The sequence below is a fragment of the Pinus tabuliformis genome, chromosome X (genome assembly GCF_031772625.1).
Source record: "Pinus tabuliformis cultivar Carrire ecotype Pingquan chromosome X, CPIR1, whole genome shotgun sequence".
In the NCBI taxonomy this organism is placed as follows: domain Eukaryota; kingdom Viridiplantae; phylum Streptophyta; class Pinopsida; order Pinales; family Pinaceae; genus Pinus; species Pinus tabuliformis.
In genome coordinates, this window is record NC_142308.1 from 996,761,080 (window position 1) to 996,905,258 (window position 144,179).

At 37.4% G+C, this 144,179-nt stretch overlaps 1 protein-coding gene across 1 annotated transcript; it reads right to left on the bottom strand.

The window, feature by feature from the left end:
• Positions 1 to 15,893: 15,893 nt before the first annotated feature.
• LOC149143084 (uncharacterized) lies at positions 15,894 to 85,669 on the bottom strand. The gene is made up of 6 exons (XM_089453396.1): positions 85,126 to 85,669; positions 84,847 to 84,955; positions 83,421 to 83,541; positions 82,233 to 82,967; positions 78,978 to 80,862; positions 15,894 to 16,678 (listed from the first exon to the last, which is right to left on the bottom strand). Exons 1-6 carry the CDS (start codon positions 85,262 to 85,264, stop codon positions 16,263 to 16,265), a joined length of 3,405 nt encoding a protein of 1,134 aa, XP_089309522.1. The 5' UTR covers positions 85,265 to 85,669; the 3' UTR covers positions 15,894 to 16,262.
• Between the last annotated feature and the right edge of the window lie 58,510 nt (positions 85,670 to 144,179).

Consider the following 144,179-nt stretch of genomic DNA (forward strand, 5'->3'; position numbering starts at 1 on the left):
ATTCATGACCTTCTCATGCCCTTCTTAGCTCGTCACCAGTCTAGCACTTCACCTCCTCAAGCGTAAGGTGCTAAGTCTTATGCCTACCTTGCCCCATAGAACACCCTGCAATTCTAAGTTAGTTTCCCAAACCTAAATTTCCCAGCTCCATCTAATCCAGCAAAACACCAACAAAACCTATCAAAACCTTTTTTGCTACTATACCTTGCCTAAAATCCTTTACCTGGTCCATTTATCTTGACTGAGATCCTTACAGAGATAGCCCTCTCCCAGCCTGGTAGGGCTAGCTACCAAGCTAAGCTTGGTTTGTGGTTACCCTGGAATTGCCTCCCTTCAACCTAAGGTCAATCTAGGTGATAATAGGTTCCATGTTAATTTTTCACAATGATTTATGTTGAAACAATTACTTAAACAATTTCTTCTTCCAGTAGCATTCACTTTGTTAGATCTAAGACTTTTGTGATCCATAATGTAGAAACCAGCCTTTCGGATTAATCACATTGTAAGGATTGGGTCGACGTTTTGAACCAACTAATGTGGTTCAGCAATCACTTTTCCAATTTATTTCCAATCACCCAATAACAGTAAGTAATTATAGATAGAACAGTAAACAATATGCACAGTAGAAGAAAACCTAGATCAATGAGACATAGAAAGGTTTAGGTCAAAGACTAGGAAAAACCCCGTAAGGGGGAAACCCAACCAGATTATTCTTCTATTAGATATTCATGAAATTTTCAGTAGAAAATAGTACATCCATCAATGATTCAAAGTCAAAGCCTTGACTTTCCAAATTAGCAATCCAAAAACCAATGAATTATGAGAGGTAAAGTCAAATCTGGTCAAAGCACCAGCCTGCAATTTTCAGCCCTGTGGAATTCCAGTGAATGGTAACCCTAACCATTCAAAGCCAACAGTCAAAATAAGTCATAAGAATTTGTTCAACGCAGCAATAAATGTGGCATTCCTTCTTAGTCAAACCCAGTCAAAATAGTCCTAAATTCTACCAGAAATTTGATCAACCTTCAAAGTCAACCTACGGTCAAACCCTGCTCATATATGTGGTCAAATATGGTCAAAGTTCCCAGGTAAAATTGGTCAAAGTCTCCCTGAATTCAGCCTCCCAAAACATATTAGAAAATTGGTCAAACCAAGTCAAAGTATCCTGAGTCAACGTTGGTCAAAGTAAGCCAAAAATAGAAGGTCAACACTTGGTCAAACAAAAGCTCTTCTCCTCCCTTCGCACATGTGAACTCGACCCTACAATTTTCAAAAGATATTAAACCAAATGAAGAAGATGTGATGTTGTGATGATGCTTCCAAGTGAAGTCAACAAGCTCATATTTAAATGGGAGCCAAGAGGGTCAATTTCTCTCTCTAGGTGAACTAATTGACTTTCATGTTGGCCCCAACTAGCAAAATAATAATACTTTTCCATATGTAAATTTGATTTTTCCCAAGTGGAAGAGGGGTCTCCTTAGGGTTTGTTGGGTTTCTTCAATGAAGAAATTTCTCCCTCAACTTCAATTTTCAACACTTCCTCCCGAGACTCCTCTCATTGGTGAAAGTCCATAAAGAGAAATGGGTTTTGGATGAGGTGATATTGGGCCTATGCCCCATTTTTAGCATTTTATCTAGCTTTTGTCTTGTAGGCTTTCCCTCTCTAGGTCCTGCTATATTTTGTGGTAACATTTTGGCATCATTGTCGGGGAGGAAGTGAGTCTACCTTCATGAAATATTTACCTTCTTCCCTAACGAAAATATAAATCATTATTCGGTGACTCCACTGGAAGAAGGAAACTCTTTTCTTCATTGAACCTAAATGATAATGCTTGTAGGGTGAAGCAAGCATCTATGAAGGCATTTGACTTCACCCTGGAAACTACCCTTTTGGTTATTATGCAAGACTCAAGGAAATGGCTCCTTGGGATCCGCATCATGTTTACATTTCTGAATTCCTACCTATAGAAGGAAAATGGGATATTGGTCATCATTTTGAAAACGATCCAATATATGACACTAATGATGACATTATCCTTTCCTCATATTCCTCATCATATCTCTCCCATCTTGTTCCTGAGGACAATGATGAGAATGATATGCCTAAGGAGGCTCTTGAACGAGAGTTCATGAACTTGAAGGTTGGATCCTCCATTATTTTTTTATAAGAAAGATTTTGATGGTGCAAGTTGGATTTGTTCCCTTCATCCATGACTTCCTTCCACGATGAATGGTTTTCTTATTTTTCCACCTCTCACCCTTGTGATCTTGCATATGATTATTGTTATGCTTGATCTTGGATTTATCTCATGATTAAAATTAGGGAAAGTGTTTTATATTGATCTAATGATATGCTAGCTACATTGGTTGTATGATTATACTTAGCTCTTGCATAATATGTTAGCATGCATATTAGAGTAGGATGTGTTGCATATTGATTTCGCATAGCTACTATCATCATATCATGTTCTCAAGTTATATTAGATTGCATTTAGATTAAACTTTCATCCTAGTATAGATTTACATTTCTGTATGGTTCATTGTTTGATGAAAAACATGGGTGATAAAGTACGCTCAGTGCACATGCTTCCAATAGTTGTTTTGTGGTGTTCAGGACATGGCTCTACGTCCGAGGAGATTGTTGGAGTTCTCATAAACTCCTCGCTTGAGTACATGTCATGCGCTCTACGATGAGCTCATGTATTAGTTGGAACCATATGTTTCCCACCAAAAGTGGGTACCCTAGGAGAGCTTATTTCCTAGTCATCCTCTTTAGCTAGAATCCAGCAACCTCTGAGACCCATCACATAGTCGATGTGATGTGTCACTTTATCTCTACTCCTTGCATCAATTGTGTTTTTCATTTCCCATCTGTCAAGATCATATGTTAGAACATGGGAAATCTGACACAAAAGGTATGTTTTTCATTTTGCAATCGGGTGATTATGTTTGTTTTTAATTGGGAATTTTGGGCATGGATTATTGGGTAACTTGGGAGAAGGAAGGGATTTGGGCATAGTTTTGTCCCCTTACCTAAAATGGGGGATTAATCTTCAATCCTAGTCCTGTGGGATCTCCACTATTGGCCTATGGTTTTAGAAAGGGTACTACTTCAGAAACCCTGATTTTGGTAGCATGGTCTTGTTTTCCCATTCCATGTTTTTCACTCTCCTCCACATTTTACAAGCCTTATTTCATCATTTTCCTTCTCTGGGTCCACATGACAACTGGGTTTACAAGGCACTGGCACAACCCCCTCCCCTTTTCCACATATCTGGGTCGAGTCTGCAAATGTTGCCTAATAGGTTAATGCAACTAAAAAAAAGTTAAAAGCATATCATAGCCACAAGCAAGAAACAAAACAAAAGAATATTACAAAAATCAAAAGATGGTTGGGACATTAAATAGCACATGGGAAAAATCCAAGCATGATCCCTACCACTTATCCTAACCATCACCCCAGTTCCTGGTGCCCATGAGTGCCCCAAACAAAATTAAAGGAACCCATCCCAAACCTTGGTGAGCGATGAACTACCCCACCTTAAGGGGGTAATAATTAATTTACATCATTCACAACATGCTCTCATTTCCTAGAGCCACAAGCAGTAATACAAATAAAAAACAAGAAAAGACAAGGGGCAAATAAAGCGGGGTGTAAGAACAAAGGTTGGGGTAGCTCATGTATCCAAGATTTCTCCCTTCTACAACTCTTTACCCAATTTGTGGACATCCCCCACCATTGTTATCCTTGTATCCATGGAATTTGGCCTTGAGATCCATGTTTCCCCATCCATTTCATCATCACTCACATGCCACCTATCAAGTGAAGGGCGTACCAATGACCTATCTTTCCATTTAGGGGCTAGGATCACCTAATAGGGTTTTCTATTAACCACTCCTACCTAGGTAGGTAACATTATTATGAGTTCAAAGCCCACAATTTGAAAAAGAAGCCCCATATGAAGTCTCAATGTGCCCTTGATTAACAAGCTTGGTTCACTTAGATGCACTAATGCATCATTGTACCTGATGGTGAGAATGCAACACTAGACATTACACGTGATTGGAATGTGGTTTCATCATGGGATGGGCAACTTAACTTGGGCCTAAGTCCACCAGTGAAGTGTTGAGACCAATGGGACTCCTATTGTTGGGTAATTTAATTGATAGTTAAATTACGTCATTTAAATTATCAAACCAAGGTTCATGTATTTTTGAAGTGTATGTGCACTATATATGCTAGGTGTTCTATCTTTGATTATGAAATTAAATTCTAATTTCAAAAAAAAAAAATGCAAGGAAATATAGACTTTTTCAAGTTCAATTGTCATTAAAGAGATACACATGTTCTTTCCATAAGGATTTATAAATTAAAATGACTTGAAAAGCAAACTAAAAAACAAGAACTAGAAATGAAATCTATTTTATTAACTTGGAATAAAAACTACTATATTGACAGAATTGAAATTTAATCTATTAGGGAGTGATTTGCTTCTTTGAAGCCTTGTACCTTTATTAAGCCTCTCTTTTGAATGAGCTCTAGCTTAATCACTTTGTGCCCTATACTTAGCATATCTATTCTAAGTGATCTCCTTCCTACCGGGACTCCTCCCATCGGTGAAAGTCCGTAAATAGCAAGGGGTTTTGGCTGAGGTGACATTGGGCCTTAACCCCATTGTTAGCACTTTATATAGCTTTTGTCATGTAGGCTTTCCCTCTCTAGGGCTTGCTAAATTTTGTGGTAATATTTTGGCGTCATTGTTGGGGAGGAAGTGAGTCTACCTTTATGAAATATTTACCTTCTTCCTTAACGACAATATAATCATTATTTGGTGACTCCATTGGAAGAAGGAATCCCTTGTTGTTCATTGAACCTCAATGATAATGCTTGTAGGGTGAAGCAAGCATCTCTCAAGGCATTTTTAATTCACCCTAGTGACTCCCCTTTTGGTTACTATGCAAGACTCGAGAAAATGGCTCCTTGGGATCCACATCATGTTGACAATTCTGGTTTCCTACATATAGAATAAGGAAAAGGAGATATTGATCATCATTTTTTACAACGATCCAATATATGAAATTGATGATGACATTATCCTTTCCTCACCTTCCTCATCGTATCTATCCCAGCATGTTTCTAAGGACAATGATGAGAATGTTATGCCCAAGGAGGTGCCACTTGAAAGGGAGTTCATGAACTTGATCTTTGGATCCTCCATTCTTTGTTTACAAAAAATAATTCAAAGGTGCAAGTTGGATTTGTTCCCTTCATCTAGGACCCCCTTCCATGATGAATGGTTTTCTTATTTTCCCACCTCCCACCCTTATGATCTTGCATATCATTATTGTTATGCTTGCTTTTGGATTTATCTCATGATTAATAATAAGGGAAAGTGTTTTTATATTGATCTAATGATATGTTGGCTACATTGGTTGTATTATTATACTTAGCTCTTGCATAATATGTTAGAATGCATATTAGAGTAGGATGCATTGAAATTTATTTTGCATAGCTACTATTATTATATCATGATCTCATGTTTTTTTCCCATGGAAAAAAGTCGTAATTTCTATTGATATAAAGAAATTACATTTTGTAGATGCCAAGTGCATATGCATATGGAGGCAAAGATGCCTGACGAGTTCACAAACTATAGATCGTAAGGAATGTCTGAAATATCTCCACGCAGGGAGTCCACTAAGACTGTACTAGTTGTTACTGATATAAGTTGATCAAAAAATAAGTCCTGCTCTACGCAGAGAGCAACAAAAAACTGTACGTTACCAAAAAAATGAGTTGTAACTCATGACAAAGTAGTGGAAATATATACATGATAATACAAGAGCTGTTCTATATATATGAGGGCCTTATAGCCCATTTTCTATAGGATCATCAAAAGGTCTATGATAATGCTGGTAGAAAGTTCCGTCTATCTCCTCCTGTATCAACCAGTCATTTCCTTGTCTGTGCGCTGCCTCTTTTGATAGTTGATCTGCTTCTGTGTTTTGTTCCCTGTAAATGTGTTGACAGACAAAGGAGTCAAAAGATGTAATCAGTCTTTTAGCTTCATCTAATATATGCCTCAATGAAAATGCATAGCAATATGATGCATCATTCAGCCAGTTGCAAACGATTTTAGAATCTCCAAAAAGTTGTAGGTGTCTGCACTGTTTTTGCAATGCAAAGTGTATAATATGTTTTGCTGTGCAGAGTTCAGCAAAATTATTGGTGCCCCTGCCTAAGTTAATTTGGATCTTGAAGCAATGAGATTCATTGAGGTAAAGGATGGCTCCACCCCCACAGCCTGCCTCCTGAGCAGAGCCATCAAAATATGCCCAGGGCTTAGATTTGTCAATGTTTTCAGGTCTGATAGTGCGGGGAGGGACACTGGTTTCCTCATCTGGAAGCAAGTCAAAATCGGCGATCGTGTGGTGCAATATGACAGGCCAATGGGGGGACTTGTAGTTGAAGATGGCCTGGTTACGCGCTATCCAAAGTGCCCAACATACTAGCAGTGGCATATTAATGTATTTTCCTGAGTGATTTTGACACCATAAGTTCCATGCATCCATGAGATTGTGCCCCTGCCAGTTTTTTAAGGTAGGATAGTGAGTGATGATGGATTGCCAAAATTCCATTGCTGTAGTGCATTTTAGAAAAAGATGCTCTGTACTTTCTTCATCCTTGCGGCACAAGTGGCACCAGAAGGGGCCATAAAATGATCTCTTCATCAGGTTGGTCCCGGTAGGGATCTTGTCGAAGAGGATGTTCCACATCAATAAACGTGTGGGGGGGCTGCCTTGAGCTTCCAGAGTGTTTTCCAGGTTGGAAGGATGTCCTGTGGCTTGTAAGATTCCATAAGCCTTATATAACCTTGCCTCGGGGTGTATACTCCATGTTTTGCAAAGGCCCAGATTATCTCATCCGGTCCATCAGTGAGTCTGATATGTGCCTGGGTGAGGGCATCCGTGTAGTCCTGCCATTCATGCTGCCACTGGACCGGTATCTCCAAATCTCGTGCTGATACCCATGCCTGCTGAAGAAAGGAAGAATTGTCGTTGTCACCGATGTGCTTGATGTGTGTAACTCCTCTGCTGTGTAGGTATCTTAATAAGTCTGCAGATAGTCTATGGGCGTTGCCACAGCCTACCCACAGGTCCAAACCGATTCGGACAGCATTGCCTTCCTTGATACGCCATGTAATGCCTTCACGCAGAAGAGGAAGTGAACCGATAACCGCTTTCCAGATATTAGATATGTTATGTCTTGATTCATGCTGCTGACGGAACCAGTCCATTAGATTCATTGGCCTGATGTACTTCACTTGTGCAACTCGGGACCAGAGACTGTTAGTGGTGATGAGCTGCCAACCGAGCTTGGCCGCTAATGCTCTGGAAAATAGATCAAGCCTCTTGATGCCCCACCCTCCCCAACTTTTGGGTTTTGCAATGGTATCCCATTTAACCCAGGCAAAAAGCTTCCCCGGTTGGTGTCCCTTCCATAAAAATCTACAGCATATACTTTGTAATCTACTCAAAATACCTTTAGGTATCCAGGCCAGGGTCATCCAGTAGACTGGAGTGGCTTCAATTACTGCTTTGATGAGAATCAATCTGCCTGCCCGAGAGAGATATTTATGATACCATACCTGTAGTCTTTTTTCCACTTTCGCAATGAGCCAAGTCCAGTCCGCAATCCTGTAACCGAGAGGCTTTAGTCTAAATCCCAGGTATTTTATACCCTCTGCCAAGTTCAAAGAGGTGAACGGGAAGCGTTGTGTTGAGTATGTGATCTCATGTTGTGTGCAACCAACAATAGTAATCGTGGATTTGTTGTCATTTATCACCATCCCTGTGGCTTGTTGAAAAAGAATGAATAAGTTCTGGAGGGTCGTGGTGTCCCCGATACTGCCATTTAAGAAAATCAGAATGTCATCAACAAATAATAGATGAGTGAGATAAAAAAATTCAGCTATTTTGATGCCTGACAGCTGATTTCTATCTCGAGCAGATGTAATAGTCCTACTTAGTCCTTCCATAATAAGTAAGAATAACAAGGGCGAGAGAGGGCATCCCTGTCTGAGGCCTCTCTCCGAATTGAAAAAGGATGTAGCTTCCCCATTAAGTAGCACACTGTAAGATACATCAGTTATACAGCTCATTATCCATTTGATGTATGCAAAAGGAAATCCAAGATGGGTCAGCAGCAGTCTGATGTAGAGCCAATTTGTTCTATCGAAAGCCTTGGATAGGTCCACCTTTAGTATCATTCCTTTCTGCTTTTTGAGCTGCATTGTATGCATGAGTTCTTGTGCTGTAGCAATAGCTTCATGAATCTGTCTGTGGTGTAGGAAGGCAAATTTCTCTGGAGATATATGACGAGATAGAATATGCTTCAGACAATTGGCTATGATCTTAGCTATGATCTTGTATAGGCAACTACAGAGGGATATGGGGCGGAAATCATTGAAAGAGACAGGATTGTTCGATTTAGGAATAAGTGCTATGAATGTGGATTTGATGGCCTTCCCATGCACCAAATTTTCTCCAAGTGGGCTTGTTGGAAAGGTCTGCCTGTCTACTTTCCAAGACAAGTGGAATTTTTGAATTTGGTATCCATTTTCCCCTCCAAAAGTGAGTTCTCACAACACTACTTCCTGTGTGGCCAAAAATGGGCAGAAAGGGCAATTTTGAGGTGTTTTTGACCATTTTTGGAAGCTCAAAACTTGACAAAATTTCTTGGCCATGTGTGAGCATTCATATTTTTGTCTGAAGAATCCAAAAATGCAGAGTTTTCCTCCAAAAGACGTCCCTAGCAAAAGCGGCGCGACGCACCAGGCAGAAAACCCTATTTTTTACTCCAAAAATTCAAAATTGACCAAAAGTATCTCAAATTTCTTGAAATTTGGGCTGAGTATCCTGCATCAAGTGTTATGTTGGGCTAAGGAAGCCTCAGCCAAGATCTGGAGTTTTTCTTGCTCTTTTATTTTCCTTATTACTTTCCTCAACTTGGCCTTCAAAGTCCTAATTTTCGCTTTGCAAACCTTGTTTCTCACCAAGTAGTGGTAGGCCATGTGCTTCAACATCTTTTTCTCTTTGTTGACCTTCTCCAGCGTCTTTTCCAAGTGCATGTTTTTCCTCTCAAGCCAAGATTCACGATCAGCTTCAATTTCTTGTTCAAGTGGTGTCAACTTGACTTTCCTCCTCTTGGTAGCTTGCCGGTTTTCTCTTATGTTTTGGAGCTCCATGATGGTTTGTTGATCCTCTAACTATTTGTTCCTCTGCTCCAGATAGTTGATTATCCACTTAGCTCTTTCCAGGTTAAGAGACAAGTCATGAATGTCATCTTGTTGTTCCTGAATGATCTCCTTAAGCTTTGAGCTTTGGGAGCCCAAATCAGTGTCATCATCCTGAATCAGAGTGAACTCCCTCTCTTGACCTTCTAAAGGTCCATCATCATGCATTGGTTGTTTACCCTTGTCCTGTACCTGCTTTTCTATTGAAGGAAACGAGACCCCTTCCACCCCGGGTGGAGATAGTACTCATTTTGTTGCTGCAAACAATCTCCTTGTGCCCTTTTGGTAAGTGACAAACACTGGCACACTAGTGGTTTGTGTTTCATGCACCTCTTGCTGATGTGAAGGCTTTCCTACCTCATGAAAAACTGATGGGGGCACTTGAGGACCTGTAAAGACCTCATGTGAAATGAAATCCTCCCATGAAACATTCAGTAAACTAAGCTAATGCAAAACCACAATTTTGATTAATGCAAAGTGATAGATGTTGTTATACTACTGATGAGGAGGCTTCCTTTGCACCAATGTGGTCATTTTCTCAATATTCTGGCAAATGAAATAGGGGAGGTTCATCATCCTCACAATAGTAAAATGCATCAACAATCTGATATAATAGGTGTATAAGCGAGAAAATCTGCCTTCACAGTTGAAATATTTGATTATGAGTTTCATAAGGGGAGCATATGTGTCCTGTAGGTACCTGATAGGGAAAACCCTACTGACATGCCTCTGAAAATCAGCCTTGATATAAGGCTCATAATGATCTATGTCCACCCGCTGCCCCTTATTCCACTGCTCACCCACATTCGAAATACTGGTTGCTTGAGCTATAGTCTCAGGTGTCAAGGTGAATGTCACACCTGCCAAATTGACCTAGCCATTGTGAAGATGTAGCACAAAAAGTCTGGCAAGCTCATGGTGGTATTTGACTCTTTCCACCCTTTCACAAAATTGGTAGCAAGATTGATGTTGGAAGCATGTTACAGCGAGAGGGCAAGCCAACAGCTCAATAAGTGTAGTAGGCTCCTCCCGATTATGTTTTCCACTCTTGTGAGGTCTCCTTGGTGCATGAATTTCTTTGGAGTCGTCACTGACTGTTTCCTCATTTCTGTCATAAGAAGAATCCGACTCCATGTTTGCCAATGCTTGATTTTTCTTAGATGAGTATGAAGAGATTTTACAGTGTCAATAGGTATTTGCTGCTAAACAATAGGAATTTGATGATAAGGACTATGGAAGGGTTTGGGGAATAATATTTGGGGTTTAGGGTTGTTAATTAGGGTTTGGGATGAGTGAAGGTAGGGATTAGGGTTATTAGTTTTAGGGATATGGGGAATAGGTAAGTGTAAGTGGAAAATGGAAGGATAAAAGAGACGAATGAAATGTAGTGAGGGAGTGAAAATGGTAGGGATGGGATGTAGACAGCGAAAACAGTGATTTGCAAACCCTAGGCAGCTTTTTTCAACTAATTGTGCAAGGAACTAGGGTTTAATTTTTTCCCTATTGAAACACCATAAACACTAAAAGAAACTCATACATTGGCCATATGAAGGTGTTGACTTACTTGTGAAATGAGGAATTTACGATTTCGAAGCTTTGGAGGAAGATCTGGATTATTTTCGGGCCTTGAACATTGGTGCGCCGCGTTTCTCTGGTGCATCGCGCCAGTTATAAATTTCAATGCAAATTGTGCTCTGTGTGCGCCGCGCAGGCCAGGTGCGCCATGCCTTGACCTAGGTGCGCCGCGCCTGGAAATTTTCACTATTTGAATGCAAAATCGCTCCTTTGGCTCGAAAACACGATTTGCACTTGCTCTCTTCTCCTTCGGCATACAAATGAGCTTCCTTTGTCATGAAAACACTTTATATACCAAGGATTTTGATTTTTCACTTATGAAAACCCACTTTCCTAATGTTTGCTTTTCACTTGCTTTTTTAAAACTCTGTTTTGGGCAGTTTGTCTTACTTTTTGCCTTTGATGGACTAAATGCTTTGAAATTTGGTTTCTTTTGCAGGAACTGGAGTGCAGAGGCTTGGCAAGGTGACCAAGGCTGCCTCTTGAAATTATTACATATAGAAAAAATGAAATTACATGAGATTTTGTACATAAAACATAAAAAACTCTGTTTTTCCTCAAAACAGGGTTTTGAGGAAAAATCAATCACTGAGCATGTGATTATTGAATTTTTTGTTGTTGAGACTTTATTTAACCTCCTCATGTGCCTGCTGACCATTATTGAGCGTTCACAAGACCTTATTGACAAAACCCTATACCTAAAACCCTAAAAAATGACTTTTGCAGATGTAAAGGAAAAAATGACTGCAAATAACCTAAATGTATGAAAATGGCCCAGCAGGTAAAGAACATGAGGGAAAATTTAAAATATGCCACTACCATCAGATGATCCATGACCCTAATGGAATGCAGATGATCGAATGAGACACCTAACATGCAATGCAACAAGAGAATTTGATCACTGATGGAGAGATGAAGATACCGACACTAACAGTTCCTAGGGCCCATGAGTGCCCCTCACATCATTAAAGGAACACATGCATATCCCAACACCTGATGGACAATGAACTGCCCCACCTTAAGGGGGTGAAAATTACTTTACATCATTCACAACATGCTCTCATTTCCTTGAGCCCCAAGGAATAATACAAAGAAAAATCAAGAAAAGGCAAAAGGAAAGTAAAGACGGGTGGAAAAACAAAGGTTGGGGTAACTGATGTATTCAGAATATCTCCCTCCTACATCTATATACCCAATATGTGGACATCCCTCATCATTGTTATCCTTGTACACATTGCATTTGGCCTTGAGACCCTAGTGATATCTATGACCATGATATATATGAGAGTGATGCTTATGACAGTGTTGACAATAATTCTTGTGACAATGATAGAAGGGCTTGTGAATACCTCCTTGAGAGGTATGTTTGTTTTTATCTTATGAGGATCTAGTATGATCCACAATTGACCCTAGGTGGTTTAATGTGATTGTTGATGAAAGACTTATCTCTCATTATATTTGCACATTGTATCTAAGTTGAACATTTGATGAATAACTAAGAAGAAGAATTTGGTTGGGTTTTCCCCCTTATGGGGTTTTTCCCTGGTCTCTAACCTAAATCCTCATGTATCTATTGCGTATGTTTTTCTTCTATTGTTCCTTACGGTCTCGCTGCATTGTTGATGTTATTACATAATTGTTAATGGTGATATGATATTATGAGGTGAGTCTAATGTGTAAATTGTTGGAAAAGATTAAAAGGCAATTATCTAAAGCAGAGAACAACCTAGACCTAAAAATTAACAAAAAACAGTGAAAATGCACACCCTCTATAGTGAAACACATGCTCTATGTTAGTTATGCATGCTTTGGGCCTAATTTGAATTGGAATAGATTGAATTGTTAATAATTTATTGACAATAACAAAATTCAAGTAGGTTAAACTATTTATAGCCTATCTATATTAACAAAATTCATGTATAATTATTTCTCTTCTTAGTTTAATAAAATTTATGTGGAATTATTTCTCTTCTTTGTGATATTCCTACATGATTTACCAATCCTATTTTGTTGTTCATATGTTGGCTAGTTTATTTATACAAAAATATTACCTTATTTAGGATAATTCACTTCCCTTATCAAGAGCAACACATACAATAAAATACTCTAAAACATTACATCCCTTAAACATACATATATTCCCTTCTCAAGAGCAACATATACAATAAAACACACTAAAACATTACATCCCTCAAACATATATATATATATATAGATATATACTAGGAAATTTCAAAAGTACAAAATCTTGATTGCAAGTAGTTGTGTATTTATGTGTGCATGTTTGTAGGTATGTATATGACCATTAGCCAGATCCTTAACCCATGATGCATAGGAAATTAATATAATGATATTGAGATGATATGTAACAAGTTAAAAGTTGAGAGAAATTTTCCAGATGAAATTGTGGAGGATTTTGAAGTTAAAAAGTTTATATTAGTTTTAAAGAGTCTCAATAAAGATCATTGTCATATCAATTATTTGTTATTGGTTATGCATTATATATACACTATTTTATATACAATACTTTCTCTCTTTTTTTTTTCTCTTGGTAGCAAAACTTATCAAAACTCAATTGTTAATTGACACTAACTACTAAGTATCTGTGTATCCATGAATGCAAGCTAGCTGATCATTGTTATTCAAGGAAAACTAAGTTATGTAAAATGGCCTAGTGGTGGTCCATGAGGGAGCAAAGTCCTGATTGCAAGTAGTTGTGTATTTATGTGTGCATGTTTGTAGGTATGTATATGACCATTAGCCAGATCCTTAACCCATGATGCATAGGAAATTAATATAATGATATTGAGATGATATGTAACAAGTTAAAAGTTGAGAGAAATTTTCCAGATGAAATTGTGGAGGATTTTGAAGTTAAAAAGTTTATATTAGTTTTAAAGAGTCTCAATAAAGATCATTGTCATATCAATTATTTGTTATTGGTTATGCATTATATATACACTATTTTATATACAATACTTTCTCTTTTTCTTTTTCTCTTGGTAGCAAAACTTATCAAAACTCAATTGTTAATTGGCACTAACTACCAAGTATCTGTGTATCCATGAATGCAAGGTAGCTGATCATTGTTATTCAACGAAAACTAAGTTATGTAAAATGGCCTAGTGGTGGTCCATGAGGGAGCAAAGTTTCGCTCATAACAAATGCCTTTGAGTCTTGGGTTGTTAACCTATTTCCTTGCATCCAAAAAAGATGAGCACTTAGCCAATTACACATTATTTTAGGTCTTACTTGAGGACTAAAAGGTAGTTTCCTCTTTAACAAATTCACAAAAAATCCAATATCCCTTAAGCTCACCATTGAAGGTACCTCCAACAAAATCTCTTTTTTTCTAATAGCATCTAGCCTTAGTCTCATACATGAGACCAAATACAACCCCCGGAAGAGAAATCCACAATACACACAATATTCATTCCACACTACACACAATATTCATTATTAATGTTATGGAAATAGCTTTTTCTTTTAATTTTATGTTAATTATATTTTGATGTTTTTTCATATTAATGGGTAACAATAAACTTACAATAGGGGAAGGTGGTGAAAAGGTTATGTATGTGTGCAAACACGTAGATAAGTATACATGTTTATGAAGCCCAAGGGCCCAAGGGTTCAACTAATTGCCACCAATGATGTTGAACATTTGGCTAGTTATGTCCCACTAGGTTCCCAATTTGAATCCCTAATTTGGAATCCTTCAAGTTAGACGCACTAGTCTATATTGATAAAGTTTAATGAGAATTCCACCGATGGATATGACGAAGCATCTCTTGAAATTTCTAACAAAGATTTAGTCAAGGAAAAAGTATGTGTGCATACGTTATTTTAAATTTTGATTTCCATGACGCAAAACAGTAAAGAGTGATAATACTTCTGTATTAATTTTACTTGTAGGTAGTAAGTGGGGGTAATCTAGCATATAGATGGGTTTGTACGGAAGAGTTCCCCTACAAGGGAAGAGGATAGGGAAGAAAATGCAGAAGAAATTTTTGTGAGATATTTTGTTTGTTTCCTAGTTTTCCGACTCTCCTATTTGTGAAGTGATTGGAATTAGCAGACAGTTGAAAATTGAGACATTTTTTTATCAAAGATGTAGAATAAGATCATTAAAAATCCTAATCAGACATCACCATTACACTCCAGTCTCCAACGCCAATGTAAAGGTGGCAGTTTATTTTCACCTAGGTTGTTTAAGGTAAATTAGATACCAATATTGGAAGTAATTGTTTCTATCATATATCATATTTTTGTTCATAAATTCCCGTCACTGTAGATTGACAATAATAGGACGTTGGTAGGAAAAGGATTGTTGATGGTTGGTTCTTTTGTGATAGATCCTTAAGCAAATTGAGATTCAGCGGGTTCATTTTAAACCCAATTTTTTTATTTTATGATGTTTTAATTTTAAATCTAATACAAATCAAGTTGTGTGTTTTAAAAAAGGAAAAACCCATCCTACTCGACACAATACAGAAGAGCATTGATTCTGCAAAAGAGACGTCTTAGCACTAGTCTATTTTTTCCTTCTGCATCAAATTTTGCACAGTTGAGGGTTTGTGAGAAAAGCGCAAAAAGTCCAATATCAGGAAGAACTAATTAGAATATGAGTTGGCAAGCAAACTCTCTGGTTGTTTGCACTTTTTCTTGGGAGATGTCATAATACGTTTAAGAAACGGATAATCAGGTTTTCTGGAAAGAATCTCATCAATTGGAAAATACATTAAAAATCATAACATAAAGAATGGCAAATATGGTGATATGTTAAGGACCATTATAGAAGCTTGCAAAACTAGAAATTATGTTGTTTGAGGTTAGTGGTTTCAAAAATATCTGAAATTGGAATATTGGAAAAAGAGATCGGATATTTATGGGAATATCAGAATTTTGGACCAAGATATTATTCAGTTCTCCTAATTGCAACAGGGAAACAAGTTAGGGTTATCAAACTTTATTCTGAAACTTCATGGACATCAAACGGCTTAGCACATCCTAGTATCGATCTATTACCAGTAAAGTTCTTTTTCTAACTCCTGAAGATGTATTATACATTTAACTCCAAAATCAAGGCATATAATCAGTGTACAGTAATAGCTTTACAATGATTAAACTCACAAGTTACACTAAATTCCAAAATCATTGGATCTTAGCTAATTGACTCACATGTCCATTCATATTCTGCCCAACTTGGACTATATTTCAAAACCTATATACAAAAACATAATGATCTGGAATCACCTCATGACTTAACCTCAAACCTTTCCTGGGGCATTGAATGAGTTGTCCGTTATTCTTTCTGCATTCCTGAGCAGGGATGCAAGAAGACTGGAGGACCGCGTAGAAGAATCGCAAGGCTGAATAGAAATACAACACTCACAGTACAGTGCAGCAGCATTTTGGGTTTTCCTTCTTTGGCCTTGTAGACCGATTCCTCTCTCCAATCTTCACATGCATCACGGGTTGTTGATTTTCTACGGTAGTTTCTACTCTATTAGCTGGGGTATGCAGATGTGCCATGGTTTGCCTTGATTTGATTGTTTGGTATCTTAATGTGCGTCGAACAGGAGCCTCCCTGCAGACCTTCCTACACTCCATGTGGGACAGTCCCGATCTTGTCACGGTAGGGATAGGAGTGGCAAGAATAGTTTCCTTCTGTGCTTCTGTAGTTACAACCTTATACACAAGGTCGTGCACAATTGAGCTGCAGAATAAGACAGTATCTGTTGCTTCTTCCAATGTCATACTTCTTGACAGATATCCTCTTGGAGCATCAGCATTGACATTATCTCCTGCACAAAGAGCAATACATTACATACCTTCTGTTGCACAATTTGTATGGTCATGAGTAACCACTCTCACAGAAAACCATGAAATTTTCGAGAAAATATGAATCAATATGAAAGTCTAGGGAGTAGAAAAGGTACTCTCTTGCACAGAAATCCACGTCAAAAATCAGGAAAATACAAATCTTCTAAGTTCATGTGTAGCCTACCAATTAATGGAAATACTCCATAGCAGATGCTATAGTGCATCTTGCAAGATTCATGAGATGAAAATAAACCCAAGTTTCTCTTCTCACAAGTCAATGGAATGTTTAAAAGGTTACGCAAAATATTAATGAAACGCACCCTTAACATGTAACAATTTCTGTAGTCACTAAAAAGAAGAAATATAAGAGATACAACAGATTAAAAATACAGACCAATATGCAAAAATGCATTTTAGGTTCAAATAATACCAGAAAGTACGCTTGCACATTATGATAATATATTTGCTCCAAGTTTGTTCAAGGAAAAATGCCCAAGAGCATTTCAATTGTATCTCTTAAATATAAGCTGAAATATGTGTTTTCTCTAGCAAAATTCACTTTTAGAGCTTCTCCTAATAGTGAAATTGCCTTCTTGAACTCTCAACAAATTTAGAGTTTCCCAAAACAAAATTGATTGAGCCAAGAAGATCATTCTACAGCCCAATATGATGTGTAACACTATCCGTCCGTCATTAAAGTTGAAATTTTGCTCATGTCGGCCCAAACAAAAAAAATTAAAATTTAAACAAAACAAAACAAAAATTATAATAATAATAATAATAAATAAATAACTATACAAAATATTTAAATAATGTCCACTCATAAAAAAATTGCACGTGAAGAAATTGGAAATTTGCCTAGAAACCAGCATAGATCCATCTTAAATATGGATCTATGCTGGTTTCTAGGCACATTTCCCTAGTGAATCTGTTACCTTGATCTTGATTTTTCCTCCAGTGACAAGCCAGGCAGGAATTGCTGATTTATCTACTAACTTTCAACTTGCAATGGATGTATTATTTAAATATTATAAAAAATTGGCCCTTGTGTCTCTAAAGAAATCTATTACAAGGATGGACCACACGTATAATTCAAGGGAAATTTTCTAGAGAATTTTCATGCCCCAAAACTAAGAAAGGAAGGAAATTTCTACATTTTCCTAATGCTCCGAATGAGCATTTAGGGTCCTTTCTGACCTGTCAATCAACTTGTCTAAAAGGTACGTGAAAATAAGTATATCAATATGGGAAGTTCCCAGATATGCATGTATCTTCTCAAAAATCTCTGTACATGGGAAACAGTGAGAAATGGGAATTTGTAATACAAGAATCTCATGGTGCAGTTGAATTTGCAATTTTAAAGATATCTCATGCACTCAAGATTAATAAAATAAACAGCAACTTAGCATCATGTCATAGATTAAAAATTTTCCCTTATTCATTGATCTTAATCCAATTCACTGTTTGTGCAACATAAGGTCCAAAAAAGAAACCAAATAAATATAACCTTCAAAAGTTTAAAAATAACAGTAGTAAAATAACCAATATAGAGTTTCCCAAACATTTTTCACAAATAAATTGTCTAGAACTTTGTGCAGAAATAATCTGCAGTTTGTGTTAAAGACCTTCAAACTAACAGTTAATCTATTGCAGATGCAGGATTTTGCACGTGTTATGGGATTGAGTTTTCTCAGAGAGGGTGCACAAATCCTTAAAAGATCAGCTTAACAACTAAGAGACCTGTGACTATGTAGTTGCAACAGGGGGGTATCTGTTCTGTGAAAGTCGCCCTGAAGCTCCACCTGGCCTCATCCACAAAGAGGTCGAAACTTCAGAAAAGGGGCGCTGAAATTCTTACAGAATGCAACCATACAGGGAGGCCAAATTAAGTATAAGTGGAAGCCACAATTTGCCAAGGCTGAATCATCTCGCAGAGCAGCCGATTTCATGGGCCGAAAATTAGTGGGCCACTTCCAGGTTCTAATATTGCTGTATTTTCTGTGTAATTTCTCTGTGGATCTAGGCCCTAAAATTTTCCATATTTAATAGAAAGTGAAGGGAGATTTATTGCGCAGAATTTCTGCTGTCTTGTGGTGATTTCTTATTTAATTTTCAGCTGCAAATTTTATTTCTGAAGTTGAGAACACCAGTGTATTTATTTTCACAGCTTCAGATTAATTCCAGCATAGATTATTTTCTGGGTGATAAAATAATTGCGAGAAAAAATAAAATCAGATCTGGTGTTAAAATTTCAACAAAAGGGTTGTTGAAAGTTTGACAAGAATACTCTTGGGCTAGATTTGACGATCTTGTGAAGGAAATACAGTTTTAAGGGTTGTTTTGCATGTAAGGTTCTTCATTTCCATCCGCATTGTTGTTGTTCTTATTGGTGGAAATTCATCTAAAAATCTGCTGCAAAAGGCTTCATATAAAAGACCAATTTTCCCATGGAGAAGAGCTTTGACTGAGGTGTTTCCCATCCATTTCTCTTGCTGCTGCTTTTCCTAAATTCAATATTTTTGTTGCTGTCATTTGAGTGAAAAGTAGGGATAATTTTTAATTTATGGGTGTTGTAGCTATTTCTTGTCCCAAAGAAGGCTGCAAATTTCTTTTGAATTTTTGCCAATCTGCTTCTTACCTAAATTCTCGGGCATATGCAAATTGAAATGGAAAAATGATTCTTATATATTTTTCTGGGCCATTTTTAGTAATAGTTTTGAAATTAGATAAATTTAATTTTATAAAAACATATATTACATATGTTTTTATAAAATTATTTATTTAATTTATTTAAACTTTTATTTAAAAAGTTAAGTTGAGCTTGGGGGCCCAAATTCTAATATTATTTTTCATGCTACACAGTTCACCAAGGTCAAAGTCCACCAAACAGTTCAGCAGCCAAGTTTACAAGGCCAGCACACAACATCAAGTGTCAAGCCACGAGACAATGGAGGAGCACGTATTTGCACAACGCTTCGTTGAAATATCAAAGTATTGACGTATATAAAGAGCATTAAACTCCTTCACTCATCGATGTGGGATATGTTTCTTATGCCAAACAGAAAAACATCCAACGTCAAGGATTATTGTCAAAAGGTTTTGCTTTTGATCTATGGTTATGAAGGCATGCAATATAGTACTTTATAAATATGGTGGGAAGATTTATTCAAGTCTAATGACAACCATGACAGTGCATTCAAAGAAAATCATCATGTGGTTCTTGAATGAAGGAGTTTTGATCACAAAGAATTGAATATCCATATACCCAAATCCAGACAGGTGCCATTCATCCAAGACAGTGGAGGAATACAGGATAAAGTACCTGTGACTTTCAATGGGGGTGTTGGAGGTTAAAGATCAACGGATGGAGTTAAATTGTGGCACCCCTAGGCTGTTTGAATTTTAAGAGGTGGGTTCCGAAATTAGTTGTTTTGACCAAACAATTTTTCATACGTGGCATGCTCCAGTTAATTGCGCTCCCCCCTTGCTATAAACCAGTTACCACTATATACCCTCCCTGCAAACAACCTGTGGTTTTGTGTTTTCATGTGATATACCAAAGGTACCATCGATGATGAAGGTTTTAGGAAACAATGTAACCTCCTTTCTTGACAAGGAGCAATACAATCACTCCCTAGATTTGAACATGCTGAAGGGAGACAGTAATTGCAGACATGTGGCTTTGTTTCATGTCAGATGGTTGAAATTTGGCAACAGATTGTGAAGAAAGGATAGTGAGGGTTTTCAAATTGGAGAAATTGCTTTTATGCTTGTAACAGCTACTCCATCTTGGTGTAATGAGTCAACAGAGAAGTTAGCACTATGCAATGCCTGTGGATCGAGATGGAGGATTGAAGGAACTCTTACGAATTACATGCAATTGTAATCTGAAGAGCATGGAACCAATGGTTTTGTAGATTACAAATGGCCTTGTGGGCATCAATCTTAATACACCAAAAGGGAAGCCAATTGCACAATCGGCATCAGATTTTCTTATTGAGCAAAGCGAATCAATTCCGTCGAGAAATGGCAGTGGTTATATTTGGGTCATACACAAACAAAGTGTTGGTAATAAGAATCAAATCCTGAAATTCCACAGAAAATAAGGCAAAACAGGGACCAAATATGTGCATGCTATATAAAGATCATGAGAATAATATTCCTCACTTGATAATGGGATGTTATTTTCCTGAGGTATTGGAGCTTCTTTAATATTACTGAATAGTATAAGCAATTTGAAAGGGTATCAATCGAGCATTAAAATATATTTGACAAGGTCAAGAATCACAATTGAGAAAGAAAATTCAGAGAGAACAGAGACCATGAACATTTTTATTGGTTATTGTTAATTTTAGGTATGTTCTATGCTAAAGCAATTTATTTCAATTTTCATAGTTAACTCAATATCTTTTCCAGATTAGCGATCACATCAGCATTAAAGTAAACTGCAGATAGAACATAAATATAAATCGCAGAAGACAAGCCAAGACAAGAGGACACAAGATGTGGCGCTAGCCAAGGACAAACCCCAATGTGGGGAAACCCTTGATCAATTCTTCTTATATGTTCTTCAATAGTTCAGCGGAGAGAGAGAGAGAGATAGTACGTTTACAACAGAAGTCAACAATTTTGACTTATCTAGATAAGAGCATAGATCATCTCTAAGAAGATGATACATGAGATCAGTTGAAGACATGCTGCTTCAACTGATTCTCCAAGGTGACTCCTTCACCTATCGTTGTGCTGCATTTCGTCATCATGCTGCACCTCACCGTGCTGCACCATGCTACACCCATCATCACTACGTTGAATCTCATCACTCTTCATTAATCATGACTATACCCATCACTGTACTGCATTATGTGCCATTGCTGCACCATGTTGCCATCCTGACCTATGTGTTGGCTGCACCTTGCTTGCTTGTTGTCCCTTCATTGCTTGTTGTCCCTAGCATGCTTGTTGTTGCATGCTAGTTGTCCCTTGCATGCTAGTTGTAACATTGCATGCTTGGTGTATTTGCTGTTAAGTACCATACAATTGTCCCAATGTTAGTTAGCTATCCCTTGCATGTTGCTCTCCTTTGGAGACAGATGCTCCGGTTGCTCCGGCAATTCTCGCAGTTCCGGCTATTCCCGATACTTTCGGCAATTCCAGTGGCTTCCGGCAGTTCCCCGCAATTCCGGTTTTTCCGGCAGTTCCGGCTTTTCCGGCAGTTCCGACCTTTCCAGTAGTTCCGGCTTTTCCGACAGTTCTGGCTTTTCCGGCTTTTCTGGCTTTTCTGGCTTTTCCGGCTTTTCTGGCAGTTCTGGCTTTTCCAGTAGTTCCGGTAGTTCTGGCTTTTCCAGTAGTTCCGGTAGTTCTGGCTTTTCCAGTAGTTCCAGCTTTTCCGGCAATTCCGGATTTTCCGGCAGTTCCGACTTTCTGGTAGTTCCAGCTTTTAAGGCTTTTCCAGCAGTTCCGGCTTTTCTGGCTTCTCTGGCAGTTCCAGCTTTCTGCCCTCTAGATCAGGGCAACATTATCCCTTAGGATCTCTCCTCCTACTAAAACCCAAAGACAAGTAGAGAGAGGAAGAGATCCCAAGTGTGTGTTGAAATGACTTGAAGGCCACCTCTATTTATACTAAAACGTTGAGCATATTTGGGGTTTATTTGGTTGCTGGCCGACCTTGACGAATTGTCTTATAACACAAATAAATTCATAACTCCATGAATACTTATCGGAATCAGATGACCTTTAGATCAATCCTACACCTCTCGATGAGAGGGATTGAAGTAAAATATCAGCTGCCATAAATAAGATGACCCACATGGAGTTTGGCCCTAGTTGCCAATTTTAACAGTGATTGTTCTAGACTGTAAATTTGAAGCACAGATTGTAGGCAGCTGAAGGAGAATTTCAAAAAATCGGAAATTTTTTTTACAGGGTAGATGCATTGCAATTCAAGTTGTGGTCAAATTTATGTGACATTTTGTTGTTAATTTTTGTAGCATCGGATGTGTTCTAGCCACGAAATTTGGTGGAGAGGCTAGAATACATGTATTCTCCAAAACTCAGAAATTGTTTCTGGAAATTTCACCTAGAGACGACTTAATTAAAATAATTAATCTTTTTTTTAATGGTGCCTAAGTCTAAACTTAAGAAAGCTGATTAATTAAAGGGTATTAATTAAGTCGTGGTGAGAATCTTCTAGAAAAAGACATGGATCGAGTTCTAGTTAATCTTAGCCATCGATTATGTTTTAATCTTGGTCGTTGATGTCTCAACGAGAGATTATAAAAAGAAATTCTATGGGGGTTGGAGAACACACTTGGAACCACCAGAAATTCAATATTGCTAGGAAATCGATTTCCAAAGTAGCGGTTGTAAGTTGCCGGAGGTGATTCAGTAAAGTCGAAGTAGTGAGAGAGGGGCAAGGATAGTAAGACTGGAAGGAAGTTTCTCCAGTCTGGTGAGTGCATAGCAGAGAGGCAATGAGTGATACAGAAAGGCAACGCAGAGCAGAGAGGCAGCGCAGAGCTTCAAAGGGAGATTCGTATTTTGCTGAGAAGTTGAAATTCAAAGTCAAAAGCCGGAGTGAGAGCCCGGAGGCCAGAAGGATCGATTTTCCAGATAGAAATTGATCAGTTAGCGAGAGAGACGATGGTCCAAGCTGGGTGACGCAGATCTGCGTAGGCTGAGGCAGAGACCGCAAGAGACAGCTCATCTTGAGCCAAGGTCAGTGTTAGATCACCGGTGGGAGTGAGATTTTTCTCACTAGATCTCCTATGAGTTATTTCTCTGTATGGAAAGCTAGATTTGAGCTTCCATAGATTTGTATTCAGATTTACTACTGCATAATAATAAAACCCTCAATTGTTGCACCGGTTTTCCCAAGTTGGGTATTTCCAGGGACATTGGTCAAAAAATAATTGTTATTTATGTGTGTGTGATTCTATTCTTCCAGCATTATTTTTATTCCGCAGTATTTATTTTGTGAAGGCCGCAATGTATATGTTTCAATATTTGTCATAGAAAACTGCAAATAATTTGTTCAGTTAATTTAACAAAAGAAGAAATATTATCAATTGTTGCAGTAGGATTTGGGGTTTCCAACTTTTTTCATGGTATCAGAGCACAAATAGAAGTCAGAGAGCTCAATAGCAGAAGAGGAGGAGGTTCAAATTTCTGCGTAGGCAATTGTTCGAAACCCTCAGAGTCAGCGCAATCCCTTGGACCAGGAAGGTCAGTTTCTGAGGAAAATTTATCTCTCTGAGAGAACCGACAGAGAATAGATTTTCCAGATCAGAGGTTACCAGAGGCAGAGGGAGACGCAGAATTTTTTCCTTACAGAGCAGATCTTCAACTGGGACGCAGTTATTTTGCAGCAATTTGCTAATGCAAAATAGCGTCAGGAGGAAGGAAGAGCACACACTGAGGGAATTCTTTTCTCGGGGGACTTCTAGCCCAGAAGTTCGAATTTTCCTAGCAGAGCAACAATAGTTGTAAGCAGATTTACCCACTCCAACAGGGTGTTGAGAATTCAGTAGGGCACTGTATGTGTTAATTCTCTTAACTTGATCACTGCTTGTGTTAGCTTTCTACTTATTAGCTTTTATCTTTGTTAGTTCAATATGCAATACATCAAACAACTACCAAAACAGTAAGAACAATGACACAGTATGTAGGCTCCAAACCAAGGCAAAAACCCCTCCTCTTGAGGAGAAAACCCATAAAATCTCTTCTTATCTTTTAGATCTTTCAATTGATCAATACCATGACCTAGACTCAGACCTCCTACTGCAATATATTCGACCTCCCCAGTAAATCCGAAAATTTTCCCCAATAACTGCTGCAATTGTTGCTGCTTCACTAGGAGACTTCAATCTCCCTCTTGTTTCTCTTCCCTTGACCTCGCTTGCCTCGATTTGAGTCTTAGGGTTAATAGGAAACCCTAAGAGACCTTCGCTTGCCTTCTTGCTCTTCCTGCCGTTGATTCTGGTAGCATCAGATGTGCTCTAAGTCTCAAATTTTGTAGGGAGGCTTAGACACATGTATTCTCCAATACCCATAAATCGTTTTGGGAAATTCCACCCAGAGACAGTTTTATTAAAATAATTAATTATTTTTAATGGGACCCTAAGTCTAAACTCAGAAAATTAAAAATCATTAAAGGGTATTAATCTAAATTGGGTGAAACTTCTAGAAGAAGGCGGAGATCAAGTCAATATGATCCTAGCCATTGATTAGAATCTAATTTGGGTCGTTGATTGGTCAACGAGAGGATTATAAGAGAAGGCTTGATGGACACTTGGAGGACACACAGAGGAGAGATCAGAAGTTCAATTTTCTGAAGCAGAGCAACTGTCGAAGAGATTTTCAGTGATCTTTTATAGAGAGGGGCATGGATAGTATCTAGTGAGGAGTATTTTCCTGGGCCAAAGAGTACAAGGCAAAGAGGACAGAACGACGTCCAGAGAGAGGTTGACGCTGGCCCACGCAGTGCTAACGCAGTGGCAGCACAGAGCCTAGAGGGAGATTGAATTCACTGCTGAGGAAATCAAGTTTCAGAAACTGGGAGTCGGGGTGTGAGACCGGGAGGCTGGAAATCGAAGGTTTTGGGCAGCAGAGGATCAGAAGGAAGAGCAGCACAGTCTCTAGCAGAGGTGACGCATAGACTGCGTAAGGATAACGCAATTCTGCGCAAAGGTTGACACAGAAGGGACGAAGAGCCTCTTTCCAGTGAGATCAAGGTCAGATTCTTCTAGTGACAGGGTGAGAGCATCTCAATACTTGGTTTGTCCAGTTTTTCTCTATATCGGATAGCCAGTTGGGCATCCAACGAATTGTACTCAGAATTACTACTGCTTAATAATACAAACCCTCAGTTGTTGCAATGGTCTTGTAGAAGACCCCGGATGCGGGTGTCTCAATGGATAACGGTGTGATGCCACCTGACGAGCACGCGGCGCCACGTGAAGGAGAGGATGGGGTTCTTAATGAACCAAGCCGTCGAATTCTTGGCTCAGGCGTGCAGCTTCAAAGCAGCCTTAATGGCGCAGCTGGGGATTAAGGCAGGCCTGCGAAAGGCATTAAATGAGGAACACTTCTCAAAGATTGGATATGTGGATAAATGCAATGGTTCGTTGGCATATGAAGCTCAGTATGGTTCAGGGAGCGTTCATTGTTCCTGTTTCATACGGGTGGCGGAGAGCTGGGGTGAGGACAGTTCTCCCCCTGTGTATTTCGACCTGTGTTCTTGCTCTTTGGAGCTCCGTCTGGCTGAAACAAGAAGACGGCAAGAGAAAGCGAAATACTGCATACAGTTGTGCTGTGTTGGAGTTAAGTTTGAGGGGTGGGAGATTAGGATGGTGCGTGAGCGAATGCCGTGTCGGAGAGGTTCTGGGAGCGGACAATTCCCCCGCCCACCCGCTGCAGACCTCCATCACCATTGCTGTTTTGTATATTGTTATCGCAGAGTGGGAACAAACCCAATTTCTGCAAATCAATTCATGGAAGTGGGGAGTTCAATCGAGAGACAACCCCGGCTTCCAGCTTTTGGTTCGGCTATCTTTACGCTGGGCAGCTCGGAAGCCCATGAGGGGGTTAATGCACATATTTCTGTGCTCTTTACCAAAATCCCCGCTGAGGATGATGAAGGGTCTTCGTTGGTCTTGGCGGAGGACGACTCAGTACAGGAGAAAGGAAAATTCCCACTGGAGGAGCAGACAATTTCGAAGGCATGCTCCGAGAAAGGTAAGGGCAAGGCTCTGTTGGGAGAGATGCACTCGGCGGCAGGCCCTTCTGGAGAGGCATGTCTTCAGCCTCACCCTCACCTTCGAAGCCATGCTCAGCAATCTCCGGCGCAAAGTCCACTGGTTATGGAAGAAAGTGCGTCTGAAGATGAAGGAGGCAGCAGAAGCATGGAGGAAGAGACCGAGGATTAGCGCTCAGCATCATTTTCAAGCTTCTGTCTTCTTATCTCAGGTCGGGTCCTTTTATATCAGTTTCTGGAGTTTGGTTAACTATCAATTTAGTGTCTTTGTTGTCTTAGTCAAGTGTCTTGGTAGTAAGTCCTGCGTGTGGTCTTCTCGGACGCAGCAGGCGCGACGAAGTCTGTCCAGCATATGTCAATTTTGGTATTTTGTAGCAGCCTGTCTCTTGTCACAGCTTGGCTGTTGGTTTTTTGTTAATGCCATGCTGAACTGGCTCATCTCACAGTGTGTCTCGGGTTATGAATATGCTTCAGGATGCCCCTGCGTGGGTAATCATAGTGAAAATCAAACAGTACTCAGTGTCATGTCTTTTGTTTCTCTGGTTCACTCTGCCCTGCGTGGCAATTTCATGTTTTGGTCTCTGTCACCCATGGAGAATTCTCTGGCCATGGGTAACCAGCATCTCTGAATGTAATGTATTTGATGTAAATATTAATATATAAGTAGTTAGTATTACCCAGAAAAAAAAAAAAAATGGTCTTGTAGAAGAACTCGCAATTTTTCTTTGGAAGTTATTGGAGATTCTTTGATGCATTTTGACATTTGGAGCTGAAATTTTCGATCTTCTTTGGAGCTATCTCATGATTTGTGGATGGATATATCATATTGTCATCTTGTAAGTGCTTCTTATTGAATATTTTATGGAAATAATGTCTAATGTATGGAATTGTTGCAACTAGGGTAATGATATTGTGCCCTAATTATTGAAAATCGTAGTTGGAAAGTTATTTGCTTGGCAATTGCATATGTTACTCATTGTATGGCAAATGATGAATGTTCCTAGTGAATGAAATTTTGTCTTTCTTCCATAAAACTCCATAAATCTTGAGTGGGTAAATGTTAAAGGTTGATTGCTAGGGTATCAATCTATAGCCTCCTTGAGGGATATTTTGGCCAATTTTGAATCGTCTAAGACTCAATAGCCGAAAGGATTAGGCAGTGGTCCAAGAAACTTGGTGATTGTTAATTTTTCTAGCATCAGACAGGTGTTTTAGTCTCAACTTTGGTCAGAGAGGCTAAGAAACACAAGATCTCCAAAACCAAGAAAAGGTTTCAAGAGAAAACACCCACAAACAACTCAATTAAATTAATTGATCGATAATTAAAAATGCATATGTCTAACTTAGGGAAATCGATTAATTAAAGGAAATTAATTCATAAATGTGAGAATGCTCTAGAAACTCCCACAAATTGAGTTTGAGATGATATAAGTGGTTGATGAAAATTTAATGATGGTTGGTTCACCAACGAGAAATTATAAGAGCAGGTCAATGGGGTTGGAGATATACACACCAAAGATGCATCGAGTGCGTAAGTGATCTAGGCAGATCAAATTTCCCAAAGAGTAGAGATTCAGCCGGGAAGAGAATTCGAGCTAGAGATCATTAGCAAAGGCAGAGGAGCAGCAGTAGAGATTCTGAAGGAGGTTTCTAGTGTCGGAAGATTTAGTCAAAGGAGGTCGAGTTATTCCACAGTGTAAAAATTCCTAAACCAGAATCCCTACTACAGCAACTGATGATATTTCTCCTAATTGATAATTTTCTTTAAACAAATTACTTGCAGTTTACTACAACAAATATTGAAATACATATACTGCAGCCTTCACTTAATTAATTTATATGCGGAAACAAGAGACTGAGAAAGAAAGAAAATACAACACAATAACACCGTTATTTTTGGGCAAATGTCCCTGGAAAAACGCAATGCGGGAAAACCGATGCAGCAAATCTGAGGGTTTATTATTATTAAGCAGTAGAAAATTTTGAATACATCTCTGAATACCTCAAGGGTTATTCAGTTACAGAGAGAGAAATACTGGCAAAAAGATTTGTGAGATTACCTCACACAATCACTGAGAAAAATCTCCGTTGATTCGGTCACTAGATGAGGTGCCGCTGGCATGCCCTACAATGCCTCTACGCAGTCCTCACTCAATCCTTGTGTCAATCCCTCTAGGAACTACGTCACCCAACCAGTTGATCGATTTGTTGCCCAAAGTCACTGGTCTCAGCCTCCCAGTCTCACACCCTGGCTCTCGGCTTCTGAAACTGACTCTGCTGCAAAATTTCGGACTCTCTCTCACCCTCTACGTTGCCTCTGCATGGCCCTGCGTCGGCCTCTACGTGAGAGCTACTGGATCACTCTCTGCCTCTCTTTGTTGATGATTCTCCAGCTGAGAAAATCCCTCTCTGGATGTTATCCCTAGCCCTCAACTGCAAGAAATCTACTCGATCAAAATTTCCTCTTGAGAACTTCTCACTTCATAAATTCAATCTTTTGATCTCTCAGTGTGTACTCCAAGTGCCCATCAAGCTTCCTCTCATAATCCTCTCATTGATCAATCAACGGCCCAGATTAGATCCTAATCAATGGCTAGGATCATATTGACTTGATCTTCGCCTTCTTCTAGAAGTTTCACCCACATTTTATATTAATACCCTTTAATTATTTTAATTTCCTATGTTTAGACTTAGGGTCCCATTAAAAATAATTAATTATTTTAATAAAACTATCTCCGAGTGGAATTTCCCAAAACGATTTTTGAGTATTGGAGAATGCATGTGTCTAAGCCTCCCTGCAAATTTTGAGGCCTAGAGCACATCTAATGCTGCCCCAAATCAATACACGGGAGGCTGCATAGGGGCTTGTGCAGTGCCTTAAGAAGGCAATTGGATTCAGCTAAAGGAGAGGTCGATTCAATTGCCGGGGACCCGGATAATTTTCCAGAGGGTCGGAGAATCGCTTCCAAAGGCAGCAACAGGCAAGGACATCTTATTCAAAGGCAGTTTCACGTGGTGCAAGTTACAGGTTGCACATAGGTAGCGCAAGGGCCTACGCAGAGGTATTCTGGGGCCAGTTTCAATGCACAATTTGTTGTCAGATTGCATGTAGAGAAGGGAAAAGTTCCCTTAATAGTTTTGCCAGTGATTTCTTTGGAGAGGATTGCCAGTTTTGCATCCAATTGTACTCAGAATTTTTGTTGTTAAAGAATAATAATAAAACCCTCATCTGTTGCACCAGTTTTCCCATATTGGGTTTTTCTGGGGACATTTGTCCAAAAATAACAATGTCATTTTTATTCTGTGTGTGTGCTCTATTTTCTCAGTTTCTAATTTTATTTTCTGCAACATTTTTGTTGTGACGAAATTGCAGTGTGATGTATTCAATATTTTGTCGTAACAAAATAAACTGCATAATTGATCAATTAGAAGAATAAATTCCAATTGTTACTTTTTCAAGGAATTTCATAGTGATCAACTCTTCTCTTCTCCATATTTTCGCCTCAAATTTTCGGCCCTTTTGACCACTAGGATGACACCTGATGATTATATGAAAGACACCATGCCCAAAGATGCTCCAAAGGGCACTTGTACCATCAGATATCAGCAGTCAACAGAGTTTTTTAACTCTACTTCTATCTTCTCATCATCTTTCTTGTATCCAAATTCCACACCGTGCGGGGAATTGTAATAAGTGATACTAGTAATTATGAGTTTTGAGTCTGTACTCGATCAGCAAATGAGTACACCTTGGAGTATTTTTTTATCTAGTTAATTATCTCTTCTTTTTCAAAAGCAGATAATTTTCTGGGTTTTTTCACTCACTTTTTACCCCAAAGTCAAGGTGATGGTTTGAAAGTTGAGCCCCTTACACATCTTAGTGTCTAGAGTCGATGTATATTACCATACTAGATCACACAAAAAAAATTGTGGAATTTGGTTAGGTCTAGGTAGTCATTTTTTAATTTTTTAGATTTTCCGCAGGTCAAAATTGTAAATAAAATTATATTTAAATTGTAATAAATGTAGTCTAAAGAAGTTGTATGGGGTATGAGTAATCAAAATTACACCTCTCACCTTCAACTTTCTACTATAACACACTTTGAAGGGTTAATATTGTGTTTCGGACCCTCAAAACCCACATTTCCTAAGTTTAGTGGAAATTGTAGCATTTAATTAGGCTAGAATTAAATTAAAAAGAGCGAAATAAATTATTCCATGTGACAGAATGACGTGGAAATAACTTAGAAATTATCCTAAGTCAAAGAGTTGAGTCAATGGACATGTGGAAGATGACTAAGCACACTGCATCATAAATACACCATTATTTCATAAAATCGAATTTCCCAGAGATAAAGCAGCAGTTGCACATGTGGAAAATCGAATTTATTAGAGGAGCTCATGCACTGAAGGAATATTCTATGGTATATTTGGACTAAAGATTAGGTGGGGCCTCATCTCACAGTTATCTCAGGTTCTTCTACTCTTAGCACTCCACTCTTGAGGATTACGAGTTTCACTTGGCTAGACTACGAGTTGCACATGGAGGAATCACGCAGTTCCTGGGGACCTACGCAGAGCTATCTAGGGATCATCTACATATGTGGCATCACTTAGTTCGAGTTTGCATTTGTTGACTGGAGTTATCACGATACTTGGATTCACTCATGGATGAGTTTACTATGCCATATATGAAATTCGATTTCCCTTGATGTGCACATATGGCATTCGATTTTGCTCTAATGTCTCTATCTTCTCCACATCGAACTTGACTTATCTTTCCTTGGGATTTGCTCCAAGTTCAGTTCTCATGTGCATTCTTCCTTGGGATTTTCTCTCAACTCTCTATATAATAAGGCTATATGCACTCATATTGTATCATGTAATGAGCTATTGGGCTTGAGGAAACTTTGTCATTTCGTACTTGCATACTTTCTTAATACAAGCAAGACTATGGGGCTATCTGACTAGTGTTCTCTTGGCGTTATGAGGTGATGTCATTTCATACTACTACTATTATGTTTGATTTATTTCGCATATTGAATTAATATTAGTTTATACTTGTCATTTTGCTTGGATTGATGTGTGCAAGCTATCTTGCACATATCATTGATTTAGAGTAGTATTCTAGAGATAAGCTTGCCAATTCATTTTAAGAAAAATGTTTGGTTATCGTATTCATTATATTGCTCTAATCTTGTGCAAACTAATATGTGTTCAATGTGTAGGAAAGATCTTTTGTATTGTATGCAAAAATCCATTTGAAAGTGGGAGAAGTCTCAATTAGATCAACTCACTCCTAGAGTCACAGCGATCCAAGACTCAGCCATTTTTTTGCTTCAAGTTTTCCATCCAACGAAGAGCAAAAGGGAGTTTTCTTACTCTATAGCTACTTGATCATCCATTTAAAATTCAAAATAAGTCTTTGATTCTAGTTCTTCCAAAGTTATATCTCCTATTCAAAGGTCATTTCTAAAGCTAGGCAAGTATGGGGGTTCACTCTCATTATTTGAGCCAGTACTTTGTAAATTAAATTCTAAGTTTAGTTTTGGTTTCTTTTTCCTAATTTCACACTGACAATTAGTATTTTTTGTGTTTTGCAGCGCATAGGCTTGAAAATTTGGCAGCAAGGAGCTTGAGAAGAAGCTTTGGAAAACTACTCACTCGTGTATATGCCAAACCCCCTCACGCTATCCAAAGACTAATATCTAGGGAAGCCCTAAACACTTGGGAGAGAGTTACAAACTTATCTAGGCCGTGGGTCTTTTGAGCCTTGTGAATCTCTTTTGGAGAGTTTTTTCGATCTTCAAGTTTTTTGTTGTTATATTTTTGGGGAGAGAGTCTAGCTTTGTTAGAGTCTCATCTTTGTAAAGATCTCTCTCGTATTGTGGGTTGCCCTCTTAGAGGCATTTTTGCTCTCTTTAAGTGCTAATAAAAAATAATAAAAAACTGTTGGAGAAAGCTTGGGATTTTTCCCATGGCATCCCCCTTCCTCATTTAGATAAGGGATTTTTGTGGGTGGCCTAATCTTTCTTCTAGTTTTTCTTAACTTTCTAGCTTTTAATTTCAAATTGTGCATGCTCAAAATCAACACATTTCACTCCACGTGCGAATTTTTAATAATTGTGTATTTAAATTCCCACATGCATACGCTTCCAAATTGTAAACTTGAGAAAATCCCATCTTATGTGGAAACACTTCATACTTTGGCAAGTTTTAATTGTTTCATCATTTCTTCAAGTATATGCTTCACCACTTGGTCAATTTATGCTATATGTCATGAAAACTAATGGAGCACCATCATTTATTTGAAACAATTGTAGCTTTAAATAAATCTATTCCATTTTACTTGCTTATTTTTCATTTAATGGTGCAAACACACATGATCTTATTTACATTCTAGCTTCTCAAGTTTTGCGAACTATTTCTCTTTGAAGCATTTGCATGAAGCATTAGTTTAATTCGAGGAATTCACACAAATTTGCACTTCATCTAGGCATTTTAGTATAGGAAGGGCCCAAGCCTCACTAAAACTTACCTCCAACTTAAGTTGGTTGAATAGACGTTTAGAGACCCTCTCTCTCTATTGACTCCTCATTGTGAGATCCAAATATTTGGGTGAAGATGAGATCTGAGGACTAGAGTTCAATTGTAACTTTGCCTTAACACTAATTAATAAAATAAACCAACAACAACATTCCATCACATTTGCTTTGTTTGCAAAGTTCTAAAATTTATTGCTATCTTGATATTTTAAAGTCTCAAATTCAAATCTTATTTCAAGAGGCACTTTGGATGCAAACATTGTAATCCCTTTAAATTTTGCAATAAGTTTTAATTTTCTTGTACTTGGAAATTGGCTTATCTTTGGTTTAATTGCATATTGTCATGAATGGCTGATTTCGCTTTCAAGTACTATTATTTTGGGGTTGTAAACTTAATTGCATGTTGTCAGCTTGGTCTAATATTTGAGTTCTTTTTATCATGTCATTTTCACAAGTAGATTTCTAATGTTATCTTTTTGAGCAATATAGTTTCCATGCTTTGATTTGTAGACTTGTTCATCTTAAAAGCATTTATAATATCTTGTGCTAACAAATTATTGTTTCACTTTTCAGGATTATTTTGGCTTTCCATTTGAAAGCATTTCGCTTCATTTTAAGCAAAATACAATTTCATTTCTTAAAGAGCAAATACTTGGAAGGCACTGGTTTTTTATGTATTTCATGCTTATCTTATGATGGTTATTGTTCATATCAGTTTTTGCTTGTAAATCTTAAAGAGAATCTATTTAACTGTAACAATTCTCCTAGAAACTCACATATTTTTTAACTTAACTTTTCATTAGGGACCACCCCCATTAGCTAACCTAGGAGATAGCTCAAACAGAGAGAATCGGGATTAGTTTGACAGACCCTTCTCTGAGTTCCCTGCCACCAACCACACCTTGTGGGGTTGAAGGCTTTTCTCACTGACTTGTAGGTAGGTGTAGGCAGCAGGGTCAACAAGCCCCTTTTCTAGGACAGCTAGGCTAAGGCATCAAGTGAATTCATTTAGAGAGTGAATTTTTGGATTCTGTGAGGACAAGACTCTTCCTTAAGGTCTTGCCTAGAGGATCTCTAATTTATTTCTCACAGTTCCTCATCCATAAAATCATGTGCTCTAGCTATGCCCTATAAGGGAAACCCTAGCTTGTTTCTCCTAGACTAAGGGACTTTCTTGAGGGTTGTATCAACATAGTATTCGTTGGAATAAATCATAAGAAACCCTTTCTAATCCTTTGCCTTGACCTAGTGATTACCTTGGAAGTATTTCTTCCCACGATTATTCATAAAACCCTAGGTCTAGCGCAAGTCTTTCCCAGGTCTCTCAAAGGAAGCAAAGAACCTCTTGGAAGTGTTAAAACATTACACTGAACTTCTTTGAGAGGTCATATCCCATCACTCAGAGTCTTGATCTTGGGAATACCTATTATAATCATAAAACGCAAACCCTATGTCTTGATCTCCTCTTAGGCCTTTCTTGGAGAGCATTTAGCTTCTCTGAAGCATTGATCCATTGTTGTGTCTCTCCTTGAATGGGCTTTGTGGAATCATGTCGTACCTAAATCATTGTTTTATTCACTATAAGTGATTTCCTTCCTACTGAGACTCCTCCCATCGATGAAAGTTTGTAAAGAGTAGAGGACCTTGACTGAGGTGACAGTGGGTCAACATCCCATTGTTGTCACTTAGTCTAGTAGTTGTCCCTTAGGTTTTCCCTTCTTTAGAGACTGTTACCGCTCAATCTAGCAAGGGTCCTAGGAGGGGTTCAAAAGGGGCAACAATGGAACAAAGACACATTGTCACCTCAGTCAATGTCTCTTACTCTTTACAGACTTCCAACGATGAGAGGAGTCTCAATATTAGGGAAATCACTATGAATGGTATGTCAATGGAGTGATAGTAATTTTAAAAGCCCATTCATAGGAGAGACTTGGATGATAAAGCTTACTTGCTCAATAAGCAAGGTGTAAGGCTCTCCAAAAAAGGCTTTAGAGGAAGCCTAGACCTAGGGATGAGTGATATACCTTGATATAAGGTGCCTTAGACTTAAGAATCCTAAGAGAATAGGGTTTCTAAGATGATCCTTGTGAATTAAGAGTGAAAACAATGTCGAACCACAAAGAAGCCCAAGTGGACCCAAGCGAGGGCTAGGGTTTCAGGGGAAAATTCAAACAAAGACCTAGTCCAAGCAAGGGAGGAGAAAAGAGTGAGAGAAATTGAATTTCACTTGAGTTTTTAATGCAATGACTCTTCATGAAGCCACTAACCAAGGAAACCTAGGGTTAAGAATAGAATTGGAGCCAGGGCTTGGAATAATTCCAAATGTAGCCACGAGAAATTCTTCAAAATTTGTGAGGGCATAGAGGACACCCCAGCGCAGTTGTAGCGCAACTCACTCCTGAAATGGATGGTTGCAATGGATTTCGTGTGATGCCCTAGCATACCCCTAGGGTTAGGGATTCGAAAGGAGAAAAAGAGGTGAAAAAGGTTTTCGTTGAGGTGATCACCAAGGACTTGTAGACCAGTGCCTAGCCTATTGCGGAGAATGGAGTCAAAGTGCACTCGACATAGGATTTTTACTTCTTCAAGGAGCCCTACTGCAACTTCGCATGCCTTAGAGGAGCAACTTCAAGGTCACAACAAGAATTTATACTTCGATTTGCAAGTTAATGGAGTTTCAGGGTCAAGGTTTCACAACCTGCCCCTAGGAACATTCACTTTTTATTACCAAATGAGTAATGCATGCAATAGATCAAGATTCCCAAGTGATTCAATATTTTCGCATAAATTTAGAGCACAAGCAACATCATGATGCAATGTTCCATACATTGGACATATAACGAAAATTTCACAAAAAAGAGAAACTTGCATGGCAGAAAAAGTATATCCATCCATCACATTTGCAAAAGAAAGAAGCTCCAAGACAAATAGGAATTATCCAAACATCGAAATGCATCAAATGATCTCCAATTCATCCAAAATAGCAAGTCCAAAATTATCAAGAAGAGATAGTTACAAATCCAAGTGATAATCAAATGGAATGATCATCATATCAATATATATCCTCCCTAAGGGTTCGATTTGCCTAATTAGGCCTAATAATGCCCCAACTAATAAAATAATGTGCAAAAATAACATAACTCAGTGACAAGCCCACCAAGATAGCTCCATAATACAAAAATAAGCCTCTCAAGAGGGAAAAATGATAGATACAATAGGTCGAAGGGTTGTTGAAGATGCCTAGTGGATTCCAATGTGCGCCAAGATGAATGAATGAACTCCAAACATAGTGATAAAGGGGGTGGCCCCTTGATATCCAAGCAAATGACCTGTGGTGCCCCCCAAGTAGTTGTGGGGGCACAAAATATCCTCATGGGTCTCCAAATGAATCGAAAAAGCATGTATCCCATCTGTAAGGATTGGAAGAATGATTCAAGCCCTCCCTTATTTCCCATGGTGAGACACGTCCTCATCTGAACCCTGGATCCGCTGCTAAGTGTGTGGTGCAAGAGTGTAGCCGACTGGGCAAGGTGGTCCAGGTGCATCATCATCATCAAATAAATGGAACACAAGCAAGCATAAGTGTGTGGTGCAAGAGTGTAGCCGACTGGACAAGGTGGTCCATGTGCATCGTCATCATCAAATAAATGGAACACAAGCAAGCAACAAATGGAACTAAAGGATCCCATTTAGTGGCAATCTGCTCTCTGCTATGGTGGAGGCCCATGGCTCTCAATGCTCACCCTACAAATGCCAATATGAACCTCTAGAGGGCTTGGACCCCCCGTATTGGGAGACCAAACCCAATATGGAGACCCACCTGCAATCTTATATAAGATTCAATGTGTCCCCTCACCATCCAGTGCAACCAAGCAATTGAGTAAATGAGCTTACAAATCATGCATCCAGGTGAACACTTCATAGTGGCATGCCCTTCCACAGTGGGCTTTAGAACGTACAAGTCTCTCCACATTCAACAAGAAGGATAACCAAGGACCTTATTAGGTGGCTTCAGTATTTAAAAGGGGTGACATGTCCATGGTACACCCATCAAATCGCAGGTGGCATGTGATATAATGATGGAATGGAGTGGGGCATCAAAGGAAGGCTCCAAGCCACATGCCATAGTACAAGGGTAGCTATAATAAGAGAAGCCCACACTTGAGTGTATGAATGTAGGAGAGAGCAATAGTGGTACATGAGTTACCCCAGCCTTTGTTAGTCCACCCTTTTTCATATGCCTTTTTTCATTTTATTGATTTTTCTTTCATAACTGCTCAAAGCTACAGGGGATGAGAGCATGATGTGTAAGATATAGCAGTGGATACCCCCTTAAGGTGGAGCAATTCATCACCCAATAGGGGTTGGGACAATTATGGGTTCCTTAATGATGTAAGGGGCCAATATGAGGGGCCCTAGGAACCAGGGTGATGACCATGATGATAGTCGTACAACTCATGTTTGGCTTTTGCCCACGTTCTAATTTTGTAGGTCTTGGCCATCTTTTGCATTTTATGGTACATTTCCTGTTGAGAGTGGCCAAATTATGCTTTTTCTTTTCTTTTTCACTGCATCAACCTCCGGGGCATCATTCCAGGCCCAACCCAAGGTGTGGACAAAGGGAGAGAGAAGCTAACTTCTTGTGGACCCAACAGACAAATGTGGACTCGGATGGGAAATATGGTGAATGGGGTTATAATGAGCAGAGGGGCGTGATGTGTATGGTGTCGGGAAAAGAGACCACGCAACCAAAATTGAGGTTTCCCACGTACTGCTACCCCTAAAGCTAGTAGCCAATAAAAGAGATCCCACGAGACTAGGATACAAGGTTAACCATCAAGTTGGGTAGAGGAGACAAGAGTAGAGACCAAGCCCACTCTTTACGCCAAATCCCCCCACTAATCCATGCCCAAAAGTGTCCATGATAAGTAAACAAAAATACCCAACTACACAATGAAAAGTTGTATCTTCAGGGTTGGAAGGCCCACCTTCAAACATACGATCATTACAAATGGGCGAGGGAGCATATGGCTGACTCAGGTGGAGAAGATGGTGGCATATCAAGCTACTTGGTGGCTGCAAGGGGTTGTTGGCTGCCAACTGAGGACCATCTAAGAGAAAAAAATTCTCCTATGGATATCACCCATAGGTGGTGGGTAACATCTAATTCCAACTGGGGCATGATATCTCAAAAGAGTGCACAAACGTACTCAAATGGGGAGGTCGTGAGAACACCAACAATCTCTTGGTACCGCAGACCTGTTACCTGCATATATTAAAGACTAAGCACACGGGACAACATGTTTCTTTGGCGTCTTATGATCACCCATGCTTATATTAGGCCATAAAAATCAACAAGAAATAAAACTTATTCTAAATGCAGTTTGATCTAAATGCAGTTATTCTAGCATGATAATATCATATGATGTTAGTTCTAATGCAAAAAATCAGCATGCAGTGCATCCTACCCTAACATGCAATATTATTTCAGGCAAATATTAAGTGTAATCATAGACCCAGTCCAACCAACATGTCGTTAGACCAATATAAACATGTTTGCCTATATCATTACTCATGCAATAGATCCAAAAGCCAACATAGACAATCACATGGAGGATGATGCACGTGGGAGGCGAGAAGATGCGAAATCCATATGATGTAGAAAGGACTCCTGGATGAGGGAAAATAAGTCGATCTAGAAGTACGGAGCCTTTCTTCTAAGCATAAGATGGAAGAATGAATGACCAAACTCAAGAAATCCACATCATGATCAGTGTTCATTACATTATACTTTGTGGTCGCTACAAGGTCATGACAGGAAGGAAAAGGGGGCCGAGGAAATGACGGGGCACACCAAATAGGTTGCTCAATATGATGGTCATATGGAAAAGGGGCAACGATTGTGTGCCCACAACCCCGAAGGTATGACTAGGAAGAAGGGATACATCTAATGAGTGGCTTTTTCTCAACATCATACTCAGGAGGGGGAAAGGGTTTGCTAATATCGATGATGGTATGGGAAAGGGCAAAGCAAGGGTTCATACCTAATGCAACTATGTCTTCGGGATTTTGGAGGAGGCAAGGGAAGGTATGGCTCCCTTTGGGGTCATCATTGTTATCATAAACGGGGCCATCCACTTTCTACCAACCTTCTTCATGAATGGGAAAACAATGATCCTCCCTTTCATCAGTGTGAATGGGAAAACCATCCTCAGCCTCATTTTCTTTGTCAATATCATACATAGGGTCGTTGTCAAAATGATGGTGGCCTGCATCCCACTTTCCCGCATTAATGCATAAGAAATCAGAAATGTCATATTCCCGGGGAGCTACAATATCCATACCTTCAAGAACCCTTCCTTGAATGAGCGGCCCCACTTCATCATGTTCATCCTTATGGACTTCTATGGGGCCTTCATTTATGCCATGTTCATTTCCAATACCCAAACTTGCAACCCGAAAGTCCTTCACGGGATCATGGTCATCATGATCCTTAAGGTCATTCCATCCTTCTGTATATCCCTCATTCTCATGAAGGTCCCCCATATTCGGATTTTCTTCAAGGTGACCTTGATCATCCAATTGATTACATTCTATGGGGCTTTGTGATTGATTATAATATTTTTCATTGACAAGATCAGTTAGGATATTGAAAGCACAGGTGTGGTGAGCAAATTCAAGGAGACGATTAGGATCTTTCTCATAGGCACATTTTGCTATGTAAAGTTCCTTGCTATGTATGCTATAATATCTGAGTATGAAATTTTTATCCATGTTCTCTGCCAAATATTCATAAAACTCAACACATTGGTCCACAATCTTTTGTAGTTCTTGAAAGTCTTGATCATTGAGTTTTGTGAATGGAGAACCAAGGGTATTTTCTTCTTGACAATAAGCCATTTTTCATGATTTTGCGTATTAGGATTAAAATGGAGACACCAGGGTGATTCAAAATGCCTTGATAGATGCTTGCTTCACCCTACAAGCATTAACTTTGAAGTTCAATGAAGAACTAGGGCATCGTTCTTCCAATGGAATCGCCAAAATGATATATCAATAATGTAATAAGGGAACAAGACAAACGCCTCATGTCCCCGACAACGGCGCCAAAATATTTACCACTCAATCTAGCAGGGGTTCTAGGGGGGTTCCAAAGGGGCAACTACTAGACCAAGTGGCAACAATGAGACAAAGACCCACTATCACCTCAATCAATGTCTCTTGCTCTTTACGAACTTTCACCAATGGGAGGAGTATTGATATTAGGGAAATCACTATGAATGGTATGTTAATGATGGAGTGATAGTGATTTCAAAATCCCATTCACAGGAGAGACTTGGATGATAGAGATTACTTGCTCAATAAGAAAGGTGTAAGGATCTCCAAGAAAGGCTTTAGAGGAAGCCTAGACCTAGGGATGAGTGATATTCTTTGATATAAGGTGTCCTAGACCTAAGAATCCTAAGAGAATAGTATTTCTAAAATGATCCTTGTGAATTAAGAGTGAAAACGATGCAAGACCACAAAGAAGCCTAAGTGGACCCAAGCGAGGGCTAGGGTTTTGGGTGAAACTTCAAACAAAGACCTAGTCCAAGCAAGGGAGGAGAAAAGAGTTGAGAAATTGAATTTCACTTGAGCTTTTAATGCAATGACTCTTGATGAAGCCACTGACCAAGGAAACCTATGGCTAAGAACAGAATTGGAGCTAGGGCTTGGGCTTGGGATAATTCCAAATCTAGCCATGTGAAATTCTTCAAAATTTGAGAGGGCCTAGACAACACCCCAACGCAGTTGTAGCCCAACTCGCTCTTGAAATGGATAGTTGCAATGGATTTTGTGTGATGCCTTAGGAGACCCCTAGGGTTAGGGATTCCAAAGGAGAAAAAGAGGTGAAAAAAGTTTTCGTTGAGGTGATCACCAAGGACTTGTAGACCAGTGTCTAGCCAATTGTGGAGAATGGAGTCAAAGTGCGCTCGACATAGGATTTTTCCTTCTTCAAGAAGCCATATTGCAACTTCACATGCCCTAGAGGAGAAGTTTCAAAGTCACAATAAGGATTTATACTTCGATTTGCAAATTAATGGAGTTTTAGGGTCAAGGTTTCACAACATACCCCTAGGAACATTCACTTTTTATTGCCAAATGAGTAACGCATGCAATAGATCAAGATTCCCAAATGATTCAAGATTTTTGCATAAATTTAGAGCACAAACAACATCATGATGCAGTATTCCATACACTAGACATATAATGAAATTTCGCATAAAAGAGAAATTACATGGCAGAAAAAGTATATCCATCCATCACATTTGCAAAAGAATGAAGCTCGAAGACAAATAGCAATTATCCAAATAGCGAAATGCATCAAATGATCACCAATTCATCCAAAATAACAAGTCTAAAATTCTTAAGAAGAGATAGATACAAATCCAAGTTATGATCAAATGAAATGATCATCACATTAGTATATATCCTCCCTAAGGGGTTTGATTTGCCTAATTAGGCCTAATAATGCCCCTACTAATAAAATAATGTGCAAAAATAACATAACTTGGTGACAAGACCACCAAGATAGCACCATAATACAAAAATAAGCCTATCAAGGGGAAAATTGATAGATACAATAGGTCGAAGGGCCATTGAAGAGGTCTAGTGGAGTCCAATGTGTGCCAAGATGAATGAATGAGCTCCACACATAGTGATAAAGGGGGTGGACCCTTCATATCCAAGCAAATGACCTGTGGTGCCCCCAAGTGATTGTGGGGGCATGAAACAGCCTCATGGGTCTCCAAATGAATCGAACAAGCATGTATCCCATTTGTAAGGGTCAGAAGAATGATGCAAGACCTCCCTTTGTCTCCCATGGTGAGATACATCCTCATCTAGGCCCTGGATCAGCGACCAAGTGTGTGGTGCAAGAGTGTAGTCAGATGGACAAGGTGGCCTAGGTGCATCATCATCATCAAATAAATGCAAAACAAGCAAGCAACAAGTGGAACTGAAGGATCCCATGTGATCCAAATTGCATCCATGAAAATTATCAAAGTTCTATGATTGTATCAAATCAGGACAGACTTCAAAAATTTGTGAACAAAGAGCTATCAGGGAGACCTCTGGACAGTGGCAGTTTGTAGCCAGCAAGGAACGACGAGGACCTCAGTCAAAGCGCACTAACCAAGGCCCATGGAGACCACGCAGGACGCAAACTGGCAAATAGGAAGCTCAGATCAGAAAACGAAGGCCATTTCTGATGCGTTGGGCAAAACCCCTCAAAAAGGAAAGGCCCCGAGCGCTCGGTCGCATGGAAACCGGGAAACCATAGGGAAATCACTAAAGCGAAAGGCAGGTCCCGCGCTCCAAAACCGACGGAATATTGGAGGCACTTTGGGGTGGTAAGCGGATTTGGCAAAGAACGAACGATTCCACACATTGCACGATGCGTGTCCAGCGGTTGAGAGAGAAAACCACCTCTCATCGCCAGCGAACGGTCGAGCAAGTCAACTGCGCGATAAGAGCGAACATCGTAGGATTTGGGGGCTCCAGATCTAACGGTGGAGATTGCACCTGATGAATGACCGGATCTGGAGGGAGAATTAAGCTATGGCACATAAAAGTCTGAAGTCCGATTTGACTGCTGCGCTGGCGGATGAATCATTACACAGTGTAACCGAAATATCGAACTGTTTGAGGAAGAGCTGGCGCAGTTCATGGAAAGACAAATGGCCACTTCCCTGTGAGACGTTACACAGTGGCAAAGACGCAGAGGCAAGGAACTCCAAGTGAACAACAGCAGGCGACCCGAAGAGGCGGAAGAGGAAGCGAACAGTCAAGGACGTCTTGGCTTTAAGCCATGAACAGAGAAAGAAAAAAAACAGGCGAGCACTGTAAGAAAGGAGAAAAAACAGTGAGACAGAGAGACAGAACAGAGAATAAGCAAGAAGCAGAAAACAGAGAGCCGAGCTAACCTACAGAATAAGGTAGCATCGAGCAGACAGAAGGCTTGAGAGGTTCGAGCAATCCCTGAGAGGATATCTGTCGGGAACTGAGTACCAAATTGGACTCATCCCATTCAAGACCAGTTGAGGTCGAGACTTGGTAAGGAACAGTCTGTGCACTCTACTGGCTTGGAGAATCCAAGGACCACCCTACTAAGCATTATCTGTTTCAAGAGACTCGAATTGAGCTCCGCATTGTAAAAACTCTGCTTTAAAGACACAATAAGGAAAGGCCACCACTGAAATCTGGACCGGAGACGTAGCCCTGGAGGATAGGGTGAACTCCTTATTAATTTGTTGTGTTCTTGTGTTTGCTTACTGTGTTTCTCTTACTGTTTTCCATTTTCCAGTGTCTGTGTATTTTGCAATCTGATCGATCCGTTGCCTAAGATAACATAGACACACACCAACACATGAGTCTGTAATACCTTCATTCATTAATTATTTAACTGAGATCACTCACGAGTGACTTTTAGATCAAGTGGTATCAGAGGAAAAGGTTGTTAAGGTTAGACAAGCTTGTGTTGGTTTTTGCTGTTGAATGCTAACTAGATCAAAGCTCAAATTAGGAGAAAGAGAGTTGGTCGAAACTAATCCTGAAATTAGGAGAGTCTATCCTCGGAAGACAATGTCAGAGGAAGGTTCTATGAGGCCAGACCCTGAATTCATAGATACTAGATAGTTTCCTAGCCATAAAGTCTATGGTAGAGGAAATGTATAGGGATTTTAGAAAACACAAGGATGAAGATTCATCAGGCTCCAAACAAGACAAAGGAGAAGATGAGTCTCACTTCCATGACCACTCAAAAGGAAAAGGGAAAGAAGAAAGCTTTCTCACACCTCCTAATAGCCCTGAACATAAAAAGAAGGCATCTTTGATTAAACTAGATGTTAAATTTGATTTACCTATATATGATGGAGAGTTGAATGCATAAAAGTTGGACAATTGGATTAGACAAATTGCTATTTATTACAAAGTGCGGAATATCGATTCAGACAAGAGCAAGATTTTGCTGGCAAGCCTATGCCTTGGAAGCACTACCTTGGTTTGGTGGGAAGGCAAGACCCAAGCTGACCTGAAGAGACATGGTAAGACTATCTCTGTCTAGAGTGAATTTGTTTCTGCAATCAAAAAGCAGTTCTGCCTACATGCAACAAGCCATGATGAGCTGGCAAACTCTTCGACAATTGAAAGGGCAAAGTGTACAGGGATGCACTCAAGAATTTAGAAAGAGAGCATTGATTCTAGGAATATCATTAGACTCACCTGAGACTCTGTTGAAGTACATAAGTGGGCTACACAGCCACATGAGGCACGCTATCCTCATGTTTAATCCCACTAGTATAGATGAGGTGTCTGTACAAGCTACCCATCTAGAAGCTAGAGGAAAGAATGGAAGTCCAGAAGTTGGGGGATCATCCCAACCCACTGCAAGCAAAAACAAGGAGAAAAGAAAGCAGAAATGGAAAGCAAGGAAGGCTAACACTGCACAGAAAAGCAAGGCTTCATGCACTCACTGTAAAAAGGATGGGCATGATGATGAGCATTGTTGGATTCTGCATCTAGAGCTGAGACCTAAGAAGTTCGAGGGCAAGAAGAAGAAGACTACTGCAGCTATTCAGAAAGATTTGGGGTCAGACTCAAGAGATGAAACAACTATTGCAGCCACAGGTATAAAAGATAAGAATTCTGAAGCATCTACTAGTAATTCTGCACAAACTACTATTGATGAAGAAAATGAGAGAAAAAGACATGAGCTTTTCAATATTCGAGCTATTTCCAAACATCAAAAGATTGATACTTTGTTTGATAGTGGCTCACAAGTAAATTTAATTTCTGAAGCAATTGTAAAGAAATTGGGATTAGTGACTACACCTCACAAGAAACCATACCCATTAGGATGGTTAAATGATAAAGCACAACTACAAGTGACTAAACAATGCAAACTCAAGTTTTCTTTTGGGTCAGGATTTGTAGATGAGGTTGAGTTAGACATAATTCCTTTGGATATATGTGGAATTGTTTTAGAAAGTCCTTACTTGTATGACAGAAAAGCTATCTTCTATAGAGCTGAGAACAAGTATCTGCTTGTTAAAGATGAAATCGAATACTTTGTAAGAGCTCATAAGCTCAAGAATAATTATACTCTCATAAACTCAGGGCAAATGAAACGAATGATAAATTCATGCAAACAATTCTTACTGATGGTTGTAAAGGAAAAGAAACCTGATAAAACCAATGTATTTGAGGGTTGTGATGCTAAACAGCGAGCTAATTTAGAAAAAGTTGTTTCAGAGTATGATATCTTGTTTCAAGAACCTAAAGGTCTGCCACCCAAAGAGGAAGTAGTGCATGATATTATTTTGCAGCAAGATGCTTCATTGCCTAACATTGGGATGTACAAGTTGTCCGCTTTAGAGAATGCTGAAATCAAGAAGCAGGTGCAGGAGTTGCTCGAGAAAGGGTTCATCACACCTAGCACATCACCATGTGGGTCACCAATCGTTTTGGTGAGAAAGAAAACTGGCTCATGGAAAATGTGCATTGATTACAGAGCACTGAATAAGATAACAATCAAAAATCGTTATCCCCTTCCTCGCATAGATGATCTTTTGGATCAATTAAAAGAAGTTGTTTATTTTTCCAAGCTAAACTTGCACAGTTGATATCACCAGGTCAAGGTTGCAGAACAAGATGCATGGAAGACTGCTTTCCAAACAAAGCGGGGATTGTATGAGTGGCTGGTTATGCATTTTGGCTTAACTAATGTTCATGCTACTTTCATGAGATTAATGAATGATGTACTCAGACCTTTTCTTGATGATTTTGTTATTGTGTATCTGGATGACATTCTGATATTTAGCAAAACATGGGAAGAACGTTTAAAGCATGTTAAGCAGACATTAGATGTTTTGAAAAGAGAAAAAAATTATGTTAAACTCTCAAAATGTGAATTTGGCAAAACATCTTTGAATTATTTGAGACGCATAGTAAGGGGTGGTGAATTGAAGATAGATCCCTCTAAGGTGGCACTGATTGTAAACTGGCCTAAACCCAAATCTGCTACAGAAGTTAGGAGCTTCTTAGGAGCAAGACAATATTGGAGAAAGTTCATTTCTAACTTTTCCTTAATTGCAGCTCCCTTACATGCTTTAACAGGATTGAACAAGGTGTTTCAGTGGGGAGGCAAACAGCAGAAAGCCTTCGACACCTTGAAAGAAAAGATTAGTACAGCCCCTGTACTAGCACTACCTGATCTTCAAAGACCATTTGAGATCCAAACGGATGCCAGTGATTATGCCATGGGAGCAGCGTTGACACAGCGCGGTAAACCCATATGTTATCATTCTGAGACATTTAATTTTGCAGTAGTTAACTATCCTACATATGACAAAGAATTGTATGCATTAGTACAGAGTGTGAAAAAGTGGAAACATTACTTAATGGGCAAAGAAACAGTTATACATATTTTGTTCATCAACCACTTCAATATCTACACTCCCAAACTAAGTTGCAGCATTCAAGACACTATAGATGGATGGGTTTTCTACAACAGTTTCATTTAGTCATCAAATATAAAAAGGGCATACACAATAAAGTTGCAGATATGTTATCTAGACCCATTATAAATGCATCTACTATACTTGAGCATAATTATGTGTTACACGAGAGCTACATTGAACAGTATGCTCAAGATATGGATTTAAAAGATGTGTATGCAACTTTAATTCAAGGCAAAAGAGTAGAAGAATTGGACTATTATGTAAAGTACCAACTCTTATATCATTGTGGGAAGTTATGCATTCCACAAACTGAAAGAGTAAAGATAATTCGAGAAGCACACACTTCCCTAATATCAGGTCACTTTGGGGTAAGTAAAACAGTTGCACAGCTGCAAAGATTTTGTTATTGGCCAAAAATGAACGAAACAGTTTCTAGATATGTAAGAGGGTATACTATGCGCGCTGAAAGCAAGCCCAGCAATAGAAAACTAGGCTTGTACACTCCATTACCAGTTCCTTCTCACCCTTGGGAAAGTGTTCCCATGGATTTTGTTGGAGGACTGCCTAAATCTAGGAAAGGTCATGATATCTATATGTTGTTGTGGATAGGTTCAGCAAAATGTGTATTTTGATACCTTGTAATAAACAGATTACAGCTGAACAAATTGCAAAACTGTTTTTTGAACATGTATGTGTTCATTTTGGATTATCCACTTCCATTGTATCTGATCGAGACACCCTTTTTGTGGGGAAGTTTTGGTCAAGTCTGTGGGAACTGATGGACACCAAATTGAAGAAGAGCACAGCTTTTCATCCACAAACTGATGGCCAGACAGAAGTAGTTAACAGGACAGTGATCCAGTTACTCAAGGGATATTGCAGTGAGCATCCTAAGCTTTGGGATGAACATTTATGTTATGTGCAGCATGCTTACAACAGAGCAAAACATTCCTCTACATAGAGATCTCCTTTTGAAACCTGTTTTGGTTTCACACCAAGGTCTCCTTTGGATTTTGTCTTTGGTAAAGACACCACAGTTGAGGGACACACTGATGTGGACAGGGCAACTAGGTTCATTGAGCAGATCCAAGAAATCCACTAGGCAGTACAAGAACAGCTGGAAAAGAGCCAAGCCAAATACAAGGCAAGACATGACAAGCATCGGATGGAGCATAGTTTCCAAGTTGGTGACCAAGTCTGGCTGTATATCAGCAGGGACAGGATGCAAGGTGAAGGTAAAAAGCTAAAGCCTATCAGGTATGGACCCTTCAAGATACTTGAGAATATTGGTGAGAATGCTTTTCGCCTTGATCTACCAGCTTACATGCACATCTACTCAGTCGTAAATGCAGATTGCTTGAGATTGTCTGAACCTTCGATAATTGAAGATCTCGAAGAGCAGATTCAATTGCCTTCTATTGATGACCTACTACCTGAATATCTTAATGAATTGCAGGAAGACACAGTTTTGAACAGGAAGGTGGGGACGATGCGCAGGGGAGATGTTAAGTACCTCAGAATTGAGCTCAAGGGTTCTAAGTCAAGCAATGCAAAGTGGATAGAGATTGGATAAGTGAGACAATTGTACCCTCACTTAGTCGATGCTTGCAAAACCAACTTTTGGTGGTCCAAAATCTTTTTCAATGGGAAGGTCGTGATCCGAATTGGATCCATGAAAATTATCAAAGTTTTATGCATGTATCAAATCAGGACAGACTTCAAAAATTTGTGAACAAAGAGCTATCAGGAAGACCTTTGAACAGTGGCAGTTTGTAGCGAGCAAGGAACGATGAGGACCTCAGTCAAAGCGCGATGACCGAGGCCCATGGAGACCACGCAAGACGCAAACTGGCAAATAGGAAGCTCAGATCAGAAAACAAAGGCCTTTTTTGATGCGCTGGGCAAAACCCCTCGAGAAGGAAAGGCCCCGAGCGCTCGGTCGCATGGGAAGCCAGGAAACCGTAGGGAAAGCGCTAAAGCAAAAGGTGGGTCCCACGCTCCAAAACCGACGGAATATCGGAGGCACTTTGGGGCGGTAAGCGGATTTGGTAGAGAACAAGCGATTCCACACATTGCACGACACGTGTCCAGCGGATGAGAGAGAAAACCGCCTCTCATCGCGGGCTAACGGTCGAGCAAGTCAACCGCGCGATAAGAGCGAACATCGTAGGATCTGGGGGCTCCAGATCTAACGGTGGAGATTGCGCCCGATGAATGACCGGATCTGGAGGGAGAATTAAGCTGCGGCACATAAAAGTCTGAAGTCCGATTTGACCGCTGAGTTGGCGGATGAATCATTACACAGCGTAACCGAAATACCGAACCGTTTGAGGAAGAGCTGACGCAATTCGTGGAAGGACAAGTGGCCACTTCCTTGTGAGACGTTACACAGTGGCGAAGACGCAGAGGCAGGGAAATCCAAGTGAACAGCAGCAAGCGACCCGAAGAGGCAGAAAAGGAAGTGAACAGTCAAGGACGTCTTGGCTTTAAGCCATGAACAGAGAAAGAAAGAAAACAGGCGAGCACTATAACAAAGGAGAAAAAACAGTGAGACAGAGAGACAAAACAGAGAATAAGCAAGAAGCAGAAAACAGAGAGCCGAGCTAACCTGCAGAATAAGGTAGCATCGAGCAGACAAAAGGCTTGAGAGGTTCGAGCAATCCCTGAGAGGATATCTGTCGGGAACTGAGTACCAAATTGGACTCATCCCATTCAAGACCAGTTGAGGTCGAGACTTGGTAAGGAAGAGTCTGTGCACTCTAGTGGCTTGGGGAATCCAAGAACCACCCTACTAAGCATTATCTGTTTTAGGAGACTCAAATTGAGCTCCGCATTGTAAAAACTCTGCTTTAAAGACACAATAAGAAAAGGCCACCACTGAAAGCTGGATCGGAGATGTAGCCCTGGAGGATAGGGTGAACTCCTTAATGATTCGTTGTGTTCTTGTGTTTGCTTACTGTGTTTCTCTTACTGTTTTCCATTTTCCAGTGTATGTGTATTTTGCAATCTGATCGATCCGTTGCCTAAGATAACATAAACACACACCAACACGACTCTGTAATACCTTCATTCATTAATTATTTAACTGAGATCACTCATGAGTGGCTTTCAGATCACCATGAAGTGGGAATCTACTCTGTTATGGTGGAGGACCATGGCTCTCAACGCTCGACTTGCAAATGCCAATATGACGCTCTAGAGAGCTTGGACCCCGTATAGGGAGACCAAACCCAAGATGGAGACCCACCTGCAATCCTGTATAAGATCCAATGCATCCCCTCACCTTCTAGTACAACCAAATATTAGTGCAATTGAGTAAATGAGCTTACATATCATGGATCCAAGTTGACACTTCATAGTGGCATGCCCTTCTATAATGGGTTTTAGAACGTACAAGTGTCTCCAAGTTCGGGAAGAAGGTTAACCAAGGGCCCTATTAGGTGGTTTTAGTGTTTAAAGGGAGTGACATGTCCATGGTACACCCATCACAAATCGCAGGTAGCATGTGATATAATGATGGAATGGAGTCGGGTATCAGGGGAAGGCTCCAAGTCACATGCCATAGTACAAGGGTAGCTATAATAAGGAAAGCCTACACTTGGGTATATGAAAGTAGGAGGGAGCAATCATGGTACATGAGTTACCCCGACCATTGTTAGTACCCTTCTTCATATGCCTTTTTGCCTTTTATTGATTTCTTTCATAACTGCTTGGAGCTCTAGGGGATGAGAACATGATGTGTAAGATATAGCAATGGATACCCACTTAAGGTGGAGCAGTTCATCGCCTACCAATGGGTTGAGATAATCATGGGTTCCTTAATGATGTAAGGGGTCGATATGAGGGGCCCTAGGAACCAGGGTGATGGTCATGATGATAAGGGTAAAGCTCATGTTTGGTTTTTGCCCACATGCAAAATTTGGATGTCCCAACCATCTTTTGCAATTTATGGTACATTTCCTGTTGAGAGTGGCCAAATTATGTTTTTTTCTTTCTTTTTAGCTGCATCAACCTCCAGGGCATCATTCCAGGCCCGACCCAAGGTGTGGACAAAGAGAAGGGGAAGCTAAATCCTTGTGGACCCAATGGACAAATGTGGACCCGGATGGGAAATATGGTGAATGGGGTTATAATGAGCGGAAGGGAGTGATGTGTATGGTGTCGGGAAGCAAGACTACACAACCAAAATCGAGGTTTCCCATGTAGTGCCACTCCTAAAGCTAGTAGCTAATAAAAGAGATCCCATGGGACTAGGATACAAGGTTAACCATCAAGTTGGGTAGAGGAGACAAGAGTACAGACCAAGCCCACTCTTTCCACTAAATCCCCCCACTAATCCATGCCCAAAAGTGTCCATGATAAGTAAACAAAAATACCCAACTACACAATGAAAAGCCATACCTTCAAGGTTGGAAGGCCCACCTTCAAACATACGATCATAACAGATGGGCAAGGGAGCATATGGCTGGCTCAGATGGCGGAGATGGTGGCACATCTATTGAGAAATCTATAGGGCAATGATTAGAGTGATTTCTCTTTCTTTGAAAATTGCTTGTGATGTCTTTTTACTTATCTTACTTATTAGCTTCTCTTATTATTATTATGTTTGTGTATCATCAAACAACTACCAAAACAAGAAGAACAAGAACACAAAATATAGGCTGCAAGCCAGGGCCAAAACCTCTCCACTTGAGAGGAAAACCCGCAAATCTCTTATCTTCCTTATAGATTCTTCAATTGACAAATTCCAAGACCTTTAGACCAAGACCAATACCCTCCAAGACCAAGTCCAACCTTTCTAGATGATGTGCTTTCCTTGTCCAAGTCAAACCCAGTCAAATCTCTTCCAGTAGCACAATTTCAACCTCCAGCTACAAAATTTCGACCTCCACTGCAGACCTGAAATTTTCGGCCCTCCAGCAATTGTTGTTGCCACATGTGTGAGCTTCTTTTAGCCTCCCAGGACTTCCTTAGACCTTCGCTTGGATTTCTCTGACTTCTGGAGCTTGAGGATGGCTTCTTGTGACCTTCGCTTGACCTTCTTGCCTTCTTTCCTTCAAGATCGAAATTGTAGAGGAAAACCTAGATCTGTTGCAGAAACCCTAGCCTTCCTTCACACGTGTGAGAGAGAAATAGCCCAAACCAAAGTCTTCTTTGTCCTCTTCCTTCTTCGCTAGAATGAGTGAGTGATGAATGTGCTTCAAAGATCAAGTTTCCTCCTTTATATAGGCTCTTCAAGGTGGACATGGCTCCTCATTTTAGGCCAACTTGCCAGCGACCAAGCCGACTTGATCTTGGAGGGTATTTTGACACTTTTAAGGACAATAATAATTTTCTTGACAAGTTACAATGTGTCCAAAGGGGTCTTCAATTTATGACAATGACTCTTTTGACTTCTTGACCTAGGACAAACCCTAAAAGCACTCAATGGGTGCTTTACCTATAAAATAAAAGACCTTGAGCATGAAACCCATGCTCCAAAAATAATAATAATAATTTTCTTTCATTTTACAATTTACAAGAATCAAAAGTACATTTCATATTTATGAAGACCAAACCTAGTTACACATTTTTCAACACTCCCTCTTAACTAGGGAGGTATTCATAAATGGTACATGGACATTCTCAATCTGAAGAGATCTCATAAGAAAAGTCAAATTGGTAACCCATCTATTTAGCATCATAACAACCAGCATTGTCATATAGCAAGGCCTTGACTAACAGCTCTATCTCTCCACAAGATCAGAGCACAATGCTAGCGAGACCAATGATTTATAGACACCATCATCATTGTCTCTCAAGGTACATACCCCACCCGGGTGTTCACAAAGTATGACCTTCCTTGGACTATTCTTATCTTGGATATCTAGTCCTCAAAGAATATCGGTCCACGACTACTCTTATCTTGGATGCCCTACCTCATCCTCAAAGTATCAGATGCCAAATGCTTACCCAATCCTCCATTCAGTGTTCCCAAGTGAAGACAAGAATGATGTGCCTATCTCTCCCTCTCAACTAGGGAGGATGCATCAACCAAACCGAGCTTGTTTCTCAAATACACACGCTTCTTATTAGGAAGAGATTTTGTCAATATGTCAGCTACCTACTCATCGGTGGAGATATATTGTAGCTGCAACACACCATCTTGTACTAGCTTTTGAATGTAGTGATACTTGTTGTTGATATGCTTTGTCTTTCCATGAAACACTGGGTCTTCAGACAATCGAATACAACTGGTGTTATCACAATGTATCATTGTAGGGTCCATAGGTCCTTCAAATAGGTTAGATAGTAGCTTCCTCAACTAAACCGCTTCTTTGCTTACTTCACAGGCTGCAATATACTCTACCTCAGCACTACTCAAAGCAATTGTATCTTGCTTTCTTCTCATCCATGAGATCATGGAGGATCCCAAACTGAAACATCCTCCTGTAGTGCTCCTTCCATCTTGCTCACTGCCTCCCCAGTCGGAATTTGTATATCCAATCAAGTGGACATCATTCCTCCTATCGTATTTCAAGCAGTAGTGGATGGTTCCTTGCAGATATCTCAGAATATGTTTTCCTACTATCCATTGATCATGCTTCAGCTCCACTTAGAATTGACTGAGAACATTTACTGCAAAGCATATATCTAGTCAAGTATTCACCAAGTACATCAAGGATCCAATCAATTGTCTATACTTGGAAGGATCCACAAGGCTCGATTTGGAACTCCTTAGTCTTTTCAAATTTGTGATCATTGGGGTTGTCATTGGTTTGCAATCCATCATGTCAAACTTCTTCAGCATCTTGATCACATACTTCCCTTGACCTAGATAGATCTCATCAGGTCCCTGCCAGAGTTCCAGTCCCAAATAGTAGTGCATCAACCCTAGATCCTTCATGTCAAATTTTGTTGTTAGTTGCCTCTTACATTCTTCAATTCGACCTTCCAGGCCTGTCAAGAGAAGATCATCCACATACTGAAAAATGATTACTGGCTCTCCCTTCTCAACCTTAATATAAAGATCCGGACCAACAGAACTTTTTGTGAAGCCTAATCTTTGTAGATATGCATTCATCCTAGCATACCATGCCCTTGGAGCTTGCTTGAGGCCATATAATACATTCTTCAATCTGCACACATATGCCTGTCTATCTTTAACTTGAAACCCCAAAGGTTGTTCTATATAGACTTCCTCATCAATAGTGCCATTCAGGAATGCAGTCTTGACATCCATTTGGTGGATGCTCCATCCCATTGATGTTGCCAAAGAGACCAACGAACGTATCGTTGCATACCTTGTTGTCAAAGCAAATGTCTCTCTAGTCGATGCCTTCTTATAGAGAGAAGCCCCTAGCTACAAATCTTGCTTTATATTTATCAATACTTCCATTTGATGCATGTTTGACCTTGTAGATCCATTTGGAAGTTACCACAGATTTGTCTTCAAACCTAGGTACGAACTCCCAAACTCCATTATAGATTAGTATTCTTCATTCATGGCATCCTTCCATTCTTGGTGATTGACAGCTTCTTCGAAAGTGGATGGCTCTGCTTCTATTAGTTTTGTCATGTAAGTTTGCATACCCAGAATATCGTTTGGCCTTCTTGCTTTCCCTGAATGTAGTTTGGGTTCCTCCATGACCTTATGCATCTAGAAGCGTAGACTTCAACCAATTAGGTCTTTTTCTATATTTGGGGATAGCCACAAGTTGTAAAGGTTCACTGGGGCCTTCATCTTCATGGTTTGATTTTTCTCCTTCCCGAGTAAGTTCTTCTTCGTATACCGGAAGTTCTTCATCATCAGAGTCCATAGGGAGATCCTTTGATTTCTTGAATGTAATACTTTTGTCAAACATCACATCTCGACTGACTTCTATTTGGTGTCCTTCCTTTATGTAGATCCTATAGGCCTTAGAAGAATTATTGTAGCCCACAAAAGTTCCCTCCATGCCTGATGGATCCAGCGTCTTTCTTTTGTCCTTAGGTATATGAATATAAGCAGGACAACCAAAGATTCGGAGATGATCTACTATAGGTTTCTTCCCAATGAATACTTCTTCGGAGTTCTATAATCTAGTGACCTTTTGGGACTTCGATTTTGAATTTATACAGTTGTCTATGTAGCTTCACCCCACAGAAATTTCGGTAAGTCTTGATCATGTAACATTGCTTTTACACTTTCTTCAATGGATCGGTTCTTTCGTTCTGCAACTCCATTTTGTTCAAGATTATATGGGACTATCAGCTCCCTCTTAATCCCAGACTCCTTACAGAAAGGTATAAGTTCTTTTGAAGTATATTCTCCTCCATTATCATATCTCAATATCTTGATTCTCCTTTCTACAAGGTTTTCTTCTTCAACTTTGAATTCTTGAAATTTGGTAAGGACTTCATCCTTGGATTTCATTAAGTAAACCCATTTTTTCCTTTAATGGTCATCTATGAATGTGACATAGTAAAGATGACCTCCAAGAGATTTAGGAGTCACAGGACCATAGACATTGGAATGAATAAGACCTAAGATATCTTTTGACCGTGAAGCACTGCTTCCAAATGGTCTCTTGGTGTCCTTACCCAATGCACATCCCTTGCATACTCCTTTGTGATCTTCTTTTAATTCAAGGATTCCATCTACTATTGAATTTAGAGTTGGAAGAATTCTGAAATTGAGATGACCAAATCTTCTATGCCAAAGCTCACATGGGTTGATTTCAATGTGAACCAAGGCTTGAGGAAGAGAAGATATCAACCTATAAAGTCTTCCTTCACGAATGTCAATCACTCTAGCATTTTCTATGCTTGAGTTTTTACTCCATACTAGAACTTTTCCATTAACGAAAGCCACTCTTCACCTTTATCTTCTAGACTTGAAATGGAGAGTAAATTCTTATGCAAACCTGGAACAAATAAGATGTTGTTGAGATGAATATTACCTCCATTCTCCAGTTTTATCGAGGTTGATCCAATTCCTCGCACAGGATAGCTCTTATTATCTCCAACTTCTACAGAGTAAGAAGATTTTCCTTTTGATAGTGTCTTTAGTTACTTGTGAAGACCAGTCATATGCCTTGATGCTCCATTGTCGATCACCCAAATACTTTCATCTTGAAATGTGCCTCTAAGAGCTGAGAAGAGTAATTCATCTTTTGTCTTGGTCACTTCCTTCTTTGGAGTAAATAGGAGATTCCATACTTCTTTGATGCCTTTCTTGAGATGGCTTGCTACCTTTGAACACTTCTTGAGAATCTTCTTAAATGTAGTAGAGATCTTCAATATGCCCTCAGGCAACCTTAGCTCTGATACCATGTTGAGAAATCTATAGGGCAATGATTAGAGTGATTTCTCTTTCTTTGATAAGTGCTTGTGATGTCTTTTTACTTATCTTACTTATTAGCTTCTCTTATTATTATTATGTTTATGTATCATCAAACAGCTACCAAAACAAAAACAAGAACACAGAATATAGGTTGCAAGCAAGGGCCAAAACCATTCCACTTGAGAGGAAAACCCACAAATCTCTTCTCTTCGTTATAGATTCTTCAATTGACAAATTCCAAGACCTTTAGACCAAGACCAATACCCTCCAAGACCAAGTCCAACCTTTTCAGATAATATGCTTTCCTTGTCCAAGTCAAACCCAACCAAATCTCTTCCAATAGCACAATTTCGACCTCCAACTGCAAAATTTTGGCCTCCAATGCAGACTTGAAATTTTCATCCCTCCAGCAGTTGTTGCTACCACATGTGTGAGCTTCTTTTAGCCTCCCAGGACTTCCTTAGACCTTCGCTTGGCTTTCTCTGACTTTTGGAGCTTGAAGATGGCTTCTTGTGACCTTCGCTTGACCTTCTTGCCTTCTCTCCTTCAATATTGAACTTGTAGAGGAAAACCCTAGATCTATTGCAAAAACCCTAGCCTTCCTTCGCTCGTGTGAGAGAGAAATAGCCCAAACCAAAGTCTTCTTTGTCCTCTTCCTTCTTCGCTAAAATGAGTGAGTGATGAATGTGCTTCAAGGAGTTCAAGTTTTCTCCTTTATGTAGGCTCTTCAAGATGGATGTGACTTCTCATTTTAGACCGGCTTGCTAGCTGCCAGGCCAACTTGATCTTGGAGGGTATTTTGACACTTTCAAGGACAAAAATAATTTTCTTTACAAGTTACAATATGCCCAAAGGGGTCTTCAACTTATGACAATGACTCTTTTGACTTCTTGACCTAGGACAAACCCTAGAAGCACTCAATGGGTGCTTGACCTATAAAATAAAAGACCTTAAGCATGAAACCCATGCTCCAAAAATAATAATGATAATTTTCTTTCATTTTACAATTTACAAGAATCAAACGTACATTTCATATTTATGAAGACCGAACCTAGTTACACTTTTTTCAACAACATCGAGCTATCTGGTGGCTTCAAGGGGTTGCTAGCTGCGAGCGGAGGACCATCTAGGAGAAAAAAATTCTCCTATGGATATCACCCACGGACGGTGGGTAACAGGGCCCTACTAGATTGTGTGGTAATAGGGCACACCCTTTCATGTGATTAGGCCGACTTGATGCCCCAAAAAATAAATTTTAATTTTAATTTTCTTAGGCAAACTTAGGCAAGCGGGAATACCTCTCGATGCTACAAAAAATCAACATCTTCCAACTATAATGGACTTTATACATTGTTAGGTATGCCCACTCACTTTTCTCTCATGTAGTGTTAATTTTCCATGAAATTCTGCAACTACTTAGATGAATAACTAAACACTAAAACTAGTTTACTTTCACCAATATACTGAATTATGAATTTCTTAACAACGTATAAGCAGCGGAATAAAAAGACAAAGATAAAAACACATCACACAAATTATACACTTATTTTTCTCAAGAAACCCAACAAGGAAAAGCATGTCCCCTTAATGTGGTATTTTATTAATCTTGAGTAATTGAATCAATTACAGAGCAACTTGTCTCGTTGAGAACACACTTGTTCTCCTGCTAATCTAACCTGGACTTGCCCTGCCAACCCTTGAACCCAACTCCTAATCCTTTGCGCACTGGGCCTATCTCCTTGCACACAAAATCTCCTATTTTGTAGTGCACTAGGCTCCTATATTTGTGCGCACTTGGCTTCCTATTTTGTAGTGCAAATTCCTCCTCAAGCTCATGTGCTCTTGCTCCTCAAGGATACGCACTCCATAAGCAAAGAGATCTCACAAAAACTTGTGCACACAACAATAATGATTAAACTTTGTGCTTTCATCCTTCTTTTATAGATTCGATCCATGTTGTAATGGCAAGTTACAAATTTAAAACATGAGTTGTGATTCACTAGTTAACTGAGTCGAACTGGTTCTCTCTCCAATCATCAGTGGAGTTATAAACTTATAACTCATCCTTCAATCAAAGACTGAAGTTCCCAACTCGTCCTTTTCTAAACTCAAACTACCACTCGATCTTGTAGTCAAACTAAAGAAGGGACCACGTTACTGATCCTCCATGCATGAAATCGTGATTTTATTCCCGCAAACCAGAAATAAGCTTACCATCTCCATGAACTCGCTCCATGGTCAAAGAAAGACAACTCTACTCTTTCTGGCTAAGGCACGAACCAAAGAAGACCTTCCACTCGCTACAATTTTCAACATGTACAAGGCTAGATTATTATCATGTGTGTCGATATGATGAGCAATTCAATGGTGGCATTTCCTCAAGAGTTAAGCAGTTCTATAGTGATGGTTGGGTGTTCATATACCCATCCACTCTTCTATTTGAGTTGGAAAATCTCAAATCCTTCAACTATGGTTATATCTCTATTGAGCACAATATGCCCACTCCTTCTATACTTTATCATCCTTCATCATGTCCCTATGCTAAGATTAATGGGGAGTGTTAGAATTCAGTGATCTTCATGCAGTAATTGATGGCGAAGTGCCCTGTTTATTGCATTTTTTTATGTTTTTGACTTGGTCCGCTTAGTCACCCTCTTGGGGTGTGTGCCCTTTTTTGTCGGCCCTGTTGTCGCCCGGACTGTACAGGCACCGCGACAATGCTCAAGATGGAGGTTGTCACTTTGATCCCCGCCCACTTCGTCTAGCTGTCTCCCAACATTAGGCTATGGGGGGTAGTCTTTATGGAATGAGATGAAGGAAAACAAGTTGGAAACCAACTTGTTTGGGAGACACAGATGAGTGGCCTAACCAATTGGTTAAATTCGAGCAAGATTATTGATTAGATTAAATTTTAAAGTATGAGACCAGTGCCTTAATGGAGTCACAAATTCTTGCTTATAATAAATTGGAACCAAATGACAGTATGGACACCCATTGCTTAAGATGATTGACTAACCTGAATGATATGCAAACCTATGACCTATGTGTGATGCAAAGATCTTGGTTATTTTTAGTTAAATGCCTAATCTAGATGTAACCTTCCTTTAACTATTTTGAAGTTGGGCTCCAAGGTAAGTTGTGGGAAGGAGGCCAACAGGAAGCAGGCTAGGGCCTGATTAACGATACATGTTGTGCTCCTATCACCCAATGCCTCTGGCGCTGCAGAGACTATGGCTCTGACGACTGTAAGGTCACCGTGTTAACCACCAAAGAGTTGTCGAGGCCCCTCAAGCTAAGTGAGAAGGGTTGTCCTATCTCTCTATCAACCTAGCTTATGTTAGAAGGTAAATTATTAATGCAATCTAAATCTAATATGCTTATGCAATAGATTATGAGTGAGATTATCTTGAGTTAAGATTGCTTAAGCTATTTAAGTACTTATATGAAATTTGTCTTAATGGAAGATTACTTACCATGTTGTGATACAACCTTAAACAAGATGAGTGTTGCGAGATACAAGTGTAAATTTTAAGTAACCAACTTTATCCACAAGATATTATGCCAATTAACAAGATCAACGTCAGATTCTGAGTGTAAAGATGAGAAAAGCCAATTTCAAATTTATAGCAATTTATATCAGCAATATGATATTCAGAAAATTCAAACTTAATCAATGTTATAACAGCAGTGAGGAAACCACTTCAAAACATGAAATTTGCCTTGACATAAAACACAAAAATTCTCAATGACTAGCAAATGTAAATTAACTTATTTAGCCCACTTTATAATGATGTATTCAATGAAATTTCAAGTCTGATTTGTTAGTTTACAGCAGTAAACAACCACAGATCAGCAAGCTAAAGATGTCAAAAATAGATGGTCAATATGCCCAAAAATAGTAAAAATGCACTAGAACTCAAAATTTCCAATTTTTAGGGCTTTTAGGATGTGTGATTCAGAAATTTCAGAAATGATAAATTCATTACAGCAGTAAGTTAGTGACAAATCAGCAACCTAAAAGTATTGAAGATGATACCCAAATGTCTAAAAATAATAAGTTTTTGCCAGAAACTGAAAATTCAAATTTTTTATCGTTATCAAGTATATGCTTTAGAAATATTTCAAACTTGAATTTCATAGTTATGCAGTAAATTCCAGCAAAGCTAAAATGTTAGATCTAGGTCAAATTAGAGATGCCAAGTGGCCAAAACTTGTGGAAATTTAGATTTTGCAATTCTAATCGATTTTGACCAATTAAAATGTGATTTTACAGCTTAGATATTAATGATTTGATTACTGTAATAAAATTGAAGCAAAACAAGAATTTAGAGGCCAAACCCTAGGCCCAAGGCCTTGAAGATCCCACGGTTGAAATTCGTTGAAATTTTGGGATCACGTTGCCGCTTGAAAAATATGAATTTTGAGACCTTAAGCCTGCAAAACTGCCAAGTATTTAGCCTTAAAACTTCAAATTAGGGTTTCAGGTCAATTTATGGCAAAAGAGGCCAAAAAAATGGCAAACAAAGCTAAGAGAGGTGAATTTGCAGGGATAAAAGGGCTAGGATGATAGATTGGGGCCCAAAGATGAAGAATATGGCCTCAAAGAGGCAACACTATGCCCAATGAGGCTAGTGTTGGGGGGATCGAGGGTCTAGAGACCTAGGAAGGGACCTAAGGGCTATGGATTATGGCCTAAAGGCCAAGGAAAGGGAGTCGCAAGCCCTTAGAGGTTGTGGCCTAGGGAGAAAGGGAGAAGAGGGTTAAGGGAGGACAGAGGAGTGAGGAAGGCCAAGGGAGGAGGGCCGAGAGGGAAGGAAGTCGAGAGGAAAAGTGGATGGCATAAGGCCTTTTGGGCCTGCGGCTAGAGTAAAGAAGGGAAGTCATAGCCCCTAAGGGTCACAGCTAGCCCTGGGAGGGCTAGAAACCAAGACGTTGGAGGGAGAAAGGTTGACGCTGAGGCCTAGGAACGCAAAACTGGGGCTAAAAGCCCTGAAAAGCTTGAAACCCTTGCTCCAAAAAAAATTATGCTTCAGCTCTTTGATTTTCTGAAAATTCTTCCATGGAAACCCTGCAAAAAATTTCAAGAGATTAGATCTTACCCTCGAGGGCCTAGGTCTAGTTCTTCTTCCACTTGACTCCTTGATCTAACCTGCAAAAATAAAATTTACAACACCCAAACCCCAAATATTTACAAAATGAATCTAAAAACCCCAACCCAAGTTAGAAAAATAATGTATGATTAATATTACAAAATATACATGGGTTTTTAAAATAGATTTTAAGAAAATAATTTTTATGATATTTTTTCTAAGTTACCAAGATACGGATACGGATACGAATCTGCCCATTTTTTTAGAAGTGAGGATCCGGATACAGCAAGGATACAACAAGTACAAAAATATATAATAATATTTTTTAATTTTAAAAAACATATTTGAAGTTCAAAATCAAAACTATTCATGAATAACAACATTACCATTGAATATAAAAAAGTATTCTTAAAACACTATAGAAAAGCTTTTATACTTTATAGTTTATATTATTCTAAATTATAATTATTTAGCATAATACATGATAGTTTCAATTATAACTATTAAATATTTAAATATAGGTTAACTATTAAATAATTTTAAATATTTACTATTTTGACTATATTTATTAAATGTAATATTTAATATTATAAAGAAATTTAAATATTAATGTTAATATAACTATATTTGATAGTTATAATATGTTAAATATTTGAATAATAATTATAATTTAAAGTTATTTATATTTATTTTTTCTGAATGACTATATTTTAAACCATAATTTAAATTAATTTATATTATTTAAACTATTTAAGGTGTATAATCTATATTCTTGATATATCTATACTTAAATATTAAATGAACATATCACATTAAATGTATTTAATACTATAATAATATTGATTTAAATTATAGTTATATTATATACAAATAATTATAAATAAATTCTAAAATTTAAAACATACGACTTTATTTTTCAAACAAAATGGTCAACTGTATGGACACGATACAGAGCCTTTTACACAACACAGCGCTCCAAGCCTGTGGCTTTCGCACAACACTCCAATGTCATCACCCTCGCTATCGTGGCCCTCGTTGTCACCCTCGAGCACTATTGTCCACATAGCAATACAGTCCCATTGCTCGCTCTCGTCTCCTTGCTCACAGTGTTTACAGTGTTCATCGACCACGCTCAGTTTTTATCGTTTTGTCTCTTATTACAATGGACAAAAGAACAGTTGTGCTTAGACGTTGTCCAATTTTCCATGAGATTTTTCCCAAACGAACTGCCAAAATGCAGAAAATCATTTGTTGTTGTCCGATCCGCCTCCAAAACCACTAGATTCGAGCTTGGCTAGCTAGAACATTTCGAAATTGTTTGAAAATTCCAGATACGTTCCAAAACCCTATGCATGGCGGATTCGTATCCGTACCTGTTTATGATCCGTGGATCCGTATTTTTGTCATCTAACCCCCATGGATTCGATAACATAGTATTTTTTTCGTTGAAAGAATGGCTAAAACGATTCAGAAAAATTAATGCTCACTATAACCCAAGCGAATACTCAATCCACCATATAAAAACTAGATATTCAAGCAAAGTAACACTTGCCCACAATCTGTGAACTTGGAGACCAAGGATTGAGTACCTGCACACACTATGTATTATCTCAAAATAATAATATAAAGCACCACATAGGAACCCTGTAGTCAATACATACCACAGATCAGCAACAAGAACACCTTGAGTTGCACCCCAAAGTCTTTTATTATAGTAGAAAAATAAGTTCACAACGGGACAATAATTTACAAAATGCTTCAGCAGCAATTCTAGCCAAAGATCAAGATGGCTAGAAACTCAACTGACTCTCTAATTTATAAATAAATCCTCCAAATGGAAAAATAATGGCTAGTTTCTTTAATCCTTGTCAAAATAATCTTGGTCGTTGATAAACACTTCAAGATCTTTTAATCTTGGCCCTTGATTTTTTATTTTTGAGGAATTTTCGAATTTATCATTTAATTTCATTTTAATTAGCTCAAAATTAATTATTTTGAGCTAATTTCCTCAAACTTTTGACTCACTTAACCACCAAGGAAGGGTCCAAATTTTCTTGAAAAATACAATATTTTCTTGGTGGAGACCTTTAAAAATTAACTCTTTCAAGACCCACAAATTTTTCCATTTGGAGAATTTATTTTCCTAGACAATTTAACTTTACTCTAATTAATTAATTTTCTAGCTTAGGATTTAATTTTATTTTGCCAGAAAATTTAATTAATTTACACATGAGGGGATTTAATTATTTTTCCAACCCTCTAATACATATGATTTTTCATTTACAAGACTCAAAGAGGGAATACACATTTGTCTTAGACCCTCAAGACACATAACCCATCTGTGACTCAATATGATCTAGTAAACCAAGTGATTTGTAATAAAATAATTAAGCCAATTAGCTTAAATTATTCTCAAACCACTTTTACATCAGACTCGACTAAAACACTAAGACTCACCCAATAATTCAACAATAAATTTCACCCTAGCTTTGGAGGTTTACGTTGGAGGGAAAAAACTCTTCTAATTAGTTGTGTCGAAAAACACAAGGAATCAGTGAGGTTAACAAACATCCTATGATGCAATTCATCATCAAATTATAGGCTTACCTAGGTTATTACACAGACTCAAGGTTTTACTAAGATCATTTACAATATATAACATGCAAAGTGAGATGACCATGACACATGCACTGCTGATATGTGATCTGATCCTTGTTGAAAAAGTTGGTACTTTCCGCTTCCCTGGAACTTTGACAATTTGAATGCAACAGGCCCTTAATACCCTCCTGAAGCGACGCCTCCATTCTTGAAGCAACACCATGATTGAGTTGTAGATAAATACACAACTCAAGCTTTGAGTTGTAGATAAATACACAACTCAAGCTCTCATTTGTATCATCTCATCACATTGATTCATAGTAATTGAGTCTTTACCCTACAAGCATGATTCATTAACTATCTTGTGTCTCTCTTGCTCATGGGTTCATCTTCTCTTCTCTTTATGATGTGCTTATGTTTCATGCTCATTTAGGCTTTGTTGGTGGTTCCATTCAATCTTCCTCTCTCTCTAGTCATTTTAACATTCTATTCTCTCATGGGAAGCCATCAAATATAATGATGCCCCAAGAAAATTGCACTAAAAAATTGCAACAAAATAAAATGGAGATGGTGGATAAATGTGGAGAAAATATATCCAAATTTCCACAAGTACATAGTAGAAAAAAAAATATTGTTCAATAAGAATTGTTGCAAATCTAGGAAAAATCAAATAATCTATAGAATACCTACAAAGTAGCAAATGTTGGTATGGTGTAGACATGAACTTTGAAGAGAGCCAAAGATATGGCATGAACTTGGTGACAAAAGAAAATTTTGAAAAATAAAAGTCTTAAAAACGAAATGAGGCTCTAACACCAAAATAAAATAAGCAAGCACAACAAAACCAGAGATTGTAGAAGAAACCATGTCAAAAGAGAACATACATACAAGTTCCCAAATTTCCCTGTTCCTCTCGAGGGACTTTTCATCAATTACCTCCCAACAAATCTTCCTCCATCAACTACAAACATTTTCTCTAGGGGTTGATTTAGACTTGTTGTAGCGGCTACAACCACCTCCAAAAATTTTCCCTGAGCTTCGTTTTGGAGCCTCCCTCCTCGCAATCATAGCATCTATCCTGCATTGATCAGATACTTGTGTTTATTTGATTTCATCTGGCACTTAACAGATTGTGTGCATCCACTTGTCCCGTCAGTCAACCACATGCTGACCAGCACTTGATTCATATTCGGTCAATCGGTTGTCGGGCAAAACTGCGCAATCCTGAGGGCAGACTGTCTTCCCCTCAGAAATTGTGCAGAGTAGCCCAGCAGCTTCCCTGCACTCAAAAATTGCGCAAAGCAGGCCAGCCAACCTTGCTCTGGAAATTGCAGAGAGCAGGCCAACTAGCACTACTCTCTAGAAATAAGCAGAGCAGCCTAGGCCAACCACACTGCTCTCCAAAAATGCGCAAAACTGGCCAGCAGCACTGCTCCAAAAAAATGCGCAGAGTAGGCCTGCATCACTGCTCTAGAAAATTCTGCAAAGTTGACTATCCAGCCAGGGCCACTCAGTGCAGAAACAACACAAAAGTTTTCCCTCAGTGGTTGTCCGTCGCATGTGCCGGTAGGTTGCCCAGTTCCCTCCAAAACTGCGCAATCCTTCCTTGCATGTCGAGCAGCTTTTCCCAAAAAAGCAAAAAACAAAAAGGCGAAAAAGCATCCCTAGATTTTAGGGATCTATTTTTAGCAGCAGGAGTTACATGCAAAGTCGATTTTAGAAACTCCTCACCAAGTGTCGCTTTTTCCTAGATTTGTGGCATGCGCGTCATAAACCCTAATTTCACCAAATCTATTTAAACAACGCCTCAAAGCTCATTCTTCACATTTGATCTTGGAGCTCTGGCATTCCCGAGGCATCTAGGAACCTTTGGCACAGTCGACGCAACTTTTCCAGGTAAGTTTTGTTTTTCATGCCTTTTACCGCTTTTTTGTCGCTTTTTAGTTTTCGGCTTGTATGAGTGTTGTTTCCTTTGTTTTATTGAACAACCACTGGCATTTCAATGTGTTTTAGCTTGTAGAAGTGTTGTTTCAAGTTTTGCATTACCTTTCCTTAGTGTCGCATGCATAACATTGTTTCTACACTCACAGTCGTCGTTGCAGCGACTCTCTTCATGAGCTTCTTGGTTTTGTCGTTTGACTGATTTCTGCACTTGCCTGAATTGCATGCATGTCTATTCACTCAGATTTGCACCAGCTTTGCACACACACTCAGTCCTTCGCGTTTTCAAGTTGCCATTGGGCAGATCCGAGATCTCCTGGTCTAGATCTTGTGTCTCCCAGCATGCTCTGCGCAATCCTGGGAGGCAGTGCCCAGTCCTACCCACTAGAACTGCGCAATGTGCAGTTCCAGCCAGCAACCCAACCTAACTATTTTGCGCATTGTACAGTTTCAGTCAACAGTGAGTCTCACTGGACTGCGCATTGCACAGTTTCAGTCAACAGTCAGTCTCATTGGACTGCGCAGTTCCAGTCAACAGTGAGCCTCATTGGCAGCTAAGTCTGCGCAATGTGCAATTCCAATTTGTTGCTTGATTGATTCTCGAGTTGCTTGATGGTTTTTAGCTAACATTGCCTTGTCGTGAGTGTCTTCTCTGTCTCCAAGTACCACAAGTTTTTGAGCAGCTTCTCAGTAGTACAGGTATCATGGCCTCCAAGAGAGTTGGATCAAAAGACACAGTTGAAAGCAATACTATGGATGTGGTTGAGAAAGGGTCTATGAGCTTGCCCGTGTACACAGACACACACCTGTTCATTGAGAAAGACATCAAGATCACATGGCAAGACATCAACACTATTTTCGCAGGTAGCTTTGAGGAGAATCTGGAGGACCAACAAGTCTATGTAAACATCCATAAGTCGGGATTGTACAAGGTTGCATGCAGGTTTCTCGTATTCCCATGCGCAGATGTGATCCACTGGATTGTCTCACACACTGATCCTAAGACGATGATACTGAGTAGTGTCAGTGGAGTAGAGCTTGCTTCCTTTAGGACGGAAGATTATCAGCAGATGTACCATTTGCCACTGTCAGTGAATAGAATGGATGCACCGTTTTACACTCCCAACAGCAGCACGAATACAAGAGACATCTTGAAGCGTTGGGTAAGGGAGCCATCAAAATTCAAGATAGCACCCAACCAGATATACAAGACAAAGACACTCAGGAAGGCTTACCAATTCTTGGTCATCTTCGCATGTCGTTTATATGGCCAAGGGAGCACGGAGACATTCCCGCAGAGTTGGGTTGCTATGTTAAATCAGCTGGTAAGTGAAGGAAAACCGTTCAACTGGTCTGACATGTTGGCTCTCCAGCTGAAAGTGCATGTATCCAATGCCCGGAGTCTGCCCAAGGATCAGCAAGCAAGATTCTTCATGTCTGCCTACTTTCTCGATGCAATTTGTGCTCGTCAACAGTTTCCTGGCATGGGTTGGGCATTGACACCTTCAAAGAATGTTGTGAACGTATATTGCAAGTTGCTCTCAGACTACAGCTACTGAGGAATCATGGCTAGACTATCTAACCATTTCATCGCCCCTCTATACACAATGATCTTTGAACAAGATCCACCTTGCATGTCCCAAGCAACAATGGAGGCATTGTTGAACATTACAGATTGGTACGCCTCACTCGATGGCACCTTCATTAGGATGTACAGCGCGGAGAAGGCTCTGCTTGTGTTGTCGAGGTTTGCCACGGACAAGCTAGTCATGCAGGAGGTTGCATAGCACATCTCGACAGGGTTATCAACTGGATTGCACAAGAAGAAGTTACCATGGCCTATGCTTCCTGTGCGAATTGGGTTGTACATAATCCGGAGTTTGAAAGAAGCGGATGCCGAGGTCAAGGACTTCAAGAAGTTTAAGTTCGGCATCAATAGTTTCAATCCATACGATCCACACAGCTTATGCAGAGACCACTATGCGAGAGTGTATTTTTCTTGGATCCACATTGTGTGTCATTGGCCAGTGGAAGACCCATGGAGATATTGTTATAACTCCTCTAAGTTCAATAAACCAGTCAGCATGGCAGTAGAATGGCTAGCAACACTCAAGGCAGCAGCACCACAAGGAGCAGCAATAAGCAGCAAACCTATGCAAGACAAAGGCAAGAGGAAGATTGTCAAAAGCACCAGGACAGAGCAAAGCTACAAGTTTAAGGAAGACCTACTTGTGGAGAAAGTAGCTTTGGAAATAGACGCAAAGAGGCGATAGCGCGACAGAAGGATAGCGCAAAGAAAGAGGGAGAAGCAAAGACTGGAAGAAGTAGAGAGGAAGTTGCAAGAAGTACAGCAGAAGCTCAAAGAAGAACAAGAGTTGCGCAGAAGAGAGAAGGAAGTGCAGCATGAACAGGAACAAGAGAAAGTGCAAAGCGCACAGACAGCGCAAACTGTGTCGATACAGGTTGAAGACTAAACCAGCAATAGATGAGGAACAGGGTGAGCAGCCGCAGGAACAGGAACTTGCTCCGTAGGATGAACCGATAGTAGAACAGATGGACATGGAGATGGAGCAGCCGGAACAAGATCAGGACACCGACCTCATGCCAAAAGCAACCGAGGTCACCCACAGGCTTCACCAGCTCCAACAATAGAGCAAGTCCCAAGTGAACAAGGGGATACCATTCTCCTTGAGGATAATCCGGGAACAGATGTGTACAACATAGCCTTTGATGAGTCACAGCACAGAGTTGTACAAGCACATAGAGCGTGCACCCCGGATGTACAAAGACATCCAGCCGCCTTGGTCGATGCTACAAAGGCTTATGCCAAAGCCACAAGCTCGAGTGTTAAGTTCTTGATAGCAGAAAACGAGTGCATGGCTAAAGAGTTGCAAGTAGCCAGGCAGAGAGAGGAACAATCAACAGGATCCGCCAAAGCAAAGATGAAGAAGCCATACTTGTTGAAGTATCAGCTGTTGAGACAATCACGCGGAGACTGCATGACAGGCTCGCCACCGTGCACAAGGCGGTTGTCCATCTACATGGTCATCAGCAACGCTGCATCAAGATAGTGCGAACACTTACAGATATACATGCCATAGTTGATCATGTACAGACATGGACAATGAGGTACAAGGGATCCCCGCTTCACTTGCACAAGATGATGAATCCACAGGTAGAGTTGAACAAAGCACGCATCTAGAGTCTGATCTGAAACTATGAGGAACTCCCGCCGCTCATCACCAGTGTTGAGGCTTCGTACACATGGTTGTTCAGGAGTTTGGATGTCGTGGTCAGAAAATATGGCACCCCATCGATTGGTACGCTTACGGAGGCCAAAGAGAAGAACCAAGTCAAACTGGAGCTCAACGCGTACTTTGATCAGATTTGCAAGTCAGCGCAAATAACATGCGTATGTACATCGTCGATCCGGCCTTGCTCAGGACTAAGTTGCGCATGTTACAAGACGAGTTGGACAAAGGTTCCAAATTAGTATACTCGGAAGCAATGGAGGCAAGAGTTCGTTTCCAGAAAGACATCATCAAGGAGTACGCGGACACCATTGCGCACTACCAAGCATGGCATCAGTTCGTCACCGAGGATCACGGAGAGGAGGTTGATGAGCTAGTCTTTCCACAACTGTCTGAGTCTTAGTGTTGTCTTGTCTGGCTGACTCAAGCCATTTTTGTCCCACATGGGTATATGTGGAAAATGTATCATTTTTGTAAACATGATGTAAAGTGAAATTCCAAGTGTCATTAGTGGAATGCAAACAGTCATATGTAATGTAAAGAGTTATGTAATGAAGTTGAAGAGTCATGAGGGTAGTCCAAGAGTCACAAAGGGGAATGTCAAGGGTCACCCCACCCTTTGTTATAAATAGAACCTCATAACTCATAGAACAGGCTTTTGGGAGCCAAGATTTTGTTAGGCATTGCTTAGAGAGGGCTTGGAGAGTATTGTGACGAGCCTTGGCTTCTCCACAGTGTAGAGCGAGTACATCTCTTTGGAGGAGCAAGCGGTGTTGACTATAACGTTCCACTATTGGGGCTAGTGGCTGTCATGGTTGTATCTATGGATGGAACTTTCACTTTATATAATATAGCAGAGATAGCACGTTTCATGCATATGTTGTTATTGTAGTTCAACTATTTTGGTTACTTTATGTAGTTTTAACTTACGCATTTATGTATGGACTATTCTGTATGTGATTATATGAATCTTATTGAAGTGTGTTGTTGGTTTAACTCATCACTTTGGATTGTTGACTATTTTGCTTTCCAGTTTGTGATGTCATTTAGCTCGTGTGTTCCTTTCAGGCTACTTACTATTACAGGCTTCTAAGGATACACTTCCTTCCCCCTCCGTGCCTCCCCATGCATCTCTCTTGACTTGCTGCAAGGTCACACCCTTGCTTCCGACAAAGATATCCTGCTTACCTCTGCACGCTATCGCAGTCAAGGCATAGCTTTACTACCCACTGCTAGGACTCCTACTCCAAACGGTCTGAGGTCTAGTTGGGACTTCTTACCGGGGAGATCCCCTGACATGTTAGCGGGTCCAGCACTGTCAACAAGCCTTTAAGTACATTGGTGTCTACAAGTTTTATCGGTGGTCTACTTTGCATTTAGCGAAGTTTTTCATCGTTGATTTTTCACTGAGCAAATCTTTTCATTGTTTGAATTCTTATATTCCTCATGGGCAAAATATTCCTATCCCATATGCCAAAATTTACTAAAATGCACTACGATCAATGTAGATTTAGAGCTTTTGTTTTTTACGAGTAATTTCATAGCTTAAGTAAGTTAACCAATGGCTTATGAAGTTAGAAAAAAGTGCAAAGGGTCAAAGATAATACCCAAACCAAATTGTTTAAATTCTATAGAAAAAGTAATTAAAAGCAAGTAAGAAGTCAAATAATAAAAAGAATTACTCAATCAAAACTCAGTGATGAAAAGATCTGCTAACTACAAGGTAGACCACCAATAAAGTTTGCAGACACCAAGGTACTTAGCATCTAAATCAATCCCTAGAGAGAATGGGTCATAGTTGATGGAGGAAAATATGTTGGGAGGAAAGAGATGAATAGTCCTCACCTCTCATTCATACATTCTCCAATCATCAAGGGTGTTCCCACCACACATCCATCACAATAGGACCATGTAAAATACCTCCTTTCCAGTGACACAAATACTACAACATCACCATATAAAAGTCACTGGAAAGCCCCAACAACATCATGAAACATCTACCTTCTAACACCATCATCTAACCCCTTGGGGTACTAGAACCATCATCCAAGAACAAGATGTAGCGCGTCCAAGATAAACGAGTAATACCAAAACCATACCATGATGAGATAGCATACTCCATAACCATCAAATAGGTATCCAAGGGGTGATAAAAATGGCAAGTACATGGAGAAGACCACCAAATCAGCAAGTATAATCATCCAACCAATGAGAAGTGAGAGTCCCCAACCAAATATTTCCATCAAATGATCCAATGCAATGAAGAGAAAGGATCCATGAAGATGTATCCCCCCAAGTCAGTCCAGTGCTCCAAGCTACCTACTGCAAATCTCCAACAATGTGATGAAAATGACAATGTGTAACCTCATACGATATGAGGTGTAACACAGCCAACTAAATAGCATTAGTCAGAGAAACAACAACCCCTTCTACAATCTCACAAAGATCCATCCCCTCCAACAACATCTACAATTAGCACTTCCAAGATGCAAAGTTGGAAGCACCCTCTAGATGATCACACTCCCTAAGACTGAGAATAGTCATCTTGCAAACTTGGAAAACACTTTGATAGACAGATTAGCTAATGAAATCAACCTCTCACAGGTTCATTATGCCTATCTCAGGCAACTGACCCACTACAATCAGTAGAGGCACACACAGATCTCACTCACAACCTTTCATAGGTCCTAGTGCCTCTCACAAGCACAGATCACTCCAATCTCTGGAGTCCTTTGGGCATCACACTGAGAGCCTCAAATAGTTCCTTCTCACAGGTAGCAATTCATTCCATACATGGATCTAGAGAATCTCAGATATACAACTTTGATACCATGCCATAATGTTATATGCACATGATACACAGATCTGCTCTAAAAGAATTTGACCTACAACTAAACAAAAAGACCAAAACACCAATCAAGGCTGTAGATCTATGTTAAAAAAATGTTCTAAATGGAAACCTCAAAAGTGCAAACACAAACAGCCCTACAAAGATGAAATATGATTTACAAAAACAACATCAGGAATATAGCAGACAGCATGCTGGATTCTGTGACAGCAATCACTATATTCTCATTAACACATAAGAAAAATACTATATTGTCCTCAACAATGGCTTCTCTCAAGCCTTCAGACTTTCACTATATGTTTACACAACTCACATGTATAAGAAAAGACAAGGTAATTTTGTTAATGTTCAACAAATGACCATAAATAGGAGTACAATGTGGGAGTGCAAACGCAACTCCTAGAAAAATCCCAAAGCTAAATCTAGGATAGAATGACATGAAGTAAAAGATAATACAATAATAGGATAGCCTCATAAACATATATATAACCGAATCATGTAGAAAGTTAAGTGAATAAGTCCAGGGATGGAGGTCGATGATGTCAAGAATGCCTAAGTCTGATAGCCGATGGCAACGAGGGCAAGAATATCTAAACCTAACTAGTGTGCCCTTCTACACCTAGTCAAATTTGACAAGAGGGAAAAGCAGTTACAAAATTTAAGTGCTAATAATAGACTTCAAATAGAGTGCCCCACATACAAAGAAATCTGTCCCAAACAATATGCCCTACCTCTGCCTAGATTAGCTCCTACACATTCTTCCATGAAAGGAATATCATAATCGTGTAAGGAATCTGTCATAAAGCTATCATAAGTATGTAAGAGGAATCTGTCATAACCTTCACAGAATCCGTCATACCTTCACAGTATCTGTCATAACTGACCAAAAAAGTCATAATGTCACACTAAACAAAAATCGAATATGCCAAGCATCGTAAGTGTTACAAATTTGTCATAGGGGTGTCAAGGAATCTCTTCCATGTGGCACACCCATCCAACAAGGAATCCCTCTAACACTCATGCACCCTCTTCTAAGGGAAACAACTAGAAGCAACCAAAAAATAGCATTTGATGGCATAAATCAATGTTATCCAAACTGGACTAGGTTCAGCTAAGTCGGTAAATTGGACCGCTTTAAGGGGTTTTCCAAGGAAAACTGACCCCTTAGACCACAAATGATTAGTTTTCGTCTAGTCCAACTCTGAACTGGCCTCAACTAGTCAGAATCAATCAAAAACTTCCATTCAAGATAAAGCCAGTTAAATCCAGCTGGTCTGACCAGTTTTGGACCAGTGCATCTTCCCCTCGTTATTTTGGACGAAAGTCCTCGGAAAAACCCAACTTGGGAAAACCGATGTAGCAACTGAGGGTTTTTATTATTAAGCAGCAGTGAGAAATTCTGAGTACAATCTATGGATGCCCAACTGGCAATCCAATCAGCAAAATAAACTGGCCAAAATATTTGTGAGGCAAATACCTCAACACCACGCCTGATCCAGCTCCAACAACTGGAAAAACTAGCTAGTCGTTCAGCCTCTATGTGACCCTCTGTGCAATGCTAGCACAGGCTCTAACTCTCTAAGCCCTAGAACTGCTGGAAAAGTGACATCCTAGCTGACTCTGCCTCTGGAAGGAATTTGCTTGGCCTCCTGGAGAATTTCCGGACCAACTGCAACTGAATCACCCTTCCCTTCAATGAAATCGATCTCCCTCTGAACCTATATGAACTAGCTCTGTGCAGCTTCTCTGGGAAATACGGCCCTTATGTTGTTGACTCTCCGGAACTAGAAGACTTCCTCCGGACTCACTGTCTCTACCCCTCTCTGTCTCTGCTTCCCTTCTTTGGCTCGAACTCTTCTGACAATTGTTGTTGCTCCCTGGAAATCGAACTGCCCAAGGAAATCAATCTCAAGTGTGTCTAGACTCTACCCATCTACTTCTTCCTATAATCTCATTGTGGGCCTCCAACGGCCAAAATTAAATCTTAATCAATGGCTGAGATTATTTCCTAGTTGATCTGTGTGAGTTTCTAGAGAAATCTCACCTTCCTCAATTAATTCCTATTAATTAATCATTTTTCCTAAGTTAGACTTAGGAAAAATTTAATTACTGATTAATTAACTTAATTAAGGCATTTCTAGGTGGATTTTCCTAAAACCTTTTATGGGTTATGGAGTCCTAGTGTTTCTTAACCTCTCTGACAACTATTGAGACTAGAACACCATCCGATGCCACAAAAACTAACAAAGAGAAACAGTGAATGACTCACGAAAAATTTAATTACTAATTAATTAACTTAATTAAGGCATTTCTAGGTGGATTTTCCTTAAACCTTTTCTAGGTTATGGAGTCCTAGTGTTTCTTAGCCTCTCTGACAACTGTCGAGACTAGAACACCATCCAATGTTACAAAAACTAACAAAGAGAAACAGTGAATGGCTCACGACCAGGGTTGCAGGAATCGCCCCCCCCCCGCCGGATCCAAACCCGGAACCGCGGATCGAAGCGAAGCGTCCCGGAATCCAGGTCGGAAGCGCGGATCGGAGGAGGAGGTGGCGCGGATCCGAATTAAAATTTCGATTCCTGGAATTTTGGTTGCGGCCGCCCGGAACCGCGGATCGGAGGGCGGTTCGGGCACTTGGTTGCGCCACGATTCCGGCCCGGAACCGCACGCCACCCGAGCGCTTCCCGGGCGCTTCCGGACGCAACCCCGCGGCCGGATTTTGTTAACTTTGTTTTTTTTAAATTTGTTTTAACTTGTGACTAAACTAGCATGAGGGGGTGGGTTAGGTTAGTTTAGGGTGAGTCTAGGGTGACTTTAGAAAAGAATAAAGCCCCCATTCTCTTCTCATTTTCTCACTTTGAGTTTATGAGAGTTGGAGAAGAGAAGAGAGGAGAGGAGAAGAGAAGAGAGGAAAGGAGAGGAGAAGAGAGGAGAGCTTGGAGGAGTGAAGAAGGAGGAGCTAGGAGAAGGAGGAGGAGCTTGGAGCAAGAGCTTGGAGGACTTCATCTACAAGAGCTAAAGAGGTAAGTTCAAACCCCAAACTCCCTTGTTTTTTTGAAAAAAAAATTGTATTTTTCTCCTCCCTCTCCTACTCTTTCCCATTGTTTCTACTTGCTCCTTTATTTACAGGTTGTCCACCATATTCCAAGATGGTGTTCTTTTGGCTTCTATGTATCATTCCACTCTTGGTTTTAATGATGGCAAGGGTGAGGAATAGAGGGGAAGAGGAAGGGGATGAACTTGGTCCTAATAGTAGTGACCCAATGTATGATGAGGAGGAAGGGTTTGAAGAGGAAGGGGATGAACTTGAAGAGGACACTGAAGCACAAGATGGGAAAGGTACATCAAATCCCTTGTGGACCTTTGTGACCAAACTTGAAGGGGGAAAGGGTGGTGGATCTTACAAATGGATGTGCCCTCATGGTTGTCATGGAGGAAAACCATATACGGGTTCATATACCCGTCTGAGGAGGCATCTTTGTGGGGTGCTAGACAGTGATGAAAAAAAGGGTTCTGTGGGGGTAACCATTTGCCCAAACATTTCAAGTGAACAAAGACAAAAATACATCAAATTAGAGATGGCTGCACAAGGAAAAAACAAGAAACAAAAAACTCATTCTGAATCAAGTGCAACCTCTAAATTTGGTAGTTGCCCATCTCCTCATGGTACTTTTGCAACCTCTGGAGGTAGAAAAACAATAGGGGATTTCCTTAATGTTACTGGGAGGGATGATGTGGATGGAAAGATAGTCCGTTTTCTTTGTGCTTGCGGTGTACCATTCAATGTGCTTCGCTCTCCCTATTGGCATGACATGGTAAAGGCCATCAATGAAGCCCCAAAAGGATACAAGGCCCCCAACTATGAGAAAGCTAGAACAGTGTTATTAGAAAGAGAAAAAGCTAAGGTTCAAAGAGCTTTGACACGTTTTACACATGAGTGGGTGGATTCTGGGGTATCCATTGTATCAGATGGGTGGACAAATATTAGAAACCAACATTTGATAAATGTTCTTGGTGTTTCTTCTAGTGGTGCAGTATTTATTGCATCTCATGACTCCTCCGCCATCAGTGCAACTGCACAAAACATTGCAGATCTCCTATTGAAATCAATCAAAGATGTTGGTCCGAATAATGTGATTCAAGTGATCACAGATAATGCAGCAAATTGTAAGTTAGCAGGAAAAATTATTGAGCGTACTCATCCACACATCTTTTGGTCTGGGTGCCTGGTTCACACATTGAACCTTTTGATGCATGATATTGTGAAACACAAAGATTGTGGGTGGATTGCTGAGGTTTACAGGAAAGGGAAGCAGCTCATTAAATTCATCACAGGGCATACAAGGGTAAACTACTTCTATGGCACTTACTCCAAGTTGCAATTGCTTAAAATTGCAAAGACAAGATTTGCTAGTTATTACCTCACCTTTAGGCGGCTAGTGAGGGTGAGACAAGCTTTAACTAATCTGGTGTGTGCTGAAACATGGGATGAAATTAACAATGACACAGATGGTGCTAATGAAGTCAAGGACATTGTTCTTGACAGTTACTTTTGGTCACAGGTTAAATATGTTTTGCAATTCACCAAACCAATTTATTACATGATCAAGTTTGCAGATTCAGATCGACCAGTAATTGGGGAGGTGTATGAGCAAATGGATAGCATGTTGGGGCAGATTAAAGACATTGTTGAGCCTAGAGATACCACCTTGTACAATTATATTCGTGAAGAGGTGGTAAAACGATGGGATAGCCTAAATGTTCCATTGCATGCATTAGCATATGTTTTGACACCTAAATACTATCATCCATCATGGCTTTCAAAACCAGCACCTGGGGGGGGAGTCAGGAGAAGACCACACCAAGATAAAGAGGTTCACGAAAAATATATGGCTGCATTGAGTAGATTAATCCCTGATGAGGAGGAGGCTGCATTGGTACGGAGACACGTGAGCAACTATACGAGCAACACTGGTCCATTTTCGAGCATGCATGCAATTCAAGATCGAGAGAATTTTTCTGCTCTTGAGTGGTGGAACATGCATGGAGGGCCTACTCCACTTCTACAGAGTTTGGCATTGCGGGTGCTATCACAGGTGGTAAACACTTCTTCGGCAGAGAGGTGTTGGAGCTCTTATTCTTTCATCCACAGTGTTAAAAGGAACAGGTTGAATTTAGACCGGGCAGAGAGCTTGGTTTATGTTCATTACAACTTGCGATTGTTGTCCCATTACTGTGAAGATGCAAAGTCTAATAAAGACTTGTTGACTTGGGACAAGAATCCAGAGGAGCCCAATTTGGAGGATGGAGTGTTGCGACTAGAGCAATTAGAGGATTCTCTTATCCAGGTATGTCCATTGTGGTATGAATTTTCCAATTTTCCCTTATAAAGAATTCATGTTTTTAATTTTTTTGTTAACTAGTGTTTTTTTTTTGCATGAATTTTTTGAGCGATTCTAGGATGATGACACGGGTGTTGATATGCCACCACCCCCACCCCCATCTGGTCCCTTGGTTTCTACTAGAGGAGGTTCTTCTTCATCAGTTCCAGTGCCACGACTTACACAGGGACCATCTTCTTCATTGCCACCACGTGGAGGCCCGCCATCACGTTCTATTCGTGGTGGAAGGAGGAGAGATTAGTAGATATATTCACAATCTACTTCTTTTTGTCATAGATTACTCATTAGACTTGTAGACTTGTGAATTTGAATTTTGAACCTTTTTGGCTTGGCGGTGACCAAGTGACATATTTTGTAAACATTATTATTTGAATTTTGGACATGACAAATGTTGACAGTTGCTCACTTGCTAGATAAATCATAATATGCTCTATGTTTTATGTTTTATAATATGCTTAAATGTTTTATGTTTTATAATATGCTTAAAAATTTGATGTATGTTTGTAATAGCTAGAATATAGATGATTGTTGTACATACTAGTAACTACAATGGAATCATGGATGCCATATCTATCTTGATTTATGCAAAAATATGCATGTTTTCATGTCTTCTACAATTAATTTGGTATTTGGGATGTTTGTTTTGAGTATAAATGCTAAAAAATATAAAAATATATATATATATAGCAGACGCTTCCGCGGACGCTTCGCTCCCTAGATTTTTGGAAAATGACGCTTCCGCGCTCCGCGCTTCCGCTTCGCTCCCGCTTCGTGCAACATTGCTCACGACGCTTGAACTCTACTGCTCTTTTTTGGGTTTACTAGACTCCTCTGGTTATTCATGATCTCTCGATTTCCCCTCCAATCTAATCTCTGCATTGGAAACTCCATCTTCTTCAAACAACCCAAGTTTATTGGTTAGGTCCGGCATAAGGAGGCTCACATTATGGTTTATATCTCTGACTTGCCCTTCACGCCACGCAAACCTCTCCTTTGTCAGATCTCAAGGGTTATAACACAACCTAACAGCCAACTAGGGTTAATTTTGACCCATTCAACCCTCAACATGAGTTACATCGACCCTTCTAGAGTCTTCTTCATAGTCCCCACGTCCTTTTCCATGAGTAACGGGGGCTGACATGGCATTTTCCCAAATTATGGTGTTCCATCACGATCGGGCAACTTTCGGGAGGCATAACTTTTGCATCCAAAGTCCAATCCACATGATTCTTGCACCATTGGAAAGGTCTTCGAGTGTAGAACGATGTCACAATGCTCAACACTTAAGCGGGAAATTTTTACCAGCAGAAAACATCATTTAAGGCCTCAAACTAGCCTCGAAAGGTTTCAGACCCCAAATCTCCAAACTGGGTCCCACTGATAAAACTGCTCTTGTAAGCTGCTTGCTTCAATTTTTCCACTCTGAAAGCATCAAGATGGATTAAATTATGTAGTGATCCAATCTGGATCAACACCACTATAGTTCATCATCCAAGTAGGGATGGTCCAGTCAGGTGGATGACTAGTGTCAACATTGATTTGGAACATTGATATAAATGTGCATGATTGGCATGGTATCAATGTCAATTAAACAAGGTTGACGTCACCCAAGACTCGGGGAAGCTTGTCTATGTTAACCAATGTAGGGAGGTATCAACTACGATCACCTTTTCCATCAATGTTACAAACATTGCAAAAAACACCTAGAAATTTAAGGCAAATTTCCTACTTTCTCCATCATAAAAGAATCAAACAAGAAATAAAGGAAAAATAGAAGCAAAAGTCTTGTTTACTTACAAAGGAGGAACCATTTGTTGGAACAAGGGTTCAACACATACTTGTCAGAACTAAGAATTGGTGCTATTTAAGACCCAAAAAAGTACTCCATTTTGTTGGGAAAAGGCATTGTTATAAATTTAGTCAAAATTAACAATTGCTTTTTGTAACATGTCATTGCAAAACAGCATGACTGAAAAGAAACTAATTGGAAGTTACAATGGTCTAACAGCATTTTAAGCAGTGAAAGGTAAACACAAACCGAGGCATACCTTGAAAAACATGAGCCTGTTGGGCCTTGTCACATTCTGGAAGAAGATGTAAAGTATCTGTATCATTACTCTTCCACCCTTCTGATGTTGCACAAAGCTCTGTATCTGTCCCCAAACTGTTTGGACTGACACTGAATGATACAGTCTCAGTTTTGGAATTAATTTCACTTTCTTTTTTGGAGTCACACAGCTCACTTTCTTTTTTGCTTGTATACTCATTTGACATTTCAAGAATATCTGAAGCTTGTACAGAATCCCCCATTCCAATTGTAACAAAATCTTCATCACTGAGTCTGCACTCTTTTTCTTGTTGAGGTGGTCCTGACAATGCTTCTATTACTGCATTAACCATGTCCTTCTCAGAAAAAGCACACCCATAATTCTCAGACAATTCAGGGTCTTCGGGGAAGCTATACCTCTGATCCTGAATTTCCAACCTTGGCATGTGTTTTAACATCCAGTTTGATTCTTGAGTTACCCTTTCCAATCCAACTTCAACAATCAGTTCCTCATCCCTTTGACCACCCAATGAGATCTCTTGCAGAGGTAAACCAACATCTTTCCCTGAATATGTCTCTAAATCTCCACCTTGATGTCCAATTGTTCTACCTTTAGTTTCAGTAAAAGCATTATCTAATGTCTTGGATTTCAGACTGCATCTCTCCCCAAGAACATCAGCAAATGAATGAACACTATCATCAACAGTATCTTCACTAAGAACTTGAGCTTGATGCATGTTGCTATCTTCTCCAGGAGTCAAGGCAGAAAACATTTCTGAGTTCACTTTACTGGTTGACATCTCTGTATCCACTCTTCTAATGTTTGTTTGGCTTAAAAAACTAGCTTCTGAATTGGAAGAGTTTGCATTATTAGTCACTGAACTTGGAGTATTTTCATCATGTCTTATATCATTCTTCAAACCATTCCAAGATCCTTCAAGACAATAATCATTACCAGGTAAATAATTGGATTTGAAAGCCTCTGCCTGCAAGTCTTGCCAATTATCATTTGCTTTTCTACTAGAGCACTTGAATGAATCAAGGGACCTGGAAGACAGTTCAGCCTTACAATCGGGAAAAACTTTGCCTGAGATATCACATACATTCTTGGTGCCCATAGTATGAGAGGACGTAGCCTCTTCATCACGAGTAGGATGGCTACCTTGAGAGTCATTGTTGAATTTCAATGTACCTTCTTTTTGGTGAAGATCTCCAGAGATATCTCTCTTTGCAAAGGTGTCACTAGCTGAAGTGTGATCACAGTCAGTCGAGGCCATTTTCTGTCTTTGAGGATCCAAAATAGTAATCCTGCCTTCTAAGGCATCAGATACCTGGTAAGCATGCTCAGGATGCCTAATGTGACCATGTTGAAAATTGTCAGACTCGCTGCTGCTTATATTACTAGCCAAACTTTCTGCATTCCTATTCATTGACAGCTTAACATTTGTCCAGTCATTTGCATCTTTCATATTATTTTCACCAAGCAAGTTGTTATAATTATCATAACTACCAATAAATTGAATCCCAACCACTGAGGCATTCCCAGGATCAGAAGCTTCATTGTCATTTGACTGGTTGCTACCACAATGACTCCCACAGTTCTGATTCTTTAACTCCATCTTCTCAAAGATGGAGATATTTTCACCAGCACCAGGAAATAAGACCTGACTATTTTCACTACCCAGGCCTTTATTACCCTGATTAATAATTTCAGCAACAGGTGCCATGGATATCTGCTCAGAGCTTCCCTGACTACTTGTAGTCACTGATAGGTTACTACTATTTGTATGGCGTAGTAAAGTAGTGGTTTTATTGGCATAAAAAGATGTCACAGGTGCATTTGATAGTAAAGGCCTGAACATGTTTTGCGAACTTTGACGAACAGCCTGCATGCACATAAATGAACAAGACTGCCATAAATTGAAGCATAAGCAACTGAGAAGGAAACCAGCATAATGACTTAAGAGGTTATGCAAAGTATCTAGTATGCTGAAGCATTTTTGCTTACTGTCTAGCCACACAACACATAAAACAGTGATGGCTACGTATCAAAATATTAATTATTGATACAAATATTTATTTTGGTAATCTGGTTTAGCTTCTACCATATTAGGTAAAATAAACCAAGCTTTACAGGAACAACATTAGTTGAAACTGTCTTGGCAACATGTATGATGTATCTACAATCTAGGTAGAGTTGATGCAATTCCACCATGTCCAAAGTGACAAGAAACTCAGCATTACTTATCCATTTACTAGTGCAATCCCAAAATACACAATGCAGGTATAACCTAAATTTAGACAGCATGTCGAGTAAAACAATGAGATCTTTGAGATTACAACAATGTCAAATGAGAAGGAACATAAACTTTGACAAAATCATATTCATTAACATAGCTTGATTAAAATATTATACAGCATTACTTATCCGCATCAATGATTTCAACAAACCATTTTTGACACGGTAGGAGAAAAAAAAGACACAATGATGGGTAGAAGAATCAATAATTAGACAAATGAATGGAAAGCACAATTTTAATGAGCCTACGTGGGTCTCAAAGATAATAAAAATGATCTCTCTCAGGAATTCGATTTGATTTACTTTGTGTTGCTTCTCATTTATGCTTTTCATTTTGATACTGTTATATTTTTTTCTGGCCCTTTTTTGGAGTATATCGGACAGGGTATTTGAGATGTACCATCATGCATACGATCAATTTTGCTGCAAATGCTTGTACTTTTCCTTAAATCATTTTGGAGATTTAATCGTGATTTGATAGTGATTGAATACTCAAGCTCCCCCTTCGATCTAGATGATGGTTTCAGCTGACTTGCTCTTTTCATCAGGACCTCACTGGCTCTTCACCACATGATTGAGTGTTCATCCCCAATTTACAAACAGTTATGCATTGTTTTAGTCATTTTCTATAGAGGACGGCATCCCTAAGCACTCCCCATTTGTCTTTGGTTATTTAATATTTGTGGACATCAATATAAATAATAATTTCTTTCTTTCTTCTTTACAATAGAAAACATGCTTTTAATGGTAAACAATAACCAGTGAGCACCAAATTAGAGGCTTACAAAAATGGCATGTCAAACATATGCATCACACCCACAAAAACATTCACATACTTCCCTATCTAAGTAAATATCGAAAAACAGAAACGCATTGAGAAGGTATCACACATGCTAATATCAATAAAAAATTAAAAAATTCATGCAGCTGATACTTTTCCTGAGATATGAGACATACATTTTGTTGCTTCCCAGAATTCGAAGACCTCTTGGACAGAAGGCCACCTGAAACATTTGATGTGGATACTGATCTTCCTGAGCCTTTTGAAGGTGGTTGAGCTCTCTTACTCACATATGTTTCTTTCATTCTGTCAGGTTTGTGAACTGACACAGCATCATTGTCTGAATATGTTGAATGACGTTTGCTTTGGGATATGTAAGAATAACGGTCATGGTTTTCTGATGATCTGGCAGTTCCGAAAATGTTTGGGGATGCAGGACGACGGCTGGAATCCTTACCTATCTCCCTCCTATGCCTTGACGTGGGAGACAAGCCCCTTGTACGTGATACATTGTAATCTGATATAGTTGTACGTAGATTCGCAGCTGGCTGAGAGTAAAAATTGGGAACATTTGTCCGGCACACTTGTAGCTTGGGGGAGGGAGACCCTCCGCGAGTTGCTTTTCCCTGTAAAGGTCCAGCTTTCCCTACCGATGATGAACAGCCACCGGAACTTGTGGTAGATGTCTGCAATGTTGATGTTGAGGACCTTGAAGGCGGTGTAGAAGACCTGGCTGTAGCACTAGATGACTTGAGTGTGGGCGTTAAAGGACAGAAGTTGACACTTCCACTGGAACTTGGAACTGAGGATGCTCTACCTCTGCGGTAGTTATTGGCACTACTTGAACAAGAAGCAGGGCTTGAATGTTGTGGGCTGGAGCTACTTCGAATCCTCCTTGGACTAGACTCTATCTGCAATAGGATAAATTTACTGGACTTAAGAAAGCAAGAGATGAGCTGCAATAGAGTAAATACAACAAAGAGGCATAATAGAACAAAGAGTTCCCAAAAAGCCAATGACTATTGATGACAGTCAATGTAAAAATTAATCTTCCTGCAAGAATCATATTTGGCAGATGAAAAATTAGCAATAAAGAACCACGATTGTCCTTTCAAAGATCAAAGATTTAAGATTTGGTAAGAACCATGATTGTCCTTTCAAAGATCAAAGATTTAAGATTTGGTATTAAGCAGCTACTTGATCTCAATTACTAGAAATCTCTATGCACCATAGATAGAGAGACACCCCGTACTCAGACCCACACACGAAAGCAAGACCTTGTCTAAATGAAACAGGAAAATAAAGAACCTAATGAATATATATTTTCTTCCCGTTCGGCTAGGCAGGAGTTACATAATACTCACCCTTGATTTTCTGGGAATGGGTGTGGACTTGCTCTGCTGTGAGACACTCTCAGAAACGTCAACAAGTGGAGTCTCCCGATCCAATGAAGGAAATAGTGGGGTGCCTGGAGGAGTCAGAAGCCTGCAATCACATAACCAAAAGCAGCCTCACAAAGTATGCTACATGTTTGTTGATCAAAAGCCTCGCGGAAAGATAAAGAAATCTCTACTCCTGCTAGAAACGACAATGAACATACAAAACACAACCAAACACTGGAAAAATGTACCATATACACACATGTTTCACGGAAGTTCTCCATGCTGTGTGTATAGATTAGAGATCAAGAGACCAAATCCAGAGATTAGGAAGACAATTAAAGCAGTGTACTGTGTACAAAGAAGGAAAAAGTGCCCTAACGTGTTCAAATAGAAAACCAAAGCATGAAAGTACTGAAGCTTCAACTTCTGTAAGGTGATAGAGGATTGTATTTATCCAACAAAGCCAGAGACTTTTAACTCTATGGTAGAATGCAGATCCAAGGTGAATAAATCTGAACGTCCGTGGACGATCTCACACTAACGAAACAAATCAGATGGAAATGTAAAACAAACATCTGCAAAATAAGAACCAGGTTGCACATTGACAATTGAGCTTATCTCGTTCAGGTGTGAGGAATGATTGTGAACCTCTCCACCTAGGTCGGTTTTAATTTTTGCAAGTGACCTGATGAGCTTTGATGTAATGGACAAAGAACATGTTTATTCTCACATGAAATACAAGGTATTTCCACATGAACATAATTATGAAAAAAACAGCTAGCACATTAGACTGTGGACACTTAGAGACTGGAAGAGAATCGCCCACAAAAGACTGAGTTAGCGGACTATGCAACAAAGATAAGGCCTAGGATAAGCAATGCCTACTTCTAGGACGCCCTGTGTACATCAACGTATACCCTGTGTACAGAAAAGGACACGAGATTGTCATCTAATGACAAAGAGTAAAAATAGCCGAATACAAGTCTCAGGATCCATCCACACTGCTGACAGCGATGCTGCTGCGGTGGCCATCAATCGGGCTGCGTATCGTTCGGATCTCAACCTCAGAAGGCAGCAGAGATTATCCAGGTTAACTATCATCGGAACTCTCACGCCTTGGGCGCTTCCTTTCAACTGTGTTCTCAGCTATTCGACACTGATGTAAAACTTTCGCAAAAGAAAATAAAAATAAAACCATACAAAATCTAACCATATGGGAAGTTAAGAAGAGAACTCCCAGAGTCCCACTACAGGGCAGTCGATACAAAAGAATTGGCCGAAACTACTAGCTAAAGTCCAATGGACCTGCCTGATATCAGTAAGATGTTATGGAAATTATTAGAATGCCAATGTGGGTCTTGAACAAGAATTGTTCCAACGCATATACCAGCAATAAACGCCATCTCACCAGTTATAATCAGTCTTGCCAACGTCTGCATTGAGTAGATCACTGTTTTTTTCCCGAGCTTGCGAGGAAACATAGAACTTAAAACTGGAGAAGCTCCCCAATTTTGTCGCTGCAATAAACCCATTACAGCAAATTATAATTCCCAACAAAAAACCAAAGCAGCTCAACCCGTTTCTTCCAAAAAAGGGAAATCGATCCTTTACACCAAATTTTACCAATGAGAGAAGAACTGGGTCCTTTAAAGTAAAACCCACAAGCAGCATTTTACAGTTTACTTACATAGAGATTCGTCGCTTTCATCGGACAAAGCCTGCAGGAAACTGTTCCGTTCCCTTGCCTTCTTCAGGTCCTGAAACAGAGCCAGGTCTTCTTCGTCACTGTCCACTGCCCATAAATCTTCCTTCATATTTGCCGTCATTTTCTGCACAAATTCATGCCCCCGGCGCCTATGTTTGAATATGAGAACACCCAGTTCGCAGGGCAGATGCTGAGATCAATAAACTCAGTAACCCATGAATACCATACCACGTTATCATCATACCACTCAGTGGGCAGTTGCTGCTAGACTTAGGGAGTGGGGTGCCTCTGATTTCCATAAATGCATTCATTCATGTGACCCAAGCACTAAAATCCTCAGAAACTGCTTTCTGTATTTATGGTTAGCATGAGAGTGCAGGAGCAATTGAGGCCCACGGCCCCATGACAGCAAGACAGTAGCAATGCGCTTTTGCTTGAGCCATGTATACTTTGTTTCCTTTCCACCCTCTACCACTGAAACCAAATTTGATTTGATTTTCACATCCCACCAACCTCTTTTCCCAATTCCCTTTGTACGAACTAACATTAGTTATTTTTCTTGCATTACATTAAATCCCAATCCTTAAACTTTGACTGAAGTGTTCGGACCTTGATTACTTAATTTCTATAGTATTAGTTTGAATATGAATTTACAGGGTTTATGTTAGAAATTATTAATTCATCCGATTCATATTCCCATCAGTTCAGTTCACTATCACCTTCGTACAAAACATTCTTCACCCTTCAAGTTTTAAACACTTCTTTCCTTGGAAATTAACATTATCCAGAGGCTGCAATGCACTGTTTATTATATATTATTGCACATCGTATATTATTGTACATAGCCCGTCGATTTGATAAAATGCATGGATATACAGAAGATTCTTTCATAGCAAAATCCGGATGCGTGTATATATAAACAAAATCCAGATGGGTGTATATATAATGTATATATATGGGATATTTGCGCTAAAGATATATGAGGAATATGAAATGGTGTATGTTTCATATTATGTTTGAAGTATAATGTTTGTCTGTAAGCACGTGAGAGAGAGAAATAGGAGGTAAAAAGTAATGATGTTAGAATTCAGGAGAACCAAAAAGCATGTGATCTTTTCAACTTCCATTCTTCACCTGTGATATGTGTTAGTATTTGAATATTAAAATAACAAAAAAAAAGAGTGGGTGTTATAAAAATGTATATGATTATTTTAACAGAAAATATTTTGATATTAAATTTAATAATTATTTTTTCTAATTATATTATGGAGAATATTTAGGAGAATTTTTTTACTACAAATTATATATGAGAAAATTTTACCGAAGCTTTTCTAGTAACATAATTTTTCTTAATTATATTATATTTATTAATAATTATTATTTTCTTTAATTTATTTTATATTAAGTGTAAATATTTACACTAATATATAGATGAAATAGAGTAATATCAAATGGTTTATCAATCTTTATTTCAAATCCTAAATGTTAAATAGTAGCATTAACTCTAAATAATAGCACTAACTCTATCACTGTATCGAGTGGAGTGAAGGTATTAATAAAGTTAGGAAAAAATTTAATTGAAGATTTTTGTAATTTAAGTGATGAAGAAATGAAAGGATATTTTAAGGTCCACGAGACTAAAAATAGTCTATGAGACCATTAGTCCCTATTTTTCGCTCTTTGCAATTCAGTCCTTTTCTGATTCAAATTGATGATGCACTGACCCAACCTTCCAACAATCTCCTCGCTAAAAAGACAATGTCAAGAAACCGATGCTAATATGATCTCATAACTTTCTCTGATGTCTTTGAATGCATCACATTCCAAAATGAAATGTTTTTCCGATTCCACAGCCCTAGACATGCAAAATGTGCACACCCTTTCTTCCCAAGCTTCTTTAGGCCTTTTCCACCGTCCTGTTTCACACTGAAGTTGATGTGAGTTGGTCCTTAATTGAGCAATAAGAACCTTTGCCCTCCACGAAATGCTAGCTCCAATGAACTCTTTTTGTTGTAAATCACACGTAGGGTTGAATTCCTCAATGTAATATTTCTTCTTTCTACCCAACTCTTTTCCCCATACCTTTTTATGAAACTTCTCCATAACAAAATCCTTTAGCTCCTTGCTATTTGTGGGACAGGCATTGAGGTAGATATCTCATTTTTGCATTCATGTGTAGTTTTGTTTCATCCATGTTTTCTTTCTTTCACTGATGCCTTCATTGAAGATAACATTAGGCCATCTACCTACTCTCATTTGTTCAATTCTTTTTAAGTATCTTATGAGCCGCACCATAGCAATTGCTTCAATGGAAGTTGCTCCTATTTCACTCAACATTATCTCATAAGGTACCAAACTTTTTATTTTGAACTTGCTCATGATCAAGCATTTTTGGATTTTCTCAATTTGTTTCCATTTTGAGATGGGAGTGCTGCTAGCCCACAATTCACACCCATATAGCATCATTGGACAAACTAGGAGTCCAAAAATCACTTTAATTGTTTTCCAATCCCATAACTTTGCCTCTCTACATCTGTTTTGAAGAGCATATAATGCTTTCCACCCTCCTAAAATTCTCTTCTTTTTGCAATCCTCCCAATTGAGTTTGTTGTTGAAATCAATCCCAAGGTACTTGTACTCCTTTACTTCTTCAAGAATGTTGTCTTCAAAGAAGAAAGTATGCTGGCTCTGCTTCCTTTTATTAGAAAAAAATCATTATTTTGGTCTTGCTAGTATTGACTTGCATGCCCACTACTCTACAAAAATGCTCAAGGGCATATAAGTGCATTTGTAATCCATGGGACGATTTAGAAATCAATACAATAGCATCAGCATATAAAAGAAACTTTATCACAATCTTCCCCAACCGAACACCATCTCCACCTTGCAGATTTAGCCACTCTTCCAATTTATCAATATATAGACCAAAAAGAGTGGGGGATAGAGGGCAACCTTGCTTGACTCCAATGTCACTTCTAAAGCTTTCTGAAATACCTGCTAAGGTTCTAATTTTGACTTTCACTTCTTCATGAAGTCTAAGAACAGCGGCCCTATAATGCACAGGAATTTCAAGTTCTTCCATTCTACGCCACAACTTATCCCTAGGGACTGTGTCAAATGCTTTTTTGAAGTCAACAAAACAACAAAATACTTCTTCTTTGTCCTCCCAAACCTTTTCAACAATGTGTCTCAACGTGATGCCATGATCCACTGTAGAATGTTTCGGCCTAAAACCCGCTTGTCCTCTTGCCCTATTTTTTTTTTACTTCTACCCACTTGCTAATTTTGTCTTCTACCATGCTGTCGAAAAGATTTGCAAACAAAGGATTGATCATAATTGTTCTATAGTTGGATGGATTATTAATGTCTCCACTTTTAAAAAGGGGTATTGCTAGGCTAGTTGTCTAGTCTCTTCGGAATCCTTGATGAATGATGTTGTTGAATATTTTCATGATGTGCGGTGCAAGAGCATTCCCCATTTTAGATACTCTACTTGAAGTTCAACCAAGTCCTTTTCCTTTCCTGTTTTCAGCTTCTTAATTTCATTCTCCACCTCCTGTAATGTGAAGAACTTTGAATTTGTGTTGATCCTAGGGGGGAACTTCGCCTAAGATTCTTTCTCATAGAGTTGCCTTGCATAATCAAACCATTGATTGGCTGTAATATTATTTTCAATTTGCTTCTTCCTGGGTTGCAGTTCCTGCCAGAAAAGCTTTGGATTATTCTTGATTAAATATATTAACTCTTCTCTCCTTGTTTGCATGAACCCATCTTTTTCCTTTTTAGTATTTGCTTATATAACTTTACATTCATCTTCTCTTTCCCTGCCTTTTTCAAGGTTCTCCTTGCCATTTTGCATTCCTCATCAAATAAAGCATTTACAGGAGAGCAATTTGATTCTGATTTCCTATTTTTTGCTCTTTTGCACTTCTCAAGTGCACTTTGGATTATATTTGTTAACTCATGGCTGTTGAAGCGTTTGAAACCAATTTTCTCTTTCTGAATTAATCCCTCTAACATTGTCTTGAAGATAGTACCATTTTCTTGTGTTAGAAGAATTTTGCCCCTTGATAGTGATTGTCAAGAGCATTGGGTTTTCCTCATATGTTGTCTTTCTTCGAACCATGATAACCTTATAAAAATTAGGTTATGGTCTGATTTTAAGTCCCAAATATGCTCTCCAATACTAACTTCATCTATCTTTTCTATTAAGCTTTGTGAACACATCACACAGTCAATGGCACTTGCCCCTTTGTATGTGTTGCAAGTGAAGTTGCCAGACCTTTTCCATCTATCTAGACCATTACAAATAATTAGGTTGAAAGCCCCACACAGTGTAAGCAACTCATCTCCAAAATGATTTCTAACTTTGTCATCTTCTGAACACCTCACCCATTGGGGATTCTCCTCTTTAGTAAGCCAAATATGATTGTTATCCTCTTTGCAACAAAGGATGCTAGCTTTATTATTTGTTGTTCTAGCTTTGAAATCTCCCACTAAAAGAACTTCTCCCTGCTGAGAGTACACGACAATATCTTGTTTTAAAGCTGCATATGGATCCTTGCTGTCAAGCCCCTTATTTTTGTAAGTTTTTGAGACTTGAGGGGCAAAATAGCATACTACAATTTTTATGTGATTCTCATTCTCTGATATTTTCAACCATAAATATTGTTTATTTGCATCTTCTTTAATTAATTAAATGTGACGGCCTTCTTTTTCTTTCACTAAAACTAGTATTCACCCATACCCTTTGCCATTTTCTGCTACCTTGTTCCAAACACTCAAACACTCTTATGATCAAAATGGAGAAACATCAAATAATATATCAATTCATCTTTAAATATTAAACTAGTAACATTAGTTATTCCAACTCTTTCACCATATTGAGTAAATATTAGTAAATTTGGAAAAATTTCAAATGGAAATTTATAAAGCTTAAATAATGAGAAACTCCAAATCTTGCTCTGTGATACTTGTTATCCTAACTTTGTCATCCCTCGATGGGGGTGTCATCTTGGAAATCACTTGTCGGAATTGAACAAATGACGAACTCACGAGGTTGCCCCTCCCCTCCGGCCATGATTGGCATGGAAAGGGTAAGTTTGGCCAAGTTGGAGGCAGCCTTTAAGGGCAAGCCATAGCCTCCACTTGGCCTATTACAACCTATCGAGGGCAGTGAATTTGGTTTTGTCCATACGATTCAGCATTCCACATGCTATATTATCGCAGGTATGGAGGCGATGCAAGAGTTAGGGAGACTAGACGAGACTTGGATGCCATCTAATAGTAGACCGCATAAATTAATGCCTCCATCATAAAGGGTATTGGAATAAAGAATCCCAGAGAGCAGGAATACACACTTCTTCCCAGAGAGCAGGAATACACACGGAATTTTTAGGGTACCTCCCTTCACCAAGCTTTTACATTTCATATAAATAGTTGTTGGGTAGTTATTTTACACCTTATCATAGTTGAAAATCCAAGGTGGAAAATTTATTTTGTCAACTTAGGGTGGCGAATTTTGTCTCGTTATAGTTCTGGTTTCACTCTGATTATTTGTGACTTGCTCCGTTTTCTTATTTTCTTAAGTCCACTCACGAAATTGTATGGCTTTTGTCCACGGGAAAGTGTTTGATATAGGGTCAGGGCAATCACTCATTTATCTACTATCATGTTGTTCATCTCCATTGGAGTAATAGGACAGGGTAATAGTGTATGTTTCTACAATAGTCTATGTCCACACTACAACATTGTGGCAAGAAATTCTTCACGAAGTCGTCAAGGTTTAAGCATCGGTCACAAATGTTCTTCATTTGTTTTGTGCTTAATTCCTCGTCTGGTCCCTCCTTTGAGTTTGTGGTTGGTTTGTCCTCCATAGACCTCCAATCAGTCAAGCCATCTGGAGTCTCCTTCAATTGTCTCGTCCTCGTTGTTGGAGTCTGGTATAGTGCCTCATTCTCGGTCTGGTTTTAATAGTCACTAGAATCACATGTTTAAAGTGCAAGTCTGCAAGTCACAAAACCATAGTCTTTCGTCTATTCAAGCTCATAACGACTCTAGTTCCTATTTCGTTTTAGGCACAGTTTGATGTGGGTATATCGACGACATTAGCCTCCACTTATCAATTGCCCAATCTCACCCCTCCATCAATTATTACATGGTCTTTAGGGTCATAGTAGTCAGTCTTTTGTCTCAACTGAAGTATCATCAAGTCAATGAGCAGTCCAAATTTCTCTTTTGCACGACTTCCTACAGGTATAGCTATCACATGGCACCGTGCCAACATCTGCTTAGTCGAAGAGGTGGCACACCAAGGGCATCCTCCTCCAGGCAATGCTACCTTTTTGGGTGGGAATCAACAACAAATATTTTCGACTTAGTCCCCTTCGAAATTCGAAAGGAAATTTGCACTTTGTAATCAAAAGAATTTGGAGAACGCATGTACCACTCAAACTCTGAAGTCGTTTGTAGGGGTAACACCAATTGGGTTCTTAATCCAGGTAAATGGAGGAAGAGGCAACTATACTTTCTCCACTCTATCTCAACTCACAAGCAAATGGAAAAACTTCTCCACATGGTGTTGCAAGATAACCAAGTAGACAACTATAATATATTAATAGGCCAGGAGGACATAAAGAGGATCCTACGAGAGATTTGCTATGATATGGATGAAATAGTAGTTCATCTAAACAAAATGGAACATTACATAGTATCATATTCTTATTCTTATTCAATGACTCCCCATAATGGGGAGGTTGTCATTAATGCAACTCCACTTAACTTGGTTATTGCATCTCCTTCTTCAAACCTGTCGGTGATTATCTTAGATGACTGAATCTATAATGCTTTCTGGCTAGTTTTGAATGTTTGGTCTTTTGCCTATATGGCATTACAGTTAGTTATGTTATGTATATGTTTCGTCATTTTTCTTCTTGTCAGACTTATATTCTCAGTTGTTATGTGTCAACTAGTAGTAATCGTTGTCAACCAAGGTGTCAATATATAGAGACATGTGGTCTCTTTTTGGTCAGTAAGATGTTGGTCTTCAAACCAAGTCAACGGGTCTTTTAAAGTATATCAAATGTAATTATGCTCTTTTACTATTAATAGAAATCACAGGATAGATATTACTCAAAAAAAAAAATCACAAAATTATTGATGTAAAAATGAAACTTTTTCCTTGAAATTTATAGTATGTTGACAAACAATTTGTATTGCATTCACTTCGGTGTTAAACAGGACAGTGGAAAAGGCCTAAAGAAGCTTGGGAAGAACGGGTGTGTACATTTTGCATGTCTGGGTCAGTGGAATCAGAAAAACATTTCATTTTAGAATGTGATGCATTCAAAGACATCATAGAAAGTTATGGGAATATGTTAGCATTGGTTTCTTGACATTGTATTTTCAACAAGGGATTGTTGGAAGGTTGGGCCAGCTCATCATCAATTTGAATAAGAAAAAAATTTAATTGCAAAAAACGAAATACAAAAAACTAATAATACATAAACTATTTTTAATCTAGTGAATGTTAAAATATCATTTCAATTCATTTATGACCATTTTAATAATCTTAATATTGTTTAATTATCTACATATAATTATTTCCATACTTAAATAATGAAAAAATGTATTTCTTTTAATAATTAATATATATTTGTTACCAAAAAATAATTAATATAAAAATAAAATGTATTTCTTTTAATAATTAATATATATTTGTTACAAAAAATAATTAATATAAAAATAAAATCTTCTTATTGAACTTAATAACATTAATGGAAAAAACAAACTTTCTTTTTCTCGACAACAAAACTTTCTCATTATTAATAACCTTACTAGCCAACAAAACTTTCTCGTTATTAAAAACCTTACTAGACAACAAAACTTTCTCGTTGAAATTAATAATATTATTATAAAACAAATTTTTCTTATTAATAACATCACTGGAAAACAAAACTTTCTCTTTGAGATTAATAATATTATTATAAAACCATTAATAATATTATTATAAATCTATAATTAATAATATTATTATAAAACAAATTTTTTTATTAAAATTAATAACATTTTATAAATAATTTTTATAATATTAACTCCATTTTATAAATAATTTGTATAATATAACTCTACTTTTACTTATAACCATTTTATTGTAGATTAGCTATCTATATACAATTTTTCCAAAATAAAAAAATAAACCTAAATAATGATATGCAAATTATAACAAATTCATTTGAGAAAAATTTAATATATTACTCCTTCCATTAAACACTCTAGATATTGTCAACCTAATATATTGTCAATTTTTATTTTTATTTAGAGAATTAAATTTTATAAATATATATAAAAGTTGGATATGAATCAATTATTTATTTAAATAAACAGGGTAGATTTTGGCAACATAATGTATTTTACATTTTAATATTTATTTGGATAGTTAAAATTGTATATAATTTTATATACATATTTATAATAATTTTAGCATTTATTTTTGAATAGTTAAGATTGGATGACTCAGATATTTAAATAGTTAAAGTTGCATATGACTTTATATAAAATTAAAATTAAAATTTATATTAATGTTTTATGTATAATAATTGTTAAAATTTTATATGGCTTCATATAAAATTAAAAGTAAAATTTATATTAAATATGTATCTAAAAAAAATATAAATTTATTAATTTTAATTATTAATATTAATAATAAATTGATAAATAAATTTGTATTAATGTTATATGTAAAAAATTATTAAGTAACATAAATTAATTAATCTTTATTTTAAAAGTAAATTGGTGTCTAAGATGATTAAAGGGTTGTGTATGTAATAAATGATTTTCATTTTCTTTGCGTATTTTCTGAAAGGGATCTCACGAGATGGATTCAACAACGATGGCGACCAAGAGGGCATATAGATCTCAAGTTGGGGGCGAAGGGATTTTTTACAGTTATCTTCGCAAACTTAGAGGATAAGGAAAGGGTTTTTGAGGAGGGGCCACACTTCATGAACAATGCGGGTTTGTTCACACGATACTGGGAAGATAGATACAACCCTGATGAGGAGAAAATAATGGCAGCCCCGATATGGGTTAGATTATTTGGGTTACCGGATGAATTTTGGGATCCTGAGATATTGGAAGGAATTGGAAATTCGATTGGAACTTTTGTAAAGGTGGCAGAATCGACGAAAAGAGGGAAATATACTTCTTATGCAAGGATCTGTGTATACATGAATATATCAGAACCTTTACCGGAATCCATTGAGCTTGAATATCAGGATGAGGTATGGCAGCAGCCTATAGACTACGAACATATACCGTTCAGGTGCAGACGATGTCATGTATATGGACATCTTGCACAGGATTGCCCACAAATTAGAATAGTGGAAGCAGACAAGGACAACAAGGGGGAAATAAGGGCAGAAAAAGGAATGGGAGGGGAAGAAAATGATTTCCAGGAAGTACAGCGGAGAAGGAAGTCGAATCCCGGACCATCAAAACCTCCATCTAAGGAATCAAATTCCACACTTGAGAGTCAAAACAAGTTCAAAATTCTTCAAGAGAAAGAAGAGGAATCTGAGGGAGGTAAAAAGGAACAGGAGATTACTGGGACAGCCCCAATGGAAATCATCAAGGATGGAAAAAGAAAAAGCAGGAGTCCCAGCAGAGAACCTGAAGAGGAGGCGGAAGTAAGACTAGGTAATATTGAAGAACAATCAATGACAGGTATGGAAAATATAAAAGAAGTGGGTTCGGAGGAAGAGAAAATAATGAAGAAATTACTCAATGAATGGAAAAAATTGGACGAGAGATTCATCCCAGAAAAAGAGAAACAACTATATAAGGAAACCTTTCAAAGATATAAGGAGAAGAAGGTAGGATTAATAGAAAATAGGTCAGATCAAACAGGAAATCAGGAATCCCAAAACCTGGAAGGGGAAGGACATGGTAAGGGTGGAAGAAAAAAAGGGAGAAGAACAATAAATGAATCAATTCAAGCAGTGGGCGAGACTCTAGTGAATTCAGGAAGGGTAATACCTCTGTCCGAGGTATTTTTCCAAACACCTAAAAAGTTATAAATGATTGTGTTAAGTTGGAATATTAGGGGATTAAATAGTAAAGGGAAACAGAGATATTTGCAGGAAAGAGTGAAGAAAGATAAACCAAGCATTTTGGTAATTCAGGAAACGAAAATGGAGAGCCAGCAGCTGGCAGCAACTATAAAGAATTTGAAAATCGGATATGAGGTTATGGCCCTGGATGCAGTGGCAACAACAGGGGGTTTGGCTATCTTGTGGAATCCGGAAGAGGTAATTTTTGATCATTGGTTTAGTTTGCCTAGAATCCTTTCAGGATTATTTCGATTAGTGGGGATGGGGGAAAGAATCCTTTTCACAGGTGTATATGGACCCCATAATTATAGGGAAAGGAAAGATTTCTTGAAAAATATCCACACCATGAGAAGTTTCATCCAGCATACACCGTGGATAATTGGAGGGGATTTTAACATGATAAGGAATTTAGGAGAAAAGAGAGGGGGAATAAGGAGGGAGGACCAGAATATGGAAGAGTTCAACGACATGATTAGGGACTTGAGATTGGTTGATATCCATACAACGAATGGGGTTCATACCTGGAACAATAGAAGAGGAGGACAGAATCAAATTGCTTCGAGACTCGATAGATTCCTGCTTTCAGAGCAAATTTTGAATCGGGATGTGTTTATTGAAGCTAAAATCCTTCCCTGCCTTGGTTCTGATCACTGGCCCATACGATTGGATATTGATATCAAGCAGGTCAAAGGGAGGAAGCCCTTCCGGTTTGAATCTTTTTGGCTTAGAGATCCACAATTCATAAAGAAAGTAGAGGATTGGTGGAATCAGAGCAATATCAGGGGTAACGGGAAGATGCATACTATACAATTGAAGCTCAAGGAAATTAAAAAGAGAATAAAAGAATGGAATAGGAAAGATTTTGGGAATATTTTAGAGGCAAAGCAGAAATTAGAAGGAGAGATGGAGGAAATCCAACAAAAAATAATCATTGAAGGTAGGGACGAAGAGAAGAGTAGGGAGGAAGGAAGAATTATAAGTCAGCTGGAAGAGAGAAGGAAACAGGAGGAGATCTTGTGGAGACAAAAATCAAGGATAAGATGGTTAAGGGAAGGAGAAAGGAATACAAAATTCTTCCATCAGGCTATGGTTCAACACAGACAGAGGAATAGAATTTTTTCAATTAAAAATGCTGATGGGGAAAGAGTAATCGAACAGAAGGATATAGAGAAGACTTTGGTTGATTATTTCAAAGGGATACTAACAGAAAACCAAAGGGATAGAGGAGAAGCTATTAATACTATTTGCAGGGAGATACCAAGAATAGTAACTGAGGAACAAAATAAGTCATTAATGAGGGCAGTAACCTTGGAAGAATTAAGTGAAGTAGTGATGAACATGAGTAAGAATAAGGCTCCAGGTCCGGATGGGTATACAGTGGAATTCTTCCAGGCTAGTTGGCATTTTATGGGAAATGAGATACTGGAGGCGGTGGAAGAATCACGATTGCGACAGCGAATATGGCCTGGAATAAACTCGACCTTTCTGACCCTGATTCCTAAAAGTAATACCTCGGAGGAACCACAGGGCTTTAGACCCATAGCATTGTGTAATGTTATTTATAAGATAATATCCACTCTGATTGCGAAGAGGTTGAAACCTCTCCTACCCAACTTAATTGCACCTGAACAGACTGGCTTTGTGGAAGGTCGGCAAATATTGGATGGTATAGTGGTATCTCAGGAGGTGATACACTCCTTGAAGTTGAGAAAACAGAAAGGGATGCTAATGAAATTGGATTTGTCTAAGGCTTATGATCGACTGAACTGGGAATATCTTAGAGCGGTTTTGGGAGCTTTTGGTTTTGAGAGCAGATGGATAGCATGGATTGTCAGTATGATCTCCACTCCGAATTTTTCAATTTTGGTTAATGGTATTCCTACAGATACTTTTAATGCCACCAGGGGTATTAGGCAGGGGGACCCAATTTCCCCGTTCCTATTCATCTTGGCTATGGAAGGATTAAGTCGAAAACTTAAAAAAGAAGTCAGTGAAGGGAGAATCAAAGGAATAAGGTTATGGGGGAATAATCTGATTATCACGCATCAACAGTTTGTTGATGATTTGATGCTCTTTGGAGAAGCGTCGTTGAAGGAGGTGAGAAGTTTCAAGAAGGTTTTAGAAGTCTTCAGGAGCGCATCAGGTATGGAGATTAATAACGATAAATCTTGTACTTTTATATTTAATTCACCTGAGGCTATCAAAGCTCATTTAACTAGAGTTCTAGGTTTTAGACAGGGGGAATTACCCACTAAGTATTTGGGTATTCAATTGGATATAAACCCTAACCGCATAAAGAATTGGCAGAGTTTATTGGAAAAGATCAGAAAACGATTAGCTAATTGGTCGTTCAGATTACTGAATATAGCAAGCAAAATTGTTCTATTAAAATCGGTTTTATTATCTATCCCGATATATTCCTTATCACTTATGGCTGCTCCCAAAGGAGTTTTTTCCAAAATGAGAGAAATACTGGGCAAATTTCTATGGGGGGGTCCTAAGCAACAGAAGAAATGGACTCTGGTCTCATGGAAGAATGTAATAAAAAGGAAAGAGGAAGGGGGCCTTGGAGTAAGAGATCCTGAATTTGTAAATAAGGTTTTAGGGGCGAAATTATGGTGGCGATGGGTACAGGGGGGAACTGATGTATGGAAAAAAATATGGAATCAAAAATATGGAATGCCTGATACAACTGAAGGGCGTTTAAGAATTGAGGAAACTCCAAGGGGATCACAAATTTGGGAGTTAGCAAGTAGCAATCGGGATATAGTTAGGAATCTTGCCTTTTGGGAAATCCGTGATGGAAGATCAGCAAGGTTTTGGGAGGAAGGCTGGCAACAGCGGGATAATATGAATCGAATCCAAACTCTTCATGCAGTCCAACAAAGAGCGCAAAGAGCAGGAATGGAATATGTACGGGATTATTGGAAGAGAGAAACAGTGAATGACATATGGAGAGTCTGGAAAAGACCAGAGGAATTGGATGACACTATAAGTCAAGAGGTTGGGCAGGTGTATACCAGAGAATTAGAATCGAGAAAAATCAAAATTAGAGAAGGGAAGGATATCCTTAGATGGGGCAAAGCGATGAAGGGTCTGTTTACAGTCAAAGAAGCATATTACTGGGCAACGAGGGAGGAAAGAGAGGAGGAACCAGTGGAATGGAAAAAGATTTGGGAAGGTAAATGGTGGCCAAAAGTAACATATTTTGTCTGGCTGGTGTGTAGAGGGAGGATCCTGACATGGGATAATATTCAGAAAAGAGGAATGTATGGACCGTCAAGATGTTATCTTTGTAGTAAGGAAATAGAAACTCAGGAGCACTTACTGAACAAATGTTTATTTACTCGGAGTCTGTGGGAAGAGATTAGGATACTATTTGGTAAAACAAACAGGGATCCAGATAACCTCAGGAATACTTTGCTTCAATGGGGAAAGGGGAATTTCCAAAGCAAAGTTGTAAGAAGGATATGGACTCTGGCAGTGGGGTTCATAATCTGGGAGATTAATCCCGGATCACGATAGATATGTTGAGAAAATTAAGGGATAGTAAGCGATGGGATCATGTAGCGAAGAGTTGGCGGACAGCAGGGATAATACAGGATCTCGAAGGACTGCTGAGTAGGATCGAATATACTATTATTAATCATGTATTGAGAAATGGCAATCGCGCAGCTGATTTATTGGCTAATTGGGGAAGTGGAGGAGCGGACAGGAGCGTGGACGGTAGCTGGATGTCATTACAGGATGATCCAAGGTGGAATGAGTTAAATAATGTATTAACCCAGGATTTTAATGAAGCGACCGCACAAGAAGGGAATGAATAGTCGCCTCCTGATTATGGTAAGAAGGGATAATAGTACAGTAAATCATGATGGCTCAGAGTGTCTGCAGGCTCGCGCATATGAATTAAATGTTAAGGAGGGTAAGATTAATCAACCCAAGGGACGAATGCTCATCCCAAGAAGGAAAGGGGGCAAGGTACCGAGGACGGGAGATGGAATTGTCAGAGTGATAGCGATCGTTTCCAATTATGATAGCACAAATGGAATGCGGATTAATGACGAGGACAGGAAGCAAGGAAGTTTCAAGAAGCAAAGGTGGCCGAGCAGGAATAAGTTAAGATATGCATGCAGTCGAACAAATCGAAGGAGGAAATCAGTTGTGAATCAGAGCAAGGTGAGGGGGAGAGTTACGAATTCGAAGCAGACGAGGATAGAAGAAATGGCAGAGGGTCAAGACAGAGACATAGGAAGATGGACGAGAAGCAAGGAGGCTAGTCGAGAGACAAAAGGGAAGAGCCAAGTTGAGGAGAACATACAGAAGATTTTTCTGAATATCCCAGATGAATCAGAGGATGAGTTTGATATACGGGATTATATTTTGGAGGAGGAACCCCGACGAGCACAGGCGGGTAAAGAAGGTAAGGGGAAGGAGTATAAGAATGAAGCAGAAGACCGGGAAGCAGAGGACGAGTATAAGGAAGCTGATGAACAAGCGACGGGTGGCAGACGAGGGAGGAGAATAGGAACGCGAGGGCAGAAGAAGGAATGTGTTAACCAGAGAGGCAGAGGGGGATCTGGCGGACGAGGAGGACGAGGGAGTAGGGGTGAAAGATCAGAGTATGAAGAAGGAACTGCTAGTGAGGTCAGGGGAAGGAAAAGAGGCAAAAAAGATATGAGGAAAAAATTGCAGGAGGCAGAAGAGGCCTATTATCAGGATACGAACCCGAATATTAGAAGAATCATTGAGCAATTAGAGGAAGAAGCCATGCAGGAGATTTCAGATCCAGAAATGGAAGATTGGGAGCAGTATCTGCCTGACCCAGGGCATACAAGAGGAAGAATGTCCTTGTATAAACAATCTTTACATGTTTATTGGGGAATGAAGAGATTATTAGCCAAAGCAATGGAGCAGGTGGCCATGGAAATGGTTGAATTGGCTCAAGGTATCCCTGTCCTGAAAAAGGAGCTGAAAAATATCCAAGTTACTTTACTTATGCAAGATAGAAAGATGGACGAGATTATGAAGTTATTCCAAGCAAGCGGTATGGGAGTCAAGACAGAGAAAGAGGCAAACCCGGATACAAGGAATCAGTAGAAGATGGAGCTGCTGCAAGGAGGTTTTTTACTTTCAATTTTGTTTTGATATATTAGTTGTTCATGACTCAGATAAAAATCAGTTTGAATATAGTAAGATTAGACGGGTATTTAGCATGGACAGATCGACTGGTTATATACTTTTTTTGGATGGCAGTTAAAAATTTCAGATGGTCAAGAAACCCGGTTTCCCTTAAGGGCGGGTTGAGACCTGCTTATGTATGTAATGTTCTTTTTTTCCAGTAATAGAAACATAGAATCTCGCCTCAGCTTACAAAAAAAAATTATGCTCTTTTTACTATTAATAGAAATCACAGGACAGATATTACTCAAAAAAAAATCACAAAATTATTGATGTAAAAATGAAACTTTTTCCTTGAAATTTATAGTATGTTGACAAACAATTTGTATTGCATTCACTTCGGTGTTAAACAGGACAGTGGAAAAGGCCTAAAGAAGCTTGGGAAGAACGGGTGTATACATTTTGCATGTCTGGGTCAGTGGAATCAGAAAAACATTTCATTTTAGAATGTGATGCATTCAAAGACATCATAGAAAGTTATGGGAATATGTTAGCATTGGTTTCTTGACATTGTATTTTCAACAAGGGATTGTTGGAAGGTTGGGCCAGCTCATCATCAATTTGAATAAGAAAAAAATTTAATTGCAAAAAGCGAAATACAAAAAACTAACGATACATAAACTATTTTTAATCTAGTAAATGTTAAAATATCATTTCAATTCATTTATGACCATTTTCATAATCTTAATATTGTTTAATTATCTACATATAATTATTTCAATACTTAAATAATGAAAAAATGTATTTCTTTTAATAATTAATATATATTTGTTACCAAAAAATAATTAATATAAAAATAAAATGTATTTCTTTTAATAATTAATATATATTTGTTACAAAAAATAATTAATATAAAAATAAAATCTTCTTATTGAACTTAATAACATTAATGGAAAAAACAAACTTTCTTTTTCTTGACAACAAAACTTTCGCATTATTAATAACCTTACTAGCCGACAAAACTTTCTCATTATTAAAAACCTTACTAGACAACAAAACTTTCTCGTTGAAATTAATAATATTATTATAAAACAAATTTTTCTTATTAATAACATCACTGAAAACAAAACTTTCTCTTTGAGATTAATAATATTATTATAAAACAATTAATAATATTATTATAAATCTATAATTAATAATATTATTATAAAACAATTAATAATATTATTATAAATCTATAATTAATAATATTATTATAAAACAATTTTTTTTATTAAAATTAATAACATTTTATAAATAATTTTGTATAATATAACGATATGCAAATTATAACAAATTCATTTGAGAAAAATTTAATATATTACTCCTTCCAATAAACACTCTAGATATTGTCAACCTAATATATTGTCCATTTTAATTTTTATTTAGATAATTAAATTTTATAAATATATATAAAAGTTGGATATGAATCAATTATTTATTTAAATAAACAGGGTAGATTTTGGCAACATAATGTATTTTACATTTTAATATTTATTTGGATAGCTAAAATTGTATATAATTTTATATATATATTTATAATAATTTTAGCATTTATTTGAATAGTTAAGATTGGATGACTCAGATATTTAAATAGTTAAAGTTGCATATGACTTTATATAAAATTAAAATTAAAATTTATATTAATGTTTTATGTATAATAATTGTTAAAATTTTATATGGCTTCATATTAAATTAAAAGTAAAATTTATATTAAATATGTATCTAAAATAATATAAATTTATTAATTTTAATTATTAATATTAATAATAAATTGATAAATAAATTTGTATTAATGTTATAGGTAAAAAATTATTAAGTAACATAAATTAATTAATCTTTATTTTAAAAGTAAATTGGTGTCTAACATGATTAAAGGGTTGTGTATGTAATAAATGATTTTCATTTTTTTTTTTTTTTTTGTGTATTTTCTAATGAATGTAATTATGCTCTTTTTACTATTAATAGAAATCACAGGACATATATTACTCAAAAAAAAATCACAAAATTATTGATGTAAAAATGAAACTTTTTCCTTGAAATTTATAGTATGTTGACAAACAATTTGTATTGCATTCACTTTGGTGTTAAACAGGACAGTGGAAAAGGCCTAAAGAAGCTTGGGAAGAACGGGTGTGTACATTTTGCATGTCTGGGTCAGTGGAATCAGAAAAACATTTCATTTTAGAATGTGATGCATTCAAAGACATCATAGAAAGTTATGGGAATATGTTAGCATTGGTTTCTTGACATTGTATTTTCAACAAGGGATTGTTGGAAGGTTGGGCCAGCTCATCATCAATTTGAATAAGAAAAAAATTTAATTGCAAAAATCGAAATACAAAAAACTAATGATACATAAACTATTTTTAATCTAGTGAATGTTAAAATATCATTTCAATTCATTTATGACCATTTTAATAATCTTAATATTGTTTAATTATCTACATATAATTATTTCAATACTTAAATAATGAAAAAATGTATTGTATTTCTTTTAATAATTAATATATATTTGTTACCAAAAAAATGATTAATATAAAAATAAAATGTATTTCTTTTAATAATTAATATATATTTGTTAAAAAAATAATTAATATAAAAATAAGATCTTCTTATTGAACTTAATAATATTAATTGAAAAAACAAACTTTCTTTTTCTCGGCAACAAAACTTTCTCATTATTAATAACCTTACTAGCCGACAAAACATCCTCATTATTAAAAACCTTACTAGACAACAAAACTTTCTCGTTGAAATTAATAATATTATTATAAAACAAATTTTTCTTATTAATAACATCACTGGAAAACAAAACTTTCTCTTTGAGATTAATAATATTATTATAAAACAATTAATAATATTATTATAAATCTATAATTAATAATATTACTATAAAACAATTTTTTTTATTAAAATTAATAACATTTTATAAATAATTTTTATAATATTAACTCTATTTTATAAATAATTTGTATAATATAACTCTACTTTTACTTATAACCATTTTATTGTAGATTAGCTATCTATTGGATATGAATCAATTATTTATTTAAATAAACAGGGTAGATTTTGGCAACATAATGTATTTTACATTTTAATATTTATTTGGATAGTTAAAATTGTATATAATTTTATATACATATTTATAATAATTTTAGCATTTATTTGAATAGTTAAGATTGGATGACTCAGATATTTAAATAGTTAAAGTTGCATATGACTTTATATAAAATTAAAATTAAAATTTATATTAATGTTTTATGTATAATAATTGTTAAAATTTTATATGGCTTCCTATAAAATTAAAAGTGAAATTTATATTAAATATGTATCTAAAATAATATAAATTTATTAATTTTAATTATTAATATTAATAATAAATTGATAAATAAATTTGTATTAATGTTATATGTAAAAAATTATTAAGTAACATAAATTAATTAAACTTTATTTTAAAAGTAAATTGGTGTCTAAGATGATTAAAGGGTTGTGTATGTAATAAATGATTTTCATTTTCTTTGTGTATTTTCTAATGAATGATTGTAATTGTTTTTTCATTTTCTTTGTGTATTTTCTAATAAATGATTGTAATTTTTTTTTAATTGTTTTTCATTTTCTTTGTGTATTTTTTAATATGTTTGAATTTTCATATAAATTAAAAATTGTGAATATGACATATTTGTTAAAAGGATGAATGTGATTAAGAATATTATTGCACCCAAAAGTATTTTAAAGTGCAACAACTCATAAATTAAAAGTTGTGAATATGATATGTTTGTATTTTAAAGTGCAATAACTCATAAATTAAAAGTTGTGAATATGATATGTTTGTTAAAAAGATGAATGTAACTAAATATAAAATGATTATAGGAAGATTATTGTATTGAAAGGTACTCTATATCTCAACATGGGGATGTTGTAGTGGTCATAAATGAGTGTAAACATTTAAATGTCACTTCAATATAGAAGAGAGGAAGCTTTTACCGAGGCGGAGGAATTGCCCGAATGACCAAAGTGGTTGGAATCCGGGCAAAATAAAACAAGAAATCTTGTAGTAGCAGTGTTTGAATCATGTTTTTAATGGTGGAAAACCTCCGGGGCACCCAAAACCTTGAAGTTTGACGGTTGTACCCTAGATTTACAAAAGTCCTTGCTAGATTTTATCAAAATCTTGCCAGAATTTCCATGATTTTCAAGGCAAAAAAACAGCCTGGTTAGACTATTGTTTGAAGAGATGTTGTAGTGTCCTTAAAATGAAACATTAGATTAAAAGTAATAAAAATAAAGCATAATGTTGGCTCAGTTAAAATAATAATAAATATATTCAATTCAACTTGGTATATTGTAATCTTATTTTTATTAATAAAATAAAAATTCCTTACATGTATCACATAAAATAAATTTAACTAATAATGATTTGTATTTATAACCATCATATTTCAGAACATATGATTAATAAAAATATAAAACCTTAATAAAACTAATTAAAAAAAATCTATAAAAATAGATATAAAATATAAATAACAGTTATTGCACAAAAGATGCTTTAAAATCTATTATGGGAGGGATTTTATCTTGTAACATTACATTAAAAGAAATAAAATAGTATATATATTAAAAAAAGTTAAACCAATATAGATATATGTTAAGTCGTGATCCTTTTAGTGATGGATCAAATCTCTGGAGTTGTGAATCTCTTTTGAAGTGAAAAACGAAAAATGTTTGCACCTCCAGAGTTGTGATCCATCTCAGAGCTTGATAGCTTTGGACTTTATATATATATATATATATATATATATAGCCGACTCCTTACTAACTATAAAAAGAATTATACATCTCCTTGATTTTGAACAATACACCAAGAAAATGTGTTAATCATAAAGATTCCTTTTTAAATTATTTCATATAATATGTGCATAGTTGACATTAGATGGACACCAAAATATTTTATTTATGGCTCACATTGCCCACATTAAAATGTTATTTTTGTTATTGGTATATTTTTTAATAGATGTCTACTGTGGGCATATGTCTTCCTGATATTGGGAAGTACAAAGCATATACCCAATGTAGACAATTATTTAAAATTATACCAATAACAAAAATAACATTTAATGTGGACAATGTGAGCCATTAATAAAATGCCCATTTTGAGAAAAATGTTTCAATGTCAACTATGTACATATTATATAAAACAAGAAGAAGAAAAAATCATTGTGATTAATATACTTTTTTGGTGTATTGCTTGAAATCAAGGAGATGTGGAATTCTATTTATGCTCAACAAGGAGTTTGACACATCTCTCTCTCTCTCTCTCTCTCTCTCTCTCTATCTCTCTCTCTATATATATATATATATATAGAGAGAGAGAGAGAGAGAGTATATATATTGGGAAGTACAAAGCATATACCCAATGTAGACATTTATTTAAAATTATACTAATAACAAAAATAACATTTTAATGTAGATAATGTGAGCCATTAATAAAATATTTTGGTGCCTATTTTGAGAAAAATATTTCAATGTTAACAATGTACATATTATATAAAACAATAAGAAAAAAAATCATTGTGATTAATATTTTTTTTTGGTGTATTGCTTGAAATCAAGGAGATGTGGAATTCTATCTATGCTCAACAAGGAGTTGACACATCTCTCTCTCTCTCTCTCTCAATATATATATATATATATATATATATATATATATATAGAGAGAGAGAGAGAGAGAGAGAGAGAGAGAGAGAGAGAGAGAGAGATAGTAGATCCATGTTAAGTATGTATCTATCAAGCAACAAGATGGATCGCATGCATGACCAACACAATGATGGGGAGTGTGTGGTACTTGGACTCAGGTGCATCATTCCACATGACAGAGTATAAACTTTTTTAGTGACCTGGAGGAGAAACATCTCCAAATGCACATCGAGCTGGGGGATGACAGAAGGTACAATGCGGCCAGTTTAGTAGAGTCACCTTTCAGAGGGAGTCAGGATCCCCTCTCAGACTCAAGGATGTCATGTTCATTCCAGGCCTAAAGAAGAATCTCATCTCTATTGTAGTTTTGGAAGACCGTGGTTATTATGTGGTCTTCCGCAAAGTGAAATCATTCACGAGACACATAGCCATGGGACAGGTGAAGCAGATTTGGGTTCATGTGAAGAACATGTATAAGCTAAATGTGGAAGATTGTGTTGCGTTAAGCACTAAGGTGGAGAAAGTGCAGAGTCGCGATGTCGGTGAAATTTGGAACATAAGACTTAGCCATTTTCATCATGGCGCCTTGAATATTATGCAACAAATAACCACTGGCCTCCCTAAAGGAGCACTTGAGCAACATGATGTATGCAAAGGATGTACCTTGGGGAAGTATACAAAATCCACATTCCATGATCGGGACAACAAAGCACATGTAGTCTTGGAAAGGATCCACTATGATGTCTGTGGACCTTTCTTAGCAACCTCCACTGCCATACACAAATATTTTGTCATTTTTATTGATGGCTTATCAAGGAAGTGTTGGATCTTCTTCGTGCGGAAGAAGGACGAGACATTCTCCAAGTTTGTAGAATTCAAGGCACTAGTTAAGAAAGAAACTAGCAAGAAGGTGAAGGCTCTTAAGAGTGATAATGGAGGTGACTATGTTTCAAATGAATTTAAAAGTTATGTGTGAAAGAAGGCATTCAAAGAGAGTTGACAACACCCCACAACCCACAACATAATAGGGTGGCTAAGAGAAAGAAATGTAGCATTGTGGGAGTTGTGAGAGTTTTGTTACATGACCAAGGACTACCTATGATTTTGTGGGTTGAGGCATGCAACACAACAGTCTACTTGTAGAAATGAAGTCCTCATTAGATTCTTAGAATGGTTACATTGGAAGAGGCCTTCTCGGGGAGAAAGTCAAATGTGTCGCACTTCAAGATTTTGGAGCCTCTCTTTACTGCCATGTCTCCAAAGAATTAAGGTATAATCTTGAGTCAACATCGGAGTTTGGGGTATTTGTGGGTTACACAGAAACTCCTCACAATTACCTTGTGTACTTACCTTCCCTTAGAATGATAGTTGTGTGAAGGGATGCAAAGTTTGATGAGAAGAACGTGACAGGGTTCTCTCTTGAGAGGAAGCTTCAGATCCCACTAGAAGAGGAGCTTTTAACTCTAAAGGAGGAGCCTCAAGAAGTTGTGGAGCAACCAAAAATTGAGGAGCAAAGAGTGGGGACATCCACTCAAGTAGAATCATCTAGAGAAGGTAGGAAAAGAACCAGAGAATCTGATATACTTATGCAGGATGCGAGGGAGAATGTGGGAGCTCCTTCAAATTTGCGCAGGCAAAGGAGGTCACCTGAACGGTACACTAGCTACGTGGCTCTAATGACTGAGTTTGTAGAGACTAAGCCATCCTCTTTCGAGGAAGTAGTATAGTAACCTATATGGGTTGATGCAATGGTGGAGAAATACAAATCTATTGTAAAGAACAGTGTTTGGGAAGTGGTCCCAAGACCAACATATAAATTAGTTGTGGGTTCGAGATGGATCTTCAAGGTTAAGCATAGAGTAGACAAAAGCGTAGAGAAGTATAAGGCCATATTTATGGCCAAGGGATACTCTTAAGTTGAGGGAATTGACTATGAGGAGACCTTTTATCCTGTAGCAAGGTACTCATCCATTAGATCAATTATTGCATTGGTTGCGTAGATGGGGTGGAAAATCCACCAAATGGATGTAAAAACAACATTTCTCGACGGGTTTACTGAGGAGGAGGTGTACATTGAGCAGCCAGAAGGTTTTGAGACATTTGATCGTGAGTCTCATGTGTGCAGACTCAAGCGAGTGTTGTATTGTCTCAAACAAGCACCTCGTGCTTGGTACACTAGGATTGACAGTTATCTCATCTGTTTGGGCTTCACCGAAAGTGAAGCAGATGCAAACTTCTATCACATCTTGGTAGAAGGTAAACTACTTATTATTTTCATATATGTTGATGATTTAATTTTGACTATGATGAGCAGCTGATCTGATCTTGCAAGGAGGACCTTGCAATGGAATTTGAAATGAAGGACATGAGTCTCATGCATTGCTTCCTCAAATTGGAAGTATGGCAAGGTGATGGGGAACTATTTGTGTCTTAAGGCAAGTATGCAAATGAGATACTACAAAGATTTTGCATAGAGAGTTTTAAACCCATGGAGACACCTCTAGCGACCAATTAGAGGAAGGAGGATGACACTCTAGGTGAAGAAGTGGATGTTACCATCTATCAGCAGTTAGTGGGTTCACTAATGTATCTTGTGAACACATGACCAAATATGTGCTATGCAATCAACCAGTTGAGCCAAGCTATGGTTAGGCTAACCAAATTATTTTGGAAGGAAACTAAGCGTGTTTTACAATACCTCAGAGGCACTACCCAGTTTGGACTATGGTACAGACAAATAGAGGGAGTGAAGCTGTGTGGCTTCACAAATGCAGAGTCCATCAGATTGGAATAATACATCAGGTGGAATTTTCAGCGTTGGGTCCGTAGTGGTTTCCCGCTTCACAAATGCAGAGTCCATGAGACTGGAATAATACATCAGGTGGAATTTTCAGTGTTGGGTCCGTAGTGGTTTCTCGGTACAACAAGAAGTAAAGATATGTGGCACTTAGCTTGATAGAAGTAGAATACATGGTTGCAAGTCAAGCAACATCTGAGGCGATTTGGCTGAGAAAGATATTTGTGGGATAGTTTGGTCAGATGATGGATCCAACTGTGATATACTATGATAATCAGAGTTGCATGAAGCTCTTTGAGAATCCTGTATTTAACGATCGATCCAAGCATATAGATATCCAGTATCAATATTTGCGAGACTGTGTGTAGAGGCGGATACTGTTGCTACAATACATTATGACAAAGGAACAAGATGCTAACATTTTGACGAAAGGTTTTTCAAGAGGGAAGTTTGTGTTCCATAGGTGCAGGATAGGGTTGGTTGATAATCCCTTTCTTGCTAAGAGGGAGCGTTGAAAAATGCAGTAAGAAATTCTCAATTTGATTTTGCCTTGATTAAATTGAGAAAATTCAAATTTCCACACCAAAAAACAACTTGGATGCAGTTAACTCATGTGACATGGCTTGTGTCACCCAGTTTACTTAGTAAATTTGAGTTAGAGGGCTTGGACTTCAATTAAGCATGTGTGATTGCTAATTTGTAGCAATCAATGTCAGTTATTTCAAGTTGTTTTCAATTAAACCAGTTCCAACTGTTGGAGGAACTAGTGGAAGGTCAATTGTGCAGCGGAACTTTAGTCTAACTTAGTGATCATCCAGTTATCTGATCAATCAACCCAAAATAGCTAGTGCATATAGAGAATTCAAGTTGTGGTGGAGATTCCAAGGTAGTGTAACATCAATTGTAGACTAGGTTTGAGAGTACAGGTGTTGCATGCAATAAGATGATTAACCTTGGGAATTGCACAATCAATTTGAGGAATTTCCTAAATAATAGGGGTCCAATTTCTCAAGGAATTGTGCAAGGAAATAGGGGTCAAACAAAGATATAAATTGACAAAGTATGGGTGAGAGCTTCTTAGTGAGCAAAGGGGTAGGTTATTCACTTGCAGGTTGTGCTTAGTTGAGTAAAGAAATTGTAATACATCTCTATTCATCATATTAATGCAAGCATGCATAGTGTTTTTTAGCAGATTGCTTTCCCCTTTCCCCTGGAAAAATATTACGTGCATGTGTGTTATTTCTCATTGCATGTTTGTTATTGATGTTTTAAATTATGAATTGAATTCTGCAGAGCTCTAGAGTAGGTTTTATGTCTTCTGATTTTAATTAAAACTTCATGAGAAATTGCAAATCTACCCATAATTTCTACACTCTCTCTATAATGTCCTAGATTTCCATATTCTCTATCCTTGATTTACTCTTTCCACCCACTTTGTTGTTCCACATCCCTTGCTCTCTGGTATCTATCCCCTAATGTTTGGGGGGTAGCTTACTCCATTGTTGAACTTTCACCCTTCCACCCTTTCGCTTAGCACTCTCATAAATATGGGTTGTTTTCAATATGGTCCCAGTCGTCATGGTTGTTGGGGATGTCACAACCATTATGTATCTCATGCCCAGTTGGTCACTGGGGCCTCTACTATAGTGTATTAGGAGTAGACACCTCCAACAACTTGCATATAAATCAACATGGTTCAAGCAGAAACCATAATGGAAAGAAGTTGCATCCATGATAATGATATCGAGGAAGATGTGGGGCAATGGGTCTCGAACATAAGAAATACTAAAAGTATAAACTCTAAATGCATGCAAACAATTGATTTGTACTAGAAGATTAAGACAATCATGGAAAGTTTTGGTTGAAAGATATGAGGCACACTAAGAAATATTACTCAGTCCCTGGATGATCTTCAGTTCCAAGTTAAATTTGGATCATAAGGTCTCCATACTAGCAAGGAAAACAACAATATCAGAGTTTGCAATCCCTTAGGAGAATGCAAGAAGCCCTTATGCAATAACAATTGACACCCGCTCCATTTGATATGCACACGTTGATGGTTTTTTTTCCTTATATTTGAGTAACAATATTACTCTCAAACATAAGCATAGTACTAGGTTGTCTATCAATTATGTATATAAGACTAATCCCTTTTTTATAAAGTTTTGGTTTAATGATAATTAGATCTCTCTAAACAAAAGAACTATATTTCTACAACTAGTTTAGTTGCCCTAGTGACAAATTGACAATCATGAGTTCTATTTAAAACTTTTCCAACTTAATATAAAATCCCTAACTATTTTAAAAAAAAATGAAAATAAAATTATAAGTATACATTCTAACAATGAAAACCATGTTTTTGTTTTTTGTTTGTTTGTTTGTTTGTTTTGTTTTTTTGTTTGTTTTTGTTTTTTGTTTTTTTGTTTTTTGTTTTGTTTTGTTTTGTTTTGTTTTTTTTTTTTTTTTCCCGAAGGTGGCAAAACCTATCAAACTCAGGTGTCAAACCAACAGTGAGGACAACCATCTCTGGCTGCTATCCGCGAATATCAGTTTGACTCATCACCGTTATCAAGGAAAACCATGCCACTTGTAATAACCCGCTGGTGGTCCGTAAGGGAATATGCTTTTACTCCTGCCAGATGCCTCTGGGTCTTGGGCCGTTAACCTGTTTCCTTACGTCCGAGGAAAACGAGCTCTTAGCCAAGCAAAAGCAATTTTACGATATACTACAACACAAAAAAAATTATAAATTATTTTTTACTCAAATAAAATTTAAATTAAAAAAATAATAATAATTATAAAATAAAATAAATTTATTTTTAATAAACAAAAAAAATGTAACTTTTCAAATCAAACATTTCTCAAGAAGTCACCACTCTAAACTTTTTTGTAGTTGAAAATGTTAGCAATCTCTAATATTTATGTGAATAATACGTGAGATTCAAGTAGACTTCCACTCTTCCTGTATGAAAATCAAAATACATATTTAACACCATAGTCGAATGCAATTTAACCTAATATTTATATAAATAAGATATTAATATAAAGGATGAAAATCAAAATACATATTTAACACCATAGTCGAATGCAATTTAACCTAATATTTATATAAATAAGATATTAATATAAAGGGTGAAAGAGACTAAATTAATTATTAATTAAAAATATAAAATTTAAAAAGGTTTGTATCATTATTGTCCTGGTATGAAAAAGTGAACGATGTGAAGGGAGGTTGTAAATTCATAATGAATAAAATTTAAGAAAGTCCATCATTATGTCTTTTGTGAAAAAATGGAAGAAGTTAAAATCATTGCACGCACTATGGAAAAGTTCCAAGACACGAGGAAAGCAAGTCCTCCTAGGGACTAAATGTGTTATCCAATATTGTAATTCAAATACATATCAAAATACATTGTGGAATGGAGATTTGACTTTGATCATTGTAATAATGCGAAATGCAAGGAATTAAAGATTATATGAAATGAAAAAACATTTGACTTTGTTTATTCTAATGATGTGAAAGGGAGAAAATTAGTCAAAATGAAAAAAAAATCATGTAATTTCTTATGAGGAAGAGAATGAGTTAGGGATGGTAGGTGTGGGAATTATTTATTTTAGGAAGAAAAATTGAGATCTATTTTGTTGGGTTGTTAGGCAGTGTATAAACATCACAGGAGGTGTTGTGATGTGATGTTTGAAGGATTTGATTTATTAAAAGTTTAAGGGATAAAGAAAGTAGGAGTGGATAGAAATTTTTCTATATTTTTTTTTTTTTTGGAAAATATCGACCGAACCAAAAAATTCTAGATTTATTAAAAAAATTATATTTGTTTTTTTTTTTAGGTTTTGGAAGCTTGTAATGTTAAGGTGATCCCCTTGCCAAAGTGAGGGTGTAATTGAATGAGAAATGAATGAGAATCAAACGGGCAATTGCATTGCCTCTTTAATGATATTAATTCACATTAAGTTAGTAGCAAGTTTATTATATTATTATATAAACATGGAAGCTCAATAAAACAAGTAGTTATGGCTTTCAATCTCGGTTATAACTTGATGCATTAGGTTTATGGTGGTTGGGAATATGATGAGTGTATGCTTCTAGATATATCATGTGTGTGGCTTAATTCATACACGTTGATGTTTGTGTTTCATATCTCTCCAATCCTATTGATTTTGCTCTTGAAGAGGCTCCCACATGGTTCTAAAGTGGTCCTGCAATGTTTTTATAGTTTTAGAGTGGTTCTAGAGTGTACTTTCATCCCTCTTGGCTCACATCCCTTGCTTCTAAAGGCCAAGGGAAACATTTTTGTAAAGGGGGGCACATTCCTATGTGTAGGAGAGACTTCTTAAGTCTTGTGGTGTCATCTATTTAATTGATTTTTTTATCCTAGTGGCAATTTCCATGGCATGGTATATAAATAGTCAATGTGTGATGTGTGATTTCCCTAAGGTTAAGAGGTAGATGCAGTGGTGTCAACGGGGATCTCAAAGGCATGGAAGGAGGTAGTTAAGTCTACCCTATAATGGGGCTTCTTGCATGATATGTAGGAAGAGACTTTGCTAGTGGAGGTTTCATATAGGGATAGGTATGTGGTTAAGATTGAGGTTCAACTTCAGAAATTGTTGGAAATGGAGAAGGAGGCTAAAACCCTCATGTAGACTAGGATCACATGTACCATGAGTTAGATGGGAAGTGATGGCACGAGGATTTAGACCTGAGGTTCATAAGCCTTAGCTAACAAATATCTCATAAGCACCAACATTTTCAATATCCAAGAGTTAGAGAAGGTCTTACCCATGATGCTTACAAGAATTGCAGAAACAAAGTAGCCAAGTTCTTCATATACCCATGACAATGTTCTAAATTTTATAGATTTGTATCAAAGCATACTTGAGAGAGTATTTCCATGAACACATTCAACCTTAATATGCAAGATTCAACTACAAAGATGCTTCCAACACTTCATTATCTTGTTTAGAGGATAAATACGTAGAAAGCCTCATGTAAAGACTATACTAATAATTCATTAACATGCCATAAACTACATTCATCATGACACATAATATTCGAGGAAGGAGAACCAACCAAGATATTTCATTACTTCCCTTTATAGACAAGATCTTTACTTTAGATATGTTTGCATTAGGTTTCCCATCAATTGCCAAAAGTTCTACAAAGAATTTCAATCCACGAGCAAGAAGCACTCTCATACTGTCCTACATGTGAAAACTCTCAAAGCACTCCCCTCATACATTCCTCTCATGATTCTACAATGAGTTACATTAAAACTAACCCTAATCACCAATTGGTCGCCTACAAAATAGTTGCAAATACAAATTCTATAGAAGATTTTGCTAATAGTTAATGCAACACCCCCTCATTAGCATACACAATGCATCTACATGGTATAAACCCTTGGTTCATGTATCATTCCTTGTACACCACTTATTCTCTTATGCACAACATGTGCATTCTTCCAAAACTTGGCCCTACCTTAGTGCCAATAGGCCCTTGATACCATTATCTAGCTCATCCTTGAGGAAACAACTTTTACTTTGGTAATCCAATGGAAACATATGGGATTTTTGTGGAGTTATTGCATGAAGCTCTAGAATTTGGCATCTACTTCATCAAAAGTGTCAATCAAGACCTATATATCATTGCAAAAATTGTATGTCAATGTATTGTCAACCCCCATACAAGCTTGAGTTGCTTTGTTTGTTGAATTGTTGCAATCACTTTAGTGTGGATGTTTATGAGGGTAGAGTATTAGATCTCAACATGCTCTTGAGATTCTAACACAATTATGGAGAGGGTCTATGTTTAACTAGATTTATTATGATTTATCTGAGAATCCTTTTGCGTGATGTCGAACAACTTCATCTTTCTCAATATTTTGGTCAAGCTCAATCTACTCCAGTGTAGGAATAGGCTTCGACTTCTCCTATGGTTAATTATGTTGCGCTTGTAGATGACAAACATATTTCCCTACCTTAGTGAGCTTAACACGTGGTGGCAAGTTTGGTTGATCTTTGGTTGAGTTTAGGATGAAGTGTATACCTCCTCCACCACACTAGCCAATGATCTATGCTCAACAACCACTTTCTCATGGTATTGTTGGATCTAATAATAGGTTTTGGCCAGGTTCCTGTGTCTTTCTGATAATTCATCCATAAAATCCAATGTTGGGTGGGGTGATATTGAAGCAACCATAGGCCACATAGATAGGCTACAACTGATAATTAGGAAATGGATGGAGGAAAGGAAACTAATAGTGCACCAAAACGTTGGACAAAAGAGATGGATAGATGGGATGGGATGATGAAGCAAGAGTGTAGGTCTAATTTATGAAACTAAATTAGAACATATATTTAATTATCAACCTGGATCAGTAAACTTAGAAACATGCCAAAATATATGGATTTTAGATATAATTAACTTAGGAATCTATTGTTTAGAATTTGAAAAGTTGAATGCATGTTGGTATCTTAAAGATAACAAAACAACTATTCTAAAAATCAAGTAAGGAAAACATTCAGATCTACTCTATGAAAGCTTATAAATGATTGGTCAATGAGATTATTCTATTTTAGAAGACGGAGAAGAGGCTCTTCTCTAAGAGTCTTGGTTGTCCTTCCACATTCCTTCTATAATAACATTTCCAAACATCTAAGAAAGCATGATGAAATGTAACTATGAAAGCATATAAATTTAGTCTAGGAAAGCATATAAGAAAGTGAATCTTGATTCCATCGAGTCCTAGTTCACAGAGAAGAGGCTCTTTTCTAAGAGTCCTGGTTCTCCTTCCACATCCAAACTAATTACTGAAAGGATATCAATCTTCACGCAACAAAACATGGCCATAACATGAATTCATACTGAAATTATCTACAAGTATTTACAACAAAGAAATAAGATGAACATAACGAATTAAACTAGGATATACACAATTATGAACATTATTCTACAACGAAGTGTGCTTAACTCAAAATGGGGGCCCTCCACCTTTGCCTGGCACACCCTTAAAACAATCAGCTACAACACTCCATTCAAATCATACAGTATGCACAAGAAATTGATAGAGCAAGTTTCAGTCTTCAATTATCTTCAAAAAGTAACAATCTCCAAAATCTTCAAGGTCCTTTCTAACTATGAAAGCCTTGTTTAAATAGGCCAAATCATAACAAGAAAAGATAAAAAGGTTGTAACAACTAATAATTATCTTAATCCACCTCACAAGGTCGAATTCATCAATTAATTACAAAAAATATGGGTGAATCCAATAGAATCATAAAACTGTCCATTTTTCAAGGGATTTTTCTGAGCGATTGGTCAAGTTTTACCAACATTAATCCACACTAATCTAGCTGATTTGATTCGATCCAATAGGTGTTCGTCCATCCGTGGTTCCCATAGTTTCTAGATATGTCTTTGGTTTGAGCCCAAGTGTCTTGCAACCATGACTTTGAACGAGCCATTACAAGCTTTTCCAGTTATGTCAAAATTTAATTCTAATGCTCAATTTTTACTAAAACACTTAAAAATCAAAAGACATAGTTTAGTTACCTTGGTATGCATTAGAAGGTGTAAAACATGATTAAAATGATAGAAAATGGATCATAAGGATGGAAAAAGTGATGTAATAGGTGTGGTAAAAAAAATCAAAACCGAGAGCCAACAAAGAGTTCATAAAAAAATGTCGGATGTAGCAAGTGAGTGTGACGGGAGAAGTGTAGCTAAATAATTTGTCATCAAGATTTATTTTAGTTTGTTGTAAAGTGTTCTATCCGATCCCTATGGAGGAAATTTCTCAATACAATCTATCTTGACCATGACCATGGCATAGTGCTTGAACTATGAACACTAGTTTTCATCTTGGAAATTGAAATCCATGAATTTCATCGTTGGGATCTTTCTTAGCATGGTTTTTTTAATCTCTACCTCTTTAGGAATTTCCACCACTAACATGTTGACTTCGTTTACTACCTTTAGCTTGGTGTGGTTCTTCTTCACTAGTGTCTCCATCTTGTAGTTTGTTGAAGTCCGTTGTCCTCAACCACCTAGTTTTGTGAGCTACTTACACAACCTATACTCCGCCCTTTAAACATAATCAACACTCTATCTATGGCTAAATGCCTATGCTATGTCAAAACCTACCTTTGAGCATGATTGGCAATCAACCCTACAACTAAACATCGTTAGCACTTGTTGGAGCTTGGATGTAACTGTTAGAATATCTAAATGTAAATGAAAGTGAAATGATAGTAAATGTAATTGCAAATGACATGGGATATCAATGAAATAAAATGTAATTGTCATTTCGTGTGGAAGGAAGGGTGGTTAGTATATATTTTAGTGAAAATATTAAAATATTCTCTCCAACTCTTAGGGTTAGGGGTTTTTGTATTGGGAGTTGAGTGAGAGTTGAGGGAGGTTTTTCTTTTGCTTGGAGAGTGCATAGAGTTAGGTGGTTGCGTAAGGAGGGTGTTGGAGGCTAAACAACCTCCTTGCCGCCATGGTAGGAAGGCATGATTGTTATGTAAACTTTCGCTTCAGTTAATGAGAATTTGGATTTTGCATCATAGTGTCATATGTGTTTGGTTTCAACAGTCTTATGCTAGGCTTTTTATGACAAACAATGTAATGTGAGTTGCACTCTTATGTTTTATTAATAATAGTTGTGAGTATGTCATTTGTTAGTTTTAGTTTGTTTAGGCTTTTTATGACCAACAATGTAATGTGAGTTGCACTCTTATGTTTTATTAATAGTATTTGTGAGTATGTCATTTTCTAGTTTTAGTTTGTTTCCAATGGATGTGGTTATGTACAATTTTTGTAGATATTTAGGTTATGTTTTGCAGCTCCATATGTGAAAAAATTTATTTTGATATTTTATTTTTCTTTTGTTGGCCCTCCTAGCTAGAGGTGCCAACAAATTGCACCAGCCAGGAACAACTTGGTTCCCTCTCTAGCTGGGTGACAATAGTGGTGGAGAGAAGCCCATGAGAATGAACTTGTGGTCGGAAGGGGTTGTGGCCTGGCCAAACTGCAACTGCCCAAAGAACACAAAACCTTTAGTTTATTGGCTCAAGATTTCCTAGGTTTTTGAGTTCTAGTGGTTTCCCACGTCCTGGCAAGCACCAACACCTTGTAGAAGGTGGAAAAGGATAGATTAATGAATCTTTGGGTCTTAAAGACAGGGATGCCTTTTATATTGGAAAGGTGGAGAAGATAAAACACACAATTGACCCAAAACACATGAGTTGTAGCTCTTCTATTGATCACACAAAACTTGATTCTTACAATGAACCTGGTGAAGGGTATTTAATTTTGACTAGTGACTCGCCTAAAATATCTTGACATGCAACCACATGCAATCACACACTAAAATTTTTCTATCACTTAACTCGACTTAACTCAACGCTCCAATACTCAATCACTCAACACTCAGTTAACTGACTTTCTAAGTTTAGCCAACCCCTCATGTGGGAGCAATTAGCTTATTTTAACACTCCCCCTTAATTACGACCACTAAACTAAGACATGACTCATGACAACTCAAACATGCCTGTTGGTCTATGTCTCAGCTAAGCTTACAACACCCAAGTTTCTTCTATGATACTCAAACACATCTTTTGCTAATGACTAAGTAAATATATCACTTGACCAATAGATTAAAAAGGCTTCAAGTGAACTTCTCCATTTCTCACAAGTTCTCTAATAAAGTGATATCTAGTATCAATATGCTTGCTCTTTTGATGAAACACACTATTCTTGGATAGTGCAATCACTGAGGTGTTGTCACAATATATTGTTGTTGATCCTTATTGTTTCTGCTTGAGTTCATCAAATACTCTTCTTAACCAGACTGCTTGGCATGTTGATGCTACATATTCTGCTTTTGCTGACGAAAGTGTCACAATGGGTTGCTTCTTAGATGCCCATGAAATCACACCTGAATCAAGATGGAATGCATAACCATAAGTGCTCTTCCTATCATCCAAACTTCCTGCAAAATCAATATCTGTGTATCCAATCAAATCCTTCTTTTCTCTCCTTGCATACATTATGCCACAATCTCTAGTTCATGCTATGTATCTCAGAATTCTTTTTCCTGTTCTCCAATGTGTGTCTTTTGGAGTCTCCATAAATATGGAAATCAAACTCACTCCTTGCATAATATCCGATCTTGTAGTTGTGAGATACATGAGGCTTCCAACCAATATTTTGAATAGAGTTGGATTGACATCTGATCCTACATCATCCTTGCTTAACTTTGTACTTGTTGCAACTCGTGTAGGGACATGTTTGAAATTTTCCATCCTGAATCATTTCAACAAATCTTTGGCATATTTATTTTGACAAATAAAATTTCCTTTTTCAAATTGCTCAACTTCTATGCCAAGAAAATATTTTATGAGACCAAGATCTGTCATCTCAAATTATTTCATCATGGTCGCTTTAAATTCATATAACTCAAAATCACCTGTAAAATCATGTCATCAACATATAAGCAAACAATCAAAATTTGTCCATGCTCATTTACCTTTGTGTATAAGGTAGGCTGAATGTTGGTTCTGCAAAATCCATTCTTAATCATGTAGTTGTCGATTATGCTATATCAAGCTCTAGGCGCTTGCTTCAGTCTGTAAAGCACTTTATTCAACTTGTAAAATTTATCTTCATTACCTTCAACTTCATAACCTGGAGGCTGCCGCACATAAATTTCTTCTTCTATAATTCCATTTAGGAAGGCTGTTTTCACATCCATCTGATATACTTTCCACTTGTTCTGAGCTGTTGTGGATAGAACTACTCTTACAGTATCTAATCTGGCTACCGGAGCAAATGTTTCTCCAAAGTCTATTCCTAGTTGCTGTGAGAATCCTTTTGCAACAAGTCTTGCTTTAAATCTGTCAATTTCACCTTTCTCGTTCAACTTTGTCTTGTACACCCACTTCACACCAATGCGGTTTTTGTACTTATGTAAATCAATCAAATCCCATCTATCATGCTTTTCAATAGCTTCAATTTATTCATCCATGGCTTGCGCCCAATTTTCATCTTTGATTGCTTCTTCAAATGAAAAAGGTTGGAATGACAACAGTGCAAAATTTGAGCTAACATCCAAATCATCATAAATATCTTTCAGATTTCTCATCTTTCTCTTACCATTGCTTGATTCATCACCTAATTGATTGTTAGGAGAACCTCGATCTGTTGATCTGCTTGAAGATCCATGCTGCTCAGAAAATCTTGGAGTCCTTGTTGGTGTATCTCTATTTGGTGTCTTCACTTGTGATTCTTGTTGCTCCTTTTCTGCTACATCATCTTCTTCCATCAATGGTACTTGTGCATCCATTTTTTTTTCTATACTACCTTTCCATGACTCTTGTTCTTTGAACACAACATCTATGCTAATTATGGTCTTCTTGGTGATGGGGTTATACAATTTGTAAGATTTTGATTGCTCACTATAACTAGTAAATATGCATTTTCACTTTTATCATCCAATTTGCCTCTTCGCTCTTTAGGCACATGTGCATAAGCTACACATCCAAATACTCTGAGATGAGATACGCTGCAAGACATACCTAACCATGCTTGTTCTGGTACTCTGTTCATCACACTCTTTGTAGGATATCTGTTGATCACATAAATATCACATGCAACTACTTCTGCCCAATACTCATTAGACAAGTTTATTCCTTTCAACATGCTTCTTACCATGTTCATAATTGTCATATTCTTTCTCTCTGCTACACCATTCTGCTGTGGTGTGTACCTGGTTGTAAAATGTCTTCTAATTCCATGTTGTTTGCAGTAATCATGGAATTCCTTTAAGTCATATTCTCCACCACGATTTGACCTCAGTACCTTGATCTGTCGATCACTTTGATTTTAATGAAAACCCACTTAACTTTTATGACTTTTATGAGTTTGGAACTTTGAACTTTGTGACTTTCTAAAAACCACGTCACCAGGCCTCGTGCCTTTCAACCATATAAACAATCGTTGACTTCTTATTGAGTGACGGCTGCTCCACGACGTGTATTAATGGCCTACGCTCTCCCAATACATAAAATCTATGCAATAAACTCGGATTTTTACAGATTCCTAGTTAAACGAAAACTGCGCGGTTTTATGTACTAACAAAGTGTGAAATTTGCGTGGTTTTTAACTGTTTGACAAATTTGCAACGCAATTTAAAAAAAAAATGTCAGCCTTCTTTTCTTGGCCCTCTTCTCACTGGCTTTGTAGGCACCACAGATTTTGTGATCCTTCCTTAGCTCTGATACCAATTTGTTGGAAAGGCAGAGAAGCTAAAACACACAATTCACCCAAAACACACGTCGCGACTCTTCTATTGATCATACAAAACTTGATTCTTCCAATGAACCCGATGAAGGGTATTTAACCTTTTCGACTAGCAACTTGCATAAAATATCTTGACATGCAACCACATGCAATCACACACTAAAAGTCGTCTATCACTTAACTCAACACTCCAATACTCAATCACTCAACACTCAATTCACCAACTCTCTAACTTTAGCCAACTCCTCATGGGAGTAATTAGCTTATTTTAACATTTTATCCAAGGTTGAGTTTATAAAGTGGATAAGTTCGAGTAGTAGCTATTGTTCCTTTTTTCAAGAGGGAGTTGTAGGTGTTCTTTAGAAGCACGCATCCATCAACACATATTTTTGACTCCAAAAAGGCCATGGTGCCCAACGATGATTTTGGTGATGGCTACACTGCCACCAAATAAGACGTTGAGAAAACAGTGGAAGGTTTCAACAGAGAGTTCCTAAATCACCATTTAAAAAGCTTGGAGGTATAGTGAACAATATCGTGGACACTACTCCATGGGATCACGTAGTGCCATTATGACATGCACAGTTTTTCCCCACTCAACACCGATGGCAGCGCAGGTTCTTCTCTGGCGGAAGTGTCGATTACCAACATCACTCATTGTGTGGACGAGGGAAATGTTATATGATTTAGTCAATCATGAATCTCGCCGGCTGCGCAGGGAAAAAGACCTTGACCGCTACTGTGCAGAGACGATGAGAAGAGAGACGCATTATAAAGGTAAGAAGGTGGTCAATTTGGCTATCATAAAGTTCAACGATGGCGCGAGGGAGACTACATAGAACCGCGCATAGGAAAAATGGTGTTGCACAATGAAAAGAGGTGACAACAGGAGCATGCACAAGGGTAGAGGGGTATGTAGGACAACAACACCGCAATGTGACGTGTTAGCGAAAACTGCGCAGTGCCAAGGTGACTACGCAATTGTGTACACAAGTGCAGGGGTGAAGCCAATGAAGGTGGGTCACAACCATTGAGCTCGTGGCAGCTAAGATAATGGCGGTGACACTCGCAGCCTTGTCAGAGATGTGAAATTATTGTTGAAGGTCGCAATGTCCCAAAGCCGCTTCAGGACTTCCGTGAATTAATTTCCATAGATCATGTTCGTAAAGAGCTCGAGAGCACAGGATTTGGTGAACCGATGACTATTCAAGCTCATGAAACATAAGGCTCTGTCTGTTATCAAGTGAGGCATTCTTCTCCGACGGTCGTTCGCTCATTTGGTAGCAAATAATTCCTAATGTAGAGAATTTCTGGATAGACGTTGTGAGTTCTTATGGACTTCATTATTTAAGGTTGACAAGCATGTTAGAGCTTCCTAGAAATATGAAAAGACTGTGAAGTATATTGGGTGGAACACGTCCTTCAGGCTTTATATCGGAGATCCCGAGCACTAATGCAGTGATTGCAAAGTGTTCAAAAATTTGGCATCCAAATTGTGTCGGGGCAGCCACCTTTACAATATGAAGGACCCATGAATTTGTACAACAATATTTTAATTTTTGATGGAGGTCATTTTATGTTGTGTTGTTTTTGTGTTATTTTGTTTTCTCGAACCCATGCAACACATAACCTGATTTGGGATAGAGTTTATGGGCAGTCTTCATTAAGATTCTCACTCAGTGCTGCTAATTGGTACTATGCGTATTTCAGCTATAGGAAGAAGAAAAGGCAGAAAGACAAACAAAATTTTACAACAAAGACCCCAACACTAATAGAGTCCAACAAGTAATAGTATGCAAGGAATCCACGCAGACTCAACAAATTGGGACAGTGGAAGAAAGGAGAATAAAAAAGGATTGTATGTAGATTGTAGTAAGTAGTAGAGTAGAGAAGGAGAAAGGAATGGGGTCTTACGAGTAGGAGGATGGAACACCTAAAAAAGAAGTAGGGCGCAGGGAGGATGTGTAGTGTAGAGTATAGTGGAGCAACCTGCAGTTCACGATTCAGAGGAGGACTTGGATCACAGAATAGTAGCGCAAGTGAGCGTGGTGTCCACCTGCTGTTGGCTCAAGGACGAGCCAAGATTTTATGTTGGGGTCTTGTTGAAGCTTGGATGTAACTGTTAGAATATTTAAATATAAATAAAAGTGAAATGATAGTAAATGTAAATGCAAATGACATGGGATATCAATGGAATAAAATGTAATTGTCATTTCATGTGGAGGGAAGGGTGGTTAGTAGATATTTTAGGGAAACTATTAAAATATTCTCTCCGTCTCTTAGGGTTAGGGGTTTTTGTATTGGGAGTTGAGAAAGATTTGAGGGAGGTCTATCTTTTGCTTGGAGAGTGCCGCAAAGAGTTAGGTGGCTACGTAAGGAAGGTGTTGGAGGCTAAGGCTTGCTTGTTATGTAAAATTTTGCTTTAGTTAATGATAATCCAGATTCCTTGCCACCATGGCAGGGAGGCCTGCTTGTTATGTAAACTTTTGCTTCAGTTAATGAGAATCCAGATTCTGCATCTTAGTGTCATATGTGTTTGGTTTCAATAGTCTTGTGTTAGGCATTTTATAACCAACAATGTCATGTGAGTTGCACTCTTATGTTTTATTAACAACAACTATGAGTATGTCATTTGTTGGTTTTAGTTTGTTGCTCATGGATGCGGTTATGTACAATTTCTGCAAATATTTAGGATCTGATTTACAGCTCCATATGTGCAAAAACTTATTTTGCTTTTTAATTTTTCTTTTGTTGGCCCTCCTGGACAGAGGCGCCAACAACACTTTAATATTTTCACCCTTAAATATTTGCAATAGTTTCTCTACTCAACTCACTCTAGTTAAAATGATCTCTCCTTTTCACACTCAAGACACTAAAATACTGAAGTCCTGGAGTGGCAGGGAACATTTATAGTTCCTCATGGTCATTTCCTACCATTATCATTGTTGGCTTGGTTGTCGACTTTGAGTGGCACTTGGATTTTATCTGAATTGTAGGACTTGACCCATACATTAACTGATTATATTCCCCAAGAAATCAATGTGTAATTATAGAAAACTATTAATCTTGTCTACCATCACATTTGTTTGTGCCTTATCATTAGCTATCCCATCGCACTAATGCTCCCTTAGCCTTCAATCCTTGTCATAAAAGTTGCAAATTTATGAAACTATCCCAAGTGTTTTCTACCTTTAATTCTAAGTCTTGTAACTACCCACTTTACTCAATGCATTAAAGCACTAAGTCTACTACCAACTCTACCCAACTCCTAACTACATAGACTAGTAGATGATATGTCTAACTTATGGTATCTCAAATCCTTGGGGCATGTAATACACCTTCAACTTGCTTCCATTCACTGTGTCATTTAAGGGTTGACCACTAATTGTTGCTAGCTTCACTACACTTGTCTCTATAAGGCCAATGCATTTGAAGTTTACCCAAGTGTTTAAGGAAATTGATGGCATAGAGTAATACCATCACATTAGGCTCTAGGTTCTTGCATTGAATATTACGATCATGCCCTACCTTTTGTCTTTGCTTCGCCGCCACTTGGTTGTGACCTATTATAGATATACCTTCCTCTAATTCCATCAGTGCACGTTTTCATTGCTACATGGATTGATCATCCAACATTTTTGTTGTAATGGAAATTTAGAGGCTCGACACTACAAATTCCAACAATAATTGTGCTTCCTTTCTATACACCAATTGAAAAGGTGTAGGCTTCATTAATATTTTATAGCTAGTTCTCTATGCCCATGGCACTATAGGAATACATCAATTCTAATTGTCATGCTAAACATTGCAAACCTTTGTGAGGCCATGTTCTATGATCTTATTTAACACTTCCATTGTACCATTTGCCTAGGGGTGATATAATGTACTCTTCTAATGATAAATGGTGAACTCTTGGGTTAGAACATGGATGGTGTTAGTGTAAAATTGACTTGATGAAAGAATCAAAGTTGTTAGGTCCACATTGGCGGTTTTCGGCACATGATTTTTGTGGCCCATGGTATTATATCACATAGATTACATGTGACGAAGTCTTTAAAAGGCTTGGGGATCTCCATTATAACGTGCTTGAATTGAACGAAGGGCTCACTTGATTAGGCGAGGATGTTGGTTGGCTTGGCTACTTTTAAGTCAAGTCATGGTTGCTTTTAAGCAATAAGATAATAATAGATCTATTGTTCACTAGTTTTTCCCTAGTTCAAGTTTTCTAGAGTAAATCATGGTGTGCATGATTTACGTATATTATTTATATGTATTATTTTTATCATTATTTCTCTCTAGTATTGTTTTTACTTCTAATAAGTGGTATGAGAGCTAAGGGAGGGATCGTGGTCTATAGAAAGAGGTGATGGTTGCTTGTGTGAAGATTGCCTGAGAAGAAATGAAGGTCCAATAGGGTGAGACACAACCACAAAAGTAAGAACTAGTGAGGAGAGAATCTGATGTGCGTAGGTTAGTAAACGTGAGAGGCGACATAAATGCTAGACAACAATAACAATTTAAAAAAAAAAATTACTTTGGAGATGAAATTTGTAAATAACATGTATATGGGCATATGACTATAAGACCTAGTTAGGCATGCGTACATGTACCAGTAAAGTCTTGGAGTAGACCTAGGTGATAGGGAAGGAGAGCATGTAGATTTCACTAGTCAAGTTTAAAGGGGGGAATGTTAGGGTAAACTTGATTCAATGAAAGAGTTAAATATCTTAGGTCCAAAGTAGTGGTTTCAAGCACGTGGTTTTCATGGCATGTGGTATTTTAGCCCATGGATTACATGTGACGAAGCCTTTAAAAGGCTTGGGGATCTCCATTATAACGTTCTTGAGTTGAGTGAAGGGCTCACTTGGTTAGGCCACGATGTTGGCTACTTTTAAGTCAAGGCATGACTGCTTTTAAGCCTTAAGATAATAATAGATCTATTTCTCGTTGGTTTTTTAGGTTTTCCAACGTAAATCATGGTGTGCATGTTCATGCGTATTGTTGCTAGGTATGATTTTTATCATTATTTTTCTCTAGTGTTGTCTTTATTTATAATAATTGGTGTCATCCAAGAAATGCGTACCCTAATCGCTCATCAATACTCTCAGACAACCAAACTTGGTTATAATGTTATAAAAAATGAATTGCCCAGCCATGTCTACAATACAATCAATTATTAGCACAACTACTACCCATTTGGTCAAGTATTTTGTCGTAGTGATAATGTACTACATGCTAGTTCTCCACTTGAGGATCTATTAGGTCAACAAAGTCAATTGTCTAGTTCTCAAAAGGTTTCAACATGATGATAGAAAAAAGTAGTAATTGATCTCGGGCTAAAGGTTTGTCAATGCCCTGACAGACATCACACTATTTACAAAATTTCTTAGCCTTTTAGAAGAGGGATGACCACCATAATCCAATTCACAACACCTTTTATGGAATAACTTTCCTACATTATGTCCTCCAATGATTCCTTCATGTGTCTTATATAACATTTATTGTACTCATGATTCAATACAAACATACAAAATATATATCTGCTCAAAGTTTATACAACTACCTTACGATGAATTGATAGTAGGTGCTCCTCATTACTAATTGCCTTCTCTTTGTGATTGTATATTCTTTTGATGCCTTACCTATACTCAAATATGTTATGATTTTGATGGATTACTCAGGGAAAGCCTTAAGCCCGAACAAATACACATTGGGTAACTCATAATCTAAGCCTCCTCCTCCTCCTCCCTCTCTCACACACCATTAGTCGTGATAAATGATTTGTTCTCACATTGTGCTTTTATGGTTTTACTACCAATTCAAACTTAAATTCATTAAATAGCAATAACCATCAGTAAATCCTGAACCCCAACACTGGTTTATTGACCAAGTATTTGAGAATTGAATGGTCTATGAAAAAATGAATGGGGTACCTGAGAGATAGTGTTTGAACATCAGCAACATGTAAGCCATTGCCAAAACTTCACACTGAGTGGTAATGTAGTTCAAATTCAAGACTTATATGATAAGTGGGCCTAACAAAGATGTTTGGATATGCCGCATCCATCTTTGTTAACTCAACATTTTAAATCAACAATTAAAAATCCATCATCAACAAAAAAATATGTTATAGTAAAAACCTAGTCCATTAAAAAAAACAAATAATAAAATTTGATTAAAAAAAAATAAATATTTAAAACTAAATGATCTAAAAATTAAAAAAAAATTGAATATATTAAAAAAAAACAAATAAAAAATAGAAAAACAAAATATTAAACACTTATAATATATAAGTATATATATAAAAAGAAATAAAAACAGAATATTAAACACTTATAATATATATAAAAAGAAATAAAAGAACAAAATAAACGAGATATAGTACAAATTCACACAACAAAAAAGGAGAAAACAAATATAAAGGTAATAGAAGAAGTACAAATAAAATGTAATAAAAAGGTAGCACACAAATATAAAGGTAATAGAAGAAGTACAAATAAAATGTAATAAAAAAGCAAAGCATGTGTGTAATGAATAAATATTGTAACAATATAATTTAAAAATATAAATAATTATATATAAGATTAATATAATTATAAAGAAATAATAATAAAAATAAAAATAAAAATAGTGATTATATGATTAATATAATAATTAAAAAATATAATATATATTAATAATCATATAATAATAAAAAATATAATATATATAATATTAATATAGAAAACTAAACTAAAAATAAAAGAATTTTCTATAAATAATATTAATATAGAAAACTAAAATAAAAATAAAAGAAATAAAAATGAGTGGATTTTTATAATGAAAAAACAAATAGAAAAGAAAAGAGAAACAAAAAGGGTTAAAATGTGGAAATAAAAACATTAAATAAAGAAAGAAGAAACTAGAGGAAAGAACTAGATTATTTGGGATATATAAGCCTGTTGAATGGTAGAAGTCCATCTTTTACTAATTTCCCATCCTTTCTAATTTTCTTATGGAATAGTGATTAATGTTTGCCAAAACTTTAATATCCTCATGCAAATATATTGTTTGGTCTTGCTAGTATGATCAACCAAAATTGAGGATCATAGATGGTTGTGCCTTAAATCTATAACGCGTTCCTTGACCTTGATATTTATAGACATAAAGCCTTCCTTCCTTATGTTTATGGAAATGTTAACAAAATTACTAAAGTTATTGGAAGAAAACATACTAAAGCCACCTACAAACCTCATATTACTATAAATATTTCTTTAAAATCTATCAAAGATCCCATAAAATCCAAACAAAGTGAGGGTCTCTACAAAATTTTTATGTTCATGTGGATGGCTTATATTGGTCATACCAGGAACTTTATAAATATTAGGGTCAAGGAACATGTTACAAATTTAAGGCGTAATTGTGTATGTTCCTCAACCTTAGTTGATCACGCTAGCAAGACCAAACACTATATCTGCATGAGGATACTAAATTTTTGGCCAACATCAATCACCATTCCATAAGAAAAATTAGAGAGGCTATTAAAATTGAGATACATCCCAATAACATCAATTATGATGACAGATGGAATATTAACAAAAGTTGGACTCTTACCATTCAATAGGCTTGTATGTCCTAGGTAATATAGTTCCTTCTCTCTTGTTCTTTTTTCTTTGTTCAATATTTTTATTCCCCATTCTTGTTTGAGTCCTCTTCTTTTTCTTTTCAATTTTTTTCCTTATAGTTTTTCCTTCCCACCTCTTTATTTCTGTTATTCCTCGTTTAGTTTTCTATTATTAGTCCTTACTACACTAGGGGGTATAGAAATCAATTTTCAATCAAACTGCTTTGACTTTTGTTTCTAACAAAAAAATTGGCTAATGTTTTCAAATGTTTTTGGATATATTTTTTTTAAATTACTTTTCTGTAATTTAAATATATATATATATATATATATATATATATATATTTTTTTTTTTTTTTCTCTTTGAATATTAAAAAATAAAAAAATAAAACTATTTTTTGATTGGTTGCAAAGGTTGATTAGACTAATTACCTGTGGTTGGATGTGACATTTACTTAAAAAAATAATAAAATGAAATAAAAATAAAAAATAAAAATTTGACACGTACGATGATTGGACTTGACAATATAGATTTTTTTAATATATATTTTTAATTAGAATAAACTAAAAATTGCCCAAGTTATCTTTCCAAAGAGGCCAAAAATAAATGCAAAGATATCATGTCTTGTTAAAAAATAAATACAAGGATATAATAATATAAGTTTATTGTACAAAAGTCATGGAACTGTTAATAAAATTACTAAGGTTATTGGAAAAAAAATAATATTAAAGCTACCTACAAACCTCATATTACTATAAATATTTCTTTAAAATCCACCAAAGATCCCATAAATTCCAAACAAGGTGAAGGTGTCTACAAGGTCTTAAGTTACTGTACACTACAACAAAACCCTGTGATTAGCATCCCTTTTTGCTTCCTTTTTTGCATCTAGAGACCGTTTTTGGTGCTATTTGTGTCTATTTATCAAATATGGTGCAAAACGTGATGCAAAGTTTTCACTAAGTTTTGCACCAAGTCTTACATCAAGTTTAGCACCAAGTATTGTAATAGGTTTTGCACCAGATTTTACACCAAGTTTTACGCCACGTTTTATGCCAAGTTTTGTGCCATCCTTTGCACCATGTTTTGCATCAAGTTTGGCACCTAATTTTGTTTCACCATCTTTTGCATCCTCTATTGCATCCACTTTTTGCGCCTACACTTGCATCAACTTTTGCATCATCTCTTGCATCCTCTTTTGCATCATTTTTTAAATCATTTTTTGCATCCATTTTTGCATATTTTTTGCATCCCCTTTGTGCCAAGTTTTGCATCGAGGTTTGTGTCTAGTTTTTGCATCTAATTTTGCATCTACTTTTGTTGCATTGACTTTTACATCTTGTTTTGCATCCATATTTACATCCTCTTTTTCATCTGTTATTGTGTCCACTATTGCATCCATTTTTCTTGTGCCATAATTTGCACCTAGTTTGACACCTCCCTTTGCACCCTTTTTTGTTTCTAAATTTGCATCCACGATTGCATTCTCATATACATCTAGGTTTTCATTGACTTTTACATCTACTTTTAATCCCTTTTTATATCCACCTTTGCGTCAAGATTTGCACCAGGTTTTGTGTCTCGTATTGCATCTACTTTTGCATAGAATTTTGTTGCATCAACTTTTGCATCCTATTTTACATCCATTGTTGCACCCGTGTTTATGCCCACTTTTACATCCCTTTTTGCATCCTCTTTTTCATCTTCATTTCCTCCTTTTTTTGCATCTATCATTACATCCACTTTTGTTGTGACACAATTTGTTCCATTTTTTGTACTTACTGTTGTACCCACGTTTGCTTCCAATTTTGCATCCATCTTCGCATCCTCTTTTGCATAAAATATTTCATCTATTTTTGCATCCACTTTTATGTTGGGTTTTGCATCTCATTTTGTATCTTCTTTTGCATGTACTTCCATTTCATCCATATTTTGCATCCAATTTTGTTTCTCATGTTGCACCCGTGTTTGCATCCACTTTTACATCCCTTATAGCATCTTGTCTTGCATCTAAGTTTGCATATTTTTTTGTGTCTATTATTACATCCACTTTTTTGGTGCTATTATTTGTGCCATATCTTATGCCTATCGTTGCAACCCACATTTTATTCCACTATTGCATCCATATTTTTATCCTCTTTTGTGTCCAAGTTTGCATCAAATATTGTTTATGTTTTTTGCATCCCATTTCGAATCTACTTTTACATCCACTTTTGATTCGTCTAGTTTTGCAACTAATTTTGTGTTCACTATTGCACCCATGTTTGGCCCATGTTTACATCCCTTTTTTCATCCAATTTTTCCTCCTTTTTGCATTTAAGTTTGTGTCTTTTTTTTTTTTACATTCATTGTAGTATCCAAATTTGTTTCACCACAATTCATGCTAAGTTTTATGCCTACTATTGTGCCCATGTTTGAATCCTATTTTGTGTTCAAGTTTGCATCAACTATTGCATCTAATTTTTCATCCGCTTTTGTGTCAATTTTTCTGCCTTGTTCTGCATCTACTTATGTTGTGTCCACTCTTCATCCAAATTTACATCTATTTTTACCCCCATTTTTTTTGTTCACTTTTGCATCCCTTTTCCAACACACATCATATTTTTTCCATTGATGATATTTCTTATGACATTGAAAATTATGAACAACTAATGACAATGTTAATAATTATAATGATGATGATAATGAAGATGATGACGATGACATGAATTGCGATTGTTATGATAATGACAATGATGATAAAGACGATGGTAGTTACAATGACAATGATGATGATGATGCTAATGACCTTGGCCATTCTTCCTAATTTTTAAATGTTGTCATGGTCAAAATCATAATAATTATCTTTGGCGTCATCTTCCAAGTCATCATCATCTGATCATCATTATCATTATTTTCATCGTGGTCATCATCAAGAACAATAATGGCATGAATGATGATTATGATGTTCATGATGAAGATGAAAACAATTATGATAAAAATTATATTAGTTATGATGATGGCGATGATGACAATTATAATGACGTTGATAATGGTAGTGATGATGATGATCATCGATCATCTCTAAAAAATGAAGTTGTTATTTTTCTTGCATATATCATGTGTCCTAACAACCCTTTTCGAGCACTCGTAACATTTTTTAGGTTGATGATATTTCTTATGATACCTATAATTATGAAAAATTGACGACAATATCCATAATCATGATGATGATGATGATGATGATGAAGACATGAATGGTGATTATGACGATAATGAAATAATGACAATAATGATTACATTGATGGTGGTGATGATGGCGATAATGAAGATGATGACCTTCCCTCTAAACTAGGGAGGTACTCATAATGAGACAAAAAAGTACTCTCAAGTTGAAATATTCATATAAGAAGGGATCTGGATTGATAAGCATCAATGATGATTTACATCATCATAGCCAACATTGTCAAAATAGTAAGGCCTTGACTAACAAGTTTATCTCTCCATTAGATCAGAGCACAATGTTGGGAGGCATAAATTTGGACACCACTGCCTCTCAAGGCACTTGCCCCACCAGGATGTTTACCAGGTATGTCCTCACATGATCATTTCCTAATCCACTATCATAATATTTGACACCAGAAAATGTCAATCCTCATGACTATTCTTATCTTGGATTAATCTACTTGAATTATGATGATTAGTCCTAGTCAAAGTCCAAATTCTCAAAGAATATTGGTCCCAGATGTTTATCCAATCCACCATTATCCCTACTAGTGTCTTTACTAGGCTTACGATTGTTAGTCCTGGCCATAGTACATGACACATGGATAATATGGTGTCTACCCTCACTCCCTCTCAACCAAGGAGGAGACATCCACAAGCATAAGATTTTCTCAAGAATGCCCATCATTTTCATAAAGAATAACATCATTAATTTGTTTTCATCACATGATGCCTTTATGATTAAGCATTCATAGATTTGTGGCAAAATATTTCCCCTTTTGTCATTTGTGATGAAATAAAATCAAAAAGTGAAAGCCAAAATCATTAAAGATACATTATATTGATTTATCTAAGTCTAAACTCTAAAGTGAAAATTCATGTAAATCTTATATCTATGAGTTGTGCCAAACTTATGAAAACCTTATTCCCTAAGTCCTATATATAAGAAAATGAAAAAGAAAGAAAAATAAGGGCCAATGAATGGTAACTCATGTATTCACTCCCTCTTTGGAAAATATATGAATATATACACTCCTAGTCACACTTGATCACATGTTTGTGATGGTTAAATCATGAATTCCTCTTTTCTCCTTGCATTTTCACTTCATCATTTAAGCACCTAATTGAGGATCTAGGGAATGTTTGTTGCCTAAGGCTTTCATGTCGACTCTTGGTTTACTTATGTCACACTACTGTCAATTTATGTGACAGAGTGAAATACATAAGTTTGTGGAGTTATTATAGAGGTGTATTAAGTTAGTCACCACACACACATGTATTACATCTCATTGATCCACATGTGTGGGTTGGAGACTCATTGCTTGACAACTTTAATGGAGACTACTTTGTGGCTTTAATGGTATAGCTTACAAAATATCTTGTTAAACATTGCGATTCATCCTTTCTTTTCCTCGAGACACTTATAATATTGAAGTCACTCCCAATAATCCATGGAGATGGGGAGTATAAATTACTTGTGCTAGAAATAGAATTGAGAAATAGAGGTTTTCCATTTGTGATATTGGAGTCATAGACATTGGATACATGGTAGTAGTCCTCGATGTCAATTAACTAAAATTGTATTGTCATAATGCGAAAAGAGGTAAACATATTGGTAACCTTGATGTCTTAATCATTTCAAATAATAACCATTCCACCCAAGTATCTCTAAGCATCAATCACTACTACTTGGAAATTCCTCCCCCATTTTCTAATTATATGAGGTAGAACCTCACTTAATATTTTTGCTTCTTATATCAACATTATTTATGGGTGCTTTGCGTACCATTTTTCTTTTAGGAGTTTGTTTTCCTTTACTATTGAGGCCCCTCATGTTCCATGAGACTATTTTCATCGAGAATTTACATAGAAAGGAAGTATAACGTGACTAAAAAAAAGCATGTCTCAAGATTTAAGTGCTTGGACAATTCCACTTCATGAATCCTATATTTCCTTAACCTGGGACCAAATGGTGAACTTGATGGCCTTAAGGGAAATTGACCAATGAAAATCTAAAAAAGAGGTGACTTTTGACTTTATCACATACAATTTAATATACTAAAAAAAATATCCATAACAATTTCATCAATCAATGAATCATTAAAAGAAATATCCAAAATAATTTCATCAAGCAAAGAATCATTGCATTATAAAATACAATCTATAAACATTTTGGGAACGTTTTGCTAAAACATGCTCAAAAATCAACATATTTAATATTAATATTTAACAATAATACGAACAATAACACATTTTGATAAATTAAATAACATATTATCAAGCCTAAAAAATTTCACTAACAGAAAACTATAAAGCATGCAACTAATGGAAGTGACCACTCAAGGCCACCATAAGACAATTAATCTATTAAGACCAAGATTAACGGGGACAAAGATCTACAAAGGAAAAAGGCAAACCTATTTTAACTTTATTGTTTTATTAGCCTGGTTCAAGACGAACATTTCAAGATATCATGAAGAACATAATTAGTTTTATTGCATTAAGAAAACCCAAGCACATTCTATAACTTAACAAGGAAGAGATGTATAACACCCATCTCAGCGACACAACACATGACATTAACTTACTTTTTTATATATAATTTAATCTCCGATCATAAAATCACAAATTTAGCATGAATGGAATGTTTAAAATCCATTTTTATAAAAACAAAATATAGTTTTTCTTATAGAAAAAATACCAAAAAATAAATATATTTTTTTAGAAAATAAAAAAATACTAAAACTAAATATATATTTAAAAAAAAACTAAAACATAAGCAAACTAGAATTTGAATTCGACACTCTTGTTCACTTTCAGAAACTCATATGGTGGAGTGTGATCTCTTTATCCTCATCTTTAGCTTTTTCCTAAAAAATAAAAGCATACAAAAGCGAGAAAGAGCCATAAAGCACGGGGAAGCTTTTTTCTAAGCACAAAAGCATCTAAAAAGTGGAAAAGACCATTTTTATATGAGGAAACATTATTCACCCAAAAGATTTTTCCCAAATTGAACTAATGAGGAATTTGGGAAATCTTCATAGCCTTCACTTTCCTATATATTAGAGGCTTGGCCATTGAAAAAATGATGGGAATTTTCGTATTGTCACGCTGCTGAGATCTATCTTGAGAGGGAGAGTTTTGGAGCTACAAGTTGGGAGAGGTGATGTTGCAACTATATCTGATTGTTGTAACTTTCCTCCAACTCCTTTATTCATATAGATCAGTTGTTCTTCCTTCCATATGTTTCTATTCATTCTTTACTTCTTCTATTTAACTAATGGATGTATGGATTTTTGGTTTATATATATTTATTCAATAATATTTATATGTTTCTGATAGTTTCGATTATTAAGATATTATGATGCGAAGGTTTTTTTATTCTCTCTCTTATGTGTAGGACCAAGCTTTGGAGCTAGCTAGGAGCGCTTCCTAGCTATACTAAAAACTCCAAGAAGACCTACATGCAAGGACTCACAAGAATTCATTCTCTTTTTCTTAATCTATACTCTACATCTTGATCTACTAAAAATCCTAAGCCTTAGAACAACCTTTCTCTTAATTGGTTTGTCCTAGGTTTCTGAGATAAACTGAGAGGGTTTTATTTTCATCTAACTGTGCATTAAATCCTACAGCGAAATGATATTTAGAAACTTTAATATATTTCACTATGTAAATGAACTTAGTAAAATGAACCCATAGAGGGGGTCATAAATGGAAATAAAAATAAAACTCTAAACAAGAAGCCAAAAGTGGATTTAACCATGGATGCAAAATTGGGAGTAGAATTGGATGTTAAACTAGCCATCAAAACAATATGCAAACAATGACACAAAAAGGGTTTTAAAGTAAAATTAAAAAAGGGTGCAACACTAGACACAAAGAAGGGAACAAAATAGGGCATATGAAAGGATACTGAATTGGGCGCAAACAAGGATGCAAAAATGGACACCAAAATGAGGATGCAAAGAATGGTGTAAAATTAAGATGCAAAACGGATGTAAGAAAAGACACAAAACAAGATGCAAAATGGGACTAAAAAAGGGTGAAACTAAGGATGTCAAAAATGATGCATAACTAGATGAAAATTCCAACTAAAATCTAGGTGCAAAATGAGATGCAAATGTGGACACAAAATGTGGCAAAAAAAGGTTGCAAATTTGGAAGCTAGAAAGGATGAAAAATTAGATACCAAAAAGGATGCAAATTTGGACATAAAAAATGGTGCAAAATTGGACACAAAAGAAGAAAAAATGGTGCAAAAATGGGCATAAAAATGGCTCAAATTTGGATGCAAATTGAGATGCAACATTGGATGTAAAATGAGGTGCAACAAATCATTCAAAACTTGGTGCAAAAACAAATGCAAAAGTAGACGAAAAAAATGGCTCAAAATTGAATGTAACAATAGACACAAAATGGGATGCAAAGGTGGATGCAACATATGGTTCAACATAGGATGCAAATTTAGATGCTCAAAAGGATGAAAAATTGGATGCAAGAAATGGTGTTAAAAATGAAGCTAAATTGAATGCAACAAATGATGCAAAATTAAATGCAAAATATGGTGCAAAATAGGATACAAAAAAGGGAGATAAATAAAATGCAAAAGTGGATGCAAAAAATGGTGCAAAAATGCATGTAAAATTTGGCACTAAACCAGATTCAACATATGGTGCAAAATTGGATGGAAAAAATGGTGTAAAAAAAGGCAGAAAAATTGGCACAAAAATAGATGTAAAAATAAGTACAAAATTAGAAGCAAAAGATGGCATAATACCAGATGCAAAAATTGGCACAAACTGGATGTAAAATAAGGCACTAAATCAAATTCCAAAGATGGTGTAAAAATCGATGCAAATTATGACACAAAAATAGAAGAAAAGAATGCCATAGAAGAGGAAGCAAAAAATGATGCAAAAAATGGCATAAAACTAGAAGAAAAACCTGTTGTAAAACCAAATGAAAATCTTGGTGCAAAATATGATGCAAAAAATGATGGAAAATTTGGCATAAAAAAGATGCAAAATTTGGTGCAAAAAAGGACGCTTTAAAAATTGCACAACAGAGCCAGATTTAGCGCCAGGCTGCTCATCCCAATTGAGAAAAAAATGCACTAAAATCTGGTGCTAAATCTGGCGCAAATTGCCTGTTTTGTTGTAGTGGTAGGATGGCTTATATTGGTTATATCAGGCACTTTATAAATATCAGGGTTAAGGAATATGTTGCAGATTTAAGGCATAATTGTGTACATTCCTCAACTTTAGTTGATCACATTAGCAGGACCAAACACTATATTTGCATGGAGGATACTAAAGTTTTGGCCAATATCAATCACTATTCCATAAGAAAAAATAGAGAGACCATTGAAATTGAGATGCATCCCAACAACATCAATCATGATGATAGATGGAAGATTAGCAAAAGTTGGACTCCTACCATTCCTTAGGCTTGTATATCCAAGGTAATCTAGTTTCTTGTTTCTTCTTTCTATTTTCAATCTTTTTATTCCCCCCTATTTTCGTTCCTCCATTCTTGTTTTTTGGTTCATGTTTGGGTCCTCTTCTTTTTCTTTTCAAAATTTTTGCCTTATAAAATTTTCTCCTCACTTCTTTATTTCTATTATTCCTCGTTTAGTTTTCTATTATTAGTCCTTACTACAGTAGGGAGTATAGAAATTAGTTTTCACTCAAACTGCTTTGAGTTTTGTTTCTGACAAAAAATTGTCTAATGTTTTCAAATGTTTTTGGATATTTTATTTTTTATTATTTAGTTTTTGAAATTTAAAAATATATTTCAAAATTTTGAAAAATCAAAAAACTATTTTTTGATTGGTTGAAAAGGTTGATTAGACTAATTACCTGTGGTTGGATGTGACATTTACTAGAAAAAATAATAAAATGAAATAAAAATAAAAAACAAAAATTTGACACCTAGGATGATTGGATTTGACAATATAGTTTTTTTTTAATATATATTTTTAATTAGAAAAAACTAAAAATTGCGAAGTTGCCTTTCCAATTTGGCCAAAAATAAATGCAAAGATATCATGTCTTGCCAAAAAATAAATACAAGGATATTATAATATAAGTTTATTGTACAAAAGTATGGGTATATTGTACCAATGCAAAGCCATGCAGTTCATTAATTCCACCACCTCTTCGCCCTCGCTTTGTACTATCATTGTTCAATGTTTTTGGTGGATGCCATACACTTTGCCTATTTGAGAGTTATTATATTTAATGTTGCACTTACGTCAGTGTTGTATTTTCTCAAGAAAACCCTAAAGTATTAGCTTACAATGTAAACTTGTTTCATCTTTTTGGACTTCTATTTAAGATGGGTTTATTTGTGTTATATACAGCTGTCAGGCTCCTTTAACATCCTTTGGGGTTCACGTAAGAGATGTTAGGTTCTTAATATTAGTTTTTTGAATATTTTTTTTATTTTGATGTTGTATTGAAAACCAAAATGGTGAGTTCATTGATCATGGTGACACTTACCGAGGTAGATGCATTACTCTACTTCAACTTGAAAATTCTTTGAAATTTTGCAATCTTTTAACGTAAGAGAATTGAAATCAAAACACTATGCATATTTTATCCATTCTTTCATGTCACCTTAAGAATAATTTACTTAAGTTAGTATGATTTTGTGTTTGTTGTTTAGTAGTTTCTTCTCTAGTGTTGTCACTGGAAACTTCGAGGTCTCTGGCAAAAGCTCCAATGAGTAAGCAATTAACTTATAATTTTATGAAATTATCAGGTCACAACCCCATATAACTTACACTTTCCAACTATTATCTAAATATTTATTTTTATATGTTTATTTTTACAGGGAAGACACATTACACTATATGTTTCATGTTCGCTTATTCTATCTCTAGAATTTAAAGCTTCGAGGAAGAAAGACCTTGTTTTCTTTAGTTTTCCTTCGAAACTTTTAAACATTTTATATTTTGTTATTTTTATAGAGATGTTGCCTTTGATTTCTTGTTGGAAGAGAGCCCCTAGTTTAGTTTACTTTTCTTTTAGAGTACCACATATTTTATGTTTGCTTAATCTTTTTGAGATATTGCATAGTCTCTTTCTGATTTGTTTTTGGTTATTTTTTTTATGGACTTTAAAGCAAGCTAGAACTTCAAAGAAAGTACCTAGTTTATCTAAGTTTTCTTCTGAAGTAGAAAATATTTGATGTTTTCTTGGTCTTACAGAGAGAAAGCACAATTTCTTTCTGATTTATTTTTCATTACTGAACCCTTTAAAGAAAAAAAAAACATCTCTCTCTTACAAATTTATTAATGAAACAATCTATATATTCCAAGTTTCATGTGTGCAGGAGAAAGTTTGTGTTTCTTGCTTTACACACTCATTTTATTTTCATACTCATTCTGAGACACTTCCTCGTTTCAATTTTTAGACACTTTTCTTAGTTTTTATTCGTTCTTTTTATGATAATGAAAAGTTTGAATACATATACATAGACATAAATATAAATTACATAAAAAAATAATAAAACAAATAAAAATAAAATAATTGTTATTGAAAAATATGAATTAAATAAATGTATAGATTTATTTTATTATAAAAAATTATAATTATCATATATATATATTTTCAATTCTATCGATTTTAATGTTTATTTTTAGTTTTATTTCGAACATCTACGGAGGATGTAGATAAATTCTCACATATATTAAAATAATATAATTTTATGGTTGCAAATTCTTGTTTCATTATTCTTTCCCTAGCTTTTTAAAATTTTCATTTCAAATTATTATTATTTTGTAATTCTATTTGTTTTGAAATTGTAACGAGTGTCAGTTTTCATAATGTAATGTAATTTTATCATTGATATATTTATTTTATTCATTATTATTATATGTTATTTTTGGTCAAAGCATGTTCCTGATGCTCAAAGAGTAAAAGAGAGTCAAAGGAATTTATTATGAGTCAAAATAATTTGTATTTTTTTTGTAAGTCGACGATTTTTCATTAATCAAAAAGTATGTACAAGGATGTCAAAATGCATGTGGCCTCACCCCGACTAGGTTTTTTGACCAATGCTATAACCATGCTACAGACAAAAAGAAAAATACCCACAACCATATAGGCCTTACATGCTAAAAAAAAAAGAACTAACGAGACATCAATTACCATAATTAGTCATCTCAAGTGATAGAGGCAGGATTATTTGGCCCCGTCCCTAGGGGAGGAGGTGGGCGGTAGAGACAATGGACATGTTGCTCAAAGTGAGCGAGCCAGGATTCCAGCTTCTCAATTTTCCCAGTCAAAATATTTTTCCTATGCTAGACAACCACAATTCGTTCACGAACGTGACACTAAAAGTATTGGAGTTGCTCCAACTTAGCTATAATGACCCCATTTTCTTCTTGCTGGACCCTATCATGATATTCCAAATTAGCCAAGATGGACTAAAGCATCTCTAGTTGCATCGGAGATCTCCTGAGGTGACCGATAACTGTGCATCCCTCAGAGACCACACATCGCGTCCCATCACCTCGACCACGAGCACTCGATCCACGACCATGACCCGATCTCCCCCCTGCTTCCACCTCGATGGTTGCCCTGTAATAGATCCATGCAACCTCTACCACCCACATGTGCGGCTAACTATTTTCGTCGCCCAACAACTTCACCACCCCCACTGGATTTACCGCGCTTGGAGGCTACACGATGATCCATGCCAGCACCAACAACTCTCTCACCTCTGCCCTAGGCACTGACTAACACAGAAAAACCTATAGGCAAGTTGTCCAAATTTGGCTTCGACCTCACAAGAGTACACGTGGAGAGGGGGAGAGGCTTCATCCTGGGAGCCTTGATTAGAACTAGAGATCTGCACCAAGCCCCAACCGACTTCCACCACTGCCGAGGCAGCCCCAACATCATGCCCCCTTCAACAAGAAACACTACTAGCTAACCGAACACCACTGCAAGCCGAAATCTCCATGCTCTTACAAGGAGAGGCAAAATTACGCCACCGTTCCAGGTTCCTCCTCCCCAATTCATCGCACAATGGCTACAAACCTTGACGAAAACTGCCCAAGAACCTCTCACCAGGAGAACCCCGCGGAGAGCCAACCAACTATCCACAAGAATGACACAACACTCCAACTTCCAGAAGCTAAAGCGGTGCTAGAGCCACCAAACTTCCACAAAGATAATTTTGTGGCCAACAACACCCACACAAGAGAACTAGGCAAAGCCGAAGCTCAATGATTGAATTATGGCCAATGTCAGGAACCCACACCGCGAGCAATTAACACCTACAGGACACCGAGTAGCACTAGCCACAGTGCCATCCACAACACACATAGGGCTAGCCCAACACCACCTGGAAAGCCTAAATATAGAATTACCCAGACCCAAAAAACAAAATCCCAAAACTAACCAAATCTCCACCCGACCAACTAGCTTAGCAAACCGTTAAAAGGAAGTATTCACCCAAAGCAACAAAATTGAGATTGTTACATTACAAAACCCGCAAAATAAGGAGCATAGAATGTAGGTGCACCGCCAGACCCGCACGACCCAGGAAATTAGAGCCGCAGACCAATTCCTAACCCACTGAAAGTTGAACATCACTCTTAATGCGACGTAAACCACACTAAATAACCACTAGTATATGGATGCCATGGAACCCCATAAACCATCTTGCACAGGTGACCAATGAAATTTAACATGAGTAGACTCAGGAGCATTAACCATTATGTTGTGGGAAGGCAGTAAGCCTACCCTCCACCACCTTTTCCTTGTACCAAGAGTCATACGTCAACCGCCGAGGAGTGATAATTGTTCACCACCCCCATCGGGTGTTATCACGAAAAAATGTTCATCTAGCCATAATTTACTAGATGGGTCAAAGTACACCATGTAGGGTGATCAATTTTTTTGTGGTAACATCGGGGACAAAATAATTTTTATTTGAGTTATGTCTCATTTGGACATTTGAAAGAAAAGAATTTGAAGTTTATTTTTGAGTCAAAGAGTTAACACAAAGACCATGTCGGCCCTCCTTGGACATGTCGACCTATGTGGCACCTATTTGACCCTCCTGGACACCTATATATAAGAGTCAACTCAACCTATTGGAAGACCATTCAATTCATCACATCAAAAATCGATTTTTACACCTAATTAAGAAAGAAGAAAATTGAAGTCCAAGGAGAAGAGTGGAAAGTAAAAGCAGACAAAAAACTAAGTTTTTCTTCCTTGTTTCTATTCACACATGCAAAATTTTTGTGGCATATTTGAGGTAATTACAAGGCCAAAATTCGGCCTCTACTATAGGACCAAAATTTTTGTGATTTTGACCAGATTTTAGGAAGTCGGACTAATGTTGACTTTCATTAACTTTGACTTGTTGGAGGAGACTTGGAACCTTTGTGGCAGTTAGGTCTTGGTCTTCGATATCTCATTTTCATCTGATTCTATAAGAAAATGTGTAACACCCTCCTCCCACATCTACCAAAGCAACTGACCAACCAGGGTAAACATGCTATGAGAGGCCACTACGATATGATTTGACCTCCTAAGTCATATTAAGGAAGTGGAACAGACGGAAAATCACCATACAAACATCCAACATCATGAAAAGAACCTTCAAAAGATAAGTCTTCCACTCAGACAACCTGTCCCTAGGTCCCACTGTTGGTTTAAGTCTCTTGTGCCATAGTCGCTCTCATGTTATGGGCAAGGGAGCGACCAACAACCTAAATTCACTCTCACAAGCCTACATGCTAGCGACTGTGGACCAAAATTGTCAGTGTTGTGCCAATGACTTTGGGATTTGAGCCACTTTCCTAGTCTCAGAGCCCAGGACACTACCCAAAACTGATCCATCTCTTCAAATCAATAAAGTGACATGGAAATGAAAGTACTAAAGAAAATACTTGTTCAATACCTTAACTGGATCCCTACTAGCCATGACAGACATTTCGTCAAACATATCATCGACATGTAATCTACAGGTATAAACAACAGAATTAAGTGTAGGGATCTCATACTTACCTGAGAATCGCTATGAACCATTGTTCCCTCATGCCATTTGCTACATTATCATATATTCATAGGCACATTATCCATTCACATACAAGTAAAAACATGTTGAGAGCCATACATAGTTGCTTTCATAAAATGTGCATATAACCAACATAACAAGAATAGAAACACAATAAACATATCAGCCATCAGATCCATAAATATATCGGTACCTTTACACATGAAAATCAAGGGAATGGATTTCTCATTAATGAATGCAATGAACCAACCGGAGATGTGACTACCACATTCCACCCGACTGTAGAATGGTTGAGCCAAATCTCTCTTTAGCCATTCACCCCCGTGCCATATTCTAAGCATGAATGTAGGATCTCATAGAACACATAAATCAAAACTCATCTAGGGCTTCCAAAGGCCATCCACCTCAACCCATCAAACAATGATTCCACCCCACTGTTGGACATCACCAAAACCATCATCAGTTTGGTCTCCATCCAAGCCTTCGAGGGCTTCAAGAGCGTTTTTCCAACCAAGGCTTCTAGAACTAGTAACTCAACCCATAACTTATATGGGGCTTCCAGAGCATTTTCCACACCAAGGCTTCCAAGACTAGTAACTCAACCCACCAAGGGCTTCCAGAGCGTTTGTTCAAGCAGGGCTTCCAAGACACATAACTCAAACCAAGCTAAGGAAACATGAGAACCAACAAAAAAAAATCATGAAAGTAAACCCACAATCACCATGGATATCCAGGAAATGGAAAGTCTAGGCAATCCTTTGTTGATCCAAGCAATCCCCCATGCCTATGACAAATCACAACCAAGAAACCACATGCAAGTGCCATGCATGCCAAAAATAGTGAAGAAATCATACATGAAACTCGATACCTACAAGAAAATATGATGTAGCTGCTGATGTCGATGCCTTCTTGCACTTTCCTACTCTTCCTTTGCCTTCTTGCTCCAAGAATCCATGTATGCCACACCCTCCAAGTGTGCTCCAAGAAAACTCTAAGTATCCAAGAGTATGTGAGAGAGAAATAATAATGAGAGCTTCAAAACTAAATTGAAAAAAGGTTACCAATTGATCGTCAGAAGCCTTTTTATGAATGAGGCCTCTATT

Bases quoted from the DNA above. Each gene is read 5' to 3' on its own strand.
- LOC149143084 (XM_089453396.1), bottom strand. From the start codon at position 85,264: ATGACGGCAAATATGAAGGAAGATTTATGGGCAGTGGACAGTGACGAA. The intron at 83,542-84,846 runs GTGAGATGGCGT...ATGTGATTGCAG, and splicing joins GGCAAGACTGATTATAACTG to GCTTCTGACTCCTCCAGGCA. The intron at 16,679-78,977 runs GTATGCCTCGGT...CTCTTTGTGCAG, and splicing joins ACAGGCTCATGTTTTTCAAG to GAGATAATGTCAATGCTGAT.